The 111,147-nt window shown below is 42.6% G+C and overlaps 1 protein-coding gene across 1 annotated transcript; it reads right to left on the bottom strand.

The window, feature by feature from the left end:
- Positions 1-28,716: 28,716 nt before the first annotated feature.
- On the bottom strand, positions 28,717-110,478 carry LOC143963099 (mucosa-associated lymphoid tissue lymphoma translocation protein 1 homolog). Its single transcript, XM_077472663.1, has 16 exons — positions 110,227-110,478; positions 84,167-84,265; positions 80,354-80,472; positions 77,601-77,754; positions 76,871-77,049; positions 69,396-69,492; positions 69,247-69,294; positions 63,111-63,137; positions 60,358-60,561; positions 55,864-56,041; positions 49,611-49,685; positions 44,699-44,826; positions 40,852-40,992; positions 35,702-35,853; positions 32,399-32,518; positions 28,717-32,303 (listed from the first exon to the last, which is right to left on the bottom strand). The coding sequence occupies exons 2-16, from the start codon at positions 84,174-84,176 to the stop codon at positions 31,983-31,985; spliced, it is 1,953 nt and encodes a 650-aa protein (XP_077328789.1). The 5' UTR covers positions 84,177-84,265; positions 110,227-110,478; the 3' UTR covers positions 28,717-31,982.
- Between the last annotated feature and the right edge of the window lie 669 nt (positions 110,479-111,147).

Raw genomic sequence — 111,147 nt, 5'->3', positions numbered from 1 at the left:
GTTCACTAAATGAAAGCCCAACCCCCCCCACAGTTAGTAACACACCCCTAGGAACACTTAACCCCTACACTGCCACCCACTGGTTAACCCTTTCACTGCCAGTGTCACAGTGATTACTGTATAAATGACAATAGTCCCAAAAATGTGTCAAAAATGTCCGATGGGTCCCCCACAATGTCGCAGTCACAATAAAAATCGCTGATCGCTGTCTTTACTAGTAAAAAAAAAATAATAAAAAATTATTAATAAAAATGCTATAAAACTATCCCTATTTTGTAAACGCTATAACTTTTGCGCAAACCAATCAATAATCGCTTATTGCGATTTTTTTTACCAAAAATATGTAGAAGAATACATATCGGCCTAAACTGAGGGAAAAAAATGTTTTTTTATATATTTTTGGGGGATATTTATTATAACAAAAAGTAAAAAATAATGCGTTTTTTTCGAAATTGTCGCTCTATTTTTGTTTATAGCGCAAAAAATAAAAACCGCAGGGGTGATAAAATACCACCAAAAGAAAGCTCTATTTGTGGGAAAAAAAGGACGTCAATTTTGTTTGGGAGCCATGTCGCACGACCGCGCAATTGTCAGTTAAAGCGACGCAGTGCCGAATCGCAAAAAGTGGTCTGGTCTTTGACCAGCAAAATGGTCCGGTCTGCAAGTGGTTAAGGCTTACCTGTAGGTCCAAGCAATATCTCCTAAACCCATATGGTTTAGGAGATATTTGCCCGAAAACGGGCACCGCTGTCTACGGCGCATACGCCGTAGACAGCGGCGTGCAGGCGCACTGAGCGCGGCATTCTCAGCGACGGAACTGCCGCTTGTGTCGTCTCCCGTGCGCATGCGCGGGAGTGACGTCATCGCGGCTTCGCCGAATGACAGCGGCGGAGCTGCAAGACCCCACCAACAAGATGGATGCGGCGGACTACAGGGGACTTTGCTGGCTCCTGTGTCAGGTAAGTGACACATAATGGGCTACTATGCGATGCATAGTAGTCCATTATGCTTTGCCTTTGCAGGGAATGAAAGAGGAAGTAAACTCATCAGGGTTTACTTCCTCTTTAAGTGTTCCCGCTCCTCATTCCAGCATACGGGTTTTGGCTGTTGCATTCTCCCTGTTTGTATCCACCTGCTGGGTGATTGATGTGGTCAGTCACCTGTTATAGCCAAGTCATTATTTGTGTAGTTTTATTATTATTTAGGTCAGTTTCAGCGAAAACTGGTGCCATTTTTGTGGAGCCTTCCAAAGCCTTATACTCCCATACTTCCTCCCTTTCCCAAACATCAGTGCAGGAATCTCGCAAATGCACAATTTAAAGTGAACCAAGCAAACCATTTCAGGAAATGGTCATTCTTCCGGGATTTCACAGTTGTTCCAAGAAAATATAATGATGTACAGACGACACGTTAATGTATAGATGGCATACTTGATCAGTTGGACTTACAATGTGCATGGAAAGAGCAATGTCTCCTAAATGGCACATGTTAAAAAACCTTTAAAGGTGCTGAATAGTAAGTTTGATCATAATGTTTGAAAATGCATTTGCAAATATTAAAATATAGTGTAGCGCTAAAAAAGAAAGAAAAAGTGACTTTACGTATATCAATCACCCCAGATGACGTCTTTTGAGGACGAAACGTGTCGGGACTCCTACTGTAGCAGTGTTTTTATGGAATAAGCGCTTGATTCTTTGTTCATATGTAAGTTCATTACCATTTTTATTAAATTTTCTCTTAAACGGAATTACACTATTGTGGCCCTCATTTCTCTTTGTATGGGTTCAACAATTTGAGTTGGAATTTATCGCTGAAGATTTGACAATTGTTTTGGGTACTGGAATGGATTAGTCCGATCCGAAACTTCCCTGGAGAGTTTGTCTTTGAAAAATTTGCATACGAGTGCACAAGCCTTTGCGATCCTTCGAATGTATATTCGCTTGGATCTAATACATCTGGTAAGCTGATATCGTAAATGGTGATGGGAATACCACAAGGTGTCTGCATGTTAGTCTCATATAAAGAAGGTGGACGGTGATTTTTACTTCACGTTTGGATTGGATCAATATCTACTAAGAGACTTTTTTTCCTTTGGACTTTTTTTTATCACTATATTTTTTTCACTAATGAATTATGCACATAAGGTTTATTTTTTGTATGTTATATAATTTTGGGTTTAATGTCTGGTTAAACATTATGTGATCACTGATTGATATACGTAAAGTCACTTTTTCTTTCTTTTTTAGCGCTACACTATATTTTAATATTTGCAAATGATTCACTGTTTTATATCCTTGTGATTGTGTTAGCAGCTTTATTTTTGGGTTTTTCTGGGATAGCGCAGTGTTACTTGGTATTAACGTTGAAAATGCATTTACTACCTCTTTTTAAGGCTACTTTCAAACTGAGTCGCTTTACAAGCGCTACAATGCTAAAAATAGCGCCTGTGTAGTGCCTGTAAAGAGCCTCTCCTGTGTCTCAGGTGTGAAAGCCCTCGGAGCGGTCCGCTGCAGGACAGCCAAAAAAAGTCCTGCAAGCATCGTTTCCCATTGAAAACAATGGGGCAGCACCACTAAACCACCGGTGCTAGGCTGGCGGTTTGAAACCTTTTTTGGCCGCTAGTGGGGGGGGGTTTAAAACCGGCCCGCTAGCTGACGAATAACGTGGTACAGTGGTGTAGTGGGTAGCACTGTTGCATAGCAGTAAAAAGGGTCGCTGGTTCGAATCCCAACCACGACACTACCTGCCTGGAGTTTGCATGTTCTCCCTGTGCCTGCGTGGGCTTCCTCCGGGTACTTCAGTTTCCTCCCACACTCCAAAGACATGTTGGAAGGTTAATTGGCCCTAGTATATGAATTTGAGTTGAGTACAAAAGTCGTACGGCCACTTTTACACTGAGGCGCTTTACAGGCGCTACATCGCTAAAAATAGCGCCTGTAAAGCGCCTCTCCAGTGTGAAAGCCAGACGGTCAAAAAAGTCCTGCAAGCCGCATCCTTGCAGTGCTATAGGAGTGGTATATTCACCACTCCTAAAGCGCCCCTTCCCATTGAAAACAATGGGGCGGCAGCGCTTTGTGGGTGATTTTAACCCTTTTTCTGCCACTAGCGGGGCAGAATAGCACGCTAAATATAGTGGTGCTTTACCGCCAACGTCCACAATGTCCGTCTGAAAGTAGCCTTATAGTTTGCATTATATGAAGACTGAGTAAAAAAAATGGAATGAAAATAAGTTGTCATTGTTTGGAATGATCACAATTAGATTTTCCTTCAGGGAATAAAAAGAGAAAACATTCTTATCAGATTTAATATTTGAGATAAGCAGCTGCTGAAATGTCGCCTTATTTTATCTGAGATGCTAATGAGCCTCTGAAAAGCGTTGCTGCTGTTTGCGTCTTTCTGCTGTGACTGTTCTGAGGTTACCATCCCTCATCTGGTCAGATGTGTGCGTAACGGCTGATGTCTTCCTGACATATCTGACTAGCTTCCAGCTTCCTCCAGAGATGTGCAGAGGGGAGAACTGACTCCATGGAGAGTCACACACTGAGGAGTGTCAGAGGACTGGAATGAGGCATCTAGGAAAAGAGAAAACTCAAGCTCTTATTTCTCCTGTGTACATTATAAGGGACAGTTATCTGATTATCCTTTTAACCATTTTTATTTTTTAATGAATAGCATATCCAACACCATAACACCTTGTGCAAATGTACAGTATAAAGCAGAGCTATGGCAAGGTTTGAAATGTTGAAAAGCACTTCTATTATAAATTAGCAGTTTTTTATATTTTCAAGTAACATACCTGACTAAAGCAGCATCATAGGTGTGCACAGCCTACTGCATTTGGGTGATGCATGCGTGTACGTACATACAGTATCTCACAAAAATGAGTACACCTCTCACATTTTTGTAAATATTGACAACACTGGAGAAATAACTTTGCTACAATGTAAAGAAGTGAGTATAGAGCTTGTATAACAATGTAAATTTGCTGTCCCCTCAAAATAACTCAACACACAGCCATTAATGTCTAAACCGCTGGCAACAAAAGTGAGTACACCCCTAAACGAAAATGTCCAAATTGGGCCCAATTGGCCATTTTCCCTCCCCGTTGTCATGTGACTTCTCAGGCCGCGTACACACGGGCGGACTGTTCGCCCAACTTTGTCCGCTGAACAGTGTTTCAGTGGACAGTGTGTGGGCTTCAGCGGACAGTTTCAGCGGACAGTCTGTCGAACAAAGTTTTTCGGAATTTCCGTAAGACAGTCCGCTGAAACTTGGTTTCAGCGGACAGTCCGCTCGTGTGTAGGCTTGTTCGACAAACTAAGTTTCGCGCATGCTCAGAAAGGATTTACACGGCGAAGGTTGCATTGCAGTGTATTGGACGTCGAATTTCTCGTCCCGTCGTACGTGCCGTTCACGTCATCGCGCACGCTTTCAGCGGACTGTTCGTTCATCGTGTGTGGTCAAGTCCGCTCATGCAAATTTTGAGCGGACTGTTTGTCGGATTGTTTGACAAACTAAGTTGGGCGAACAGTCCGCCCGTGTGTACGCGGCCTTAGTGTTACAAAGTTTCAGGTGTGAATGGGGAGCAGGTGTGTTCAATTTGGTGTTATCGCTCTAACTCTCATACTGGTCACTGGAAGTTCAAACTCTCTGAGGATCTGAAAAAAAAGAATTGGTACTCTACATGAAGATGGCCTAGGCTATAAGAAGATTGCCAAGACCCTGAAACTGAACTGAAGCATGGTGGCCAAAACCATATAGCGGTTTAACAGGACAGGTTCCATTCAGAACAGGCCTTGCCATGGTTGACCAAGAAAGTTGAGTGCACGTGCTCAGCGTCATATCCAGAGGTTATCTTTGGGAAATAGATGTATGGGTGATGCCAGCATTGCTGCAGAGGTTAAAGGGGTGGAGGGTCAGCTTGTCAGTGCTCAGACCATACGCCACACTCTGCATCAAATTTGTCTGCATGGCTGTCGTTTCAGAAGGAAGCCTCTTCTAAAGATGATGCAGGAAAGCCTGCAAACATTTTGCTGAAGACAAGCAGACTAAGGCTAAGGATTACTGGAACCTCGTCGTGGTCTGATAAGACCAAGATAACCGTATTTTTTTCAGATGGTGTCAAGCGTGTGTAGCAACAACTAGCTGAGGAGTACAAAGACAGGTGTTTCTTGTCTACAGTCAAGCACAGTAGTGGGAATGTCATGGTCTGGGGCTGCATGAGTACTGCCATGCACTGGGGAGCTACAGTTCATTGAGGGAACCATGAATGCCAACATGTGCTGTGACATAGTGAAGCAGAGCATGATCCACTCCTATCGGAGACTGGGCCGCAGGGCAGTATTCCAACATGATGGCGACTCCAAACACATCTCCAAAACGACCACTGCCTTGCTAAAGAAGCTGAGGGTAAAGGTGATGGACTGGCCAAGCATGTCTCCAGACCTAAACCCTATTGAGCATCTGTGGGGCATCCTCAAATGGAAGGTGGAGGAGCGCAAGGTCTCTAACATCCACCAGATACATGATGTCATTGTGGAGGAGTGGAAGAGGACTCCAGTAGCAACCTGTGAAGCTCTGGTGAACTCCATGCCCAAGAGGGTTAAGGCAGTGTTGGAAAATAATGGTGGCCACACAAAATATTGACAATTTGGGCCCAATTTGTGGATTTTCACTTAGGGGTGTACTCCCTTTTGTTGCCAGCGGTTTAGACAGTAATGGCTGTGTGTTGAGTTATTTTGAGGAGACAGCAACCGTTACACAAGCTATAGCATAGTTATAAACTATACTTTACGTTATAGCAAAGTGTAATTTCTTCAGTGTTGTCATATGAAAAGGTATAATAAAATATTTACAAAAATGTGAGGGGTGTACTCACATACATATATATATATATATATATATATATATATATATATATATATATAAAAATAAAAAAACACACATGCACTCTTATAAATAAATGTGACAGTAGTTTTTTTTTTTTTTATAATTTTTTTTAGGCGCCCCATTAGGGGGCTTTGATGAAATATCAGGGGTCTAAACAGACCCATGACGTCTCACTTAAGAGAAAGAGACGGGACAGAGATTTCCTAGTCCCTTTCTCTGCAATCTCAGCTGCACTGGACAGTAAATTAATGCAAAGTGCTCTATGCTGAGCAGCTTCCTGTTCATTCACAAACTGAACCATAGTAAATACAGTTTAATATGATTCAGTTAAGAATGAACATGGTGAGCAATTGGTATTGAAAAAAAGAAGAGAAACAGGGACAGTAGGGGCGGCGGGGGTGGCATATACTTGTACCGATCCACTGTAAGTTTCTCCTTAAGCCGATGAATGCTGGCGGGAGGGAGAGGAGGAGAAGCAGACTTTCATTGGCTGCCGGAAGAAAATACAGATCAAATCCAGTAAACGCTTCCCCTCCTGTTCAAGTTCCAGGAGTTAGCAAGGAAAGATTATGGTCTACCCATCACCTGCCTATGATCAATGAGTTACCAAACCGCAGATTAGTGTGTGCCCTGGCACACCCCTTTTGCATGCCTATGTTGATTTCGGGGGTCTTGTCCCGCTCTTCGGTTCTTCTTGCCGGGCCTCCGCTATCTTCTTCCAGCTCTTTTACTAGCATTGGCCTGGTCTTGTCTTGTCGCTGTCGCCGCCTTCTTCCTTCCGCTGTTGACATGCCGTTCTCTCTGGCCGTAATGGCAGGCACGTGTTGTGTGGCAACTTATATAGGCATAAGGAGCGGGGTCACCGGGTGATGTCATATGTTGACCCTGCCCCTTATGATGTCACAGTCCTGGAGGATGCTGGGACTGTGACATCTTAAAGGGCGGGGTCACCATGTAACATCACCCGGCGACCCCGCCCCTTATGCCTATATAAGTCGTCGCACAACGCTTCCTGCCATTATGGCTGGAGAGAGCATCATGTCAACATCGCAAAGAAGAAAAGGAGAAGAATAAGGCGACAGCGACAAGACCGGGCCAACGCTAGTAAAAGAGGTGTAAGAAGATAGCGGAGGCCCGGCAAGAAGAACCGAAGAGTGGGACAAGACCCCCGAAGTCGGAAGAAGACCCCCAGAGAACACCGACGACGAAGAAGAAAACTAGGGTTCTCCTCTAGCAAAAGAGCAGAAGATAGCAGAGGAGCCCGGCGAGAAGAACCCCGGAGCTGTCTAATAAAGTACTTTAAAAACCGTGTTCTGTTTTATTTTTTTTTACACTTTTTTTTCCCCCCAGGTGAATGGATAGGGGTACATCATACCCCATACTCATTCACATAGGGTGGGGGGCCGGAAGCTGGGAGCCCCCTTATTAAAGAGCTCCTGGAATCCAATAAGCCGCCCGCAGACCCCGACAACCAACGGCTAGGGTTGACGGGAAGAGGCCCTTCTCCTCATCAACATGGGGACAAGGTGCTTTGGGGTGGGAAGACCGCCCCTTCCCTACGGCACCCCCCATGTTGAGGGCACGCGGCCTGGTACGGCTCAGGAGGGGGGGTGCTGGCTCATCCCCACCCCCTTTCCTAGCCGTCCGAGCTGTGTGCTCGGATAAGGGTCTGCTATGGACTTTGGGGGGACCCCCACGCCATTTTTTCGGCATATGTATTCCCCTTTAAATCCATACCAGGTGACGGGGCTCGCGAGGTGTCAATCTCACCGATGGAGGCGGCGACATTGACTTCCTTCGCTAGTCCCATCTACCTGGAGCCACGTTCAAAATGAATGGACTTTACTCCATGTGTGAGCAAGTCCGTTCATTTCAAAAGTCCGGGCGTGTGTGGGCTAGTCCGCTCGTTCGGAAATTCCGGCGGACCTCCGTTGCAATGTCCGGCGGATTGTCCCCTGGATAGTCTGATCGTGTGTACGTGGCATAACTGGTAATTCTAGACTTGCCTGATTCTATGCATGGTTGTGCAGTGGGGTGGCATACCTCCCAACTACTACCATACCTCCCAACTTCAGAATCAGGGACGCTGCAGGAGTAAAAAGATCTGTGGCATGCTGCGTTGTAGTAAGTTGTGGGCGTGCTCATGCACTTAACAGTGGGAGAGGCTTAAGTGATGTGGTTAAACAAAACCCATGCTTCTTTGTACCTATAAAATATGCTTTGATTGCTTTGTCTGAGCCTAACCTAAAGAGCTTCATTAAAATATAGCATAGCAGAGGTATGGACATAATACAAAAGATGGTCGGACACTGCAGACATGATATAAGAGGTGGTCAGAGACTGCAGACATAATACAGGAGATGGTCAGAAACTGCAGATATCTTACAAGAGGTGATCAGAGACTGCAGACATGATACAAGAGACATGATACAGGAGATAGTCAGAGACTGCAGACATGCTCCAAGAGATGTTCCAAGAGACTGCAGACATGCTCCAAGAGATGTTCCAAGAGACTGCAGACATGCTCCAAGAGATGTTCCAAGAGACTGCAGACATGCTCCAAGAGACTGTCAGCCTGCAGACATGCTCCAAGATACTGTCAGAGACTGCAGACATGCTCCAAGAGATGGTCAGACTGCAGACATGCTCCAACAGACTGTCAGAGACTGCAGAGATGGGGGGGGGGGGGGGGGGGGGGGTGTTGGATTGTAGTCTAAGGATAAATGGGGAATTTGGCGGTGGGGGTGGTTTGACGAATGGCTGGTGTTGTACTGCATTATAATATATAATGAAAAAGTTCAACTCACCATAATGCAGAATCAGTGCAGTGTGAACTCTAAGCTTGTCATTTTCCACCAGATACTGTGTGCTATTTGCCACCGTTGCCTGCAACTAGATGTAGTTTGTTACTGGCCACCAGATGCAGCATGCCACTTGCCACCGTCGCCTGCCCCCAGATGCAGCTTGTCACTTGCCACCGTTGCCTGCCACCAGATGCAGCGTGTCACTTGCCACTGTTGCCTGCCACCAGATGCAGTATACATACCATTTTTCACCCGTAGCCTGCCACCAGATGCAGTGTGCCACTTTTCATCCGTAGCCTGCCACCAGATGCAGTGTGCCACTTGTCACTTATAGCCTGCCACCAGTTCGACACACCGGAGCCCTGGGAAAGGGAATGTCCCTCCCGTCTCTGGCTGCTATGACTCCTCCCATGCGGCGGGTCAGGGGTGTCACATGTTCAGCTCTGAGGGGTTCATGCTGGGACCTGTAGTCCTTCACTTTTTAGGGGGGTCATATCCCCCAAAAGTGAAGGACTACAAGTCCCAGTGTGAACCCCTGATATTGAAGGATGTGACCCCCCCCCCAAAATTGAAGGAGTACAGGTCCCAGCATGGACCCCTGAGAATTAAGGGTGCAACCTCATAGATTTCACAGGCTCATGCTGGGACCTGTAGTTCTTCACTAATTGGGGGGGGGCGTCACATCTTCAGTTCTAAGGGGTTCATGTTGGGGCCTGTAGTCCTTCGCTTTTGGGGGGTCACATCCCCTAAAAGTGAAGGACTACAAGTCCCAGCATGAACCCTGCCCTGATAAGGATGCGTCCTCCTTCCATCCCTTTCGAGGCTGTAATCTTCTGGCAGCATACCTATCTGCCTACCATCCTCTCTGCACTGAGAGACTTGCTAGCTCCAGCCTGACACACACACTCTCTGATTTGCTGTGTAGTGCTGACAGTTCAGCACAGAACGCTGGCTACTGGGGGAGAGCGGACTGAGGATTTTAAACCCAATCTCTCATGTGTGTGAGTGCTTAAATCCTTAAATGTACACATATGAAATCACCGTGTGCTAATACAAATACACTTATCTCCCAAATAGGGATGAGATCGATGTTCAGGTTTAACATCGGGTTTTTGCCCATTCACCAAAAAGCGGAATGCAGTGCATTGCTGTATGATGATTGGCCAAAGCATGCACCTGACCTGCATGCTTTGGCCAATCACAGCGTGCTCTGCTAAGAGAGCCATAATTGGCCAAAGGCAGGGTGCCTTTGGGCAATCATGGCTCAGGGGGGCTAAGTCCATGCCCCACACTGTATAAGGTGCTTCTTACACGGTGGCCATGTGCAGTGTTGTTGGCGTGGACAGAGAGAGAGCTTGATTTAGATTAAGCAGGTAGGTCATTCAGTTAGTGGCAGTGTATTTGATATATATATATATATATATATATATATATATATATATATATACACACACACACATATATATTCTGCATTTAGCATAGACTGTATATTCAGTGTTTACTCAGGCAGTGTATTGAAATATATACATACATACACAGGAGTGGACTGACAACTCATGGGGCCACAGGGAGACACTGTGGGGAGGAAAGGAAGCACACGGGGACACTGTGGGGGGGGGGGGGCACACAGGGGGAGACTGTGGGGGTGGAGGGACAAGGAGAATATCATGGACCTTCATGCAGTCCTGCCCCTCCCTCCCTTCCTCCGATGGCGGCCCTGGTGTCTCTATACTCCTCCAGTAAAAAAAAAGCTTCACTCACCCGATGCCTGTAATAATACTGCTAGCAGCATGCTGCTCCCCGCAGACCCTCCTCTCCTCTGTCCCAGGTGATGTCGCATACCGTACAAGCACCTGCGGTGGATGGGAGGGAAGGAGGGGCCGGTGGGGAGCATCGTGCTGTTAGCAGTATTATTATCTGTATTATTACAGCCGCTTCAAGTGGCCTCTCATAGGGCCCACGGTCGGTGCCCGATGGGTCAGTCCGCCTCGGCTCATATATATACAAAATACAGTGCAGCCATAGTACCGTTTCTAATACAGTGCAGGTGGTGTACACAGTATTTAATACAGTGTAGTGTGGTGTTGCAAAACAAAAAATACATCATGTCCGGAAGGCCACCAAGTAGAGGCTGACGCTTACAGGCCACTAAACAAGGGCAAGCAGCCTCTGTGTCTACAGTCAACGGTGGTGGTGGACATGGTGCATCCTCTGCAGGTGGCCGAGGGGCATGGCTGCTGTTGGCCGTGTAATTGAGCCACAACATGCAGAAGAGTTGTTATAATGGATAACAAAGCCGTCCTCCTCCTCTGTCACCCAGACTCAGAGTAGTTTGCCTTCCATCGCAGCTGCCAAAGCAGCCTATTCCACGTCTCCTTGTGCACAGTCACTCCTTCCGTAGCCCCACCATCATGCATGGAGGAGTCCCCAGAATTATTCGACCAGTGTTGGGTACATGCTGCTGGAGTATGCGCAGCAATTTGAAGGCTCCAATGTTTGTTCCCAGTTTGAGGAAGAGAGTAACGTGAGCCTAGAGAGAGGGGGTGCCACAGGACAAGAAACTGGCAGTCATGGTCTCCCAGATGCAGCATACTGCCAAGTTTGCTCCTGTGATAGGGAGTGGATGATGAGGTCACTGACTGTACTTGGGTGCCTGAGAGAAGAGAGGAGGAGGAGGCACAACTCCAACGAGGCAGGATGTCATCTAGGGTGCAGCTTAAGGGCAGCCACCCTATTGCGTTACACCACAGAGCTTCACAGGTGCAGGGAGCTACTGACTCCCCGCTGACTTTTAAAAGTTCCTTGGTGTGGTCCTTTTTCGACACGTGTGCAGCAGATCGCACCGTTGCTGTTTGGTCAAGCATGTGGTGCCCACATAGGTTGCAGACATATGATGACCTGCCATGCAGTCCATTGGCAACAGTACTTGAAACACAAGCGTCAAAGAAAAAGGCAGGGCTCTTGCTCCTCATCTATTTTATCTTCAACCCTACTATACCTCCAGTCCTCTCAAAAACCTGCACTGAGAGGAATGAAGGTATATAGGTGTCCCAAGTACTTTTGCGGAATGTGCTGTACCTCAGTGGCAGGTTCTAAGGCCATTCCGGCTCTCTGGCATGTGGAAAGCAATGCTTTGGCCTTTTTGGACAGGGCGGTCAGCATTTAGGTTCATATTACCGCTGACTCATGGTCCAGTGGGCATGGGCAGGGACGTTACCTTTCCTTAATGGTGCACTGGGTAACTGCTGGCAGCTGCACACACAGCAAAGGGTCATCAATGAGTACCTGTGCGAGTATGGCACCAGGACAGGGACAGGGGAGCTTGGCCTCTTTTCGCCACGCCAGTGGCTACTGATCAAGGATGCATGCACTGTCCTGTCACCATTTGAGGAGGCCACAAGGATGGTGAGCAGTGACAATGCATGCATCTAGTCTTCCTGTTGGAGCACACGCTTTGTGGAATCATGGACAGGGCACTTGAAGCAGAACAGTGGGAGGAAGAGGAGGATTTCCTTACCTCTCAAGGCCCCCTTTATCCAGATAGCATTCCTGCGGGCCCGCCAAACACACAAGAAGAAGAGGAGGATTGTGTCAGCATAGATGTAGAGGATAACACTCAGCAGCAGTCTTCAAAGGATGGTTTTCAGTCCCCAGAAACCCAAAGAGTTGTACATGCTGGGAGGAGGTAGTTACAGATCTTGTGATCCTTAGTGACCCAAAGGACTCCGAATCGAATGCTCTGCAAACTTTCGCTGCATGACCTCCCTGATTCTGAAAAGCCTGCGAAAAGACCCTAGGATTCGTGGTATCAAGGAGAGGGATCATTACTGGCTGGTAACCCTTCTTGATCCACGTTACAAGGGTAAGGTTGCAGAACTTCGGGAGGCCTTGAAGAAAGGTTTGTGCAACGAATTTCCAGACCCTGGGACGCTATTTCCCTGATGATGGACAACATGTTGCTGAGGCTTCGTTCAGTCAGAGGAAGAACAGTAGAGAAGGTGGCTGGCTGACCAATGTCTTTAAATAATTTTTCAGTCCTCAGTGCCAGCGTCTGTATTACATGGTGCAGGAATATCTAGGGGCTTGAGGATGGACCACTGGCCAGAACTTGCCAGGGGCTAAGGGACAAAGGTCTGCCAGATTCGGTAATATCCACAATGCTGAGGGCACAGAAGTCATCTTCTCAGAAGATTTATCATCGTACGTGGACGGCCTACATCTCTGTGTGAGGAGATGGGGTGGCATCCACGCACATAATCAATTTCCAGGATCCTGCTGTTTTTTCAGCGAGGAGTGGTCCAGGGGGTTCGATATGTGGCCCCTCTGATTCGACCACCGCTGCCTCTGTGGAATTTGAATCTGGTGCTGTCGGTGCTTCAGAAACCGCCATTTGAAAACATTTGGGAGATCCCCTTATTGACACTCTCTCAGACAGTAGTCTTTCTAGTGGGTATTACACCTGCCAGGAGGGTTTCTGAGTTGGTGGCCTTGTCTTGTAAGTCTCCCTACTTGATCCTCCACAAGGATAAAGCGGTGCTGCTTCCACAGCCTTCATTTCTGCCAAAGGTTGTTTTGGCCTTTCATCTAAATGAGGACATAAGGTCCTTATGTCCTCTGCCCCAAAAGAGGTGGCTTTGCATTCTTTGGATATGGTGCAGGCTCTGCGGGTGTATCTGTCTGCTACGGCTGCTTTTCAGAGGTCGGACTCACTGTTTGTATCGGTGGCTGGTCCGAAGTAGAGATTGGCGGTCTCATCGGCTACCATTTCTCGGTGGATCAGACAGATTGTGGTTCAGGCTTATGCCATAAGGGGGCAGGCGCCACCCTTTCCTGTCACGGCACATTCTACCAGGGCAATTGGTGCCTCTTGGGCTTTCCGACATCAAGCATCTGTTTCCCAGGTGTGTAAGTTATTGTTGTTTGGTGTTCCCACCCCTAGTTTCTTTGACACTGCTTGAGGATGTCCCTAAGGTCAAGAAGAGCTGCTGTGTCCGTCAATGAACGATAGAAATAGGATTTTTGTACTCAACGTAAAATCCTTTTCTCTGAAGTTCATTGACGGACACAGCAACCACCCCTCCTATTTATGTTTGTACTGCTTTTGACAAACTGAGCTGCTGGATGCAGTGTGAGGGGTTATAGCCAGTAGGACCGCCCCCTGGGCGGTACTGTGCAAGTGTTGCTTTTTTTTACACTTTCTGCCTAGTTCTCTCCTAAAGGGGCATTATAACCCTAAGGTCAAGATGAAGATGCTGTGTCCGTTAATGAACTTCAGAGAAAAGGATTTTACGGTGAGTACAAAAATCCTATTTTTTATGCATATATGTTTTATGTTGAAGTGTATATACATTTTCTAGCCCCCTCTGTCTATATGCAATATATATTCTATAGTTGAAAAGCTTCCTAATTATGCATTGTTAATTATACAGTGTTTAAAAATTAAGTTTAGATATAGTAGTTGAGGTGTTGAGGTGTGGATTGTTCACCTTTTAAGGAAAACTATAGGCAAAGCTTTTTTTTTTGATGATAGAGCAACAATGGGTATAACCCCTGTCAGACTATTTTTTCGACATGCTGTCTCCCATTGCAGAGATTTCCTTTCACTTCCTGTCACACAGCCAAACAGGAAGTGAGTGGAAATCCCTGAAAATTAAGGGAATTATTTGATGGCCCCCAGGTCTCCAGAACTAGTGTCCACATTGGAAGATTTCCCCTCTATTACTTTTGTGGGGACAACTCAAAATTGTTTTTTTTTTTTAAACTTTCACTTTCTGTTTCAATCGTTCTTTATTGATTTTTTTTTGTTTACAATAAAAAGAAGAAAGTACAAAATGGAAAACCAATTACAATGCCATTGTACACTTCCAACACATTCTGGGATTTTGGTAATAGAATTAGAGCAGAAATACATTATATGAGGATATTTAACTCTTTTCCTTTCACTTTCAATGATAATGGTAAACAGGACAAATAGAGAGGGTGAATCTCCCTAATTGGGGTACGGGCAGCAATAAAACAGACAAGCATTCTAAGCCATCTCCACTATATCCAAAACTCCAAAAAAAGTTTTGCCTTTAATTATACTTTAAGTTTGTTTTCTTGTTAACCAGTAAACCTTTTTATAAAAGAAAGCTACAAGATGCATATTTTTTACCAACCATGCTATCTACTACATTGTTGCATTGGCTCAGGAGTTTTATTCTGGGCAGAAAATAATGTAGTTTTCGTCTCGGTGGTCCAGAATAGGAACATCAAAGCCAACTAATTACTAATTTGCCAGAGCAACCTAGAACTGAATTGAGACGTATTACAAGCAAGTGACCACTATAGGTCTGTTTGATGACAGGTTAACCTGAAAAGTAACATTTCTGTTTACTAACAAAGGAAAAAGACTAATGGGGAATAGATGTCGTATCCAAAAATCAGGACTTAAAGGGATTGTAAAGTGATTTTTTTTTTTTTAAATAACAAACACGTTATACTTACCTCCACTGTGCAGCTCGTTTTGCACAGAGTGGCCCCGAACCTACTCTTCTGGGGTTCCTCTGCGGCTGTCTCGGCTTCCTCCCGCAGGTGCTTCTCACGTTCATGCGAGCTCTCTCGCATGGTGAGAAGCATCTGCGGGCGTGCTCCCGTGATACAGCCGGCGGCTATAGCCGCTCGCTGTATCACACGGCCCCGTCCCCGGCGCTCCACGTCAGTGGATGTGATTGACAGCAGTGCGAGCCAATGGCTGCGCTGCTTTCCATCCATCCACTCCAGCCAATCAGCGGCCAGGCTGAACGGTGGAAAGGACGTTGGGGGACGAGCGCGGGACTTTCGAGGGGTGAGATAAGTAAAACGGGGGGGGGGCTGGGGGCGCAGGCACTGACAGATGTTTTTTCACCTTAATGCATAGAATGCATTAAGGTGAAAAAACATTTACCTTTACAACCCCTTTAAACCTTTTGCTGATTCCTAAAGTTCTGCAGAAACTAAGTCAGTACAAGTGCAAACGCATATTGATTGCTCCCTGGGGGCCCAGGAGAACATGTTATTCCAGTCTCCCTGGCTCTTACCATTCTGGCCAGATCTTCTTCTCTTACAAGAACCAGTGGTTTATCTCAGAGAGGGATTCTTTCCATTAAAGTGGTTCTAACCCATTAGACCTGATTATAGATGGGCTATTGGGGTAGAATGCTGTTGGTTACCCAGTGCTGGTTGTCACTATCTGACTTTGGAGTGTGCAATATTAATGCTCTATTGGCACTATCATTTCTGTTTTCAGCCACTAGGTGGGGCTGTATGTTCTCTTTAGTGAGCTCTATGCAGTTGGAAGCTGTAATTGCCTATTTTTTTTCTACTGTTTTGTACATTGCAACTTTGCATTCTTTTGTGTTTATGGAACATGTATGCTTGAATGTGTTCAAATTAAACTTTCTTCTGATTTAAAAAAAAATGGTTGTAAAACTCCAACATGAAATATGAACAAAACATATCCCTCTATAGTGTGTACATGCCTCAATCCAGAGCACTAAATGTATTTTATGTCTGCTGTTTCGTTTCTATCCTACCTGCTTGAGTCACCTTTGACAAGTTTTTCTGACACTAGGAGGTAAAAAAGGTGACAGAGGAGGGATCTCCACCACACAGCCTGTGATTAACAGCTTCAGCTCTGTTCCTATGTGTTGTGTGAAGGGTCGTGTATCCCTTCCCTCCAATCAGTTCTCCTCACTGAGTACTGCAGAGTGTAATTTCAGCTCCCTGCCCCCTGATTTCGAAAAGCTCAGACAATCTGTATAAATTCTGCACTTTGGCTGTACAGAATAAAATACAGGCAGTCCCGAGTTACAAACATCCAACATCTATAAGACCCTATAAGACCCAAACTAACAAACGGAGGGAGACAACAAGAAGTGAACTACCCATAAGAATGGAAGTTCACTCCTGTAAGAGAATCATGGGAAAAAGGTGTTTCCACTGAAGCTTTATCACCAATTCTTGTTCCCACAACAACCCAACATTTTCTAAATCCAATTGTCATAGGGACAGAAAGTGAGGTGAAATCTTCTGAATAGGGACACAGACAGCAAACATTACAGGGGTGTTAACCCTTCCCTATGATATGCAAAAAATTTAATTGGAGTCACAAATGTACCTGTTCCAACTTACATACAAATTCAACTTTTGAACAAACCTACAGAACCAATCTTGACGTAACCCAGGGGACTGCCTGTACCACAGAGAAACAAGTGTATTTGATTTCATGAGGCTAGTCACTTTACTGGTTATGTGAAAGGATTTACAGCCACTTTAATGGATCTCGAATGGCAAATACTAAAAGGAAAAGTTTGCTCAGAGAGGGTAATTAACACTGCTGTCATAAGTAGAAAAAAATACCGCTAGAAAGATTTTTATAAAAGTGTGGAAAGTACCAGCGATTTTAGAATTTGTTCAGTACAGCGTGGACCAGGGCTTAGCTATCAGCACTCCCCAGGTACAAGTGTTAGTACCTCCAGTCTTCTTAGACATGAAACTTACAGAAGAGCTACTAATTAAAAGATTTCTTTCAGCCAGGGAACATACTAGCATAAAAATTGTTCCCCCATTGGATTTGTCCACGTTTCTTAATGTGTTACCATGGCTCTTAATGACCTCCAAGATGGAGATGGGAGATATAGTAGGTCCTTAGTGAACACAGCAAGGCTCCTCTGTTACCGCTTCTTCAGGAGGAAAAGAGGAATTGTTTACACAGAAGATCTGAAATCACAAAAACATAATACCAAAGTAATCAAATAAAACAAACATAGTATAATAAAAAAGAGGGGAAGGTGGGAACTGACACTTACCAGTGTAGATCAACACGCATTAGAAGACCAAGGCAGCAGCGCCACTCATATTTCCCTATGGCAGGTATGGGGGACATGTTTGGTGGATAGGTTAATGAGAAATAACAGCTATAAAAAAGGTAGTAAAATACATGCATAATAAGTATAAAAGGTGCCCTCCTTTTTCCCTTTGCCTCTTTTCTCCCCTTCCCTTGTTTTTCCCTTCCTTTCTTGCTTTTTCTATCTCCTTTTTTTTTTCCTTTTCCTTTCCTTCCTCTTTTTTTTCTCCTCCTTTTTCTTTTCTATTCTTTTTTTTTCCCTTTTCATTCCCCTCCAATTTATTTGATTGAAAGCTCTATACCTAGACACCATTTATACTTGGGCTCAGTCTAGAGAAGGCCAAACTTTCTAAACAAGGGCCAGTTTACAGTCTTTCGGACTTTAGGGGGGGCCAGACTAGGGCCAGTGGGAGTAGAAAATGTCCAGGCGTCCAGTGGAAGTAAACAATGCCCTATTTTTGATGTCAGTGGGAGGTCTAGTGCACTATTGTTAGTGTCAGATGGAGGAATAGTGACCCATCATTGGTGTCAATTGAAGAAATTCTGCCCCGTTGGTGTAGGTGGGAAAAATTCTGCCCCATCATTGGTGTCAGTAGGAGGAATGGTGCCCCATTATTGGTATCATTGGAAGGAATCATGCCCCATCGTTGGTGTCAATGGATGGAATTGTGCCCCACCGTTGGTGGCAGTGGGAGGAATAATGTCCTATTATTAGTGTCAGTGACAGGAATTAAGTTCCAATGTTGGTGTCAGTGGATGGAGTAGTAACCCAAGGGAAGCATAAAAGTGAGCAAGCCGGGCTGCAGTTTGGAGATTGCTGGTCTAGGGGATGTCTTTTTGTAGATATGTTGCAGTGTTTCAAACAAGAGAGAGGGACAAGGTTACACGATACTCCAAGAATGCAAAGCAGATACAGGAGGACAGATTCCCTTTGCTGGAGGTAGAGGGGATAGTCAGTGAATCTGAGACTCTGTATGAGCAGTTCCAGTCCTAGTTGTAATCTCTGGCATTACTCCCAAAAGAACATGCACACCTGGAGTCCTAGGCAAAGGCCTTATCACAAGAGAACTTAATGAAGAGACTGAGTTAAGCAGGCCTCAAGCCTATTCATCACAATGCTATAGCACTGTATTATCCCAAAGCAATTACAGGTGCATCACAGCACAGGAACAAGTCCAATATTCATCTCAACTTAACCCTTGTGATTCCACTGTTGGATTACAAATTGTTATAAACACAAATAGCTAGCAGAAGAAAGAAGATCAAAGACTGCATCTTGTATTGCAAGGCCTTGCACCTTTATTAAAGTAGGGGGTGCTCCCTTGTAGTTGTGTTGTACCATATTTGTCATTCTCATTCCCGTATTCCCCAGAGTGTGCTGGAAGTGGGAAGGTGCCCAGAATAAGGATTAGTCACTCTGAGCACTAGTCCCAATTGGAGTCACATACCCAGGGGGTCCCTTAACACAACTGTGCAGATACAATCTATTGTGTATACAAATGTACTGTTACGTTATGTTTATGTGACAGTGTGATAAGTTATTACTTTACATTAACCCTAGTAAAAATACATTCTTGGTTAAAGAGGAGTTCCCCTTAAAAAAATAAAATAAAAGTCAGCAGCTACAATTACTGCAGCTGCTGACTTTTAATAATCGGACACTTACCTGTCCCAGGGTCCAACGAAGCCCTGCTCGTTCCCCCCTCTGCTCGGTGGTGCCGGCTTTCTAACTGTGGGCACCCAGCTGTGAAGCCACAGCTGGGCACCACTGTGCATGCGCGAACGGCACCGCTCGCCGTGATTGGCCGCGCAGTCATCTGGGACCAGTCCCTGATGACTGACAGGAGGGAGGGGGCAGAGCTGAGCCCTTACTGCGCCAAGGGGAAGTGATGTCACCAGCCCAGGCACTGAAGGAGGCAGACTACGAGGGACCCCCTAGCAACAGGCATTTAGAGGTGAGGTGAGGTGAGTTTTTTTAGGAATTTTAATGATTTTTTTGTGGAACACCACTTTAAGTACTTTGGTGTGGAGTGTTGTTCCTTTTTCAGCAGCAGCTGGAGCCATTGGATACCCAGGTAATAACAAAAGGATACTGTTATTATATTGCCTATTGTGGGGTTATCCTTCACCATTAGCTCCACACCAACATTGCACCACAACTGTGTCAGCGGGACTGAGCCAGGTCAGTGGGGGTTCACTAGCAGAGTACAGACCCAAAAAAATTCAGCAGCTCCTTCGGGGGTCAGTGCTACATAAAGGTACATGCTTTTTCACAATGCATCCTATGCATTAAGGTGAAAAAACACATGACAGTCACTGGCCCCCTAGCCTCCCTCGTTTTACTTACCTGAACCCCGAATTTCTGTCGGCGCGTCCCTGCCGTCCCTCTCTCCATGAGTTCCCGGCTCTTGATTGGATAGATTGATAGCAGCGCAGCCATTGGCTCCCGCTGCTGTCAATCAAATTATGCGTGTGCCCGGGGGGCAGGGCTGATTCCTGCATTTGGCCTCTATGGACGCTCATTGTCTCAGAGGTGATAGATGAGGGTCTGGCAGCAGGGTGATTTGGTGGATTATTGTCAGGAGTGCTCACTAGGCTTGTGCAATTCGTTTCGTAACGAATCGAAATTCGGCCAAATTTTGCATCTTATTGAATAAAAAAATAACGAATAATAACGAATACGAAAGAAATATAACAAATTAATTCTAATGAATTTGGTAATTCTTTAAAGATCTAATGAAACAAAAGGTCAGCTCAAAGTAAATCTTATAGTCCAATCAGCTAATTAATTTTGTGCCGGAGGTTAGATTACTGGCAAAGTGCATTCCTGAGAACTGAGTTAGAAGGGTGTTGTATTGTATTTGAGCCGAGGAGAAGAGACGTTGTTATTGTTTGTGTTAAAAGATTCAATAAACAAACGACTTTCCAAACTACGAATCATTATCACGAATGCCTATACATACATAAATAGCGAAATTCAACGAATACGAACGAATGAATTCGACACGCTACGAATAATAACGAATTATCTGAAAACGTATTAAAGTAACATAACGAATATAACAGAAAGAAATGATGTATTTTACGAATGATAGCAGTGTAGCCATTTGCCCCCGCTGCTGTCAATAAAATCCAATGACGTGGGCGCTGGAGTTTGGGGCCGAGTCCAGCATTCTGTGTCTATGCACGGTAACCCCCCGGGAGAGTTCTTCTCCTAGGGGATTTTCAGATGCGAGGACGAGCCCTGAGCGCTGTTGGGGGACCCCAGAAGTTGAAGATCAGGGCCACTCTGCAAAACAAACTGCACAGTGGAGTTTAGTATGATATGTTTGTTATTTAAAAAAAAAAAACTAGGGTTTACAACCACTTTAAGACTTAAGAAAGGAAGGGGAAAGGGGCGAAGTAGAATTCCTTATTTTAACACTCTGATAGTTACATAGAGCATGGGGGACAATATTTTATGCTACAATATGCAGTGTACTCTTATGTTATGATCTAATTATAGGACAATGGTCTTTAACCACTTTACGACCGGCGCACGCCGATGTACATCCATTTTTTTGAAGAGGTATATCTTGGTAATGGCAGCAGCTGCTGCCACAACCGAGATATCCATCTCTTCAGGCGCCGGTCTTGTGTATGATAATGGTGGTCTCCGCGGCGGGTTCCCTGCGAGATCACCGTTATTGGTGGCGGGAGAGGTGCCACCCCCCGCCACTCTCACGCACCCTAGGCCACTTACCGCAGCCGTCGGTAGCGGCGGAGGCGATCGGGTCCTGTCTGTGCCAGGATATAGAGACGAGTGAGACTAAGATGGCCCCCACTCGTCTCTATACCATAGGAGGGCAGAAGCGACGTCAAAACGTCACTTTCGCCCATACCGCTTAAAGGCATTTTTTCAATGTCATTTTTTTCAAATGACTTTTTATTTTTTATTTTTTTTATTGCATTTAAGTCCAAATATGAGGACTTTTTGACCCCAGATGTCATATTTAAGAGGACCTGCAATGCTTTTTTCTATTACAAGGGATGTTTACATTCCTTGTAATAGGAATAAAAGTGATCCTTTATTTTTACACTGTTAAAAAAAAAAAAATCAATTAAAATAAATAATAATAATAAAAAAAATGTTTTAAAACACCCCGTCCCGTTGAGCTCATGTGCAGAAGTGAACGCATACGTGAGTAGCGCCCACATATGAAAACGGTAGTCAAACCACACATGTGAAGTATCGCCGCGAGATACTTAGAACGAGAGCAATAATTCTACCCATAGACCTCCTCTGTGACTCAAAACATGCAACCTGTAAAATTTTTTAAATGTCGCTTATGGAGATTTTTGAGGGTAAAAGTTTGACGCCATGCCACAAGTGGGCGCAATTTTGAAGCGTGACATGTGGGGTATCAATTTACTCGGCGTAACATTATCTTTCACAATATAAAAAAAATGGGCTAATTTTACGGCTGTCTTATTTTTTTATTCAAAAAAATTATTTTTTTCCAAAAAAAGTACGCTTGTAAGACCGCTGCACAAATACGGTGTGAAAAAAAGTATTGCAATGACCGCCATTTTATTCTCTAGGGTGTTAGAAAAAAAACAATATATCATGTTTGGGGGTTCTAAGTAATTTTCTAGCAAAACTGTTTTAAACTAGTAAACACCGAGTCTGAAAAAGAGGCCTGGTCCTTAAGTACTGTAGTTAATATATATTTAATGGTCTTTAATATATATTTTTGGAATGTTTATCAATTGTTGTAATTCAATGAGACAGTTTTTTACTGTTCAGATAATAAATACATATATATTTTTATTATTGACTAATTTTTTGGCCACACTGAACATGCCCCAACCTGCTGTTTTTTTTTTTATAACTTTTTTATAACTTAAGACTAAAGCCCCCACATGATCGGATTTTTCAACAACAAAACCTGGAGGAGGACAAGAGGAGGGCAGGAGTTAGCTGAGATAGGGGGTGGGAAATTACAGAGACGAGCCTCTCTGCAGCTGCACGGAGAAACACAGGATCTGGAGAAGTTCCGTCCTCTCTGCTGCTGACTTCTGAGACAAGGTGGGTACAGAGATGAGGGGGGGGGGTGCTGCAGTTGCAGGAGAGGTATGAGGGCCACATGAAATGACCTGGTGGACCGGATTCGGCCCATGGGCCTTGTGTTTGACACTTGTGCATTAGATATTAAAGCTGTAGTTGCATCTTGCTACTTCAGCTATTCATACGTTAAAATCTTTTTTCAGTCTTCTTCATTGAATTCGATTTTCCTAATCCCATTTCGAAACTGTAGACAGTAGAGAGGAATTTAGCAGCAAGATAAGGCAAAGTGCTGTGAAATAAAACAGTAATTTTGAAATTCTTTACAAAAGAGAGCCCCAAGAATTTTTGGGATGTTTATTTCACTTCTTTGGGGTACACACAGATGATCTGCATTTGAACTGCACATCAACTACAAATCACACAAATAGGAAACATAAGGGGAATACAAAGACACTCAATTTCAAAAGAGCCAACTTCCCTAAACTACGAACCTTACTAGAAGACATAAATTGGGATAAAATCTTAGGAACAAAGAACGTGGAGGAGAGATGGGTTTGCTTTAAGAGCATATTAAATAAGGGCATTAGCTAATGCATCCCATTGGGTAATAAATTTAAAAGAGCAAATAAAAGTCCTGGATGGCTTAACTCCAATGTAAAAATGCATTTAAAAGCAAAGGAGAAGGCCTTCAAAAAATACAAGGTTGAGGGATTATCATCAGCATTCAGACTTTATAAAGAATGCAACAAGAAATGTAAGGGTGCAATAAGGACGGCTAAGATAGAACATGAAAGACACATAGCGGAGGAGAGCAAAAAAAATCCCAAGAAATTCTTTAAGTATGTAAATAGTACAAAAGGGAGGACAGACCATATTGGCCCCATAAAGAATGAGGAAGGACATCTGGTTACAAAGGATGGGGAGATGGTGAAGGTTTTGAATTTATTCTTCTCCTTAGTCTTCACGAGGGAATCGGGGTGCTTCAGTAACCAAAACTGCAGTGTTTATCGTCAAGACACATCACAGGAAGCACCTCCATGGTTAACAGAGGACAGAATTAAAATTAGACTTGGGGAAACTTAACATTAATAAATCACCGGGACCAGATGGTTTGCACCCGAGGGTACTTAGTGAACTCGGTCAAGTAATTGATAGACCATTATTCCAAATTTTTACTGACAGTCTACTGACTGGAATGGTACCAGCTGATTGTAGAAAAGCCAATGTAGCACCGATATTTAAAAAGGGCCCAAAATACTTCCCTGGGAATTACAGACCAGTTAGCCTAACATCAACAGTATGTAAACTCTTGGAGGGGGTGATAAGGGACTATATACAAGATTTTAGTAAGGAGTACGGTATCATTAGCAGTAATCAGCATGGATTCATGAAGAATCGTTCTTTCCAAACCAATCTACTAACCTTCTATGAGGAGGTGAGTTGCCAGCTAAAGGAAGGCCCATAGACGTGGTGTATCTGGATTTTGCAAAAGCATTTGACACAGTTCCCCAAAAAATGTTTACTGTAAAATATAAGGTCCATTGGCATGGACCATAGCGTGAGTACATGGATTGAAAACTGGCTACAAGAGCGAGGTCAGAGGGTGGTGATAAATGGGGAGTACTCGGAATGGTCAGGGGTGGGTAGTGGGGTCCCCCAGGGTTCTGTGCTGGGACCAATCCTATTTAATGTGTAAACAACCTGGAGGATGGTGTAAACAGTTCAATCTCTGTATTTGTGGATGATACAAAGCTAAGCAGGGCAATAACTTTTCTGCAGGATGTGGAAACCTTGCAAAAAGGTCTGAACAAATTAATGGGGTGGGCAACTACATGGAAAATGAGGTACAATGTAGAAAAATGTAAAATAACGCATTTGGGTGGCAAAAATAGGAATGCAATTTATACACTGGGGGGAGAACCTCTGGGGGAATCTAGGGTGGAAAAGGACCTGGGGGTCCTAGTAGAGGAAGGGCTCAGCAATGGCATGCAATGCCAAGCTGCTGCTAACAAAGCAAACAGAATATTGGCATGCATTAAAAAGGGGATCAACTCCAGAGATAAAATGATAATTCTCCCGCTCTACAAGACTCTGGTCCGGCTGCACCTGGAGTATGCTGTCCAGTTCTGGGCAGCAGTCCCCAGGAAGGATGTACTGGAGAGCGAGCGAGAACAAAGAAGGGCAACAAAGCTGATAAAGGGTCTGAAGGATATTAGTTATGAGGAAAGGTTGCTAGCACTGAACTTATTCTCTCTGGAGAAAAGACACTTGAGAGGGTATATGATTTAAATTTACAAATACCATACTGGTGACCCTACAATAGGGATAAAACTTTTTCGCAAAAGGGAGTTTAACAAGACTTGTGGCCACTCATTAAAATTAGCAGAAAATAGGTTTAACCTTAAACTACGTAGGGGGTTCTTTACTGTAAGAGCGGCAAGGATGTGGAATTCCCTTCCACAGGCAGTGGTCTCAGTGGGGAGCATCGATAGTTTCAAGAAACTATTAGATAAGCAGTTGAAAGACCACAACATGCAGGGATATACAAGGTAATACTGACATATAATCACACACATAGGTTGGACTTGTGTCTTTTTTTGACCTTGCGTACTATGTAACTATGTAACTGGTCGTTGAGGTCCACCCCCTCCCATATTAAGGTTATATTCGTGGACACAACCCCACCGTGAAACATGGAGGTGACAGCATCAAGTTGTGGGGATGCTTTTCTTCAGTAGAGACAGGGAAGCTGGTCAGATTTGATGGAAAGATGGAAGGAGCCAAATATAGGGCAATCTTAAAAGCTGTTAGTCTGCAAAAGACTTAAGACTGGGGTGGAGGTTCACCTTCCAGCAGAACAACGACCCTAAACATACAGCCAGAGCAACAATAGAATGGCTTAGATCAAAGCATATTCATGTGTTAGAATGGCCCAGTTAAAGTCCAGACCTTAATCCAATTGAGAATCTGTGGGGAGACCTGAAAATTGCTGTTCAGACGCTCCTCATCCAATCTGACAGAGCCTGAGCCATTTTGCAAAGAAGAATGGGCAAAAATTTCACTCTCCAAATCAGTGTTTCTCAATTCCAGTCCTCAAGGCGCCCCCAACAGGCCATGTTTTCAGGATTTCTCTCAGATGAAATGGCTGTGGTAATTACTAAGGCAGTGAAACTGATCAAATCACCTGTGCAAAATAATGGGAAGCCTGAAACGTGACCTGTTGAGGCGCCTTGAGGACTGGAGTTGAGAAACACTGGTGTAGGATGATCATGTATGGTATTCCACTGTGCTTTTATATCTTTTGAAACCTGTCATGTGATTGTCTCAATCCTTTTCCTGCATTTTGGCACTTTGATATTAACCTCTTAATTGCTCAGTTAATTGCTTCAATTTACCATGCAAATAGATTTTTGGGTGGAGCTTATATATATAGCTTATATCCACTGGGAGGATGTATTCAACTTGCTATGATTAAGGCTGTTGCCGATTGCGTCAGCACTTTTGCTTGTCACTTTTTGTAACCAGCCATTAAAATCACTACAGAGTTGTCGGCTCTATCCACGCAAAGTCCCAAACAAGTATGACGTGTTGCTAGTACATGGTGCGACCCCGATCTCTGTAAAGAGCTGCGTCCGTGGCTCTTTAACCATGTGATCGACTGTGTCCAATCATAGCCAGTCACAGTCATAGCCAGTCACATGTAAACGAGGAGATGCAGGTAATCGGCTCTCCTCTCCTCACACTGACAGAGTGTGGGAAATTCAGTCAGGAGAATCTGCTCCACATTGGATAGCTTTTATAATTTTTTCAACATTTTTCTAAATGTCTGAAATCGTGGCTACCAACAGTGGCATCTAGATAGAGCCATTGCCTCCAATAAGAGACAATTTGATCTCCAATAGAAGTAAATCCAAGACTAAATATATGAGAGGCAATGGCGATCACCCTATAACATTTGTAACCACCTTCTCCAAAGAATACAATCAAATTAAACAAATAATTAATACATATCTCCTTGTTTTAAATGGAGATGGTGATCCAGCAAAGGTTTTGACCAATGTCTGCAGTTTTTCTTGCTGCCGTGTATGCACCCTGGGCAATTCATTGTCCCCCAGCTTATACAGGTCAGCCTTACCTCCCAAAACCTGGCTTAGTACCATAGGTCTCATACAGCTGTGATCTGAACACCTGTAGATACTGCAGTGAACGTAATAATAATCACAAGTTTATTACTTCATATCACTACTAGCATTTCCTATTAAGGATTTTATTAATTGCAGTACAAAATATATGATATATGTAATTGACTGCAGCCTCTGCAGGTTACAGTATGTAGGATGCACTACAAGGTCTCTGCGCACTAGTTTAAATGAGCATTATAATGGTACTGCCTCAAGCAATATAAGAAAGATGTCTAACGTTTCAAAACATTTTAAAACAATGCATAATGGCAATATGACCTAATTTTCCTTCTGTGCAGTGCAGAAAATTAAACAAGCAGCACGTGGAGGGGATACATATAGAAGACTTCTACAACAGGAAGTGAGATGGATTCTTTCCCTGGGGACACTTAAATTATGCAATCCACTTCCCTCATTCCTTTACGACATTATGCTTTTCCATCTCAGTTCCTACAGTTCTAGTCTTCACTAACTAGTATTTTTGACTTTTGCTGAAGCATGTTGTATGAGGTCCTTTGTCTCTACTGTCTTATACACAGTGGTTTAACATGATGCCATATGGACCCTTACGTATGGGCTACTTGCACCAGCATATTGATTATTTTCTCTTTTATGATTTATCATTATTGATTTGTTTTTTGTGACCCACGTGTGTGTGTGGGATGATCATGTATGGTATTCAACTGCGCTTTTATATCTTTTGAAACATGTCATGCGATGTATATCTTATGTCTCAATCCTTTTCCTGCATTTTGGCACTTTGATATTAACCTCTTAATTGCTCATTTATTTGCTTCAATTTACCATGCAAATTGATTTTGGGGTGGAGCTTATATGAGTAACTGTATTGCCATTTTTATATTCAACATGCTACGACTAAGGCTATTGCCGAAACTCGTCAGCTGTTTTGCTTGTCACTTTTTGTAACCAACCATTAAAATTGCTATATGGACTACGGACGTGCTGGCTCAATCCTTTTACTTGGTTCTATGTAATGTGACTTGTGTCCAGCATTGTGTGTGTCCAAATAATAACAGGCTGACATTCTTTGGACAAGTTGAGGGTTTGGAAAAATTCACAACGGGCCAACCAGGCTATCCATCACCAACTATTATGCACTACTGTACAGTATTGGATAACAGAATCTGAGGCCATGATAAAGCAGATCAGCCCATGAAACGTGTTGGCTTAAAAAAATTGGATCTCAAGGCCAAGATAACATCACCCTGGACAACTGTTTTGAGGATATGTTTTTAAACAAACCCTTTTTAAAACTCTGTGATATTTTGAATAAACATGTTTAACTTTTACAACTGATTGATTAGTGTTTATTATACCTAAAGGGGTACATTTAAAGTCCCAAGCAACTATGTATTTTTATATATGTAAATACATAATTTACTACTTTTAACACTTATATTTGCATTCCTTGCATCCTTGATTATTACTCTGTGCTTGCAAACTTTGTTTAATTTAACTGAAATCCCATTTGCAGGCAAAATGTCTTTCTTTGTTCAAATTTAAAGGCTTATGATATAAGGTTGTGGTAGTTTGCAGGCAGACTCTGCACAGAGTTCTTTTTACAACAATTCTGAACAGTTTATCTATATGTTATTGCAGAATATAGAAAGTCATATTCTATGACATGGCAATCTTTCTGTTTTTTCATCAACCATCCTGTTATTTGTTGCTCTAGAAAGATTTACATAATTCTAAATTTAATAGTGAAATGTCTCCATCTGATGGTCATACCAGAGCAAAGCAATTTCAAGTCAAAGGACTTCTTTTTGTAAAGTTTCTTTAAATTCTGCTGTACATGACTGGATGTTTCATGTGAATACAGGTTCACCTAATTTTACACTTTACAAAATCAGGCTCTATAACGTTTCATGTTAATGGCATACAATTTCCGTGGAGTAACAGAATCAGTTTGAGAGATTTCCCACATCGTCAGTTTAATAAACTGTATAATATAAAAGGTTATTACATCAAAGCTGTTAACATTTTCAGTTTTTGATGGCTTCATATGGATATTCTTGTACTAGCAAGACCCGCACCCACTAATTCTTTTGGACCTAAGATGGGAAGAAAGACTTGACTGGGGTACAGACTGTATAGAATTGATAAGTACAATTTGTAATCCCAACCACAACACTGTCTGCTTGGAGTTTGTCTGTACCTGTGCCTATGGAGATTTCCCTTTGGGTGCTCCGATTTCCTCCCACACTCCAAAGACATGCTGGTAGGTTAAATGGCCTTTGTCTAAATTGGCCCTAATATGTGTATCTGTGAGTTAGGGACCTTAGATTGTAAGTGCCTTGAGGGCAGGGACTGATGTGAATGTGCATTATGTATGTAAACTGCTACGTAAATTGATGGCGCTATATAATTACCTGTAATAAAAAAACCTGACTACTTTCACCATTAGGCACAGTAGGCTTGTGCCTATAGATAACAGAGGCAGCTCTGGGGCAATTGCCTTCTGACAGCCGGTGCCGCCAGCTGTCAAAATACCCAAACAGTGCCTGCATCTGATTGGGTGTAGGTGGTTTTCAACTGACAATTTTCCAACAGGCTCAAGTTAATTTTTTGATTGACTTTTGTTGAAGATAGAGCTGCTGGCAGGGCCGTACAGTGCTCTAGTTTTGGCTGAGCTAGCAGGAATTGAACGAAACTTGAGCAATGAATTGCCAGTTTTAGGATCTCTGTCTCTAAAGAGCCATCATTCATTGCACTAATGAATGATGGCAGTTCAGAGACAGAGATCCTAAAGCTGATCCTAGCAGAGATCCTAATGTTTCTGCAATTTAGTAATCCGTTACATTATTTAATCCACTACAGGTAATAAAATTTGTTACACAGTCACATAAACCATTTTTTCTTTACAAAGAATTTGCTAAATAGCAACTTGCTATGCTAGCCTAGAACAGAAATCAGTTTGCATAAAACAAATAAAAAGCTAGAGTGATATCACATTCTATCCTCTAAACTTCCCAATAAATGACGTTTATATCCCATCACATAGACAGTAATTATAAATAATAGTAATAAAGATTTGAGTTTTCTTTTGTTTAAGTATTTTTCTTACATTATTGTGTTACGTTTATTTATTTTTTATCAGAGGCAGAACTACGTTGAGTAGGTGCATCAAAAAATAAAATATTCTGTACAAAATAAATTATACCAAAACTGGTTTATGAGAACTCTTGACTTTATCTGATACCAAGTTCATTTTTGTTAGTAAGGTGTCCATGTGCCTTTCTCATATGCTTAGCAAAGACAAACTTGGGTTGAACTCTTTTCTACAAGTGCTTCAGTGCTGTCTTCAGTATTATTCAAAAAATAAGTAAAAAATAAAAATAAAAATAAAAAAAAGGATATCTGTACCTTTTGGCTTACTGTTTTCTAGGTTTAGCTTTAATGCAGACTGTATTTACACTAAGTTTAGAAAATTGATATCTATGTCCATTTACAGTGGACATCACTGATTATATTGCACCTTGTATTGCAATCCATTTGCCTCTTTTACTTGTTCCACAACTTGGATGGTTGCAAAACTAACATAAGGAGTTTAATCATGTTGGACTTGTCTCCCAAATACTACAGGCAAAATTCTGAAATACTGTCAATGGTCAGAACAGTGAGTAGCATGTGGAGATGGCATTATCTGCAGTGTGCTGAGGCCCACAGATAAAAGGACTGTACACACAAGACTTAAGTTGGCCATACACCTGTCCAACCCAACTTCTTTAAATTGAAAAATTTATCATGGGGAAAATCGCAGGTCCGGTTTTCAAAATACAATAGCAACAGCAGGATCCATCTGCGCTGTATATTGGGGACGGAAGAATCTGTAAGATTTTTTACATTCAGCTCCAGTCTGAATTAAATAAATTTATATGTTTATGGTCATCTTTACTGTGTGTCTATCATCCAGTTTTTATACATCGGTGGACTGCATTCTACACATGTTATTTGAATGAAAACATATGTGTAAACAAAAAGTAAAGATACATTCTTAGCAATCTGCCATCTTTGTCTGCCATTGGCAATACATTTCAAAAACGATGCTAGCCAACCACATCAATGTGCAGGAAATGGCAACCAGCTTTCAAATACAAAAATAACCAAATGCTAAAACCTAACATCAATATTTTAGACCATTCATGGTGTCTATTGCACATATTGTTAATAGATTACAATCATTTTTTTGATTAAGAAAATGGATGAAAATACCTGAAAATGTTTTTGTTTGTGGCCAACATAAAAACCTGAATTGTTATTGGGTATAGACTGTGTAGGAGACAGCTCCAGTTTGATTGCTATACATTTCCAGCTTGCGTTACACTAAGGTTGGCCATAGATAGAGTTATTTTATTTCCTGCAACCCCCGGAGTGGGAAACCCTCCCCGCCGGGAAAACACAGTGATTACAGCTAGCGAATTTAACAGCTGCTAACAATAATCGCATGTAAAATATGGCAGGCTGGGTGTACCCAAGTTGATTGATTGATCAACTTGGGTACATTCAGCCTGCCCATACATGATTGGAATCTCAGCCGGTTACTGCCGAACTGGCTAAGATTCGAACCATCTATGGCCTGTTTAAGGAAGTAGGAAAGTATAGAATTAAAATTAAGTATATAATCCTGTGTGAACTGCTCTTTAAATTGCTTTTAAGTCCTTGTCCACCTTTTTGTTTATTTCTCATGGAGGAGTAAATAAAATTAAATAAACTAAAATCAACGGTTCCTTTGAATGGGCATGACAGCGGTGAAAGTCTGTGGAGGCGTGCATGTGTGAAGATATCTACTCCCTTCTAAGGACAGACAACTTTACTGAGATCTGTAGATGTCTTAGTGCAAGGCACTAGCAATAATCAAGTTGTACAGCTCCTCAGCCTATGTAGTCCAAGTCTGAAATATATGTTTTCTTTAAATTAACTTTGCTAAGTGTTTTAAATTGACAATATTTCCCATCTCTCCTAGAGAGCAGTAATCAGAAAAACCATCTGAATGTGTAAATCATAGATACAAAACATTGGTCTTCTGTAAATGAAGACTATGAGAAGTCACTAAGCACCTTTTTGAATTCATGTGCAGCTTTGCAGTCTGTGAACTCTAAAGGACCATCCAAAAACGAATCAGCTTCTGAATGGAAGTATAGCATACAATTCCTCATGTTCTAATGCATTCTTCATAAGATAGGTAATACATCACTTTCATCGTTCTCTTCAGGCTCACTGCTGGATTTTGATTGACCACTAATGGGCATTTCCCCAGCATCTTTGAGATGTGCTCCAGGCTGTGAGTCCAAGGAATCTGTAGTGAGCTGTGTTTCCATGGTGGGCATGCTCTCTGGAGCCTCAGCTTTATGCCTTCTCATGAAACACAGTGGATTTGTCCTGTTAAATAATTTAGCAATCCATGGCTGGGGGATCACATGCTCCAAACTCTCCTGAATGCTGACCCTATCAAGATTTGTAAAATGCAGATCGACCTTTATGATGATGTTATTCTGCACATGAAACAAAATATAAATATAAATTATTAGTATTGTCATTAAGAAAAATGTGATAAACTGATGAGGGCTAAAAAATGTAATTTACTTACCCGGCATTTCTGTAGGTTAGAAAGCCTGAGCATGCAGTCTGCTTCTTCACCATCATCCTGCAGAGCCACCAGAGAATCTAAGGGATCGCGTTTGCATGCGTTTGATTGATCTGGCATGTCCTACAGAAAGCACAGTATATAGTGGTCTTATAAAGGAGACACAAGTGGATACATGGAGCAGAGACAGGCTATGATGTTTTAGTATCAGATTTTATTGTAAAGGGCAGGGAGAGGTGACATTGTGGCATTTCTGCATAAACTTCCATAAGTATCATTTTCTACCCACAGGAATAAATTACCTGTGTGGGCTGTTTTGGCAGAAGGGTTAGCAATTTTATCACGTTTTGTTTAATTCTGGAGTGCAAGACAGAGGGGTAAAGAGAAACTTCTGGATCTACTGAATCCAAGGACAGGGGAAGAAATTATAATTGTTTTGTCTACAAAGCAAATTTTGTTTCCTCAGTAAATTGTTATGCAGTTGTTTACAAAGCATCTACAGTCTTAAGAACACGTATATATGTAAAAATATTGTATAATATGTACAGTTTGTAGACCAGTGATTCTCAACTAGGGCTCCTCCAGAGGATGCTAGGGGTTCCTTCGTCGCTGGGCAATTTCTGCCTCTCAGATAAGTTCCCACTGATACCATTGATCTTTATAGCTTCTTCTCAATGACCACAAGTGTAAGGACCAATCTTCCCACTGACCCTCACACTAATGTATCATGAGTTGTAGATTTCAAATTTTTAGCAGAGGTTCCCCGAGACCAGAGAACTATTTCAAGGGTTCCTCTGTGTTGAAAAGGTTGAGAAAGGCTGTTGTAGACTGTGCCAGTGTCCTGAACTAACTCAGTTTGGGCAAAATACTGGAGTCAGCTGCTCTCCTGTTTAGCTTCCAGTGTGCTGTCTTGTGATGCCTGATCCAACAGGTGGCACCGTTACTAAGAAGTGCATCAGTCAGAAACATTATATAAAGTTATGACTTAACTGTGCGTTTTCCTTATCTTTTTGTGTTTTACAGTTCTTTTCTATGAAAATAAAAATCTATTGGCTGACATTAAAAGGAGAAACTGATGTACCTGTTAAGCTAGAGAGATTGATATTGCTACATGAACATGTTGAAAATGTTCTCCCTGTATGATATACAAGTGTTATCTGTTTGTTTTGCCATCACGTTATATGGATATTTGTAATGTCTCAGCCTTTCAATAAAAAATATCTTAAAAAAAGAAGTGCATCAGTCTATTGGCTACAAACTTGGATAAAACGAAACATTGTCTGATGGTAAAGAATAGATCCACTAACCAGGGTCGGTATGTCACATCTCTACACGATGCAAAAATGTGCATTTATCAATGCAGCTGCTTTACACACTTGTGTTGTAAAACACATACCTGATTAACCACACATACTCTTTTTTTTAAAAAAATTAGGCTTTTCTATCAACCGGCCAGTACTAGACTATTTTGCACCTTAGGCAATTCCAGCTACTTGTACCAACCCCCCTCCCAAGAAAAAATAGAACTTCAAAATTTGAATACTTGGCTTGTGGTTGTGATGTATTAACAAAACATAAATTGCCGTTTGGCAGAAAGAACAAAACAAACAAACAAAAAAAAAAACAGGCATTTACGGGGAGACAGAATCACCTCCTGAACACCCAACAGCAGCCACTTAATCCACTATGGACTGCTTTTTAGAGTTTTGGCTAGTGTGAACCCATTGTACAGCCATTGTAATGCCACCAATATTCTTGTTCTTTTAACATGGTGACGGTAAGATGACACCTATGCTGCACAGGTATCAGGTTACTTTCACCCTGTTATAAAGGACAGGAAAATGGGTGGAATTACAATGGCTGTTTTTAAATGGGGGCACAGGCACTTCTAACAGCTCCATGTATTTGCTGGGCAAAATATCTCTTTGCTTTTTTTTCTCCCTCACCTCGATCATTGGAGGATCTTCACTGCACAGTTCAGGAGCTTGAGTGCAGGCTTCTCTCTCATCAGAGCTGCTGATTGCTCCATCCCACGCCTGCACTACAAATTAACTTGTGTACCCATTGGCAGAGGAGGTAGTACAGCTTGCAGGCTTGAGGTTGCACCGCCCCCCTGCTGCCTCCTCTGTCAATGTGTAGCTGAACTTCTATCAAATGTCCCTCCCTTCTGACATCACCTGTGATGAGTGTCACCGGCATGTTAATTTTCTATACAATTTGTACGAGATAGATTGTGGCTGTGATGGAAAACAGGTTGTGCGGCTTTCTGTAGCTGGTAGTCTCGCAGCTACATTAGCCTAGTTACTGCACCGTTGATGGATGCTTTGGGGAGGGGGGTTTGGATCCCCCTGACTCCCCCCCTTATCTATGCCTCTGAGGCCATGGCTGCACCCTAGGCAGTAGGCAGCTGCCTAGTTCCCTTAGTGGTAGCACCTGCCCTGCATACACATACAAACATACACGCTGCATACATGCATGCAAGTATTGCATATTCTCCCTGCCCAATGGGACTGGAATAAAAAGAAGAATTGCCCACAATGAGATTATGAGCTATGAACTACATAGGGATGAAGAATATTATTACATAGGTTGAGGAAAAAATAAAGGCATATCAATTGAGTTCAACTGAAAAAGAAAGAATCCTGCATCCTTTGAACCCATAGCTGATCAGAAGAAGTCAAAAACCTGATTGCTAAATGCATTTGGATATCTGTCTAGGTCAACATTCTATAATGATACTTTATTTAGTATCCATATTGGTAGCTATTTATATTTATATGTCTCTGTAATGTCCCATACACACAGTTGGAAAATGTGCAATCGGATCATGTTGTCGGAAAATCTGACCGTGTGTGGGCTCCATCGGCATTTTTCTGTCCGATTTTCCAACGCACAAAGTTTCAGAGCTGGATCTAAAATTTTCCGACAACGAAATCCGAATCGCATAAATTCCGTTCGTGTGTAGACAATTCCGACGGACAAAGTGCCACACATGCTCAGAATAAACTAAGACGAAAGCTATTGGCTACTGGCCCATTTATAGCCCGTTTATAGTTCCGATGTACGTGTTTGACGTCACCTCATTCAGAACGATCGGACTTTCCGACAAATTTGTGCGACCGTGTGTATGCAACACAAGTTTCAGCCAAAATCCCATGGATTTTGTGGTCAGAATGTCCGACCATGTGTATGGGGCATTAGACAGAGTAAATTGTGCCTTTTACAAAACAGAAAATGTTTTTTTTTTAGAAAACACATGTTAAATTCTCAGTTATTTTCAAACATGATAAAGAAATGATCACTTACGGAAGGTTTGTAAAGAATAATCTTGATGTCAGTTAGATGAGCAGGAGTGTGTGTCAGTTTTGCAAATGTATGAATGAGGTTTGAGAACACAGTTTTGAATCTTAATTCCACTTCAACTCCACATGAGAACTTTACCATTTGTTTGGGGATTTCTGGAAAACAGCACAGATCAGAGACTATTACAAGTTCCGGAACATCAGTCCATCTTTCCAAGTGTACATATGATGAGACAACATTCTACTACCACAAATATCCCTCAAAATATAGAAGTTAGGTAGTGAAGCTGATACCCCTAAAGCGATTGCTCTATATAAAAGTATATTCATACAAACATATTTGATTTTCTGTACTTATGTAGAACATCACAGACAAATGGAGTCTGCCGCATGAATAAAAATCTATTATCAAAGCTGTGTTACAAGTCTGTTTGGTTCTCATAAACCTCATAAAAACCAAGCATATGCTAGGAATCAGTCATTATGTGGTATTTTTTGTTTGCTGAGCTTACCAATTTTAGGAAGCATAATAACAGCTAAAGCTGCTTCTACGAATTTGGTTACCACACTGGAACGGTGCTTTTGAACTTCAGTGTTTTATTAGCTTCAATTGAGGAAGTTCATGGCTTGCAAACATAAAATGGAAGCCAGCTCATTAGAAGCACTGGCCTAGTTTATACAGGTGTATGAAAGCAGAATCTTCCCAGCATGATAGTTAGGCTCCATGCACACTGAAGCTCAAAAAAGCTTTTTCTGGACGCCAAACTGCTGGCAGAAAACGCTGGTTGAAAAACATGCTTTTAACAGCGTTTTGTACTAGCGTTTATGAGCGTTTATTAGCGTTAGCGTTTATGGCCGTTTTCAATACAAAATACACAGAGGACACTCCAAAAATCCCACAGTGCATTCCAAGCTCCCACAATGTATTGAAAAAATAGAATGCCGAACACTAATTAACGCGTGTTTATGAGCGTTTATAAGCGTTTGTGAGCGTTTGCAGTTTTTTTTCGGCTGAAAAACAGCACTTTGAACGCAAATTTCTGGCGTTGAGAAAAAAGCCCATAAACTCCACTGCTCATTAAAGCTAAAAAAACGTCCATGTGTGCATGGACACATAGGCTAACATAGAGTGGAGTTTATGGGCTTTTAACAAAAACGCCCAAACTCCAATAAACTGCAGTTTATAAGCTCCAGTGTGCATGGGGCCTAACTAATTAGAATATGTTTAATTCTGCTATACTAGAGCCAAGGGAGAGAGGGGCCAGAGAGGTGAAGAGGGGTGCAGACAGGTGGAGATGGGTATATGGAGAGATGGAGTATATTCCTTTCACACTATACTAAATCAACTATGTGGTTAATGGGGTGCTGCAACAACTCCCAACTGGTCACGATGAACATCATGGATAAGTACAAATCCCTTTATTCTTGTATGATCACATAGAAAAACATTGTTTGAGGACCACACAGTCCAAAAATATTGCATTTTCTATGTGATCATACCAGAATGAGGAGATTTGCATTTTGAAACAAGTTTGTTGGTGTACTGGCAACAAATCTTATTCAGGGTATAGGCAGAGGGTACACAGAGTACTGGACAAGGGTGCAAAAGTAGGTGTGTGGATAAGTGGAGAAGGGCTCTGCTGAGCAGCTGTTATGGCCATGTCACACTAGTTATTTGGTCTCTGGTAACAACTTGCCAACGACAGAATCATTAAGGCTCAATTTACTTTCTCCTATGGCACCACTACCTCACTGGCTTGACCAGAGAGATGTTGCTCCATGATCCATCGCTGCTCCCAACAGTAGCTGAGATTCAGCCAGTGGGTCAGTGATGTTCTTTTTTCAAAGCAGAGTTGCACTTTGGTAACATCACTGCCAAAAGTGCCAAAAATATCACCCAAACCATTTTCTTTGCTTCTCCGAAGATTTCCTGATCTCCAGCTTGCTCATTACCTCCTCCCATGCTCACCTCCAGGACTTCTACAGAGCCTCTACCATCCTCTAGAACTCCCTACCCAAAATTACCCAGCTACAATATCTCACAAAATTGAGTACACCCCTCACATTTTTGTAAATATTTTATTATATCTTTTCATGTGACAACACTGAAGAAACAACACTTTGCTACAATGTAAAGTAATGAGTGTACAGCTTGTATAACCGTGTAAATTTGCTGTCCCCTCAAAATAACTCAACACACAGCCATTAATGTCTAAACTGCTGGCAACAAAAGTGAGTACACCCCTAAGTGATAATGTCCAAATTGGGCCCAAGGTGTGAATGTTTTGTGTGGCCATTATTTTCCAGCACTACCTTAACCATCTTGGGCATGGAGTTCACCAGAGCTTTACAGGTTGCCACTGGAGTCCTCTTCTACTCCTGCATGATGACATCACAGTGCTGGTGGATGTTAGAGACCTTGCGCTTCTCCACCTTCTGTTTGAGGATGCCTCACAGATGCTTAATAGGGTTTAGGTCTGGAAACACCCTTGGCCAGTTTATCACCTTTACCCTCAGCTTCTTTAGCAAGGCAGTGGTTGTCTTGCAGGTGTGTTAGGGGTCGTTATCATGTGGTTATACTGCCCTAGGACCAAAGGTAGGGGATCATGCTCTGCTTCAGTATGGCACAGTACATGTTGGCATTCATGGTTCCCTCAATGAACTGTAGCTCCCCAGTTACCGCGGCACTCATACAACCCCAGACCATGACACCCCCACCACCATGCTTGACCAGGCAAGATACACTTGTCTTTGTTTTCCTCACCATCACACACGTTTGACACCATCTGAACCAAACAAGTTACGTTTATCTTTGTCTCATCAGACCACAGGACATGGTTCCAGCAATCCGTGTCCTTAGTCTGCTTGTCTTCAGCAAACTGTTTGTGGGCTTTCTTGTGCATCATCTTTAGAGCTTACTTCTGGGATGACAGCCATGCAGACCAATTTGATGCAGTGTGCGGGGTATGGTCTGAGCACTGACAGGCTGACCCCCAACCCCTTCACCTTTGCAGCAATGCTGGCAGCACTCATACTTCTATCTCCCAAAGACAACCTATGGATATGACACTGAGCATATGCACTCAACTTCTTTGGTCAACCATGGCGAGCCCTGTTCTGTGTGGAACCTGTCCTGTTAAACCACTGTATGGTCTTGGCCACCGTGCTCCAGCTCAGTTTCAGGGTATTGTAAATCTTATTGCCTAGGCCATCCAGTGACCAGTATGAGAGAGTGAGAGCGATAACACCAAATTTAACACACCTCTTCCCCATTCACACCTGAGACATTGTAATACTAACCAGTCACATGACACAGAGGAGGGAAAATGGCTAATTGGGCCCAATTTGGACATTTTCACTTAGGGGTGTACTCACTTTGGTTGCCACTGGTTTAGACATTAATGGCTGTATGTTGAGTTATTTTAAGGGGGCAGAAAATTTACACTGTTATACAAGCTGTACATTCGCTACTTTATATTGTAGAAAAGTGTAATTTCTTCAGTGTTGTCACATGAAAAGATATAATAAAATATTTATAAAAATGTGAGGGGTGTACTCACTTTTATGAGATACTGTATCTGTTATTTCAGACACCTTTAGTGGATCCCAGAAAACTCATCTCTTCAGGTAAGCCTATCCTGCATTAAAAAACAAACTTTTACTATCTCCATCAACCTCAACCAGTTGCTACCTTTTTTATCATGTACATCCCCCTTGGTTGTAAGATTTCATGAGCAGTGTCTTCCTAACTCTCTGGTCTTATATTGTATCCAGTTGTACTGTCTCCTTTTATATTGTAAAGTGCTGTGCAAACAGTTGCTGTTGGTGCTATATCAATCTTGAATAATAATAGTAATAATAATATTAATAACAACAACGGCTATTGTTCATTTAAAGGATAAGTTCACTTTTTAGAAAAAAAATAATATATGCACATTTTTTTGCAGGTAAAAAATTTTTCTTTTTTATTTATTTATACATTTTTTTGAAGGCTTTAAAACATTGCACCAGCGATCAGTAGTTCGCTGGTGCCATGCAGGTCTCCAGCAGATCTGCCAGTAAGCAGATACAATCTGACAGGAGGAGAAAATTAACTACCACAGCGCTCCACAGCGCCGTGGTAGTTCATTGAAAACTACAAGCAGACAGCTGCAAAAGCTGCCGGACCTTGTCGTTTTTCCATTGACACAACATTGTGAATGGATGATCTGGGTGGGGGGGCAGAGCACCGCACGGCCACATTTGTTTCAAAGTGTGACAACTAGCAGGGGTGGTGAGGGGGAGAAGATCCCCCACTAGCTGAACGGGGAAGCGGGGGCCGGTGCATCTGTAACATGTTACACCCTAAGTATGGGTACAAAATGTAACATGCAACAAAAGGTGAACTTATCCTTTAAATCTTTCCTAAATTTTAAAACTCCCTGTCAAGAACAGTTGGTCTGGAGGAGTTCATAAACTTAATGCAATTGACCAATCTAAAGCCGGGCATATATATGGATCGAAATTTGGCCAGTTCAGGAGGGTTTTTCCTGAATGATCAGAATCACCGGTCATAGCTGGCAGGGCTGATCAGTGTGTTCTGACTGCGGAGAAGTCTTTCTGCCATCAGAACATGCTAGCACAGCAGGAGTATTCCCCCATCCACCTCGAAAGTGTGGCTGGGGGAAGCAGTTCATTGTTTTTTTTTGTTCAACCCTCTCTTTGAACAAAAAAGATTTTTGTAAGGCCAGCCTAATGGTAGTCATTGAAAACAGATAACTATTGTTTCATGCTTTTTTGAGTTCATTTAGTTGTAGCATTCCAGTTAGTAGCTGATCTAGAGAAAGGCATGTCAGCATGACATAATGGACTTTATGGTATGTAAAGGAAAGTACAGCTAGCCAACAAAGCATAACGGAAACCATAACTTGGATAGCATGAGTGAGAATTGTTTTCTTGTTACATGACGAAGGTGATACTTTTCTACAGTGACATAGGTGTTTAAAGTGTTAGCTTCTTTTTTCCAGAGTTCTAAAAGTGGAAGCATAATTATTACCGAACTATATGAAACAATTAAAACATAATCATAAATGGCCACAGTATGAGTGGTTTTGTCAGTTTATATAGAGGTATTATATAGTGCAGACACTAGAGGGCACCATCTCCTCTACTTACTGCTTCGGCGATCCCACACCGTCCTATCAAGTCGTTCACTGGCTGAGCAGCAAATCTTGTCAGTTAGAGTTCTGCACTCTTTAAGGGAGTGCCGTATTTCCATAACTTGCTTGCCAATTACCAGAGGGTCTTTGCCAATGTCTTCAAGTTTTATAGAAAGAAAAAAAAAAGATACAGTTACAAAAATTTCACTGTTCCTGTCCTTTAAATTCTTTTGCCGTCACCGGAAAAGTTTGTTGATATCAAGAAATGTTCAACTGATACATTGATCATCACCTTTTTGTTTGTGATTACATAAGCAATTTTTAAAACTGAACTCCAGGCAAACATGTAAATACACAGATAAAATATATCTATGAGAGCTGGTTTACCTGTCAAATTATTTGTTTTTCCGTTCATCCAGTCCTGTGATTTACACAGCACAGCCCTGTCTAGCACGTAAGGCAACCTTACTTTTTCTGCTGCAGTTTCACCTTCACTTGCAGGTTCCCTTCCATCCTGTTACAAGTCAGCAAAAATAGCACACTTATGAGCTTCTCTCTGCTGTCTCCTCTTGTAAGAATGCACCTTGCACTGCAGCACAACTGATTGGCTACTTGTACAGCGCTTGTCACAAATACAATTTCATGTGCTAAAAAAATATTAATGCCAAATAATGTGCTTTACACCTGATAAAAATGTGAACAAAATGTAAAACAACAGATAAAGTCCCATAGAAATATTCTCGACATGAAAGTGCAGGTGTTCTAAATAAAGTATTAGACTTGGTGCTTGGATCCACTACTGCATTTAGTGCCCCACATGGATTTGCACTCACAGGATGCATATGACCAACTATCACTAATATGGTCAGATGTGCTTATGGGGCATGTCCCTTTTATTGTTTTAAAATATTTTTATTGATTTTCCTTTAGAACGACAAAACATTACAGGACATAACATTCAAAATCATATATAAATGTAACATTCCTAGAGTATGCATACTACAAAAACATTTGGAATACTCCTTCATATACCTATAGTTCCAAAATTCTATAATACCACTCAGGGAAATAATAAGGAGGAAGCCCATAGAGTGAAACCGCCTTTTGTAGTTTATTAAATAAATGGTAAGAGAAATGCTCATTTTTTATAGTGCTGGTTTTTACCTAGCACCTTGTGTTTACAGCATTGGTTGTTTGTAAACGGAGCCCGCCGCTTTGCTTCTGTGCTGGGAAGTGAGGCCCAGGTCTCCGTTCAAAGACGGCGTCGGTGGAAGTTACGTCACAATGATGCTGACAAACCTTCCACATGAAGATTAGTTTCCTCTTCTACAAGTGTGGCCTGTTTGTGACTTGTTCTGGACACAGGGAAAGTTTACTTTTAGGGTATTTAGGCGCAGAGAGAGCCCCTTTGAAAGCTAATTCTTTTGCCTCATCTCTCTCTGGTTGTGCCTCCTGCTTTTCCTTGTGCTGTTGCACTGCCCGCAGCACCTTCCTTGGTTCCCTTGCATTCCTCTCACTCCAGGACCTCTTGTTCCAAACCCTGTGTCAGTTAGGGTTCTGGAGCTGGGCCCTGTCCAGGCCACCTGTTTCTGTTTCAAAGAGTTTCCTTTTCCTTGAAATATGTTAGTTCCCCAGTTGTACCTTTTCCACTCTCCAGAGGGTTTTTCTCTCAGTGGGTCTTTTGGACAAGCCTTGACTGTCCCTTACACTGTATGACATGGGTGTCCTACAGGTGCACCTAAAACTCTTCAGTGTTTGGACTCTTGTCTTAAACCTAGTGCTCTTTCTCTCCTTCCTTTTAGGAGGACCCTAATTAAGCCATTATCTTGTTGCAGATTTAGTTCCTTAACAGTCTAACGTGCCTCCTTCCATGGGCCAGGTAGTGCCTGGTGTATCTACACAACCTCACCTTTAGTTGTGAAATCTCACTTTTGGCGGGTCTCCTGTGTCAGGCTCTGTCTGAAATCATTGAGATATTACTGTATCTTCACTAAGGCCGCGTACACACGGGCGGACTGTTCGCCCAACTTTGTCCGCTGAACAGTGTTTCAGCGGACAGTCCGCTCGTGTGTGGGCTTCAGCGGACAGTTTCAGCGGACAGTCTGACGAACAAAGTTTTTCGGAATTCCCGTAAGACAGTCCGCTGAAACTTGGTTTGAGCGGACAGTCCGCTCGTGTGTAGGCTTGTTCGTCAAACTAAGTTCCGCGCATGCGCAGAAAGGATTTACACGCCGAAGGTTGCATTGCAGTGTATAGGACGTCGTTTTTCTAGTCCCGTCGTACGTGCCGTTCACGTCATCGCGCACGCTTTCAGCGGACTGTTCGTTCATCGTGTGTGGTCAAGTCCGCTCATGCAAATTTTGAGCGGACTGTTTGTCGGATTGTTTGACAAACTAAGTTGGGCGAACAGTCCGCCTGTGTGTACGCGGCCTCATGAGAACAGATGGGAGTCCTTCCTGCCTCAGGAAAGTTATTCTGCTCCCTGTGCTTGATGACACTGTAGAGCATTATCCTCACACACATTGATCCCCTAAGGGTATTTTACTGGATACCAGCTCCTCTCCACTGGTAGCCTTTGGTTACTGAGAAGAGTTTCATGTATATTTATGCTGTAGGTATCTGTAGACAGACATGGAGAACCCCTTACTGACTTCAGAGACTCACTTAACAAGATTTAGGTTCCTCTTTCTTTCTAGGTTAGGTTGAGGGTGTAGAAGGCGTGACCAGTGATGCCTGAGGCACACCTGCATGACGTCAAGTTGCTGCTATGATCTGCTACCCGTCTTCTGCTTTCGCCTAGCTACCTGTTGCCTGTGTTCCTCTCTACTTTATATGTACTCATGGAACAGAGACCCTATATGAGGTTTTTAAAGCTATGTTTCCATTCAGGTCAGCTGTATATGCACACTAACTGCCTTCACTATAGGTCGTATTTTGCACTCACCACAAGCTGGGAATCTATTGATGGGCATTAGCCCTTAGCATGATCTGGTCATTTATAGGAACTGTCAACTTTACGGGGAGTCTATACATTGATGTTACAGCAGTTTTAATTAATTATTGACTTATGATGGCCTGGAATCTGTCCAAGTTGGTAGGCTTCATTCATTATCCCCATTCCTTCTGCACTACTTTATTGTGATTTCTCAGATGGAAAATATACATACAGTCATCTCATCATAGTTTACATTTCCATGTGAGGTATATCCAGTATGCCTTGGCTGTGTGCATGTGAGGGTGGCGCCAGACGCACTTTTTTGGCTTTTTTGAGACAACGTTGTCTGTTTTTATAGGTGATGGTGGGTGATTCCTGTATAAGTATTTATTAATTTAGATACTTAATTTTTGTATGATAAGTACGTTTTGTATTTTTACAGATTCAGTTTAGTTTACATTCTGTCACTATACCTCTGCGGCTTGTTATTATGGTCTTTACAGTAGTTTTTTCTACCTGTTGTCCTTTTTTCATAGGCATTGGTTTGGCCATAGAGCCCCACTATAATTATAATGTGTGGGTAAGTGACTAAAGGTACCCATTGGATAGGTTATTTGGTCGCTCCCTTTTTTGTTTTTTTCTATCTATCACATAGAAAGCATGCTTTCCAATACAAAAGCACCAGACAACTTTCTTCACTTACTGTAGCAAACAATGATCAATGTAAGCAAAGAAAATACAAGTATTAATTGCTTATGGGGCTGCCAAATAAAGTAAATCTGTTTCTTTGGCATGCATAGACAAAGCACACGTAAATTTTACTGTTTGTTGCAGATAAGAAGAGAGCAATTCTGTGTTTTTTTTTTTTTGTCATTTTAATTACAATTATTTCTCTGGATTACTATGCCTTCCACCTGCTAAGGTTTACCTTCAAGAACATCCTCTAGCATGTGAGTAACTTTCTTTTCCTTTAGAATGTGCTTCTTTAGATATGTCATAAAGATTCCAGAGCTGAATTCTTCATCCTGAACTTCATAGGCTTCTGCATTCTCACTCCTGTTTATGGAGGTGAAAAAAATATCAGACATTTTGTAACATATTATACACCAGGAATAAAAAATATTATTAATAATGAAAATAATATATATTAAAGAGCACTTCAGGGGCGAACTGATATCAGGCAGTCAACTGTTTTTTGCATGCTTTCCCATTGACATTTTATATGTGCTGCAATTTTGGTGCAATCAATATTCTTCATAAATTTAGGCCAAAATCTATGTATTTATTCATAGAATAAAAAACTCCCTTTGAAGGGCTGAGTGCCCAACTTGAGTTTGCTCTGGGAGTGAGAAGGGAAGCTCCCATCCCACTGTCGTAACACAGCCCTGTATACTGTATATAGCTGAGGCCACGTACAGTCTATAAAGTGCTTAGAGCTGCTGCACCTGTTAGTGAAGGTAATAGTTTGTTTAGGACACAACCAATAAGCATCATAATCAATCGAAAACAAATTATTATATTGTGCCATTTAAAGAGTAACTCCAAAAAAACTTCCCTTTAATTGCATAGTCTGCATCCCTTTAGACGTGATTTCTTATTGGGAGTATCTCACCAAAAATTTAATTTTTGTTGCAGGGGATGCTTGACATCTGACTCTGGGAAAATCAGTGAGCCAATCACACAAGTAGACATATTGCATTGCATTTTACAGAAAATGACAGCACTGCAGATTGAAAAGGAAAGGTCATTTTTATTAACCACTTCAGCCCCGGGCCATTAGGCTGGCAAAAGATCAGGGCACTTTTTGCGATTCAGCACTGCGTCGCTTTAACTGACAATTGCGCGGTCGTGCGATGTGACTACCAAACAAAATTTATGTCCTTTTTTCCCCACAAATAGAGCTTTCTTTTGGTGGTATTTGATCACCTCTGCATTTTTTTTAAAAATAGCGACAATTTTGAAAAAAACGCATTACTTTTTACTTTTTGCTATAATAAATATCCCTAAAAATATATAAAAAAAACATTTATTTCCTCAGTTTAGGCCAATACATATTCTACATATTTTTGGTAAAAAAAAATCGCAATAAGCCTTTATTGATTGGTTTGCGCAAAATTTATAGCGTCTACAAAATAGGGGATAGTTTTATGGCATTTTTATCAATACATTTTTTTTTTTACTAGTAATGGCGGCGATCAGCGTTTTTTATTGTAACTGCGACACTATAGCGGACAGATTGGATACTTCTGGCGCTATTTTGGGACCATTCACATTTATACAGCGATCAGTGCGATTAAAAATGCATTGATTACTGTGTAAATGTGACTGGCAGTAAAGGGATTAACCCCTAGGGGGCGCTGTAGGGGTTAAGTGTGTCCTAAGGAGTGATTCTAACTGTGGGGGGAGGGGCTATGTGTGACACGACACTGATCGGAGCTGTGATCAAGTGTCAGTGTCACTAGGCAAAACGGGGAAATGCTTGATTACATCAGCATCTCCCCGTTCATCCTCTCCATGATACGATTGCGGGTATCCCCGCGGACATCGAGACCTGTGATCACACTGACGGAGCTTACAGCGAGTGCGCACAAGCCGCTTCTTAAAAGGCAATGCACAGGTATGTTAATATGCCTGTACGTGCCATTCTGCTAACATAAATCGGCGTGAGCCGGTCAGCAAGCAGTTAACATTAAATTACAATTGCAATCATATATGCTATATTATTTTTTTTTTTATGTGCCATTTTTTTCCACGAAAGTGGTGTTACCCTTTAACCCTTTCGTCACTGGGTCTGTACGTGGTACAGACCTGACAACAGGGGGTATTACACACAATCCAGTGGCTGCAGCCACTGGGATTGTGTGTGAAACTGACATGCAGACTCCTACCTGTCAAGTGAGAGCATTCCTGCGGCAGCGCTCTCACCCGATTGCTCACACGTGCCCCGGAAACCTCCCCCCCCGCTGTGCCCCATGCTTACCGGGCTCCTCTTGCCCATCTGCCAGCCTGAGATCTCCATGGCGGGTGCTGGTGGCTGGAGGCTAAGGAGAAGAGTGGACACAAGTCCGCTCTCCTTCCCTTCTTAATGTGACCCGGAAAGCAACATCCCAGACACCACTTCCGTGTCAAGCTCCCGGTGTCCCTGGCTAGCTCAGCCGAGAAATATTGCGATCTGCATTGCAAAACATATAGTGGATCACAGGGGAGACATGCAGGGTCTTTTAGACTCTGCATATCTCAATAAAGAGAACCTGTGACCAAAAAAATCACATAGGGGACTTTCTGTCCCCTATGTGATGAAAAAAAGAGTTCAGTAAAAAAACTTTCAAAAAAAGAAAGTTATACCCAAGAATATAAAATTCCCACCTCAAAATATTTTAGGGCCCCTCCCACCCCTACATATACACATGCACAAATGTAAACGCATGTGTATATGTAGTGAGAGCAATAATTCTGACACAAGACCTCCTCCGTAACACAACTGATACCTATAGGGGGATTTTGAAGCATTGCCTATAGAAAATATAGGGTACTGAAAGTTAAAGCCATTTCACAGGTGTAGAAAAACTTAAGGTTTGGCATGTTGGGTATCTATTTACTCAACCTCATCTTTTAATTTTTTCCCAAAAATGTGGGTCATTTATTGCGTTTGTTTGCCCTAAAATTCACATTATTGTGTTTTTTTTAATGGAAATTTTGAATTTCCTAGACCTCTGTGGTAATATCGCGTGACATAAAAAATTAGAACTACTGCTATTTTATTCTCTAGGGTGTCTGTTTTCAGAAAATATATAATATTTGTGGGTTTTGTGTAATCTTCAGGCCTAAAGTGATTTTTTTAAACATGTGTGCCCCCCCCCCCCCCCAAAACGGCTCTGGCAGCAAAAGGGTTAACCTTGTCTCAAATACTAATTTCCACTGCAGACAGTAAGTGTCCCAGAGAATAAAAAATAAACCCTAGTCACCAGGGAAATCACTTTGCTTTTTGTTGTACTAAAATAGACCCCTGGTTTTTCTGAGTGTGAAAATTGAGAGTTTAGTATAACAAAGCTGGCAAGCCATTTTAGCACCCAGAAAGGCGTAAGCTGTTTAATATGCTCCTGTTAGGCATTGTTAGGCATTTGTTTTTGCGGAACCAACCAGTAACAGAAGCTTTGACCACATATGAAGAGAGGAAGCATCACTTCCACTTAGCAGAAACAAACACGATTTGTGAAACTTATCAACCGCTGCAGATATGCACATGAAAGCTAAAACCACCTATTGTGGTAAGAGCTCAGCATCAAATGCAAGGTTTGAAGGCTAACAGAAAACTAATTTAGGGAGAAAGTATATACAACTTCTAAGAAATATTTTCTTTTTATCCCTGAGCTGTTCACACAGGAACTTGTGTTTGCTCACATATGAAGAAATGCATCTTGGGGCTTGCAGAAGGGATTGAGTAACACAGATAGGGCTGGTCTACAAAACTTGGAAATAATATTTCTCTTCACTGCTCCATATTCTTGAATATTCTAGCTGTTTCTTTGCACTACAGAGGTAAATCTATTGTACAATCAGATTTCACAGTGTCTTGCCAGTTTATAGGGCAAACACCTGAGGCATAATGTGTTCGACCAAGCAAAATCACTGATTCAAGATGGCTTCCTTTCAATATAAAAAGACATAATATTGTCATTGTGCATGCACCTAGTCAGACTGAAATCTGTGACAAGAACAGGTAGATTATATATATATATATATATAAGAGAAAAAGCACTCACATAGCCACATCCGTAGTTTAGAGGAGAACAAAAAAGGAAAGGGGTACTTGATAAGTATCCCTAGGTCGGACTTTATAGGCATAAGAAACAATAGTGAATTATGAAAAAATAACAATGTTTACTGAAAAAGTAGATGACATGAAAGAAGCATTCAGAAATTAAAAATCATATATAATGATACAAAATATGCAATGAGCCCTTGTGTGTCAAGAACAGGTAGATCTCCTGCCTGACTATAGGTTGCTTAAAGCCCCTTTAACATGGGCTAGATCCCCTGCAGAGCTGAGCTGAGTGGACAGGTCCGTGTACTTATGCAGAGCAGACACCAACACAGCCTGCTCTGCTCTATGGGCAGCTGGATGTAAACATGGTGGCTGTCCGTTTTACATCCAACTGCCCTCTGATCCGGCCAGATGGATGGGTATGGATGCCCTTCCATTTGTTTTTGCCAGATCAGATCGGATTGGAGGTAGGTGGGTGTAAACGGATGAAAAGTCTGTTTACATCCACCGTTCCATAGAGGAGAATGAAAGGTCTGATCGGGTCCGTCTGAAAAATATACAGGTGGACCTGATCAGACCACTCGTGGATAATCGAAAAAAACAAATTCCTTCATCCATGCGAGGAATGCTGCCTATTGGGATTATGTATTCTGACTCCTCAGTTGTCAGAATACAGTTGTCAGAATACAACACAATCAGTGTCTGCAGCTGCTGATTAACAAAAGTTTTCTAACATTCCCATTAGACAAAGTCAATCGAATGATCAACTTCTATCAAATGTGCCAGCCATAGATGGATCGAAATTTGTCCAGTCCCTGTTGATCCAGCCAAATTTCGATCTATGCCCAGCTTAAGTGTAAGCGTAATAACTGTCACCTTTTTCAGTTGATTTATACTGTACATTATGACTGATTTAAGGCCTTATTAGGGCTGTTTGTTTTTATCTGATTTTTTTTCTCCCTCTATTTTGTTCTTAGTGACACTATTCTCTATGGGCTGCTATAGAAACAATGAAGTAGAAAAACTTGACAATCTAAAACCAATACTGCATCCCATAGCAAACTAAAAGACTTACGTGGCATATCCATAAACAGTGTTCCCTAGAGGCTTCAGAGGAGTCACTGTAGATACTGCACAGTCAGCATTATACCTATGGAAGAGAAGTGCTATTAAAATGTGCTACAAAATCAAACCATTTATGTAAGTATTTGTGTAACAAGCAAAGTTGCTCACAAGCCACTGGAATGGGACAACTTGGCCAAGTGTGGTAACAAGCCTAGGTGTGGAATTATAGACCATGGGATAGTAGGATGGGGAATTACAAACAGAAAAAAGGGAACCTTGAGCTGAATAGGACAAAGAAGGGTTTTAAAAAAAACAAAAAACAAACATGTCATACTTACCTCCGCTGTGCAGCTAATTTTGCACACAGGGACCCTGAACCTGCTCTTCTGGGGTCCCCCAGAGGCTCTTGCGGCTCCTCACCGCATCAGATAACCCCCTGGGAGAAGCGATCTCCCAGGGGGTTACCTTGCGGGCGTGCCCCTGAGTCCAGCATTCGGCATCCACAGAGGCCGAATGCAGGACTTGACCCCACTCCCTGGCACCCGCATCACTGGAATTTATTGACAGCAGCGGGAGCCAATGGCTGCGCTGCTATCAATCTATCCAATGAAGACCCGAGAAAACCCTGCAGAGAAAGAGCGCGTGACCGTGGGACAAGTTTGAGGGTTCAGGTAAGTAAAAACGGGGGGTTGGGGGAGTACGGTCACAGACAGGTGTTTTTCCACCTTAATGTATAGGATGCATTAAGGTGAAAAAATATGAACCATTACAACCCCTTTAATGCAATACTAATCAGATCCTGTGTTTCTAGTAGATGGCTGATGAGTGCGCTCACTAAAATAACATGGATGGACAGTTAGATACCAACATGACTGTTCTTCACATCTCCATCTCTTTGACGACCTTACTTCCATTCTACCTTAATACCCACTAAATGTTAGGAAATGATTGCCATTTTTCTTTTCAGCTATGCTAAGTATATAGACATAAATAAAGTAAAAAAAAAAAAATATATTTTAATATGCTCACCAAAATGTGATCAGTTCTAAATGTGTGCTTATAAAGAAATTACTAAAAAGTATCACACTATTGCACATCTTACATTCTTAATATGTTTGTATAAGAAATTGGGTGCAGCACCATCATATTATCAAATTAATAAATGTAGCAGATGACATTTGGGATCAAATGTCACACGCATTGTAAATTAATTTTTGCTTCAGGACTCTACGGTACTGAGGGTTAATTGTGTAGGTAAGCCTTAACACCAGTCTGGCCAGGCCGTGTTTGAAGTTCTGCCTGTTCATGTGAACGGTGAGGTGCACATGACAGGCTAGAACCAGGCCTGGTTGGATGTTTGGGTATGGCCCTCTCAGAGCCAATCAACAGGAGAGCCAGGCCTGCTGAGGAGTCTGGGAAGGGGGTACTTAAGCAGGTGTGGGTCACGTGTTCGGGGTTCCGGAGTTGTTCATGAGACCCGTGTGGTCAGTTCTGGTTCCAGGACCGGTGTAGCCCCGTGAGGGGTCCCGGTCACAGGGTGTCGGACATCCCGCAGCATGTTCCTGTCAGTGGCCCCTGATAGACCTGTCTGGTCTGGGGTAAGGATCCGTCTGTTCCCGAGCCTCGGAACCTGCTGGTCCGAGGCGCTGTAACTGAGGGAGGATTCAAGGTGTCCGGGTGTGCTCTCGGCTTGGAGGGACACCACAGCTCGTGGAAGTGACCGGGGCAGAACTCTTCGGAGGAGGGACAGCAAGTGGCATCCTGAGAAGTGCCTGGTTGCTGAGTTGGGAAGGACATTGATGAGTTCACACTTTTCCAGTACCACAAAGGAAGCAGGAAACGTTCCAGGTACGGTTGGAAAAAGGCTCCTGTTCATTTTCATCTTCAGTTGACTGTTCAAGTTTTGGGTCAACATGCTGACTGCCATGATCTCTGGCTAGAGATCTGTTCAGCCTTGAAGTACCCAGCTGCAAGTGGCTGCTCTCTGGTTGGAAATAGAGACTTTGTTAGACCTGCAGTTCAAGGTACCTGAGTTCTTCACCCGTGACCTCTGTTCCCTAAAAGACTGTGTTTTGTGAAAATTCTACTGCAAAATAAAAACGTAATCCCCCTAGACGCGGAAGAGCAGGCCAGGAGAAGGTAACCGGTATAAGCCCATTCAGTCAAGGCCGCCCTGCAACGGGTTATGGCCGCTACATATATATACACTCAAATGCAATATAAACATAAAGTTGAAAAGTTAAAAAATATACAGTGCCTTGAAAAAATATTCACACCTCTTGAAATTTTGCACATTTTGTCATGTTACAACTAAAAACGTAAATGTATTTTATTGGGATTATATGTGATAGACCAACACAAAGCGGCACATAAATGTGAAATGGAAGGAAAATGATAAATGGTTTTCATTTTTTTTTTTACAAACAAATATCTGAAAATCGTGAATTTGCATTCAGCCCCCTTTACTTTGATACCCCTAACTAAAATCTAGTGGAACCAATTGCCTTTAGAAGTCACCTAATTAGTAAATAGAGTCCATATGTGTGTAATTTAATCTCAGTATAAATACAGCTGTTCTGTGAAGCCCTCAGATGTTTGTTAGAGAACCTTAGAGAACAAACAGCATCATCAAGGCCAAGGAACACACCAGACAGGTGAGGGATAAAGTTGTGGAGACGTCTAAAGCAAGGTTAGGTTAAGAAAAATATTTCAAGCTTTGAACATCTCACAGACCACTGTTCAATTCATCATCTGAAAATGGAAAGAGTATGGCACAACTGCAAACCTACCAAGACATGGCCATCCACCTAAACTGAAAGGCTGGGCAAGGAGAGCATTAATTAGAGAAGCAGCCAAGAGGTCCATGGTAACTCTGGAGGAGCTGCAGAGATTCACAGCTCAGGTGGTAGAATCTGTCCACGGGACAGCTATTAGTCATGCACTCCACAAATCTGACCTTTATGGAAGAGTGACAAGAAGAAAGCAATTGTTGAAAGAAAGCCATAAGGAGTCATGTTTGCAGTTTGCGAGAAGCCATGTGGGGGACACAGCAAACATGGAAGAAGGTGCTCTGGTCAGATGAGACCTAAATTTAACTTTTTGGCCTAAAAGCAAAACGTTATGTGTGGTGAAAAACTAACACTGCCCATCATCCAGAACACACCATCCCCATAGTGAAACATGATGGTGGCAGTGTCATGTTGTGGGGATGCTTTTCTTCAGCAGGGACAGGGAAGCTGGTCAGAGTTGATGGGAAGATGGATGGAGCCAAATACAGGGCAATCTTAGAAGAAAACCTGTAATGCCCCATACACATGGTCGGACATTCCGACCACAAAATCCGTCTGATTTTTTCCAACGGATTTTGACCGAAACTAGTGTTGCATACATACAGTCACACAAAGTTGTCGGAAAATCCGATCGTTCTGAACGAGGTGACGTCAAACACGTACGTCGGGACTATAAATGGGCCAGTAGCCAATAGCTTTTGTCTCTTAGTTTATTCTGAGCATGCCTGGCACTTTTTCCGTCAGAATTGTCTACACACGATCAGAATTTATGTGATCGGATTTTGTTGTCGGAAAATTTTAGATCCTGCTCCCAAACTTTGTGCATCGGAAAATCAGACAGAAAAATTCAGATGGAGCCCAACACACGGTCGGCTTTTCTGACAACATGATGTGATCGCACATTTTCCATCGGAAAATCCGACCATGTGTATGGGGCATTAGAGTTTTCAAAAGACTTGAGACTGGGGCAGAGGTTTGCCTTCCAGTAAGACAACGACCCTAAACATACAGCCAGACCTACAATGGAATGGTTTGGATCAAAGCACATTCATATGTTAGAATGTCCCATTCAAAGTACAGACCTAAATCCAATTGAGAATCTGTAGCAAGACGTGAAAATTGCTGTTCTCCATCCAATCTGACAGAACCTGAGCTTGATTTGCAAAGAATGGGCAAAAATGTGACTCTCTAGGTGTGCAAAGCTGTAGAGACATACCCAAAAAGACTTGCAGCTGTAATTGCAGCGAAAGATGGTTCTTGAAAGTAGTGACTCAGGGGGGACGAATACAAATGCATGCCGCACTTTTCAGATATTTATTTGTAAAAAAAATTGAAAACCATTTACTATTTTCCTTCTATTTCACAATTATGTGCCACTTTGTGTTGGTCTATCACATAAAATCCCAATAAAATACATTTACGTTTTTGGTTGACAAAATGTGGAAAATTTCAAGGGGTATGCATACTTTTTCAAGGCACTGTAAATAGACCCAAGTGAAAAAAATACAAATCCTAGTAGTGAAAAATCAGGCTTCTGCAAGAAGGTGAATGGTCATCTCTAGACCCTCATCACAAAGGTCAATTTAGCATGTTGGCAGGCACCAGCACCCAGAAAACATCTTCAGTTTGCATATGCAATCAACCAAAGGAACCACAAGACCCAGCTTCACATTAATTGAACAAATTCACTACAAAGGATATCCATCTCTCAAACTCAATAGGAAGAGCAGCAAATCATAGTGCTCACAAAAACACTTTGTTAAAACTATAAAACATGCACTTACAGTACATGTAGGATAAAACAAAGCAGGTGCTTTTGAATGGCCTCAGCCAGTCTGAGATTCAATGCTGTCTGGGAGAAATATGAACTAATTGGATGCAGGTTTCCACGCATCCTATTGGCATGTCAGGAGATTGTGACCGACCCTCTATGGAGCCGGTTCACACATCTCCGGAGTGGCTCCGGTGTGAACTGCACAGAATTCCTGTGCGTCTTCTGCCCTGTTTCAGGTCTGAATTCAGCCAAAAATTCAGGCTGGAATCAGACTGGAAATGCTAAATGGGGAAGCAGCAGACCCCTGCTGTGAGCTGCTCCGTGCTGCAGTGTGAACCCAGCCTAAAGGTGACCCTGTTTCTAAGGAGATAGCACATGAAGCTTGAATGTATGCAGTGTGTTGGAAAGAAGAAAACACAATGTGGAGAACACTTATTAGATGAAGCACAAGGAATATAGGGTGCTGGGAGCAGGAGATATATGGACCTTGTTTGAATGATATTTTACACTTTTGGGTTCACCTTAAAGAGACAATGCATGTTTTCTAGATTTTTGTCTGATGTATAATAGATATATTAATATACAGCTGCATTACATTTTGTTTTGTCATTAATGGATATTGAGCACTGTGATTCATATTGATTAGATATTACTATGTGTTTGACATAGTAAATACCGTATTTATCGGCGTATAACACGCACTTTTTTCCCCTTAAAAGCAGGGGAAAATCACGGGTGAGTGTTATACGCCGATCCCCCGCAGTTCTGAGCCTCTGGGTGGCTTTCAGCCACCTTCGGCCATTCTCGGAGGCTTTTGCCCGCCTTCGGCTCTTCTCTGCGGCTTTCGGACGCCTTCAGCCGTTCTCGGCAGCTTTCGGCCGCCTTCGGCTCTTCTCTGTGGCTTCCGGCCGCCTTTGGCCGTTCTCGGCAGCTTCTGGCCGCCTTTGGCCGTTCTCGGCAGCTTCCGGCCTCCTTCGGCCGTTCTTGGCGGCCGGAAGTTGCTGAGAACGGCCGAAGGCGACCGAAAAGCTGCCGAGAATGGCCGAAGGCAGCCGAAAGCTGCCGAGAAGAGCCGAGAACTACCGCGCGCCGCCGAGATACACAGGACATCCGGCTCTGTAATTCGGCGGTGGCATTTAAAAAAAAAACAAGAGGCAAATAAAACTGACAAGGCTGCAATGGTAGACAAGGCTGCATGACAAGGCTGCAATGGTGGACAAGGCTGCAATGACAATGACAAGGCTGCAGATGACAAGGCTGTATATGACACTGACAAGGCTGCAATAATGGACAAGGCTGTAGGTGGACACTGATAAGGCTGCATTGATGGGCATTTATATGTAAGTTTTTTTCCTTAAACTTCCCTCCTAAAAGTTTTTTTCCTTAAAATTCCCTCCTAAACTTGGGGTGCGTGTTATACGCCAATGCGTGTTATATGCCGATGAATACGGTAGATTCAACAGAATATCTGTGATTTTACTTATATCTGTTAAATTTATAGATCAAAAGAGGCAGCACGACATGTTTTTTGCTGATACCCAATTTCTTATATTTATTTAGTAATTATTCATACTTCGTGCTGGCTGCAGTAATTATTTGTGTTTAAGCAAGAGGAGCACAAAAGATTTTGATACATTGATATTATTCTATGTATGGTTTTAAGTAAAACATAGGTTCCCCTTAAGTGAAAACCCACATACCACTTCCTACAGGTATCTAGGAGAACCACATTTAAGGCAGTCCTTCTTTCTTGCATCTTCTGCAGTATTCTTTGAACGCTGATGCAATTTTCAGGCCTGTATGGTTGAGGAGCATCAATGGGGACCATGTAGTTCCTCCCAGAGCGTTCATATCCATGACCAGCATAATAAAACAGCCCTAAGTGTGCAAGAAAAAAAAACGATTTAGGTACATTGTAAAGTGATAAAAGTTGTAGGTGTATAATTGTATGCATCTTATCCTATGTTGCATTGTAGAAACGCCATTGTTTAAGACAAAGATATACATTTTTTATGTAACCCAACTTTTTTTATACTGCACTAACATACATAATATTTTATGTTCATTATTTTTGTGGAACAAAGATCACCCTAATTATATATTGCAGGTACTTATATAGCGCCATCAATTTACACAGCAATTTACATATTTATTGCACATTCACTTCAGTCCCTTCCCTAACTAACTGCCTACTAATGCCAATTTAGACCAGAGATAATTAACCTACCAGCGTGTCTTTGGACTGTATTCAAACTGACCCTAGTGCTGCTATGTGGAAGTGGTAAGCCAATGCTGTTTTTTTTATACTGCACTAAAATACATAAAAATGTATGTTTATTATTTTTGTACAACAAAGATCACTCTAAAATGCGTAATTTTCACATAACATATATGATCGTTTCTATTTTTTTTATCACTGAATTTCTTTAGCAATGTCAAAAGTGAGTCCAACCCTCACATTTTTGGAAATATTTTATTATATCTTTTCATGTGACAACACTGAAGAAATGACACTTTGCTACAATGTAAAGTAGTGAGTGTACAGCTTGTATAACAGTGTAAATTTGCTGTCCCCTCAAATTAACGCAACACACAGCCATTAATGTCTAGACCGCTGGCAACAAAAGTGAGTACACCCCTAAGTGAAAATATCCAAATTCGGCCCAATTAGCCATTTCCCTCCCCAGTGTCATGTGACTTGTCATGCCGCCAGATTCCGCCCCCTACCCTATGTGAATGAGTATGGGGTACGATGTACCCTTACCCATTCACGTGGAGAAAAAAGTGTACATAAAAAAAACACAACACAGGTTTCGCTATCTTCTGCTCTTTTGTTAGCTCTTTTACTAGCGGAGGAGCTTGGCTTTCTCCTTCGTTGTCGCCACCATCCGGGGGCCTTCTACCAACTTTGGGGGTCTTGTCCCGCTCTTTGGTTCTTCTTGTGGGGCCTCTGCTTTCTTCTTCCAGCTCTTTAACTAGCCCAGTCTTCTGTCGCTGTCGCCGTCGCCTCCGACTTCTGCTTCTTCTTCTTCTTCTTTCTTCCGATGTTGACACAACGCTCTCTCTGGCCGTAATGGCAGGGACGCGTTGTGTGGTGACTTATATGTGTGTGTGTTGTCACATGGTGACCCAGCCGCTTATGATGTCACAGTCCCGGAGTCCGGCGAGAAGACCCCTGAAGACGGAAGAAGACCCCCGGAGCTGTCTAATAAAGTACTTTAAAAACCTGTGTTGTGTTTTTTTATGTACACTTTTTTCCCCAAGTAAATGGGTAGGGGTACATCATACCCCATACTCATTCACATAGGGTAGGGGGGCCAGAATCTGGGGGTCCCCTTATTAAATGGGGCTCCCGGATTCTGATAAGCCCCCCACCTGCAGACCCCGACAACCAACGGCCAGGGTTGTTGGGAAGAGTCCCTTTTCCTCACCAACATGGGGACAAGGTGCTTTGGGGTGGTGGGGCACAGAGCCCCCCTTCCCCAAAGCCCCCCCATGTTGAGGGCACGCGGCCTGGTACAGCTCAGGAGGGGGGGCGCCCATTGCTCGTCCCCACCCCCTTTCCTGACCGGCCAGGCTGCGTGCTTGGATAAAGGTCTGCTATGGACTTTGGGGGACCCCCACAATGTTTTTTTGGCGTAGGGGTTCCCCTTTAAATCCATACCAGGTGACGGGGCTCATGAGGTGTCAATCTCGCCGATGGAGGCGGCGACATTGACTTCCTTTGCTAGTCCCGGCTACCTGGTGCCACGTTCAAAATGAACGGACTTTACTCCGTGAGTGGGCAAGTCCGTTCATTTCAAAAGTCCGGTGGACTCCCGCCATAGTCTGGCAAATTGACCTAGAAAAGTCCAGTTGTGTGTGGGCGTGTTTGAGCAGGTCCGCTCGTTCGGAAAGTCTGGTGGATCTCCGTCCGGCGGACAGTCTGATCATGTGTACACGGCATCAGTGTTACAAGGTCTCAGGTGTGAATGGGGAGCAGGTGTTTTAAATTTGGTGTTATTGCTCTCTCTCTCTCTCTTACTGGTCACTGGAAGTTCAACATGGCAACTCATGGCAAAGAACTCTCAGAGGATCTGAAAAATAGAATTGTTGATCGTTGATCTACATAAAGATGGCCTAGGCTATAAGATGATTGCCAAGACCCTGCAACTGATCTGCAGCATGGTGGCCAAGACCATACAGTGGTTTAACAGGACAGGTTTCATTCAGAACAGGCCTCACCATGATCAACCAAAGAAGTTGAGTACACGTGCTCAGCGTCATATCCACAGGTTGTCTTTGGAAAATAGACGTATGAGTGCTGCATGGCTGTTGTCCCCGAAGGAAGCCTCTTAAGATGATGCACAAGAAAGCCCGCAAACAGTTTGCTGAAGACAAGCAAACTAAGGACATGTTTTCCTGGAACCACGTCCAGTGGTCTAATGAGACCAAGATAAACTTATTTGGTTCAGATGGTGTCAAACGTGTGTGGTGGCAAACAGGTGAGGAGTACAAAGACAAGTGTGTCTTGCCTACAGTCAAGCATGGTAGTGGGATTGTCATGGTCTGGGGCTGCACGAGTGCTGCCGGCACTGGGGAGCTACAGTTCAAGGGATCTATGAATGCCAACATGTACTGTGACATACTGAAGCATGATCCCCTCATATATATATATATATATATGCTTAAATTGATGGTGCTATATAAGTATCTGTAATAAATAAATCAATATATTCAGTTCAGCTTTAGATTGCCTTTAGGCTCAATTTACAAAGGTAAAGCACTAGGACAATGATTCTTCTTTTGAAAATGTGACAGTTATTTTCAGATAGTGGTATATTTTTAATTAAGATTCAAAGTGTAACTCAATTGTTTTGTCTCTTCTTACCCCCCTCCTGTTTTGTAAAAAAAAAAAAACACAAAAAAATAAATAAAAATTATCCTCTCCATGCTCCATTGCTGTCCCCAGCTTGCTCCACCATCCAGTGTCAGCACTTCAGGCAAGCACTCTAGCCAGTCTCCTGTGTGCGCATAATTACACAGGCTGGTCTCACTGTACTCCAGGACTAAGCGGCACTTACATGTCATTAAGTGAGTGTCACTCAGTCCTGGAAGACTGCCTGCCGCCACTGGAGGAAAAAGAAGGAAGAAGAGTATTGCATTTTATAGGTTTTATTTTTATTAAAAAGACAGTGGAGGGATAGGTGATGGCAGCAGATGGATAGAAGGCTGGAGTTCCACTTTAATATGTACAGTCGCATAGCTGAAAATGAAGATACTTCTGGCCAGGGGCGGACTGATCATATGGGTACTCGGGCACTGCCCGAGGGCCCCATGCCACTAAGGGTCCCCATCAGGGTTGTCAGCCTCAATAAAACCAGGGACAGTATGTAAAAATCTGTGTATTTTTAAAAATACCAAGATTATAGCTGCCCCGCCTCTCCAGTATCTTTGTGTATTCTGTATGTGTATACTGTGTGTCTGTGTATACTGTATGTGTGTATACTGTGTGTCTGTGTATACTGTATGTGTGTATACTGTGTGGCTGTGTATACTGTATGTGTGTATACTGTGTGGCCCCATAATCTATTGCCCAGGGCCCCCCATAACATCCTATTGCCTGGGGCCCCCCATAATCTCCTTTAGCTCAGGAGCCCCATAATCTTCTCCTATTGCCCGGGGCCCCCACAATCTCCTATTGTTGTCAGCCCGCCCCTGCTTCTGGCTTTGTCAAAACCTTTTACTACACAGATTGTGATCAGCATGCATTATTCAGGCCAGCAACTGCATCAGAAGTGCTCCATTCCTTTTATTTTGGCAAAGACTATATTTTCTTCTTTGAATGCAGAAATTAGAGGTTACATTGCTCACCATGAAATGTATATGCACCTAAAACAGGTCAAACATTCCCTTTAAGCCCAAGCTGATTACAAAGCACAGTTCCTTGACCTTCACAAGGTCATTTAGGGCTGTCCGTGGCTGTCTGTGGGTATTATTAGCGGGTGATGCAAACGTTCCTGGAAGGGAGATATATATCTACACCAGCAACAGGCCAGGGAGCAGCACAAGCCAAGGCATGAGCAATACTTTAAAACCAAGTCTCCCAAGAGGAAACTCATTTAGTTCATAAACATCATTACAGGCTACAATATTTATTGCTTTTCCTAAATAGTTTTCTTAGCAAGATCGCTTTCATTTTCCTATAGACTCACCGTACATCCCTCTGTCCAGGAGCTGTAGAAACTGATGGACCGCTGTTATCATTTCTTCCTGAGTCAAATCTACAAGTGAGATTACACAGAAGCCCAATTTTCTGAGGAGTGCCGACAGCTCGCATACATCAACCATAGGGGCCAAGAGATTGGGATGTCTGATGTAACTATTATTACCAATCAGCAAAGCAACTTTCCCAGCCGCTGTCAAGAAAAAAAAATATGCTTAAAAAAAAAAAATTGAATAAAAAAATATTTAAATCTGTAGCCGCCATATAAAATATGCTCACTGTATTTTAATCTTTGCATTATTATTATTCCCATATACAGTACAAGCCTAATCCTTCAGTACGTGGCTTGGAAAAAATAAAACTATAGCCTATTATTCCCCTTGGTAGCAAGGAAATCAGCAATGTTGCCATAACCAAGTCACTAGTTCAAGCACACGCAAGATTCACATGGTTGTGACATGGTCGCCTGGTCTTCACCTGGCTGCTGTCCCCGGTTTGGATGGGATTCCTCACCTCAGCCCCGGGGGCAGGGCCATCTTTAATATTTATTGGACCCTGGGCAAAAATTTTATTTGGGCCCCCCCCCATTAAATTTCACTCTCCATCTGCTCTGAGACATACAATAAATAGCAGCTAGACTTAAAATCTGTTTACTATATCAGATCAGGCAGCAATTGCGATTGGTTGCCAGTGGTTACAGCATATCATTACTGCTTACTGACTGGTTGCTAGAGGTTACAGCACACATTTTGTCTCACTGATTAGTTGCTAGAGGTTACAGCAAATGATTTCCGCTTGTTAATTGGTTGCTAGAGATTACTGTACAGTATTAAGCCCCATACACACTATCAGATTTTCTGCTGACTTTTTCCTTCAGGTTTACCAAAACCATATAATATGAAGTCAAACCTTAGGGGTTTCAATTTGTATGCAATCAGGCAGGCCCTTGCACTACATGGTTTTGGTAAATCTGAAGGAAAAAATCAGCAGAAAATCTAATAGTGTGTATGGGGCTTTACTGCTTACTGATTGGTTGCCCCACTGCAGGGGGGCATGATATACATATGAATGGCACCTTTATTTACATATCAATGCCGCCGACCACAGGTAGTTACTTATGAATGCCGTCGCCATTTACATATGAATCCCAGTTACTTACATGTAAACACAGGGTCTGCAGGTGAGCCATCTGTACACAACAATAAGGCAGAGCTGGGCAGTATTAGTACCAGCACTTCACACTGAGATATTGGGACACAGCACAGGACTAAAACTTTAAAGGACAAGTGAATTTAAACTGGGATAATTGGCAAGTATGAGGCAGCTGCTTTGGGCCACACAACAATTACAGGGCCCAGGGCAGCTGTCCCTTTTGTCCAACCTTAAAGACGGCCCTGCCCGGGGGAGATCATCATCCCTGTCTCCTGTCTTTCCTTGGATATAGGTTGGGAGTCGCTATTGGACCGTTTTGTAAGTTATAGACCCCCTCTTTTTTTAAAGAGATGGTTCACTTTTTAAGTGTTATCCTATATTTACAGATGTGTTATTGATTTAATTTCAGAGTACTTTACTCCTCATGAGTGGCGTGAGTCGAGTACACTTTGAACTGATGCCCAGACAAGTTTGGCTCGCTAAGGCCCCTTTCACACTGGAGCAGGAGCGGCATCGGTGCTAAAACTGTTTTTAGCACCGCCTTACTGTCATTTTAGTGGCGGTATTCGGACGCTAGGGGGCAGATTTACCTCCCTCCAAGCAGCCAAGAAAGGGTTAAATACACAGCTGGCGGTATAGCCGCACTGCCCCATTGATTTCAACATTTTTTTTCTTATTTAGTTTACCTTTTATTTTACACTGTTTTAAAAAAAAAGAGAACATTGTGTCACTTTTATTCCTGTTACAAGGAATATAAACATCCCTTGTAATAGAGAAAAAGCATGACAGGGCCTCTTAAATATGAGATATGGGGCCAAAAAGACCTCAGATATCATATTTACACTAAATGCAATTAAAAAAAGTATCCCTTTAAGAGCTCTGGGTGGAAGTAACGTTTTGACGTCACTTCCACCCTGCAGTGTCATGGAGACGGGTGGGGGCCATCTTCCAGTCACTCGTCTCCATGCACAGCCATGGGAAGGATACGATTGCCTCTGCAAGGGGGGCCCTCTCCCGCCACCGATAAAAGTGATCTTGTGGCGAATCCACCGCAAAGATCACTTTTATCTTGTAGCGGACCACCAGCCGAACACGGCGATACCGGGGTTATGGCAGCTAGCGATAACTGTCCTCAAAGTGAGGACGTATATAGTCGTGCGGCGGTCCGGAAGTGGTTAACTTGTTTTGAAATAATAAACAATTTTAATGATCAATATAAACTAGATATTTATTCAGTGGCCTGCCTCATATAAAGTCCCATTCTTTCTCTTCGTTTTTTGTTTAAAAATAATTAGCTTTCTTCCTTCATGGCAGGGAAAACTTTGGTGGATGAACCCCAAATTGACTATGCCTAAACACAATTTTTATCAAAAGCAATTTGTTCATGACTGTCTGTCCTGCAAGCAAAGCAGGTGCTAACCATCGGCTACCACCCTATACTATATGTTGTCTGTTTCCCAGCCCAAGTATTGGATGTTCAAACCTGTCACACCTTAGTGGTTCAATCAGAAACGAATCTAGTTCCTTGGTGCTTGGGATGAATGCTAAGATAACCCCACATAATGGCAAATTATCGAATAAAACACTCACCAAAGTATCTTTCCAATGGTTTTGTACCTACAAAGTGACAAATAGAAATAATATATGAAGATAACATGACACACCAGCTGAAAATCTGCAAATATATCTAGTTGCCCATCACTCTTCCACAAATAAGGATTATTTTTAAGCAAACCTAGTCTGAGAAAATAAACACAGTAGCTCTCCATTTGACAAATACTTATCTGTCTATTTTGTTGATCCAAAGGCTTCAATACCGTCTGAGTCACTGCCTAGAACTAGTACTAATCTACTGTTTCTATAACTAGTAAAGTCAGCTGAGATCAAATGGGGTTTCATTAAGTGGGGTTAGGTTTCCCCCATCGTGCATTTTCTACTTTATTTCACTAAAACAACCCATTCTAAAATCCCTTTACAGTACAACTCTAGCCCAAACTTTTTTTTTCCCCCTCCTGTTCTCCACCTGTAGAGAACTCCTCAGACATGTTTTGCCCTTTTCGGAGCTTAATCATAGAGACCTCTGCAATTAAGCTCTAAAAAGGGTGAAATGCGTTGGTGTGCAGACGGTCACCATTTTGTTGTAGTCTACTGGAGCATGACAAGCTGATTCTGTCTATCTTGCACCAGTCTTTTCACTTGCTAATCTGACGGATGCAGGTTTGGAGGGGCACATTCAAGCAGTATTATTTTCATTGTTTTGGGCCGCAAATGTCTATCTGTCTATCCGGCTCTTCAGCTTCCATTTGGGGAGAGTCACCCCTACCTTCTGTCAAAGTGAGGGGAGTGCTTAGTATGTTCCAAACCTCCCACAAATTGTTATGTGAGATAATCTAGAAAAAAGGCTAAACTAGAAAATAAAGTAGAACATTTAAAGTGCCCTACTGATGGGAAAGGGTTAGCAGTCCTGAACCCAAGGTTGTATTATATAGCAGCTGCCACATTTATCTGGCAGAGCTGTATACTTCCTGCAGGATCTCTGGCCTGTTCCCTTCAAATACATGTACAGTATTGCTAAATTCTTGTTCCTCCGCATCCTGTCTGTACAAAAAATATGGAACACTATGAAAAGTCTGCTACCCTACACCAACAATAATGCTTACACTATGTTATGGGAGATTCAAAAACTGGGTGCATTCAAATCCTGAAATCCTGAAAAGTATTATGAATCAAATATGTCCATCAAGATTTAGCTTAATTATAGAGCAAATTCCAAACCTCCAATATTTTGCCAATATTTACAACTTCCATTTAGGGCTGGGATCACATATATGTAAATTGAATGCGGTGACAGGAGAGTGTGCCCGACTCTCAATGGAACCAGTTTACACAGCTCTTGGACGGCCGCGGTCCACACTTGGAAAGGATCCTGTGAGTCTTTGGTTACAATTCAGGTACGCATTCAGGCAAAAATGTAGACCTGATTCGCACCTGAATCGGTGAACAGGGACTCCCTGTTGTGAGCCGTGGCATGTGTGAACCCAGCCTTAAGCTGAACTCCAGGAAATCAGATACTTTGTAAAATTAGGCTACTTTCACACTGGGGCATTGCGTGCGCTGGCGGTAAAGCGGCGCTATATTTAACACCACTTTACCGTCATTTTAGCAGTGCTATGCGGCCGATAGTGGGGGTTAAAACCATTCGCAAAGCGCCGATACAGCGGTGCTTTGCAGGCAGGTTTGCAGTGCTGCCCCATTGTTTTCAATGGGAAGGGGCGCTTTAGGAGCGGTAAATGCACCACTCCTACAGTGATCCAAAGATGCGGCTTGCAGGACTTTTTTGACCACCCTGCAAGCGCACAGCTCCAGTGTGAAAGCCCTTGGGGCTTTCACACTGGAGACACAGCAGGAGACACAGCAGCAGCTGTTTAAGGGCGCTTTTCAGGCGCTATTTTAAGGCACTTTACCTCAGTGTGAAAGCCTTAGATGTCTTATGCCGCGTAAAGCAGTTTTTATGTTTTTTGAACTGCCTGTCAAGAGCCTGTTTGCCACTCTGATCCCAACTCCTGCTTCACATGCTCTGGAGATGCGCTACATTTTTCAAACTTTGGTAGCAAATTTATCTCATTAACCACATGCCACCCGCCATATAGTAAATTGACGGTGCCAGGGTGGCACTCTTGTTCTGGAACAACATCATATGACGGCGCCCCAGAACCGCTGCTCTCGTGCCACCAGGGGGGGGGGCAGTCAGTGCGGCAATCGTGGCCACACCATGTTCCAAGGTCACAACGCGACCCCAATCTCGGTAAACAGCAGATGAAGTGCCTCTTTACCCATGTGATTGGCTGTGTCCAATCACAGGGAGTCACATGTAAAGAAGGAAATGCCATTTATCAGCTCTCCTCGCCTCACACTGACAGAGTGTGTGGCAAGGAGAGCAGATCAGCAGATTTTCCTCGCAGGGGAGACCTGTACAGGTAATCAGGACACTGATCATGATTACAGTACAGCACCAGCAGTGCCCATCAGTGACACCAATCAGTGCCCATCAGTGGTGTCAGTCAGTGCTGCTCTTCAGTGGCCATCAGTGCCTGCTCATCAGTAGTGCCCATCAGTGCCACCTATCCGTGTTGCCTGTCAGTGCCCATCAGTGCCACCTATCAGTGCTCATCAGTGCCACATATTAGTGCCTCCTCATCAGTGCCACCTAATCTGTGCCCTTCAATGCCGCCTCATCAGTGCACATAAGTGCTGTCTTATCAGTGCACATCAGTGAAGGAGAAAAATTACTTATTTACAACATTTTTGCTCTTTAAAAAAAAAAAACAGCAGTGATTAAATGCCACCAAAGGAAAGCTCTATTTGTGTGAAAAAAATTTCATTTGAATACAGTGCTGCATGACTACACAATTATTCAAAGTGTAACAATGCTGAAAGCTGAAAATTGGTCTAGGCAGGAAGGGGGTGAAAGTGCCCAGTAGGCAAGTGGTTAATAGGATACACTAGGTTTTTATAGAACAACCCCATGACTTGTATTTCGGGTTATTCTGAGCTATAAATAGATGACCAATGCATGGTTATAACGATTGTCAAACTCCAAAAAAAAAAAAAAAGAAGCTATACCATGCCCTCACTATACCAATGTGGAAAGAGGAAGCCAATTCTAAAATTAGATTGAAAACATACGTACCGGAAAAAGGGTTGCTCCAGAAAAAAAAATCTAAGGGAGATTTCATGCAAATGGAAGCTATGACCTAATGTGGTAGGCATGTCCTCTACTTGTGGTTTATCGCGGTTACAGTAATTGTATTGCTCTGTATTTGCAACAAATAACAAAGCAGAGGTCAGGTTACAGATATTTATTGAGACATTGAAGTTTATTTACCAAAGTGTGTGAAGATTCATTTCAATTGTCCAATCAAATGAAAAGAAAATTCTTGTTAACACAATTTATTGTGTGAGTATCTCCAAACCCTTTACCTTGCAAAGCATTAGATTACACATTAGATTACAGCATTTATGGCTCTAATGGGTTTCTCAATCCAATGATACTGTTCTTGAATTTTCACATTGTCTATAGGGTGGGTGCAACACAATTATGTTATTTTCTTCTTGTTTGTTTTTAACTTAGTTTTCAGTTTTGTAAGGTTTTTATTTCATTCCAAAAAACATCAAAATGTTCTCAATAAAAAATGATCTGATTAAAGGCCAATTCACATGGGCTTTCCGTTCATTCTTTTTTCATCTGTCCGTTTTTAGATGAAAAATGGACAGCAATTTATTCCTATGGATCCATAACAAGTACAAGCCGGGAACTCGACAGCTTCTTCATTGGAAAACTTTTATTTAGGCATCAAAGCAGTAACATAATCCAAAACTGATGCATTTTGGCCTAAGCCTTCATCATGGCCTTCATCGTGATGCTATGGTGAAGGCTTAGGCCAACACACATCAGCATTTTGGGGTTATATTACTGCTTTAATGACTAAATAAACGTTTTCCAATGAAGAAGCTGTCGCGTTTCTGGCTTGTACTTGTTATGGATCCATTGGATATTTAATTAGCCAGAGCACTGACTACCCTGTACACATACCTGCACCTAGAGCTTGGGTGAGTTTTCTCTTCATTTATTCCTATGGGCTTGCAGATGTAAACGGATGAGTGTCGATTTACATCGACTTACATCTGAGTCCATTCAGGTAGCTTCCTTTTCTGTTTAGATGGATGTAAGCGGATGTCCTCTGTTTATGTCCATTCCATTTATATCCATTTTTAGGCACGTAACATATTTTTTATTTATACGTTTGTCATCTATGATTAGTTTCTTCAGCAACTAAAAAAAAACAATGCAAAAATGGATGTAAAATGGGTTAAATTGAAGATGGGTGTGCCAACTGATATAAACTGAAGCTGGACCGATCTGGCCAACTTGCCCGTTTTTTAGATGACCCAGATCGGACCACCCATTGTTCTCTATAGGGTGGCGGATGTCAGCAGACATGTGTCTGCTACCACTCGCCAGCATCCAATCTGATCCGCTCAAAACAGACGTATGGCGTTACGTTCACCATCCATCTGGCAGATCGTATAGAATGGCAATCGAATGGAAACTGACAAGCAGTCTGTTTCCATCCGACCGCCCTATAGAGAACAGAGTGCTGTGTCTGCTCTGCTTAACGGAGCAGACACAGACCTGTCATCCGACCTGCTCAGCTGGGATCAGCAGAGAGATCCCCCGGTAATCAGGTGGATCCGCTTGGATGGATTCTGCCACGTGTGAAAGGGGCCTTAACCACTTCACCCCCAGAAGGTTTACCCCCTTTCCTGACCAGGCCATTTTTTGTGACACGGTACTGCGTTACTTTAACTGGCGTGGCCGTGCGACATAATACCCAAATAAAATTTATGTCCTTTTTTCCCACAAATAGAGCTTTCTTTTAGTGGTAATTGATCACCTCTGCATTTTAATTTTTTTTTTTTTGCGCTATAAACAAAGAACAGTCGTCAATTAAAAAAAAAAAAAAAAAAAAAAATATATATATATATATATTATTTATTTTTTTACTTTCTGCTCTAAAACACATCCAATAAAAAAAATAAAATAAATAAAAAAACAAATTTCTTCATCATTTTTTTTATTTGTAATGGCAGCGATCAACGATTTATAGCGATATTGCAGTGTATAAATCGGACACTTAACTGACACTTTTGACAGTTTTTTGAGGACCAGTGACATTATTACAGTGATCAGTGCTTAAAATATGCACAGTCACTGTTCTTATGACACTGGCAGTGAAGAGGTTAACACCAGGGGCGATCAAAGGGTTAACGGTTTGCCTAGATAATGTTTCAGTGTAGTGGGGGAGTTGCTTTTACTAATGGAATGCTGACACTTTTGACAGTTTTTTTAGGGGCCAGTGACATTATTACAGTGATCAGTGCTAAAAATATGCACTGTCACTGTACTAATGACACTGGCAGGGAAGGGGTTAACATCAGAGGCAATCAAAGGGTTAACGGTGTGCCTAGATAATGTTTAAGTGTAGTGGAGGAGGTGATTTTACTAGTAGAAGGCATTGATCGGTGTTCCTGCTCTACAGAGACACAATATCCATGTCTTCTGTACTGAAAGAACGGCAATCTACCTTCTTTACATAGGCAGACTGCCATTCTGTCAGTGTGCCAAATGATTTGTGGGTGCTGGCGGGCACTGGGTCCGTGGGAACCGCTGATCAGCTTCTGCCGTGTAAATTCACAGTGGAAGTGAGCCACCGACAGGGGTGCACTCGCACCCAAAACCCAGAAGTGCAGAATTATGTATATATATACATGATTCTGCGCAGTGCGGCCGACCTGTAACAATAAATGTGCTATGGGGCAGTCGGCAGTCGGTTAAAGAAAGGGATTAAAAACCTGCCCAACCAGGACACAGGTAGCAACAAAACACTGATAGAGGTTTTAACCCTTCCACACCCCTCTACAAAATTAGTTTTATTGTGGTCTATGGCCCCTTTGGAGTGATTCCCCCTTATTCCTGTCTCGGTGAGATCTGCCATTGCAATAAATGGGAGAAATCCTTCTCAAGGGAAAAAATGACAGTGAGATCCCAATAGTGGCTTTAAACCGATAAAAGTAAGAATGTTCAGGCTTGAGGTCCAACTTAAATGCACAAAAAAGTTTTCTCTAGTCTGTAATTCTTAGGAAACTTGCAACACAGATTCATTACCTGCTGCTACAGAAGGTGGTGGGGTTTGCTGGAAAATAATGTCTTCCTCTGAAAGACAAAAACATTTTATTTTCAAGAATTTAGCCCTCACAGTCCATAAATACCAACTGATGATTTACTAAACAAAATGGAGCTATGTGTATTTGTACCTATGCTTAGTTCTGCAGCTTCACTCCACCTTTCCCCATGGGCATTAGACACACAACACAGGTAGCTGCCACAGTCTGTAGGCTTCATTGACTTGATCTAAAACAAAGTATACAAATTATTATTTCTATTACACTCTGCTATTTAATATGGAATACATTTTTATGCGTTTTTGTTATTTGTTTTATATCAGTAAATGGATTCTGTCGTTAATAAGGGCCGGTTCACACTGGGGGCGATGCGAGGCGACACGACTTGCCTCGCTGCGACCTGACAAGTCGCCCCCGTTCTGTACAATGGAACCGTTCTGAGAGGAGCGACTCGAGTCGCTCCGACTCAGAAAAAAGGTTCCTGTACTACTTTTGGACGACCTCGGGGCGACTTGCATTGACTTCTATACAGAAGTCATTTGCAAGTCGCCGCTGAGGTCGCGGCAGGTCGCGGCGAGGCAAGTCGGTGTCGCCTCGCATCGCCCCCTGTGTGAACCGGCCCTAAGGCTTTAGGATTTAAAAAAAGCAGCACATTTCCTATTTTCTCAGGGTTATCCCAATAGTTAAAGTGGAACTTAACTTTATCTGAACACCACAAACCAAAAATAATTTTTATTTTGTTTTTAATATTCAAAGCAAACTCACCCATACAGTGCCTTGCAAAAGTATTCACCCCCTTTGGCTTTTTACCTATTTGACAGCCTTTAGTTCAATGTTTTTTTTAATCTGAATTATATGTGATGGATCAGAACACAATAGTCTAAGTTGGTGAAGTAAAATGAGAAAAATATAGACATAAAATTATTAAAACGTAATAATTGGCATGTGCGTATGTATTCACCCCCTTTGTTATGAAGCCCATTAGAAGCTCTGGTGCAACCAATTACCTTCAGAAGTCACATAATTAGTGAAATGATGTCCACCTGTGTGCAATCTAAGTGTCACATGATCTGTCATTACATACACACACCTTTTTGAAAGGCCCCAGAGGCTGCAACACCTAGCAAGAGGCACCACTAACCAAACGCTGTCAGGAAGACCAAGGAACTCTCCAAACAAGTAAGGAACAATGTTGTTGAGAAGTACAAGTCAGGGTTAGGATATAAAAAAATATCCGCTCACCAAAACTCACGGACTGGGCAAGGAGGGCATTAATCAGAGAGGCAGCACAGAGACCTAAGGTAACCCTGGAGGAGCTGCAGAGTTCCACAGCAGAGACTGGAGTATCTGTACAAAGGACGACAATAAGCTGTACGCTCCATAGAGTTGGGCTTTATGGCAGCGTAGCCAGAAGAACATGACTTTCAGCATAAAACAAAATGACACGTTTTGAGTTTACGAAAAGGCATGGAGGAAGGTTCTCTGGTCTGATGAGACTAAAATGTAACTTTTTTTGGCAATCAAAGAATACACTATGTCTGGCGCAAAGCTAACACATCACATCACCCAAAGAACACCATCCCAACAGTGAAACATGGTGGTGGCAGCATCATGCTGTGGGGATATTTTTCAGCAGTCAGGACTGGGAAACTGGTCAGAGTTGAGGGATAGACGGATGGTGCTAAATACAGGGATATTCTTGAGCAAAACCTGTACCACTCTGTGTGTAATTTGAGGCTAGGATGGAGGTTCGCCTTCCAGCAGGACAATGACCCCAAACACACTGCTAAAGCAACACTTGAGTGGTTTAAGGGGAAACATGTAAATGTGTTGGAATGTCCTAGTCAAAGCCCAGACCTGAATCCAATAGAAAATCTGTGGTCAGACTTAAAAATGGCTGTTCACAAGCGCAAACCATCCAACTTGAAGGAGATGGAGCAGTTTTGCAAGAAGGAATGGGCAAAAATCCCAGTGGTAAGATGTGGCAAGCTCATAGAGACTTATCCAAAGCGACAAATCCGAGACACATATCCAAAGTCGCAAAAGGTGGCTCTAGTGGGGTGAATAGTTATGCACATTGATTATTTCTGTTATTTTGTCCTATTTGTTGTTTGCTTCACAATAAAATAAAATAAATCTTCAAAGTTGTGGGCATGTTCTGTAAATTAAATAATGCAAATTCTCAAACAATCCATGTTAATTCCAGGTTGTGAGGCAACAAAACACGAAAAATGGCAAGGGGGGTGAAGGCACTGTATATCCAAATTTTCATGGTTTATTTTATTTAGAAATTGCTTTGAAAAACACCCCCCTAGCATTGCTAGCTGTGGCCATCTTGAAAAAGGACAGATAATCCATGTTGCATTTACTACCTGGAATCCATTTGCCCTTAGCTCAGACATGCAGCAGGAGGATGTGTTTAGCTGAGAAAGCCCATTCACCCCTCCCCCAGAAAGAAAAGGAAATGCCCATTAAGACCCTTGAGATGTACAGTATGGCATCATTTTGGCCTTGGCCAGAAACCAGGAAGTAACTGAAGAAATGTAAAAAAAAATTTAATAAACATAATAAACCTTCCTAGTTATTTACTAAGGCTAGCAGCATAAGGATTAATAATATTTAAAGTGTTACTAAACCCACAACAGTAAAATCTGTCTGTATATGCAGTAAGCATGCTTGTTATGCCTGCTGTGGAACCTAATGGGTCAATCCTCTGCACTGTGTAAAAAAAGCTGTTTTGTCCTGTCTCTGATACTTTTTCTTCCACAGTCCCCAATCTATCGCCTCATAGTACAGAGACTTGGAGTTACTCTGCACATGCCCAGTTTGGTGTATATTGCTAGAGAGTATTTTTTTTCTTGCGTGTGATCAGCACAGGGCCAATCAGCACTGTCCAGACAGAGGGTCAGGGGTCCTGCATGCTGTTAGGACAGTCGGAGGAGAATGAAAACTCCTCCTACAAGCTTTGACCAGACACTGATAGAAGTCATAAGACTGCTATATACTGCTGAGAAAAGGTATTAAGCAGTTTAAATTTACTAAAATAATTGCATTTCCATTTTCTGTGTACTGTGGGAGACCAGATATAGTGAATGCAGGGTCCTGGGTTTAGTAACAGTATTTAGTAACACTTTAAATCAGAGTTCCACCCAAAAATGGAACTTCCGCTTTAAGGGAGGTGACCCCCTGACATGCCACATTTGGCATGTCATTTCTTGGGGGGGGGGGTGGTTGTGGATACCCTCCAAACTCCCACTTCCTCCCAGCGCACCGCAGCACCGGAAGGGAGATCGGAAGGAAGATCAACTCCCCCCCTCCCTCTCGGCAATCATCTCAGACACGTCACAGGTCCCAGAGGATTGCCCGGCCAGTCATGGCGCGCAGCGTGGCTTGCGCATGCACAGTGGGTGCCTGGCTGTGAAGCCACAGCCGGGTACCCACAGTTACAATGCCGGCGCTACAGAGAGGAGGGGGAGAGGAGTGGGACGTGTTCCCCCGCATAGCTGGACCCTGGGACAGATAATTGTCCCATTATTAAAAGTCAGCAGCTGCAGTACTTGTAGCTGTTGACTTAATTAAATTTTTTAAACAGAACTCCTCTTTGGCAAGGTCTGTTTTGCTTCTTTATGGATTAGAGACACTAATTTACTTACCATCATCACCATTCCAAGCACACAAGATCCTCTGACTCATGATTTTGACTAAGGCCTCATGCACACGAGACGCAGATGAAACCTCTGTTAAAAAAAAGCTGAAACGCGCGTTTAGAAACGCGCGTTTTGCCGCGTTTGCATGTCGCGTTTAGACGCGTTTAGACGCGTTTAGACGCGTTTGCGTTTAGACGCGTTTATAAAGATAACATCATGTAGACCCTCCCCAAGCTCTCAAAGCATTTTTTTTAACTATTTCTGCTATTTTGATCAGAGTGAGCAGCAGCAGCATAGAGAGCAGTTGTACACTTGCATTTGCCGTGTCACTTGCCACGGCACCTGCCACAAGTTGTGGATTGTCCACTTGCCACGTCACTTGCCACAAGTTGGGGATTGTCCACTTGCCACATCACCTGCCACGTCACCTGCCACAAATTGTGGATTGTCCACTTGCCACGTCACTTGCCACATCACCTGCCACGTCACTTGCCACGAGATGTGGATTGTCCACTTTCCACGTCATCTGCCATGCCACCTGCCACAAGCTGTGGATTGTCCACTTGCCACGTCACCAGCCACATCACCTGCCACAAGTTGTGGATTGTCTACTTGCCGCATCACTTGCCACATCACCTGCCACGTCACTTGCCACGTCACCTGCCACAAGTTGTGGATTGTTCACTTGCCACGTCACCTGCCACGTCACCTGCCACAAGTTGTGGATTGTCCACTCGCCACGTCACTTGCCACAAGCTGTGGATTGTCCACTTGCCACATCACTTGCCACGTCACCTGCCACATCACTTGCCATGTCACCTGCCACAAGTTTTGGATTGTCCACTTGCCACGTCACTTGCCACGTCAGCTGCCACGTCACTTGCCACGAGATGTGGATTGTCCACTTTCCACGTCATCTGCCATGCCACCTGCCACAAGCTGTGGATTGTCCACTTGACACGTCACCAGCCACATCACCTGCCACAAGTTGTGGATTGTCCACTTGCCACGTGACTTGCCACATCACCTGCCACGTCACTTGCCACATCACCTGCCACAAGTTGTGGATTGTCTACTTGCCGCGTCACTTGCCACTTCACCTGCCACGTCACTTGCCACGTCACCTGCCACAAGTTGTGGATTGTCCACTTGCCACGTCACTTGCCACAAGCTGTGGATTGTCCACTTGCCACATCACTTGCCACGTCACCTGCCACGTCACTTGCCACGTCACCTGCCACAAGTTTTGGATTGTCCACTTGCCACGTCAGCTGCCACGTCACTTGCCACATCACCTGCCACGTCACCTGCCACAAGTTGTGGATTGTCCACTTGCCACGTCACTTGCCACATCACCTGCCACGTCACTTGCCACGAGATGTGGATTGTCCACTTGCCATGTCACTTGCCACGTCACCTGCCACGTCACTTGCCACGTCAGCTGCCACGTCACTTGCCACAAGATGTGGATTGTCCACTTGTCACATCACCTGCCACATCACTTGCCACATCACCTGCCACAAGTTGTGGATTGTCCACTTGCCACGTCACTTGCCACATCACCTGCCACGTCACTTGCCACAAGATGTGGATTGTCCACTTTCCACGTCACCTGCCATGCCATCTGCCACAAGTTGTGGATTGTCCACTTACCACGTCACCAGCCACATCACCTGCCACAAGTTGTGGATTGTCCACTTGCCACACCACTTTCCACGTCACCTGCCACGTCACCTGCCACAAGATGTGGATTGTCCACTTGCCACGTCACTTGCCACATCCCCTGCCACAAGTGGATTGTCCATTTGCCACATCACTTGCCCCATCACCTGCCACAAGTTGTGGATTGTCCACTTGCCACGTCACCTGACACAAGTTGTGGATTGTCCACTCGCCACGTCACTTGCCACATCACCTTCCACAAGTGGATTGTCCACTTGCCACGTCACTTGCCACGTCCCCTGCCACAAGTGGATTGTCCACTTGCCACGTCACTTGCCACGTCACCTGCCACAAGTTATGGATTGTCCACTTGCCACGTCACATGCCAGTCACCTGCCACAAGTTGTTGATTTTCCACTTGCCACGTCACCTGCCAAGTCACTTGCCGCGTCACCTGCCAGGTCACTTGCCACGTCACCTGCCACAAGTTGTCTATTGTCCACTTGCCACGTCACATGCCAGTCACCTGCCACAAGTTGTTGATTTTCCACTTGCCACGTCACCTGCCAAGTCACTTGCCGCGTCACCTGCCAGGTCACTTGCCACGTCACCTGCCACAAGTTGTCTATTGTCCACTTTCCACGTCACTTGCCACTTCACCTGCCACGTCACTTGCCACAAGTTGTGGATTGTCCACTTGCCACATCACTTGCCACCTGCCATGTCACTTGCCACAAGTTGTGGATTGTCCACTTGCCACGTCACTTGCCACAAGTTGTGGATTGTCCACTTGCAATTGCAATTGTTTAAAATATTTTTCTAATGGTTTTTCATCATTTGCAATCATTTTTGAGATTTTTAATGTAAAAAAAAAGGTCACCTTTAAAAACGCATATAAACGCAAACGCGGCTAAACGCGGTAGCGGCGTTTTGCCACGTTTTACCGCGTTTTGCCGCGTTTTGCGTCTGAAACGCAGAAATTTTTGTTTCTGAACGCATTTTTTTGCTTCTGGAAAAACGAGATTAAACGCAACTGCATATAAACGGAAAAAAACGAGACTGTGTGCATGGACACATAGGATAACATTGAATGAGTTCAGGTGCAGTTGAAAAAACTGTCCAACTGCATCTGAACGCGCGTTTAACTGCGTCTCGTGTGCATGAGGCTTAAGTTGTTAAAAATGTCACCAAAGCCAACAAAAAAAATGAGCTACTTGTAAATTTCCAACAATTAAAAGTATCTACAAAATGTAAAGAGTAACTCCACTTTCATGTGAAAAAAATGATCAAATAAAGAAATATAGCGTATACAATTGCGACACAAGCCTTATTGTAATTGAATGTTTTCTAAAATGACCTTTTCTTTTCAATCTGCAATGCTGTAATTCAGAGCAGAAAAAAGTACAAATCTGCAACAAAGTTTGTAAAAAACCTTGCATTGTACATAAATCACCCAGAGGGGATGTTTTTTTTCAACAAAAGTGGAATTACTCTTTAAAGTGGGGTGCCCCCTAAAAAAAAATAATAATTTAAAGTCAGCAGCTACAAATACTGCAGCTGCTGACTTTTAATAATCGGACACTTACCTGTCCCAGGGTCCAGCGATGCAGGGGAACAAAGCCCCCCTCGTTCCCCGCTCCGCTCACGGCGCCGTCATTCTTACTGTGGGCACCCGGCTGTGGCTTCACAGCCGGGCACCCACTGCACATGCGCGAGCGGCGCAAGGCGCCGTGATACGCCGCACAGTCATCTGGGACATGTGACAGGTCCCAGATGACTGTGCGGCGTGAGGGGATGTGATGTCACCAGCCCGGGCAATGAAGAAGGCAGACTACGAGGGACCCCCTAGCAACAGGCATTTATAGGTGAGTAAAAAAAAATTTTTTCAATTATTTTTATTTATTTTTTTAAAGAATTTTAAACTATTTTTTTGGTGACAACACCACTTTAATTCTACTCCAAGATTGAATGCATAAAATGTATAGAACAGCTGGATAAATGAAGAAACTGCTTACAGAGCATGATGCACTGGTGCCATATTTTATATATTTGAAACCAGTTACTGTCTTGCCATCATTTTGTGGTCTTAGAATCAACTTCTCAAGCATGACACTTCTAGCTCTGTCTTTTGCTGCACATGTGCCACTACATTATACTGTATATATCCTGTATATGGACCAGTTGATGTTATAAAGGCCACAATGAATTGAGGTAGTGTACAAATTGCTGTCTTTGCATTCTATTGTATTATTACAGTTTTTGGCAAAGAGGAGCACGATGGAAAAACTGCAATCTCACCGTGATCTGCATCTCCCTTTGATGAAGCTGGCAGAGCCCATTGTGGTACCACTGGTATTCAGGTGCTGGTATTCCCAAAGCACTGCACTGAAGCTTGGCAGGTTTGTGGGATTTCACATGTGCAGAGACCGGATTGGTTATTATGATAGGCTCACCATTCCAGTCGTACGGGTGGCAGCCTAAAATAGCAAGTAAAATAATAAATTGTTACCTGTAAACCTGTAAACCATATAACATATCCAGACTACACATTGTTCAAGCAAAATATCCAAATTCATTTTCTACATATTTCGCTCTTACATATTGTTCACATAATATTACCTCTTGTCTTGGATTTCCACTATTGTTCAACTTATTAAACTAACTTCTGCCATAAAGTCTATTGAAATAGCAACCAAACAGATCTCGTTTTTAGCAATTTTACTGCATTTTGCTTTTGGCTTTATTTATTGTGACTGTTGCCCCTCTCTGCCAATCCCTTCACTGGCTTCCCCACCGTATAAAATTCAAAATGCTAACCACAACATACAAGGCCACCCACAACATTGCCCCCAGCTACATCACCAACCTCATCTGCAGATATCACCCAAATCGTCCCCTTCTCTCCTCCCAGGACCTCCTGCTCTCTAGTTCCCTTGTTAACTCCTCTCATGCTCCTCTTCAGGACTTCAACAGTAGGAGGCTTATCTGTGTGTGTGCAAATTTTGCTCTACATTCATGGAAATCTTACCCTTGGGAAGGTTTCTCAACACTTTCACCTTCACCCAATGGCTGAATAAGATGTGATGCTGGTCATTTATGCGACAGACGTACAGTTGTGTTCGCCTGGCCTCGATGTGCAGGTCAGGCAGGGTGGCCCCTGGAATTTCTTGAGAATCTGTGGACTGATAATAGGAAGAATTCATGTTACTGGATCCCATAAAAAAATCACAATATAATGAAAGCAAATCTTTGTATGGACTTAAAGGAGCTAATGTCTCTGTTGAATGTTGTCTGAATTAAAGAGTTTGAGGGTTCATTTACATGTAGGCACATGCTTTGCAGTTTTCGTGCATGGTAATGCACACCCCTAGGGCCAAAGAGTAGGGCCAAAGAGTTTTTCTTTAAAAAATGCTAAACTGCAGATGCAAACCAACCACATAAGAAAGAACTGGATTTCTGCTTGAAACGCATCTTCATACAGAAAATTTAATGTGTTTACTGCACCAGATTTTGCATGTTCCAGTTTTAGTAAATAAACCCCTATGTCCCTTGGATCACCGTCCATTACTCTATCCAAAATGGAAAAACTTTTGTCTATAATTCTACTTTAACTACAGATGATTCTAGAGTTAGCTCTTGTTTTCTAAGACATCAAGGATAATAGTTAGACCCCCTACCTTAATTATTAAAGTAGAATTCCAATTTATTTTGACTTTAAATAGTTTCTTCCAAACAAACTAATTTCATTACTAACTGATGCAGCCGCTGCACACGCTGCACTATGTAGTAGCATCAGCTACATACAGAATGGAGAGCTGTGGGCTGCAACAGTACGGGCGACTACCCGTCAGCTGCCGGAACAAAATGGAGAAGGCCTGAAAGCTTCCCTGCCATTCAGGAGAAACCTTGTCTTCTTAGCAATGAATACAAGGCATCCTCTGATTGGCCAATGTGGAGAGACGGGCAGATGATGTCACAATTTCCACCTTGGCCAATCCAAGAAGATCTTGTATTGATAAAAATACAAAGCGTCTCCTGAATTGCTGAGAACCATTCAGACTGACTCAGTTTGGTTTCGGCAGCAGATGGGAAGTCAACCTTACTGCTTTGGAATACTTGTATGTAGCTGATGCTGCTACAGTATAGTAGAGCTGCATGATTAATCGTTAAAAAAAACGCAATCTTGATTCACCCCCTCTGACAATCTCTCCCACTGAGAGTAGGCGATTCTTTCATATAAACAAGTGGAGAGATTATCTGCTCACTCAGCTGTCAAAAGAAAGCATCCGGGGCAATCTGCCAAGTTTAGAACTTGAAACATTGTAACTAACACTTACTTCTTAAAGGGATAGAACTTCTTGTGTAAACAAATAATCTGGGCAGTCTGCCAAGCTTTCAACCACGTGTAAATGCAGACAGTTTAACCACTTAAACTCTAAATCTTTTTCTGACACTTCTTTCTTAAGTTAAAATCAATATATATATATATATATATATATATATATATATATATATATATATATATATCAAAATTCGGGCAGGTTACTCCCTTAAACAATATTCAAATGTCAAAGCTGCGTCAAAGTGGTACTTCCAATACTCCACCATTAAATGTTTAGAAAAAATGACGGGACACGAGTTTGGATGCAAAGTAAAAGAAGAATTTACATCGAAGCTCGTGTCCAATTGTTTTTATATATATATATATATATATATATATATATATACCCATATATACATACATACATATATATATATATATATATATATATACTGTATATATAGATATATATATATACACATATATATTTATTTTAGCAGAGACCCTAGGGAATAAAATGGCAATTGCTGCAATATTTTATGTCAAACTGTATTTGCCCAGCAGTCTTTCAAATGCAATTTTTTTGGGGAGAAAATACACTTCAATAAATAAAAAGAACGAAACAGTAAAGTTAGCACAATTTTTTTTGTTTTAATGTGAAAGATCATGTTACGCTGCAAGAATCGTGAGAGAATTGTGATCTATCTTCTAAGCAAAAAAATCGTGATTCTCATTTTAGCCAGAATCGTGCAGCTCTACAGTATAGTACAGCACACAGCAGCTGCATTAGTTAGTAAATTAAATAATTAGTTTGGGCCACGTTTGTTTTCTCATGATATGTCTACAATGTTTTATACTATAATAAAAATTATGAATAAAGAAAGCAAAAAAAAAAAGAACATAACATGGAACTAACTTTTTAAATGTAATAGATCGTAAAAAGTCTACACAAAAAGTGCCCGCACTTGCCTTCATTAGTCAGTATAATACGTTCATTGTACCATGGTACAGCTTATCCCCATCTTCCAAACTGGTGTCCCACCCCACCCATTCCACAGTGGCCACCTCTCTACTGGCTGCTGTAGTGCTCACGATTCTGAGGTACTAGGGAGAAGTTCCAACTTGAAGGCAGTATGTTCATGAATCCAGGCAATAACATGGTTGCACAAAAGATGTGTCACCGACTAGTAAAGTCAATAAATTCCCCCCAGTGTATTAAAGTGGAAAACTTAACAATATACTGCAGACAGATGAATAACACTATGAATAACCAAGCTGCTAACCAGCAGAGAAAGAAGGTGATTTATTGTAAAATGTTTCCTCTGCAGTGGAAATGTAAGTTCTTTCAGACAAGAAGAGCAAAAAAGGAAGCAACTCTTCAAACATGTTTGCCCGGTGAGGTCAGAATTCTATTAATAAACACTGTGGATTACTTATACAAGTAAATCTGTTAGTATTACCTCTGACTGCACAAACCACTGATAACAGAGCCTTGTGGGACCTTGGGCCCGACAGCGTAGAGTGAGGGGAAAGTCCGGGGGAACACAGGCACACACAGGTTGCTCTGTGATTTGGATTTCTACAATAAAGGAGGAGGCGTGTTATTTCCATTGACAAACATATGTAACAAGCTCTCACATCTCAAATACATAAAAATATGTTTTCTACATCTAAGACCCTATGTTAAAGCAGAATTCCAGGAATGGATGTTTTTGCATAGTCACCTTGGTCCAGCTTGGACTAAAGTAAGGCCGGCCATACACAGTTCGAATCTCGGCCAGTTCAGCAGGAACTGACTATAATGGAAATTTGTAGGTTCTGTATATAATTGTATTCTATTTTGTATGTATTGCACAATGCCCTCACTGTGCACACGGCACTAATAATGTTTTCAGTACATGTTTTGCATTTTTTCGAGTCCTGATTAGAATTAGCCTGCCTATGCAACGCCCCTTGTTACCATAAACATACAATTGTAATATTAATGTGATACCTACGTAATCAGCCTACCTACGTAAAAGCCTTCAAATGCGTCATAATAAAGGAGAACGGTTATTTGGAAAGATGCCGAGTGTATCTTTTGTGTCTGTTCCCTACTGCAGTAGTTATTATTCATTTGGAACCACTAATCAATATGAGGATAGGAGTTGCCTATCTATAAAATATCCATTTCACTGACCGAGATTCGAACTGTTAATGAACAGGCCAAATGTCTCGATTGATCAACCTGGGCACAACCAGCCTGCCGGATTCTCTTGCAATTATAGCAACCGCTAGCAATATTTACTGTCTCTCCCGACAGGGAAGACTTCCCCCGCCGGGACCAGACAATAGCTCAGCAGGACAGATTTTGCTGTCAGCACTGTCTGTTCTTATGGGTCAATCGTGCGAATTTGACCTGCCTAAGTGTACATGTTCCATACCTGGCTGATCCCCACTGAAGCTGGAAATCACTGTAGTAGACACCGATACACCACTACTCCAGTGATCACCACCAGCTTCCGCCGGAGGTCACTCACTCTCCACAAGCACCACTCAGAAAACCCTTTGCATTTACTCAATGAATGCAAAGCGCTCTCTGATTGGACGAGGTGGAGGTTGTGACTTCACCACCCCGTCTGATTGGATGAGGTGGAAATAGTGACATCATCACCCTGCCTCGGCAAACAAACAAAAAATCCATAAGAAACAGACAGGTCGGAACTCATTCCCCACTCCATCCAAAAGGAAAATAAAACAAGTTGGCTTTAGCTACACTTTTGCATACTTTAATATTAAAGCTCTGTAAATAGCTATATGATTAACCCCTTCATGACCGAAGGTTTTTGAAGCCTAGACGCCCAGACCAAATTTAGAAGCATCAGTATGTGTTGGTTAGCTTGACAATTAAGCTAGCCATACCCAGATACATTTCTCTTTTTCCCAGAAGGAAACCTCTTCTAACAATGAAACAAAACCAGTGGAGGCGCAACAACTAAAACCATAAAAAAACTGAATAAAAATCTGCAATAAAACTGTAAAACGATCAATCTTAGATCTGTGGTCAATCCGTTTTGTTCTTCTAACGATGATGCATAAGAAAGCCTGCAAACAGTTTGCTGAAGACAAGCAGACTAAAGACATGAATTACTGAAACCATGTCCTGTGGTCTGATGAGACCAAGAAAAAGTTATTTGGTTCAGATAGTGTCAAGTGTGTGTGGCAGCAACCAGGTGAGGAGTACAGACAAGTGTGACTTGCCTACAGTCAAGAATTGGGGTGGGAGTGTCATGGTCTGGGGCTGCATGAGTGCTTCCGGGACTAGGGAGCTACAGTTCATTAAGGGAATCATCAATGCCAACATGAACTGTGACATACTGAAGCAGAGCATGATCCCCTCCCTTTGGAGACTGGGCTGCAGGGCAGTATTCCAGCATGATAAAGACCCCAAACACACCTCCAAGACGACCACTGCCTTGCTAAAAAAGCTGAGGGTAAAGGTGATGGACTGGCCAAGCATGTCTCCAGACCTAAACCCTATTGAGCATCTGTGGGGCATCCTCAAATGGAAGGTGGAGGAGCACCAAGTCTCTAACATCCACCAGCTCCGTGATGTCATCATGGAGGAGTTGAAAAGGACTCCAGTGGCAACCTGTGAAGCTCTGGTGAACTTAATACGCAAGAGGGTTAAGGCAGTGCTGGAAAATAATGGTGGACTCACAAAATATTGACACTTTGGGCCCAATTTGGACATTTTTCACTTAAGGGTATACTCACTTATTAATGTCTGTGTGAGTTATTTTGAGGGGACAGCAAATGTACACTGTTATGCAAGCTGTACACTCACAATTTTACAATGTAGCAAAATGTAATTTCTTCAGTATTTTTCTCACATGAAAAGATATAATAAAATATTTACAAAAATGTGAGGGGTGTACTCACTTTTGTCAGATACTGTAAGTTGCTCATTACTGACATAGAGAATGATTAAAATGCATTTGTGATCTGTGAACCTTAGGCCAAAATTTCAAAATGTGGCAGAGCTATCCCTAGGGTTGGTCTAGTTTACCTTGTCTGCTAGCCAATACATGGGTTTCACTGATTTATATACAGTATAGTCAAGTGGATATATAAACCCTAATCTTAACACTTACTTAAATAATTTTTGCTTTGACAACCATCATACAGTTAACCAGTTCCTGACCGTCTCACATGCATATACGGGGCAGAATGGCTCCCCTTGACAAAAAACCCTGTATAGGTATGGGGCTCCTTTAAGAGCCGCCAGAGGGTGCACGGCAGGGGACCCGATGTGCGTGGCTCACAGTTGTGATAGCTGCCGGCCATGCGAGATCATGTGAATGAGAGCCAGCATGGGGACTTGTGTGTAAATCCCTGTGCTGACAGAAGAGAGGAGACATGTTGTTTGTTTCTACTATGTAGGAACAGCGAAATATCTCCTCTCCTACTCAGTCCTATCCCCATACAGTTAGAACACACCTAGGGTACACACATTTAACCCATTGATCTCCCCCTAGTGTTAACCCCCTCCCTGCCAGTGTCATTTACACAGTAATCAGTGTATTTTTATAGCTGTATAAATGTCAATGGTCCCAAAAATGTGTCAAAAGTGTCCGCCATATGGTCGTAATACTGCTAAAAATTGCAGTTCACTGCCATTACTAGTAAAAAAAAAAAAAATGCCATAAAAATGCCATGAATCTTTCCCATAGTTTGTCCACGCTATAACTTTTGCACAAACCAATCAAAATACGCTTATTGTGATTTTTATTTTACCAAACATATGTGGAAGAATATATATTGGCCTAAACTGAGGAAGACATTTTTTTTAAAAAAACATTTTTGGGGATATTTATTATAGCAAAATGTAAAAAAATATTGTTTTTTTTTTCAAAATTGTCGCTCTTTTTTTGTATATAGCGCAAACAATAAAGACCGCAGAGGTGATCAAATAGCACCAAAAGAAAGCTCTATTTGTGGTAGAAAAAGGACGCAAATTTTGTTTGGGTACAGCATTGCATGATCGCGCAATTACCAGTTAATGTGTCTCAGTGCCAAATTGTAAAAAGTGCTCTGGTCAGGAAGGGGGAGAAACCTTCTGGGGCTAAAGCGGTTAAAAATATAAATTTTCCTTATAATAATAGGCTGATTGCTACACAATAAAAAAATAGTACAACCCTAATCTGTTAAATGACAAAATGACAAACTGGTGTATTAGTGACTTGCTTGTTGCTGCACATTCTTAAAAAAGTGCAGTAAATTGTTATTCCTACCTTTCAGCATGATTACTCATCTGCTGGGCCTGTGGACATATGGAAGACATCACAGAGGGTACATTGCACAACCTTACTTCATCCTATTCTTCAAGCCAGCTGGGGACAAAGAAAGAGTAATCATATTAAAGTCATTTGGTAAATAAAAAATAAATAAATAATAACCACTGTTACAGAACAGCTACTGAGCATATTCATTTTGGTTTTGACCCCCCCCCCCCCTTTATTTCTTTAAAGTGAAATAATTCTGTTTATTTTAAATTGCCCATTCTATTTCTGTATGTGGAAGATGTCAAGATGGCACTGTAATTATTTTAATTTATATTAAAAAAAAAGTACCCTTTTCCTAATTGATATACAGCTGTCACATGACCCAGATCTTCCCCAGCATGTCTGCAGGCAAACATAAGGAAAATGAGCTTCTAGTGCTCTGCTGCTGGTCTCATGTTCAAAAAAATAAATAAAACAGCCTTTGGAATACAAAGTAAAAATAAATAAATAATATCAATAAGCTATTTTAATTTGGCATACAATTATATATTTGTATATCATAATAATTGTATATCAGAGGCTGTGTCATGCCCCTCTAGCCTGTGACTTAAAATCGAAGGGAGGTGAAGCCTCCATTAATCTACATGTAATATTCCACCCCCATTGTGTTTAGCTGGTTAGTGGACATGGAGGAGGAGGGAGTGGGCTGTCATTTACCACTATGTATATGCCCACAGGGAGGAAATGCTCAGCATAGAAACTCACCAAAAACTGAGCATGTGCAGAGTTGCCTCAACAGCTGCAAAATCCCTAGCTAAATTGGGGACATGAAGAGAAGTTGGAGATGGATAGCAACATGATCAACTAGATTTTTTCAGAATACAGAAAATGAATCTTAGGCCGCGTACACACGGGCGGATTGTCTGCCCAACTAAGTTCGTCAGACAATCCGACAGACAGTCCGTCCAACTTTTAAATGAACGAACTTGACCACACACGATGAACAGACAGTCCGCTGAAAGCTTGCGTGATGACGTGTACAGCACGTACGACGGGACTAGAAATACGACGTCCAATACACTGCAATGCAACCTTCGGCGTGTAAATCCTTTCTGAGCATGCGCCATACTTAGTCCGTCCAACTTGCCTACTCACGAGCGGACTGTCCGCTGAAACCAAGTTTGGACGGACAAAATTACGGAAATTCCGAAAGACTAAGTCCGTCAGACTGTCCGCTGAAAAAGTCCGCTGAAGCCCACACACGAGCGGATTGTCCGCTGAAACACGGTTCAGCAGACTAAGTTGGGCAGACAATCCGCCCGTGTGTACGCGGCCTTCTAGTGACTGAGTGAGTATGAACAACATATAATACAGCATTTATTGATTGTTTTTATGATGTGAGTTTAGTGACACTTTAAGAACGCCTAAACCTCTTGACTGGATTATTTATGGGAAGTGGTGAGCTCAATATACAATACCCAACCAATATATTTGTTTTGTGTTGGTACTGAATCACCAGAGACTCCAGAGTTTATAATTCCTGGTTGCAGTTCATCGTTCTGCACCTCACTATAGTAGTTATGAAGCCCTAAAAGAAGACTCAATCATCTTTCCCTATTTTCTTTAAAGTTATACAAATTAAGAATTCAGAAAGGTCCCCCCATAGTGACTATGGAATATGGAAAGAAACTGAAGTGATCACAGATGAGCGGAGACAAAATTAGGGGCATATTATACAATATACATAGTATAGAGGCAGAGACAGTGGGGCTTATAGAAACCAGTCAGCTTCCATGTTTTGTAGTAAAAGCTTAATTGAACAAGTTAAATTTATTAAAGTTAAAGTTACATTTATAAGCTGATTTCCATGCACAGCTGCACCAGATTCTGAGTGCACCAGTTTTAGTAAATCTCCCCCAGTGTGCCCATTCCTCTAACAACTGTATGGCACCACTGGTTGGTTACTGTTTGAATACGCCACTTATTTCCCTTTGGTGCAGCAAATGGATCATTTGGCAAATTGATTATTTTCACTGCTGACTGCAAGCTTCAATCACTTTGAGGTCTTAAGTAATACTTTATTCTAACTGTGGAAATGTAGAAAGCAAAACACAAAATCTTCCCCACATAAGTTGCAATGTCAGCCTATGTTATGAAAAGTATACCATACCACGCACAATCTGCTCTTTGCAGACATTAACCCCAGTGAGAACAATGCCTGTGCACACTGGGAAGAGGATGTTTCCCTTTCGCTCTCAGATGAGAAATGGGAACAAATCTTCCTGAATATATATAAAGGTTGAATGAACGTTACTACGCAAGAAAACGGATATAAAGTCCAATCCAGGTGGTACCGCACACCAACCTTCCTAAACAAAATGTACCCATCTATTCGGGATACGTGTTGGAGATACCAAAAAGACAAGGGTACCCTATTACGCATTTGGTGTAACCTCATTTGAACTAAATCTGTCCCCCGACCAATTTCTCCTCCACAACTCTCCCATATCACATAACGCCTATCACAAATCCCTGACAATGCACATGATGAATGCGGCAAAACAATGTATACCCCTACTCTGGGGTTCCTCCCAGATACCCACAATCAAAGATTGGTTTCACAGAATACGAAAAAATGCTGAAAATGGAGGAGGTGATCCATATGTCACATGATAATCCATCAAAATTCTACAAAAAATGGGCACGCTGGATACACTTTCAATCAACACCAGCATACTCAAACGCACTCAATTCACTGGTATAAAGTGATGATGATCATCATGACAAATCTTATATATTCTCCCTCAAGTGAAAAAGCCTTGGAGACAAGATAAGAGCAACTCAATGAACACTTTATTTGTTACCCCTAGCCACTCTACTCCTATTTTCTTCCTCTAATGCCGCGTACAAACGATCGGAATTCTCGTCGGAAAAAGCTCTGATGGTTTTCCCGACGGAATTCCGAAGGAATTTGGCTCAAGCTGTCTTGCCTACACACGGTCACATCAAATTCCGATTGTTTATAACGTGGTGACGTACAACACGTACGACGGGACTAGAAAAAGGAAGTTCAATAGCCAGTAGCCAATAGCTTCTCTCTCGTAGTTGAATCTGAGCGTGGTTTTTGGCGTGTCGGAATTGCATACACACGATCGGAATTACGGATAGAAAGTTTTTCCATCGGGAAAATTGAGAGCATGCTATCAATTTTTGGCTGGCGGTAATTCGGATAGTTAAATTCGGATGGAGCATACACACGGTCGCATTTTCCGGTGAAAAGCTCTCATCTGTCTTTTTCTGGCCGGAATTCCAATCGTGTGTACGTGGCATAAGGCACTTTGAATTATAAACAGACACTTCTTCCTTACTCGAACACTGGAGGGGCAGTCACTAATGGGCTTCCTATTCCATTTCCCTTCTCTACCCTTTTGTCTATCTCTCCTTCTTTCCCCCCCCCCCCCACCACTCCCACTTCCCTTCTATATCCCTTGCCAATCCCCCTTGCCCCTATATCCTAATATGATCCCCAACCCAAGCATCTACAGATTCCCTACATGACTTCAATTCACTTCATAAATTCCCCAGCTGTGTTACTTATGACCACACATGGACTTAGAGTACAACGTACCCCTCGCCACTATGTTCCCTGACTCCCTCCAGATATGGTTACAGAGGGCCTATATTTTGTACCCTAGATATCTTTGCATTCCCTCAGATAGTCTGGGAAACCTAACAGCAGTCGCACACCATAAGGACCCCAGTCATGGTCAAGGCTTGATAAAACAACGCGAACCATACCGCAGGGAACAAGCGCCCCAGACACATTCGGTACAGGTTTATGTTGAAGTGATAAAAAATTTGCTCTTTAACACAAACTTATTGTTCCAATAACCGTTTATGCACAACAGTTATTTGAGAATGTTGTAAACGTGTTCTTTTCCTCAAATAATTTCTTTTTTCCATCAGACTTTTCCCATCGGATTTTACGGCGCACAAAGTTTGAGAGCAGAATCTAAAATTTGCCGCCAGCAAAATCTGATTGCGTGTAGACAATTCCGACGGACAAAGTGCCACGCATGCTCAGAATAAACTAAGAGATAAAAGCTATTGACTACTGGCCCATTTATAGTCCCGAAGTACGTGTTTGACGTCACCTCTTTCGGATTTTCCGACAACTTTGTGCGACCGTGTGTATGCAACACAAGCTTCGGCCAAAATCCGTCGGCAAAAAATCCGATCACCACCTTATGCTGGTTTCGGTGAGGCTATTTAGCCCCACCCCCAGGAGTCACATGATGCCACAGGATTTTACCTGTGTGCATTTGCACTCTGCATCTCTTAAACTGGCCATATATGAGTAGATTTCTTTTGTTCATCCTGCTGGCTGACTGAAAAAAAAATCTACAAGGGATTCCTCCATCTACATCCATAACAGTAAGGATGGACAAACCCCCTGCTGGGCTATTGTGTTCTGACAGCCACTGCAGCCAATGTCACTGGAAGCCACTAAGTACCCAAACAGTGATTATTTTGGATTGGATGCAGGTGCTGTTTGGATTAGAATTTTACAACAAGCTCCTTCAACAAAAGTCAACTGAACAATTGGCTTTTATCAAAGCATTGATACTGCCAAGGCCAAATACCATATACAGTGCCTTGCGAAAGTATTCGGCCCCCTTGAACTTTTTAACCTTTTGCCCCATTTCAGGCTTCAAACATAAAGATATAAAATTTGAATTTTTTGTGAAGAATCACCAACAAGTGGGACACAATTGTGAAGTGGAACGAAATCTATTGGATAATTTAAACTTTTTTAGCAAATAAAAAACTGAAAAGTGGTGCGTGCAAAATTATTCGGCCCCTTTACTTTCAGTGCAGCAAACTCACTCCAGAAGTTCAGCGAGGATCTCTGAATGATCCAATGTTGTCCTAAATGACTGATGGTGATAAATAGAATCCACCTGTGTGTAATCAAGTCTCTGTATAAATGCACCTGCTCTGTGATAGTCTCAGGGTTCTGTTGAAAGCACAGAGAGCATCATGAAGACCAAGGAACACAGCAGGCAGGTCCGTAATACTGTTGTGGAGAAGTTTAAAGCCGGATTTGGATACAAAAAGATTTCCCAAGCTTTAAACATCCCAAGGAGCACTGTGCAAGCGATCATTTTGAAATGGAAGGAGTATCAGACCACTGCAAATCTACCAAGACCTGGCCGTCCCTATAAACTTTCAGCTCAGACAAGGAGAAGACTGATCAGAGATGCAGCCAAGAGGCCCATGATCACTCTGGATGAACTGCAGAGAACTACAGCTGAGGTGGGAGAGTCTGTCCACAGGACAACAATCAGTCGTACACTGCACAAATCTGGCCTTTATGGAAGAGTGGCAAGAAGAAAGCCATTTCTCAAAGATATCCATAAAAAGTCTTGTCTAAAGTTTGCCACAAGCCACCTGGGAGACACACCAAACATGTGGAAGAAGGTGCTCTGGTCAGATGAAACCAAAATCTAACTTTTTGCCCACAATGCAAAACGATATGTTTGGCGTAAAAGCAACACAGCTCATCACCCTCAACACACTATCCCCACTGTCAAACATGGTGGTGGCAGCATCATGGTTTGGGCCTGCTTTTCTTCAGCAGGGACAGGGAAGATGGTTAAAATTGAGGGGAAGATGGATGCAGCCAAATACAGGACCATTCTGGATGAAAACCTGTTGGAGTCTGCAAAAGACCTGAAACTGGGACGGAGATTTATCTTCCAACAAGACAATGATCCCAAACATACAGCAAAATCTACAAAGGAATGGTTCACAAATAAACGTATCCAGGTGTTAGAATGGCCAAGTCAAAGTCCAGACCTGAATCCAATCGAGAATCTGTGGAAAGAGCTGAAAACTGCTGTTCACAAACACTCTCCATCCAACCTCACTGAGCTCGAGCTGTTTTGCAAGGAAGAATGGGCAAGAATTTCAATCTCTCGATGTGCAAAACTGATAGAGACATACCCCAAGCGACTTGCAGCTGTAATCGCAGCAAAAGGTGGCTCTACAAAGTATTAACGCAAGGGGGCCGAATAATTTTGCACGCCCCACTTTTCATTTTTTTATTAGTTAAAAAAGTTTAAAAAATCCAATAGATTTCGTTCCACTTCACAATTGTGTCCCACTTGTTGGTGATTCTTCACAAAAAATAAAAATTTTATATCTTTATGTTTGAAGCCTGAAATGTGGCAAAAGGTTGAAAAGTTCAAGGGGGCCGAATACTTTTGCAAGGCACTGTATAATATGCTTAGTAAACCAATGTGCTAAACCACTATAAATTCTACAAAACATCTAAAATTATGGTAAACATTGTAAACACAGCAAACCCAACATATAAGTGCTCCTTGTATCTTTGCCAAATCAGTGATGACAAATAAATAAATTGCGTAATAGTCCACTGTGATACACCAGTATTAGTGATAGTCCACTTAATATGTGCTCCAATAAATATTCCAAACTGGTTTAAGCAGTGAAGTGACTCTCCAAAGCTCCACAACAGAGCTCCTTGACCCATTTATTTCTAAAGGGGTCTATTATCGCTTTTAACCAAACTCCTTCAGTATGCCAATGGTACAATGGATGATTCTCAGTCCTCAACGTGCCTTACAAGGAGAAATACCACGACCACAAAACCATCATTGCACAATATGTTATTAAAATTGGAATCCCCCTTTATAAAACCACTATTATACACCCACATACAATTGTGCCTTTATACTGGCACTTAGTACATCCAGAATATACAAGCACCTTCAAACACCGCCGTAAGACGGCAGGTATTCCACCAACAGGAAGTGAGGTTACCGGACGTGGCTAGATGTGACATCAAGCTGCACAATTCTGCTTTTAAGCATTTCATCCCTAGTAGGCATCCTTGGGGTTTCACCAGAGGGAAAAAAGGCTACAAAAAAATAAATAAAAAAGAACGCAGCCACCACATCTAATAATTGGTAAGCTGCAATATTTTAAGTTTTTGGTTTTATTACTGGTTTCAGGATGAGATCTACAATAAAAGTTATCAAAGCAGACTATTTTGGTGGGCTGGTGAGACCAGTATGTTCAGTGATGAGTGAAGGGGATTAACAAGAAGAGCACAGTGATTAAATGCTTACAGTGGTTTGATGCTTTCACAGATTCCTTGTTTACCTTATGGTGTAACAACCAGTTAACCTGGCGACAAATCAGCATTTCGATTATGTTTCAGACTACTGAACTTCCTTTTTATAGCTGTTTGTCCTCCAGCACTATTTAGAACATTTAGCACACTTAAAAGTAAACTTTAAACAGACATATAATAGAAAAGTGTATGTAAACCCTCACCTTGTAAAACAACCCATTCATTTTAAAATGGCAAAACATTTGTGTATAGATATAAATAAAAAAGAAAACAAAAAGGAAAATCTTCCAACGGGGACACCTGTTCTGGTGAAAGCTGCCCAAGAAGGGAAGTCCAGGACAGGAAGTAAAGGGCAATCTCTCCAAATGGACATAGTAAAATATAAGCTGAGAAGCAGAACTTTCCAAACATAATGAAAATTCTGGTCATTCTGATCACCTTTTCCTGATCAATGAAGAAACCTTTTCTACCAGCTATAACATATTTTGCCATATTTCTGAAATGTAAGTTTAATATACTATCATGGTTACCTAGGCTGATTTCATGCATGTTACACTAAGAATTAAAAATAATTCTATGGACGTCAGCACCATGGAGATAAAGAATGAAGTTAGTGGGTGGAGGGTTGTTAGTGGGTGGATTGTTGCTCAATATGTTGCTCTATACCAGCTTAAACCAAGAAAGAAAAGGGCACTCATCTGACAGTTTGGGACAGATCTCTCTTCTGCTGCCAAGCAGGTAAACAAGCATGCGGCATGTGCTAAAACATTCCCAACATGATCTAAATGAGTTTGTGCTTCTGGATGGCCTTTAAAGAGGAACTAAACTCTTGGAACTGTGCCCAAAAAAGGCAGAGGCAAGGGGCTAAACTGAGGGGGGTTCCAAACAGGTGTATCAAGACACAAAATCTTATTTTCTCATGTGGTCCATCGTGTTTCAATATTGCATATCTAGACACCGGTGACATACAATGTGCCAGAATTAATATAGTAAAGATGACCGGAGAGCCTACTCTTGAAAATGCTTTTATCAATGTAAAACATTCTACATACAGTGCATTCAGAAAGTATTCACAGCACTTCACTTCCACATTTTGTTATGTTACAGCCTTATTCCAAAATGGATTAAATTAACTATTTTCCTCAAAATTCTACAAACAATACCCCGTAATGACAACATAAAAGAAGTTTGTTTGAAATCTTTGCAAATTTATTACAAATAAGAAATGAAAAAAATCACAAGTACATACAAATTTACAGCCTTTGCTCAATACCTTGTTGAAGCACCTTTGGCACCAATTACAGCCTCAAGTCTTTTTGAGTATCATGCTACAAACTTGGCACACCTATTTTTGAGCAGTTTCCCCCATATCCGTGTTTGCAAGACCTCTCAAGCTCCATCAAGGTGGATGGAGAGCATCACTGTACAGCCATTTTCAGATCTTTCCAAAGACGTTCAGTCGGGTTCAAGTCTGGGCTCTAGCTGGGCCATTCAAGGACATTCACAGAGTTGTCCCTTAGCCACGCTGTTGTTATCTTTGCTGTGTGCTTAGAGTCGTTGTGCTGTTGCTAGATGGACCTTCACCCAGTCTGAGGTCCAGAGCATTCTAGAGAAGGTTTTCATCAAGGATGTCTCTGTACATTGCTGCATTCATTTTTCCCTAACTAGTCTCCCAGTTCCTGCAGCTGAAAAACATTCCCACAGCATGATGCTACCACCACCATGCTTCACTGTAGGGATGGTATTGGCCAGGTGATGAGTGGTGCCGGGTTTCCTCCAGACGTGGCGCTTGCCATTCAGGCCAAAGAGTTCACTCTTTGTTTCATCAGACCAGAGAATTTTGTTTCTCATGGTCTCAGAGTCCTTGAGGTGCCTTTGGGCAAACTCCAGGCGGGCTGTCTGGTGCCTTTTACTGAGGAGTGGCTTCCATCTGGGACCTCTACCATATAGGCCTGATTGGTGGAGTGCTGCAGAGATGGTTGTTCTTCTGGAAGGTTCTCCTCTATCCACAGAGAAACGCAGAAGCTCTGTCAGAGTGACCAGTTGGTTCTTGGTCACCTCCCCGACTAAGGCCCTTCTCCCCTGATTGCTCAGTTTAGCAGGGTGGCCTGCTCTAGGGAGGGTCCTGGTGGTTCCAAACTTTTTTCATTTACGAACAAAAGGGAAAAGGGGGGAAGTGGGACTTTATATGAAGTATGTGGTTGCAAAACAATAAGTTGGCATACAACTCTTAGCACCTTACCACCAACGTACCGACACATTTTGTAAGTAATATAGGGGGGCCTTTTACCATTTTTGTTTTCATATCATATTTTATATCTTTTACCATGCTAGACAATTTAGGACCCATGTTATTTATTGCAGATACGTATCAGGTGCTTGCTCCTGAAGAGTGGCTATAAGCCATAAAACAAATCGAGCTATCAGATGTCGTGTTCGATATTATCATACTTTTTACAGGTGTTTTATGGAACTTTCTACATGTATCATGTGTTCCAGGATTTTTACATGAATTCCATATAATCATGCAGTTTATAATTTTATGATCTTTATCCAACAACAATGACAGGAATTAGAGAGAATATAGGTCACCTAGGTATTATTTTGTAAAATAAGGTGCATAAATTGTATTTTATTTAACAATTAATTACTATTATGTACAATTGTACCTTGATGCAGACCTATGTAAGGATTGTATATATTATACATTATATGTACCAATAAATATTATTTTTTACCAAATTATTGTTTTGCAACCACATACTTCATATAAAGTCCCACTCTCCCTTTTTTCCCTTTAGTTCATATTGACAGGGATGGAGGCATATGACTAGGACATTGTCTCATATAAAGTCCCAAACTTTTCTTTTTTATATTCTTGCATTTACGGATTATGAAGACCACTGTGCTCACTGAGATTGTCAATGCTTCAGAAATTTTTCTGTACCCTTCCCCAGATCTGTGCCTTGAAACAATCCTGTTTCTGAGGTCTCCAGACAATTCCTTGGGCTTTGTAGCTTGGTGTGTGCTCTGACATGCATTGTTAACTGTGGAACCTTATATAGACAGGTTTGTAACAATTCAAATCATGTCCAATCAATTTAATTTACCACAGATGGACTCCATTCAAGTTGTAGAAAACTCTTAAGCCTTGTACACACGGTCGGAGAATCCGTCGGAATGCGTCTTATCGGACCGTGTCGTCGGATAATCCGACTGTGTGTGGTATGCATCGGACTGATTCCGTCCGAATCTCCGTCGGACCCAATTTTCCAACATGTTAGAAATATTTTCCGACCAACTGGTTTGATCGGACATACTCCGATCATGTGTAGAGAATTTTGATCGGACCAAGTGCCACGCATGCTCAGATCAAATTCCTACATCAAAGCTATTGGCTACTAGTCCCATCGTAATGAAATTACGTCATCACGTTCTGAATGATCGGATTTTTTGACAACTTAGTCCAACTGTGTGTATGCAACAGTTTCGGACAAGATCCGACGGGCAAAATCCGACGAACAAAATCCGACGGATTTGGTTGGCAGAATGTCCGACCGTGTGTACAGGGGCTTAGACCCCTTTCACACTGAGTCGCTTTATAATCGGTTTTGCGCTAAAAGTAGTGCCTGTAAACTGCCTCTTCCGCAGCCCCAGTGTGAAAGCCCGAGTGCGTTCACACTGGGGCAGTGCGCTTGCAGGACAGGATAAAAGTCCTGCAAGCAGCATCTTTTGACCCTGCCCCATACCAATATAAGTAGTGGCACACCACGCACTCGGAATTAGAGTGGGAGAGAGCATTGAGTCAACATCAGGAGAAGAACAGAGGGAGAAGACAGTGGAGAAAACCAGGCAAAAGAGCGAGCAAAAGAGCGAGAAGATAGTGAGGAGACCTGGAAGAAGACAGTGGACAGAGGGAGAAGAATGGGAGAGAGAGTGGAGAAAAACCGGAGAGGCGAGAAGAACCAACAGAGGTAGAAAACATCAGTGGAGGAGGCAGAAGAGCCGGAGAGGGGAGAGGAGACCGGAAGAAACACTGGAGCTGCCTTAATAAATTACTTTAAAAACACGTGTAATGTGTTTTATTTCTGATACTTTTTTTTAGGTGAATGGGTAGGGGTACAATGTACCCCATACTCATTCACATAGGGAATATATTTTTTCACATTGTGCGTGGAGTTCCCCCTAAAGATTTATGCCAGACACAGTGACTGGTAATGTCTGGGATCAAAGTTGGATCCCTGTTCATTGAAGATGGACGCATGTTGGGTTTCCTTTCTTATGCTTTATGTTGGTTGACTTTACTTGCCAATACATTCTGCTATTTTCCATACAGTTGCGAGTCCAAATCTTGTGTGCTAATTAAAGTGTAAAGAGAGATATACTTGTGGTGTCACTGAGGCGTCAAACAGGGCTGGAACAGGAGCAGAGGCCCCAAATCAACCAGCAGCTCATGCAGGGGTAGTGCTACATTAACTACAGCAGAACATGCTTCTATGGTAAATTAGACATTTCTTTGTGCATCTATTTATGAGTAAGTAAAAAGGAAACCTTTTCCTCTGTCTGACTGTTTTTACAGTGCCTTAAAAAAGCCCCTTGAAATTTTCCACATCATACCCTTTGAAATTTTTCACATTTTGTCATGTTACAACCAAAAACGTAAAAATATTTTATTGGGATTTTATGTGATAGACCAACACAAAGTGGCACATAATTGTGAAGTAGAAGGAAAATTATAAAAGGTAGGGATGTCCGACTAGTATTGGTATTTGTGATGATACTGAGCATTTGCAAATGCTCCAATGCTCAGAAGCTTAATCCGATAACTGGACAGTCAGGGGTGATTGGTGTGGCACTGGGGAGGAGTTACAATCACCGATCTCCCTGTATAGATTTCAATAAAGCAGCTGAAAGCCTCTTCTCCTCTACTCCCTTCCATGGCTTTCAGCTGCTTAAGGCTACTTTCACACTGGGGCTTTGGGGGTGTCTGCGGTAAAGCACTGTTATTTTTAGCAGCGCTTTACTGTTGTTTTAGTGGCACTATTCAGCTGTTAGCAGGGTGCTTTTAACCCCTGATAGCATCTGAAAAGGGTTCAAACCACCCAGAAAGCGCCACTGCGCTATGCCAGCGGTTTGGTGCCACTGCCCATTGATTTCAATGGGCAGGGGCGCTTTAGGAGCACTCCTACAGAGCTGGAAAGATGCAGTTTGCAGGACTTTTTGTGTGTCCTGCCAGCACACAGAGAGGAGAGGCGCTTTACAGGCACATTGCAGGCACTATTTTAAGCTCTATAGTAGCTGTAAAGCGCCTCAGTCTGAAAGCAGCCTTACTGAAATCTATACAGGGAGATTGGTGGTTGTAACTCCTCCCAAGCACCACACTGATCTCTCCTGACTGTCCTCCATATCCTCCTCCAGTCCCCCTCCATGTTCCAGTCCCCCTCCATGCTTCTCGGTCCCCCTTTGTGCTCCTCCACCCCCTCTGTCCTTGATCTGTCAGGATGGAGAGGGGAGGAAGGAGCCAGTAAATATGTCATTTACCGGCTCCTTCCTTTTCCCAAATTCACAGAGTCAGTGATCACTGACTCTGTTCATTCATAACATAACATAAACTGTGTTTACGATTCTTCAGTTTATGAATGGAGATGAGCAGCTATCTCCTGTTCATTCATCTTCAGTGCAGCTGAGGCTACAGAGAAAGGGACTGGGGAATCCCTGTCCTCAGTCCCTTTCCCAGTCTCAAAAGGGAAATTGTAAAAAATAAAATTGTAAAAAAATTATAAAATAAAAATAAAAACTACTGACACAGTCCACCCGTCATCGGTGCTGCATATAAGTGCCACTGTCACATGACATTAAAAAAAAAGTATCGGTAATCAGTATTGGCAAGTACCTTAAAGAAGTGGTATAGTGAAAACCCTAATAAAAGGTTTTCAAAATGTTTTACAAATAACTAAAAATATCTGAAAAGTGTAGGGTGCATTTGTATCCAGCCCCCCTGAGTCAATAATTTGTAGGACCACCTTTCGCCGCAAGTCTTTTTAGGTATGTAACTACCAGCTTTGCACATCTATCTAGTAAAGTTTTTGCCCATTCTTATTTGCAAAATAGCTCAACCACTGTCATATTGGACGGAGAGCGTCTGTGAACAGAGAAGAAGATGGAAGTTATCTTCTCAACCAATATCAGAAAATCTTCGAAATCTTGGAACAATTCCATATGCAAGATGCAAAGGAAGTGAATACTCCTATGGAACCAGGCTATCACAAGAGAAATGAAGCAGTAGACTTGCTACCCAACATTGATATGTATCACAGAGCAATCGATAAGCTGCTATATGTTGCCACTGTGACAAGACCAGACATAACCGCAGCAGTGGGCATACTATGCAGGAAAGTTTCAGCTCCTTGTCAGTGTGACTGGAACACAGTAAAAAGTAGTAAAAATGCAGTACCGAAAATTAACAATTCAGTTAGGGTTACCAGCAACATTCAATCCAAAACTGGTCGGATATGTGGATGTTGATTGGTCCGGAGACTGTACAGACTGCAAATCCACAAGTGGATTCATCTTCCAGTATGGGGAAGGAACCATAAGTTGGTCTAGTTGAAAGCAAGCAACCGATGCTCTATCTTCAACTGAAGCAGAGTACATTGCAGCAGCATACGCTTGTCAAGAAGTGATATGCGTTCGTCAACTTTTTGTGGACATTGGGATAGACATGTCAAAACCAATTCCATTTTTGAAGACAACCAGGGATGTATAAAGCTTACACAATCAGAATGGGTTAATCCTAGGACCAAATACATCAATGTCAAGTATCACCTAATGAGGGACAATCAAGAGCAAGGTGCTATTGACATTCAATACTGCCCATCAGAGGAGATGAATGCCGATGCACTCCCCAAGCCTTTGTTGAAGGAATGTCATAGTTATTTCTAGAAGAAGCTAAATATAATTTGACAAAGCACATGCTGTTGAGAAGGGGTGTTGAAATAAGCAACAGAAAGTAGCTTTCTAAATTGTGAACTATATATATGCATTATACTTATCTTTACCAGTAGGTGGCACTGCAGTGTTATTATGTGTATTCTGTGGTAATAAAGTTACAGGATGTATGTTCTGTCTATGCTCAGTGTACTTGTATGCTCCATGTTCCTGTTCCATGAAAAGACATGTTCTGATATTCAGTGTATGGTGTAAATAAATGTTGCGCTAACCAGTGAATAAAAAGAACAAATTAACTGCTACAAATGAATGTGACAAAAATTCATAAGATAAAGAATTTGAAAATGTAGCGCTCAAAAAGCGAAACAGTGATGATAAAACAATGAGTCCCATTTGTGAATAAATGAAAAAACAAGTCCCAAGTAGGCCAGTCCAAACCACAAGACAAGATCCAAAAAGTTGTCTGAAGATATATTGGGGACAATGGAAGAAAGGGAAGATCAGAGAAGACGGAGTTAAACAGCCTTTTTACACAATTCAGGGGATTAACCCCTTAGCAGTGGCATCCCATCCATAAGGGGCACCGCCCCTTCTCTCCTCGCCACCCCCTATATGTATGATGGATAGATGGATAGATGCATAGCATAAATCTATCCATGGCTGCCGTGGCAATCCCCTGTTCATGCGTCCGGTCCCTTTCAGGGCACCAGGTGCATGAATTACAATGGCCAGGGTTTTTTAAGCACCTGATTAGAGCCAGAGGCTTTAATAGGCTTCAAAATAGGGTGGACAGAGGATGTACCGGAGCCCACCCAGGTGTGTTACAACAGCCATTGAATATTCACTATTGAAACGCTGATTCTCAATCCGGCCAATCAAAAGCGGATGTGAGAAAAGAGAATACTCCTGATTGGCAGAGAAGGGAGGAAACAGAAGCTGCCCACCGCCGTGATGACCAGGAGAGCCAGAGGCCGCCACCGCCAAAAAGGGGAAGCCGATGGCGATGGAGGAAGTGCTACCTACCTACTGACTGACCGGGGTGGGGGTTGGCATACTGTTTGCCGCCCCCCCAGTGTTAGTTTTAGTCTTAGGACTAAAATATAATTTTAATTTTAGTCTCATTTTAGTCTTTTGACTAAAATGGCATTTTAGTTTTAGTCTCATTTTAGTCTTTTGACTAAAATGGCTTTTAGTTTTAGTCGTATTTTAGTCAACTAAAATAGTTTTAGTTTTAGTCGTATTTTAGTCGACTAAAATAGTATTCATTTAGTCGACTAAAATGTTTTAGTCATTTTGGTTGACTAAATTAACACTGCCGCCCCTTCAAAAAAAAATTCCACTGGCCACCACTGCCCCTTAGGTTCCACAGTGAATATAGCAAGCATACTTTACTGCATATACAGACTGATTTTACTCTTGTGGATTTAGTAACACTTTAATTCTGGTGGTATCTATACTAAGAGCCAGTGTCAGTCATAAGCCCTTACTAGGGGGTTATGTTGCTAGTATTTATTAAAACTAAATTGTGTCCACAATTTTAATAATTAGTGTTACAGCTCCAAAGCAACTTGATGGAACTTACACAGGCACCTTCTATGGCCCCATTTGACAGTGCTGAACCAACCTTAAAGTGGAGTTCCAGGCTTATTAAAAGTCAGCAGCTACAAAAAGTGTAGTTGCTGACTTTTAATAAACAGACACTTACCTGTTCAACAGTCCAGCCATGCGGCTGAACGGGGTGTCACTCCTCTCGCCCTCCGCCTCCATTGTCACTCTGGGTACAGCTCTGTCACAGCTTTCAGCTTCACGGCCAGGCACGCACGGCGCATGCGTGAGTCGTGCTGCGCTCCCTAAGTGGATAGGCGATCTCTTGGTACTTGTTGCATGGCCTAGAGGGAGGGGCCATCTAAGGCGAAAGGAGGAGTCGCCTAGGCGGTCCCTGGGCGGAAGGAGGAAGCGGGACAGGAAGTCCCCCTCCTAACATACCCCCCACTCCCCACTCAAAAAAATGACATTCCATATGTGGCATGTAAGGGGGCGAGGAGTGCTTAAAGCGGAAGTTCCATTTTTGGGTGGAACTCCGCTTTAAGGTACCTAGCATTGTCACATAGAATAGGAGAATAGGAGTGAGCTCTATGTTCACCCATAGCTAGAAGGAATGGTGGAAGCCATAGGAACAGGCGGTCCATTAATGCACACATGAAAATATTTATCACAAATATAATTAAATTGTGAATATACTTGTAGAATGTGAACAATGCCATAGCAGAGCATACCTAGAGGGTAGAAGTACTGTTGTATAGCACTGGGAACAACAAAAAGAGGTTTCTGCTGATCTATGCTTGAAATGTATGATGCATCAAAACAAAGCTGTATTTTATCAGATTATCTTTCCATTTCATCAGATTTAGTCACTATGCCTCGGTTTTTGATTTTCACTTGGTTTCCTGTTTTTTGAATATAGAACTCATTGAGGAACTGGCCTACATTGTAAACAGAGTATTCCACCATTCTTCAGTTGTAAAACTTTATAACATGGGATGGCTTACTCTAATCAGGCTTTACCTGATCTTCTCACTCAGGTGAGGAAAAGATTGGAGCAGTCATAGGGAGACGTCAGATGAACAACACATCATAAGTAGCAGGGATACACATAAGACAGTCAGTGTCTGAGTACAATGAGAGCTTGTTATGTCTGGGATTTTATTAGACTGAAAATCCAAGCCCTTTACAAGAACCCATTGTCTAGCTCCATGTCATTTTAATCAGAAAATTAGAATAAATATAAGGTAGACAATTTTATGACCACAGCCAACAATAAAAAAAGCATCTGTGAAATATAAAATAAGCACGCCAGTTCAATTAGATTAGCTCTTAAATGCAATTGTAAAAACATGTGCCCCAATCTGGAGGCCAGAAAATAAGCTGACAACTCCTTCCATGGGATTTGTAGCCAAGGGTTGCATTGTCAGGTCATAACAGGAAGTTCTGCTATATGCAGGTAACTTGCAGGATCATTAGGTATTTACTCTGCATTTCAAATTAGCAACAAACTATAGCCAGCAAAAGGGTTATTAAAGTGGTTGTAAACCCTTACAAACCACTTTGACCTACAGGTAAGCCTAGATTAAGGCTTACCTGTAGGTCCAAGAAATATCTCATAAACCTACACGGTTTAGGAGATATTTACTAAAAGACAGTGACAGCTGTCTATGGTGCATGCAAAAGTGACAACATTGCAAGCAATGCCTTTGGCAGCCTAACAGAACTGCATGCCCATGGGATTTTTTGTGAAAGTGAGAAAAGGTCCCCTTTAGGGCTCATTCAAACAAGCGCTTAGATCCATACAGTGTGAGAATCCCTTTTTTACCCTGTCCACTAGGGATGAGCCGAACACCCCCCGGTTCGGTTCGCACCAGAACTTGCGAACGACCCCCGCGTTCGGTACGAACATTAGAACCCCATTGAAGTCTATGGGACTCGAACGTTCGAATTGGAAAGTGCTAATTTTAACGGCTAATATGCAAGATAGTGTCCTAAAAAGGGTTTGGGGACCTGACTCCTGCCTCAGGGGACATGGGTCACTGCAAAAAAAAGTTTTAAAAACTACCGTTTTGGCGGGAGCACTGATTTTAATGACGATTAAAGTGAAAAAAAAAAGTGAAATATTCCTTTAAATATGGTGCCTGCGGGGTGTCTGTAGTATGCCTGTGAAGTGCCACGTGTTTCCCGTGTTTAGAACAGTCCCTGCACAAAATGACATTAAACGGAAATAACACCATTTAAAACTGCTTGCGGTTTTAATGTTATATCTGGTTCCTGCAATATGGTTGAAAATCATTGAGAAACATGGCATGGGTAGCCCTCCCTGCCCATTACCAGCCTATTTGGGTCTTGTACGCATATTAAGGGGAACCCCGTACCCATATTAAAAAAAGGAAATGCGTGTGGCCCCCAGGCCCTATATACTCAGAACAGCAGTATACAGGCGGTGCAAACAAGACAGGGACTGTGTAGGTTTGTTGTGCTAAGTTGAATCTGTTTGTCATTTTCAACCGGTACATTTTTAAAGTGTAGCTCCAGTCAAAAAAACTATCTTTAAGCTTTTTGGAAAACATAGGGAAGGGTTATCACCCCTGTATAATTTGTTTTGTCGTCCATCTTTTTTCATCTCACTTGCTGCTGTCTCCTTGCGTTTGCAAGTAGGAGATGTTTGTAAGTTGGATGTTTGAAAGTAGGGGCCTGCCCTATATTATAGCGGTATGTACTGGGTACAGAGCACGCAGACAGCACGCACTATCTCCTAACACTACTGACTGCAAGCTCTATTATTAACCACTTGTTAGCCCAATGTTTGCATAAAGTGAAAGATGAAGTTATGCTGAGTAAATAGATATCAAACATGTCACTCTTCAAAATTGCACATGCCCGTGGAATGGCGCCAAACGTCGCTACTTAAAAAATCCCCATAGGCGACGCTTTAAATATTTTTTTGAGTTGCAGAGGAGGTCTAGGACTAGAATTATTGTTCTCGCTCTAACATTCTCGGCGATACCTCACATGTGTGGCACATGCGAGCACATGGGGACATGGGCGCTTTAATTTTTATTTTATTTTTTTATTGTTCATTTTACTTTATTTATTTTAGTTTGACATTTTTTTTCCCAAAAATATATTTTTGATCACTTTTATTCCTATTACAAGAAATGTAAACATCCCTTGTAATAGGAATATGGGGGTGACAGGTCCTCTTTACAGTGAAATCTGGGGGGTCAATATGACCCCACATCTCACCTCTAGGCTGGGAAGCCTGAAATAAAAAATAAAAAAAAGATTCTGGCTTTGATCGTACTGGCGAGTTGGTAGAAGCACCGGAGGGCGGTGAGGGGTGGGGGGCGTCTATGGCTGGGTATTTCAGGGTATCACCGAGTATGGCTGGGTATCTCTGAGTATGGCTGGGTATGGCAATTTATGGCAGGGTATTACAGAGTATTGGCGGGGTATTGGCGGGGTACTACAGAGTAATAGCAGGGTACTGCAGAGTAATGGCGGGTACTGCAGAGTAATGGCGGGTACTGTAGAGTAATGGCGGGTACTGCAGAGTATTGGGGGGTACTGCAGAGTATTGGGGGTTACTGCAGAGTAATGGGGGGTACTGCAGAGTAATGGCAGGGTACTGCACTGCAGAGTAATGGCGGGGTACTGCACTGCAGAGTAATGGCGGGGTACTGCAGAGTAATGGCGGGGTACTGCAGAGTAATGGCAGGGTACTGCACTGCAGAGTAATGGCGGGGTACTGCACTGCAGAGTAATGGCGGGGTACTGCAGAGTAATGGCGGGGTACTGCAGAGTAATGGCAGGGTACTGCACTGCAGAGTAATGGCAGGGTACTGCACTGCAGAGTAATGGCGGGGTACTGCACTGCAGAGTAATGGCGGGGTACTGCAGAGTAATGGCGGGGTACTGCAGAGTAATGGCAGGGTACTGCAGAGTATGCACTGGTATTGCAGAGTATTGGCAGGGAATTGAGGGGTTAAATTCGGTGAGCAGCGATGTGGGCACTGCAGATGCAGCCCACATCGCTGCTGACACCGATCTCTTTCCCCTCCGCTGTACCGATCGGTACAGAAAGGGGAGGGAGGAACAGGCGTCATAACATGACGCCGGTTTGTTTCCAAGTGATCACTCCGTCATTTGACGGAGCAATCACGTGGTAAACGGCCGCTATGAGCGGCCGTTTACCGTGATGCGCCGGGTCCTATGGACCCGGCGGTCACGGATGCTCTCGAGTGCGCACACCTCGGGGCACGCGAGAGCAGAATTCTGGGAGGCCGTTAATTAACGGCCTCTCTGAGTTAAACTACCGCCCTGAAGCCGTTAATCGTCAATGGGCAGTTGTTAAGTGGTTAAAGCTAGATCACTAGCTATATAGGTGAGGTGAATATAGTGGTGTATACTGCAGTCAGGGCACAGACAACAACCACTACACAGCAGCAAGATAGGAAATCAGCCAAAAACGATTGGTGTGTAACTGTGTTGAAGGTACACAGAACACCCACTGCTTCAGATGCAAAGTAACACACTACAGGAGGCCGCCTTAAAGGCGGCCTTATATAGTGTGGGGCGTGCACTACACAGCCTGAGCTATGATTGGCCACAGGCAGGATGCCTGTGGCCAATCATGGCTCTCCTCGCTGCCGGCGCTGCGATTGGCCAAGCATGCGGGGTCACAGTGCATGCTTGGCCAATCATCGGGCAGCAATGCACTGCGCCAACGCAGTGCATTGTGGTCCGCGCGCGCGTCACTCGAATTTTGACGCGAACGGCCAAAACGTTCGGAATTCGCCGAACGGCCGAACAGCCAATGTTCGAGTCGAACGTACGTTCGACTCGAACACGAAGCTCATCCCTACTGTCCACATACTGGAGTGGCGTGCAAGCTTCCCATGGACTCAGCTGTACGTAATCACCTGCATGTCTGAGTTTGACAGTTATGTAGGCCCTGGTTGCACTGGCTCTGGATCGAAACTCGTGCATCCATCCCAGCTGACCTATCAAACTCGGCTGCGCAGATGTATCTGTAAAGCCGATGCTTATCCATGCTTATCCATTCACTAGTTAGGGCTAAGGGTTAACAAGGCTAATGGCCATATTAGTAAACGCTGCTCTAGTCAATGCAAGGAATACCACTGCCAAACATGACCCATTCAAGTAAATAGGGCTGGGCCCCAACCATTGTGCAACTGCATGTAATGCATGCAGTTGCAGTGTGGTGCCAGAGGCTTTCAGTAGTTAAGGCAGGCAGTGAGGAGGCAACATATCCAGGGCAGGACTTACCATTGGGCTTGACTGGGCTCAAGCCCATGGGCCCCGCCCAATAGGGGGCCCCGCAGAGATACATAGCCAAGTGTACTCGGCTCGGCTCCGCTCACAGTCCCGTTCCAATGATGGACATAACACAGGGACTGGGCGTGACTGAGCCCGAGCCGAGTACTCTCGGCTACTCTTGGCTCCGCTCGGGACTGCGAGAGGACCCGAGAGCCGTCGAGAGGACCCGAGAGCCGCCGAGAGGATCAGAGAGCCGCCAAGATACACAGGACTCTGTATCTCGGCTGCGCCATTTTTAAACTTCAGGACTGCAATGACAAGGCTGCAAATGACAAGGCTACACTGACAAGGCTGCAATAACACTGGACAAGGCTGCAGATGGACACTGATAAGGCTGCATTGATGGGCATTTAAATGTAAGTTTTTTCCCTTAAACTTCACTAAAAGTTTTTTTCCTTAAAATTCCCTCCTAAACTTGGGACTGCGTGTTATACGCTGATAAATACGGTAATGTATAGACGGTAGGGCCCGAAAGTGACTCAAGCCCAGGGGCCCCCACCACCCTAAGTCCTGCCCTGAACATATCACCTCTGAAAGGTATTTAGAGGTACTTGCTTTTTAGAGGGGGTGGAAATGACATATGTAAACAATCCCTAAGCTTGGGTTCACACTAGTTGCGGAGCAAATTTGCTGCGGATTCGGCACAGCGTCTAAATCGCAACCCATCCACGTGAGCCAATTGCAGAATGTATGTTACATTAACGACACTCCCAAAACCGGCTTGCAATACACAGCGTGATTTGCAGAATCAGATCACATGGGTGTTCACATTTTGGATCCGATTCTAGTGCGGACATAAAAAAGGGTCCTGCACCAGTTTGGTGCAAATGCGTGTGATTTGAGGCATACAAATCCATGGCTCAAATTGCACCCCAGAAACACTGCATGTAATTCACACAGGAATGTGCTGAGATTTCTGTACGAATTACTGCAACAGTATGAACCCAGGCTTAAAGCGGACTTCCACCCAAAAATGGAACTTCCGCTTTAAGGGAAGGTGCCACCAGAAGGGAGATCACCTCTCCCCCCTCCCTCTCGGCAGTCATCTGGGATACGTTACAGGTCCCAGATGATTGCCCGGCCATTCACGGCGCGCCACGCGGCTCGTGCATGCGCAGTGCGTGCCCGGCTGTGAAGCCACAGTGACAGTGCTGGCGCCGCAGAGAGGAGGGGGAGACATGCGGGGCTTCGTTCCCCCGCATCGCTGGACCCTGGGACAGGTAGGTGTCAGATTATTAAAAGTCAGCAGCTGCAGTATTTGTAGCTACTGACTTTTATTTTATTTTTTTAAGCGGAACTCTGCTTTAAAGAGACAAAATCTCTACAAATTAAAGGGAGCTGTTATAGGAACAAGTGTCTCCGCTGGGAGATCTCCATTTGCTTTCTGTTGCAAATTTTTGAATTTCCCATCACTATCTGTCTCCTGGTGACAGTGAGAACAAATTGAGAGGATAAATCTCCCCAGAGGGACAGATAGCAATAAAAAAACTGATAGACATTCTTACCATTCCATATGCTATCTGAAACTGATAAAAAGAGACCTGTTCTCATGCAAATGGTATACACAGCTACATTTCCAGATCTATCTATGCTGTTGGCGAATATGATAAATTCATTAAAAAAATAATTGGGAATGTTAGTTGATTCCATTTTTTTTTTTTGGACGGTGTCAGTAGTTTTTTTACTTTTAATAATAGATTTTTTACATTTTAATTTGTTTCAAAAAAAAAAATCACAATGCTTTTTTTTATTTTTTACACTTTTTTTTTTACAAATATTTTATTTTTTATTTTGGGGGGAGGGGCTTTTGGTGAGATGTTAGGGGTCTAAACAGAGCCCTGACATCTCCCCTTTGAGACAGACAAAGGGACTGAGGACACAGATTCCCCAGTCCCTTTCTCAGCACTAAAGATGAATGTCCATTCATAAACTGAGCAGAGTAGCACACAGTTTACTCTGCTCAGTAATCACAGGACACAGGACCGACCTCGCTCACTGTGTCCTATTACTAGTTACCCCCACAACTGGCGGGAGAGGAGGGGATCCAGTTATGGGGGACAAGGGGTGGCAGAGAAGGACACGGAGGGGGATGGAGGAGGAGTACACAGAGAAGCTGGGGATGATCGTTGAGCAGCAGGAGGGACAGCCGCTGCATCGATCATTCCCGGGAGGCGCTTGTGGGTGTGCGGGAGCCACCGCAGAAATGCGGAGTCTCCCACACCTTTTTTGGAGACTTAAGATGTCTGGGCTCTAATCATGTGCTTAAAAAAAAAAACATTGAAATCCATGTGTCTGGCACCCTGCATGTTGATTAGGGGTTCATGGATTAGGGTGGTGGGGCCCCTGCAATTCTAATGGAGCGGCAGCCACTGTGCAGCATAGTGATTACATGCAATTGGCTGTGATTAGCTGTGGGATCCTGCAGCCTCCCACTGCTTTCAGTGGGGCTGTCTCCCCAAGCTAATGGCCAAGAACCCCTGCTAGGGCTCTCACATGTAAACGCTGTTGAGCACATTTGCAAGTGCCAATGTAGCTTTAAAGCAGTCAAACTGACAGCATCTAAACAAAGGTAAATGCATAGTGTGAATGGCACCATTGAAAAATCATTACATGCTCTTTTATGTGTTGAGAAATGTCTTCTATGCATAGAAATGCAGCTTCCAGTGTGAATGAGGCTTTATGTGGTATTATACCCAAAACCAAAAATGTAATATATTGCAGTATACCAATCATTAGAAGTGGTGGCTGCATTCATTTTCTTTTCTTTTGCTTTTTTTCCCTCTAGTGATCTGACCAGTAACACCCCTCCTGTATTGATGAGACACCACTCTGGATGAAGGAGCACAGGAGGCCCAGCAAACAGCAGCATTATCAGTCTGGGGAGGAGGGTAGTGTTAAATGTGTGCACAGGTTTAAATGCACTAAAAAATTAAAGCCAAACTCCAGCTCATGCTTTATAATCAGTTACAGCAAACAGTTTTTTCCTTTTGGGTGAAAGATTTTACATGAATGAATAAAAGCTGTTCATATTAAACAAATACACCCCTAGATCACAGATAAAACCTCAGTGCTCTCTAAGACTCACATCTGACAGTATTACCTTCAATACTAAAATTTAATTATTAAAATGCCATAAAACATATTCACAAACAAAAGAAGAAATATAAGCCCATCAAATCACAACTCCTGTATGGTGGATACCCAGTATCTGTAATTGGAAATGGATGCATTTCGGGATACAAGCCCCTTTCTTGAGGAAGAGAGCTTGTCTCCCGAAACGTGTCAGTTTTACAACTACAGATACTAGATATCCACCATACAGGAGTTGTGATTTGATGGGCTTATGTTTCTTTGTTTGATTTTAGTATTGAAGGTGATGCACTCTTCTTTCTTTTTATTACAAATACACCCCTGCCAGTGTTAAATGCATTTTCTCATCCATGTAAACTGCTACATTCTGTTGGAGAGCTTGTGCTTTTGAAAAAAAGACGTGTTGCTTGGATCACCAGATGAAAATAGAAGAAAGAAAACTTGAAAAAGAAAACAAATGCTCCATCACATCTTATGCCCCGTACACATGATTGGATATTCTGCCAACAAAAGTCCGATGAGAGCTTTTGGTCGGAAAATGCGATCGTGTGTATGCTCCATGGGAGTTTTGCTGGTGGAATTTCGGCCAGCAAAAGATTGAGAGCAGGTTCTCAATTTTTCAGTCGGAAGAAGTTCCGATCGTCTGTACAAATTCCGACGCGCAAAATTCCTACGCATGCTTGGAAACAATTTGACGCATGCTCGGAAGCATTGAACTTCATTTTCTCGGCTTGTCGTAGTGTTGTACGTCACCGTGTTCTTGGCGGTCAAGTTCAGTGAACTTTTGTGTGACTGTGTGTGATTTAGGGATGTCAGACATCGCATGTGCTACGCACCACACTGCTGTGCAAATCATACGCGATGTCTGTGCGATGAGAATTCAGCCATAGAGCCAATTCAGTCAAACTCATACAGGACCCTTTTTTTTTGGTCTGCACCAGAATCGGATCGCATGGGTGTTCATGCCCATGCGATCAGATTCCTGTCCATATCAGATTCCTGTCCATATTGCACTGCGATATGCAAATCGATCTGGGGGTGTCATTAACTTTGTATTCACACTCCCAGCAGATCGCATAGGGCAGTGTGAACTGCCGGTGGGTGATATGCACTGCGGCCGTATTGGATAGGCAGGGTACCCACATCGCTGCTGTGTGAACCCAGCCTTAGGCTGGCCATACACTATACAATTTTCTTATTCAATTTTCTTTAGATTAACCTTTAACTATGTAGTACAAGGGCCTGCCTGGTTGCATACACATTGAAAGTGTTTAGGTTTGATCTCATATTATATGGTTTTGGTAAATGTAAAGGAAAATCGAATAAGAAAATTGTATAAGGACAAGAAATAACTGTTATGCTTTGTGTACACACGGTCACGCAAAAGTTTGCTGAAATTACAACCGTCAAGAACGCAGTGACGTACAACAGTATGACGAGACGAGAAAATTAAGTTCAGTGCTTCCGAGCATGCGTCGAATTGTTTCTGAGCATGAGTAGGAATTTTGCACGTCGGAATTGCCGCTGATGATTGCATTTTCGGATAGGAACTTTTCCCGACCGAAAAATTGAGAGCATACTCTCAATCTTTTGCTGGCTGGAATTCCGCTAGCAAAAAACCAATGGAGCATACACACGGTTGCATTTTCTGACGAAAAACTCTCATTGGTCTTTTGCGGGCTGAAATTCCGATCGTGTGTACGCGGCACTACTTTTTGGCCTATAGAAAAAGAATGCTAACATTTGTCACAAGGGCCTTTCCAGTTCTCAGCTGATCCTCAAGTTTAGGATCTTTGGAATCTTGTGTTACACATATTGTATTATCAGGTGCTACATTGGTTTGCTTGTCTCAACAATGTAGTCTTTAACCAACACAATCGTATGTGCCATCCGCTGACATCTGATTGGGTCTTGGCATGCTGTTGGATTGGATCCACTCTTAGCGCCAGCATTTTGATTTTAAAAATTTGAAAGTTCATCTCACCTGTTTTGCTGTGATTCTTGTTGTTGCTCCTGATTACGACTGTGGGGTTTTCTCTGCTTTTCCTCCAGTTGTTACGTCAGCCTTTTAACAAAACTGCATACGGAACGTATTTATCATCAAGCTTTTCCTTTTCACTCACTTTACAAAGAACAGAGAACTCACCCCAGGACTGACTCGGAAAGCAGCGCAGACACCAAATCATTCTTCAAACAACAGTGTGACTTCCTCATCTGCCTGCTATAGTGTGACCTCACTGAGAGTGAGCGACAGGCCGACCAATCAGCGAGCTGCCCCTGGTGAAAGTGAAACTAGAGACTAAAGTGGAGCATGTGACCCAGCGTGAAGTCCCTTCTGGAGGAGTCACATAAAAGTACTTGTAAGGATTCATCACCTATTAAGCTGGGAGTCATCAAAAAATTACAGCTCACTATATTTAGGTTTTGTGTTGTTATTGTATTGGGTTTTATTTATGTACTTTCTTAGCTATTCTAATTTGTGAAAAGTCTGCGTCAAGCCCAAAACTTTTTCTAGTTTTGGATAGAGTGGGGAAGGATTAGAACTTTTTAACTGAGTTAGGCCCCTTTCACACATGCGGATGATATGTCCGTATTTCATCCATCCGTTGCGGATGAAATACGGACATCCATTCATCCCTATGGGATAGCGGCTTCTTTAGACGTGGGGGGTGTGAAAAACATATTTCTATTTGCAATGTTTTTTCATTACAATGATATGTACCATTTGCAACAATCTTAATTGTTATGTTCTCGTTTGATAAAATAAAAAATTTATGGATTAAAAAAAAAAAAAAAAGTAAAACATATTGCTATTATAAACGATTAAAATATAGGTAAAATAGCTGAAGTCAGTAATTCTTCTATTCAGGTCTCTGGGCCATAGCAGCTAATTTGGGATAGATTC

Source organism: Lithobates pipiens, unplaced genomic scaffold (assembly GCF_037356315.1).
Source record: "Lithobates pipiens isolate NorthernLeopardFrog02 unplaced genomic scaffold, aLitPip1_a1.2 Scaffold_8, whole genome shotgun sequence".
NCBI classification, from domain to species: Eukaryota; Metazoa; Chordata; class Amphibia; order Anura; family Ranidae; genus Lithobates; species Lithobates pipiens.
Note: the sequence above shows the minus strand (reverse complement) of the source record. Positions and strands in the feature narration are given on the sequence as shown.

Coding starts and splice junctions, on each gene's coding strand:
- LOC143963099 (XM_077472663.1), bottom strand. Junction 49,686..55,863: donor CTAGATACCTGTAGGAAGTG/GTATGTGGGTTT, acceptor TCTCTTCCATAG/GTATAATGCTGACTGTGCAG. Junction 32,519..35,701: donor TTATTCTTTACAAACCTTCC/GTAAGTGATCAT, acceptor TGCTTTCTGTAG/GACATGCCAGATCAATCAAA.